The 119,350-nt window shown below is 40.8% G+C and overlaps 7 protein-coding genes across 9 annotated transcripts; 4 read left to right on the top strand and 3 right to left on the bottom strand.

Annotated features, from left to right (window-relative positions):
* The first annotated feature begins 2,162 nt into the window (after nt 1-2,162).
* Nucleotides 2,163-87,302, top strand: LOC126911395 (protein Wnt-7b-like). Of its 3 annotated transcripts, none has more exons than XM_050698432.1 (9): nt 2,163-2,207; nt 49,856-50,188; nt 71,568-71,696; nt 75,239-75,336; nt 82,200-82,311; nt 82,458-82,623; nt 85,305-85,498; nt 85,602-85,744; nt 85,981-87,302. In XM_050698432.1, exons 2-9 carry the CDS (start codon nt 50,076-50,078, stop codon nt 86,130-86,132), a joined length of 1,107 nt encoding a protein of 368 aa, XP_050554389.1. In that variant the 5' UTR covers nt 2,163-2,207; nt 49,856-50,075; the 3' UTR covers nt 86,133-87,302. The 3 variants fall into 3 exon arrangements, with proteins under 3 accessions (XP_050554389.1, XP_050554390.1, XP_050554391.1); XM_050698433.1 differs by having other exon boundaries at nt 82,458-82,614; XM_050698434.1 differs by lacking the exon at nt 71,568-71,696.
* A 1,745-nt stretch (nt 87,303-89,047) lies between these two features.
* Nucleotides 89,048-90,223, top strand: LOC126911372 (GATA zinc finger domain-containing protein 1). Its single transcript, XM_050698279.1, has 2 exons — nt 89,048-89,794; nt 89,891-90,223. The coding sequence occupies exons 1-2, from the start codon at nt 89,197-89,199 to the stop codon at nt 90,088-90,090; spliced, it is 798 nt and encodes a 265-aa protein (XP_050554236.1). The 5' UTR covers nt 89,048-89,196; the 3' UTR covers nt 90,091-90,223.
* A 517-nt stretch (nt 90,224-90,740) lies between these two features.
* Nucleotides 90,741-91,826, top strand: LOC126911374 (U6 snRNA-associated Sm-like protein LSm6). Its single transcript, XM_050698281.1, has 2 exons — nt 90,741-90,954; nt 91,384-91,826. The coding sequence occupies exons 1-2, from the start codon at nt 90,864-90,866 to the stop codon at nt 91,530-91,532; spliced, it is 240 nt and encodes a 79-aa protein (XP_050554238.1). The 5' UTR covers nt 90,741-90,863; the 3' UTR covers nt 91,533-91,826.
* On the bottom strand, nt 91,602-92,398 carry LOC126911373 (uncharacterized). The gene is made up of 2 exons (XM_050698280.1): nt 91,916-92,398; nt 91,602-91,785 (listed from the first exon to the last, which is right to left on the bottom strand). The coding sequence occupies exons 1-2, from the start codon at nt 92,171-92,173 to the stop codon at nt 91,753-91,755; spliced, it is 291 nt and encodes a 96-aa protein (XP_050554237.1). The 5' UTR covers nt 92,174-92,398; the 3' UTR covers nt 91,602-91,752.
* A 117-nt stretch (nt 92,399-92,515) lies between these two features.
* On the bottom strand, nt 92,516-94,565 carry LOC126911375 (uncharacterized). The gene is made up of 3 exons (XM_050698282.1): nt 94,393-94,565; nt 93,194-93,276; nt 92,516-92,813 (listed from the first exon to the last, which is right to left on the bottom strand). Exons 1-3 carry the CDS (start codon nt 94,420-94,422, stop codon nt 92,696-92,698), a joined length of 231 nt encoding a protein of 76 aa, XP_050554239.1. The 5' UTR covers nt 94,423-94,565; the 3' UTR covers nt 92,516-92,695.
* A 1,121-nt stretch (nt 94,566-95,686) lies between these two features.
* On the bottom strand, nt 95,687-104,141 carry LOC126911361 (calcium-independent phospholipase A2-gamma-like). The gene is made up of 8 exons (XM_050698242.1): nt 103,154-104,141; nt 102,366-102,688; nt 100,080-100,217; nt 98,013-98,102; nt 97,650-97,929; nt 97,450-97,571; nt 96,937-97,357; nt 95,687-96,610 (listed from the first exon to the last, which is right to left on the bottom strand). The coding sequence occupies exons 1-8, from the start codon at nt 103,272-103,274 to the stop codon at nt 96,348-96,350; spliced, it is 1,758 nt and encodes a 585-aa protein (XP_050554199.1). The 5' UTR covers nt 103,275-104,141; the 3' UTR covers nt 95,687-96,347.
* A 2,971-nt stretch (nt 104,142-107,112) lies between these two features.
* Nucleotides 107,113-111,303, top strand: LOC126911362 (chitin deacetylase 8-like). Its single transcript, XM_050698243.1, has 6 exons — nt 107,113-107,341; nt 109,289-109,601; nt 109,784-110,051; nt 110,448-110,634; nt 110,860-110,994; nt 111,166-111,303. The coding sequence occupies exons 1-6, from the start codon at nt 107,150-107,152 to the stop codon at nt 111,238-111,240; spliced, it is 1,170 nt and encodes a 389-aa protein (XP_050554200.1). The 5' UTR covers nt 107,113-107,149; the 3' UTR covers nt 111,241-111,303.
* The last annotated feature ends 8,047 nt before the right edge of the window (nt 111,304-119,350 follow it).

The raw sequence follows: 119,350 nt of genomic DNA on the forward strand, positions 1-119,350 counted from the left end.
TATGAATTAAACATACGATACATACACAATTTTTGTCGGTCTCTGTATTTGTTTCGGCTAATCTTTGAAATGATTGGACCAATTTTGATGGGAATTTTATTGGCAGGTAGCTGATGTACTTTTACCTGAAACTGATTGAAAAGAGGACTATATTTGTAGCAGACTAGAGTCTCTTTTCCTTAGGAATCTATAATTTGTGACGAGTTAATATAACTCCACTAAAGACTACGTATGTATGTACATATGTATGTACCTATTTTATAGCACTACAGCTTTCTCGAACGACAATAGGAATGTGTACTGAGTTTTAGTGTTTACCTACTGGTAGTAGTAGCTCGTTTGGCAGAGAAATGTGATCGTTATACACAACGTGACATGCCACATGGAGCTTATTATACACATAGCAATGTTATATTAGCATTTGGCTTCTTGAAACAGAAGATACGTAAGAAGAAGCTTCGAAGTTATAAAAATTAAAAAGTTCTAGAACTATCTATCCATGCTTAATGAGCACTCGAATCAATCCATTTCTATCATTTTCTGCACAACGCCACGCCTTTTATCCTCGAAGGGGTAGGCAGAGGTGCACATTACGGCACATAATGCCGATATACAATGTACACCCACTTTTCACCATTTGTGTTATAAGTCCCATGTAATAGGGGGTGAGTCTATATACTAGGCACAATTCCAGACTCTGTGCTACTACTGAGAAATTTTCGAATAACCGTAATAAGCCCAGCAACACTTTACCCGACCCGGAAATCGAACCCAAGACCTCTTGCCTGAATCACAAACTTTATTAAAATTTTCCTCAATTTTCTCTTCAGCCAGCTTCTACAATGTTCATTGGCTATCATACTACAATGTATGGACGTGTCTCATCCAATAAGCATTCAATACCGAGGGTCATGCGCGTGGGCAGCCCGCCCCCACTCCGCTCGCCTCCTAAAACGTTATGATGATGGATGATAACAGTTCCACAACCACCCACCGACACTAATTAATTTACATTTAAATTATAACAACACGGACAGACGGACGGACGGACGGACGGAACGGTTTCGGTAATTGGGTTAAACAGTTTATGATATATTCGAGCGGACGGCAATTATCTGTATTTGGGCAAATATGAGCTAATGTCAATATGATATTTGGCAGATCGAGGTCGATTCGCCTTCATTTGTGAGGCGGTACAAGATTTATTTTTTCGGTATTTCGCGATTCACGATTTAATTTTACTTAGTGCTAACTTTTCATACAGGCTTCACCTGCTTTCCAGTTTTAAAAATAATCTATTTCTCATACAAATCTTGTGTGCAATTGTTTGTCTTACTGAATGGAAATGACAATAAGTCAGCCACCTGTTACACAGTACTGATCGTAATATTGATAAACAATGAGTATTGTATCACAAACATGTTACAAAGCACAAACAAATAAACAAACAAACAATGTTTGTCCTAATGTCGGCGCCGGCGCTTCGATAGTAAGGAATAAGGAATGGAAAAGTTAACATACCTAACAAACATACCGCCGTACTCATAGTCATTTAATGATTACTTAACCCAGTCTTTAGCAATGAGTATGAAATAGGGGGGCAAACGAGCAGACCCTGGCTCAACTGATGATAAGCGAACAGCGCCGCCCATGGACACCTGCAACACCAGAGGACTGACAATTGCGTTGCCGGCCTTTTAAAATGTATAGGTACGCTCTTTTCTTAAAGGTTTCAAGGTCGTATAAGAAACCGTTACTAAGGAATAGTTTAAGTAATCATTATATATCTCTAAGAACAGCCGACAGATATTTAAGAAGACAAACAATCAAACAATTGAACGAGTAAATAATTGAGTTATTAAATACATTTTGCGTATTCTAAAATATAATGGCATTTAGTAGAACAGGAAGGTGACCTCAACTTGGTCAAAAATCCTAGAACTACGATGATGACACGGTAATAAAATAGCTACAAAACGTGCGTCGTACTGTTATGGTTCCGTATTCTATCTCTGGAGAAGGTCCCGATCCTGCTTTATGAGAAACAATATCGAGATAAAATGATAAAAGTATAAAGAATTTTATCAAATTAATCTAGGAGCTTCAAAGCTTTTCCAATGTATACCTAATATTCATGCAAGGTTTTATAATAACTAAATTGGTTTGCTTTCAGGTACCTTCCTGCCGCAGACCGAGTCATCTCCATAGTAAGTCCTACATTATATTACACACATACATTACATCAACAGCCTATAAATGGCCACTGCTGACCAAAGGCCTCTTCTGACACGGAGAAGGTTTGAGCATTAATTACCACGCTTGCTCAATGCGGGTGTGGCGATTTGAAACTTATAATTAAGAAATGATAAACCTGGAATTTCCTCAACGATGATTTCCTTCACCGTTTGTCAGAGGTCTCTAAAATATAATCTTAGAAAGTCAACGTTTAACTCAGAAAAACTCACATTGAGCTACGCTTGCCGTGGGTAGATATCAAATTTATAATTTCAAACCCGCACTCTCATTCACGAGAAGCGGGCGTCTTAGAACCTCCGGGCCACCACGACATTACCTGACAGAATTCCATTATGCTAATATAAATTTGGTCGAGCACCAAACGACCGCGGGTCCCAAAATATGACGAGCGATAACATTGCACACACGGTGATGTCCTGATCCATATCTTAATGTCCGACTGTGCCGGCAGTGTGCTGGGCCACTAATGAGCCAGTTGTTGGTATTCTGTGGACATTGCTTACTATTGCGACATAATGCGTTTGTTTAACCAGCACGTCATGTTATCCTCAAATGACGAAATTGTTTCAGACGGATTTTTGACTGTATTGCAAAGTTATAAAGGTTGAAAATCGTTTGGATGACTGGTGTCTTTTGACGTGTTCACGACTGGCATAATTATTATTATGTCATTTGTTTTTCTTTGCATAACTTTATTTTTAAAATTAGAAGAATCTTCAAATGTATTCTCCTGTCTTAAGAGTGTCAGACTCTTACTGACTAAAAACCAGCCCCGTTTCTACTCTTACTTCAAGCCGGAGCCCCGGTAGCCCGTTAAATCGTCCGTGTATCCGGGTTTCTTTAGATACCTAAGGACTAAAATACAGACGGATATAATGATCTCATACAACCATTTAAAATAATCATCAATTTACTAAAACAGTTCCTCTACTCCTTTACTCCTCTACTCAATAATTTACAGTCTGATTCAATTGAACGCAGCCAACGAGCGGCTTATACACAAAGCGTGAACATTTATGTGACACGGATCATGTTATTGAATCAATCGGATCAATCCAATCTGTCAACAATTGTTCAACACATTTTCTACTCTATTTATTTCTGTATAAAATCTATAATCGTTTGTATAGAATGGTGTAAGTTGATGTGCAGTTGTGTGATAATCCGCGTGACAGAGGCGCGCCGCAGTAATCCGCTTACTGTATAAATATGATAATCCAACAATATTATGATCGAATGGCCAGATTATTGCCAAATATAATGCTGTGTGCGCAAGCATTAGTCGCCGCATTCATAATTGTTCACTAAATTGCTGATTAAGCCTTAAAAGGAAGAAATTGCGAAACTTAGCTCATTCAATAGCTGTTTATATGATCGGGTGTTTCATCACCAATATTGGCCTGTGTCCAACAACACACCACTGCGCTCGATGTAAACAGTCGTGGTGGCCCAGAGGTTTAAGTCACTCGCTTCTCATGCATGAGGGTGCGGGTTCGAAAGCTACCAACAACAAGTACCAATGTAACTTTTTCCGAGTTATACGAATATACTTTCTACCAAACGTGTCAGTAGTAACTGACTATAATTTCAAAACCAGCAAGTTCCAAACCACTTTAATGTGCGGGAGGAACAATAGGCCCATAGTAGTATGTTGATGTTAATTTAATATTAAGCTTACTATTATATCCTAAGTTTCTAACGGACCTAAGCTACGGACTGCTTAATGGGTTACTGGGACTCTGGCTCGAAGTAGGAGAGTTTGACACCCTCTCCCAAAATGCTGTTATTTCAGTACCACAAATAGACATTCCAATTTTATTTATAAGTCTAAATCTATATCTAGACACACGGCAGTGTGTCCGCCAAGTTCGAGCAAAAAACCGACAAGTATTGTTACAAGTCGACCCACTATAACTCAGAAAGATAGTCCGCAGTGACTAACAGCCCGTGTTTATAGTTTAGTGCCTGATTTATCTGAGCAACACGTACACTGGCTGGGTGAGGCTAATCGCGTCGGACACGCACTTCATCGCGAACCAATCACTTCGACACCGACCACTGCGCAGAGAAAGTCCAACGAATCGACACAGGAGCACTTGTCAGTGCTTCATTGCTTGTCTGTATCTTCCAACTAGCTTCGTTACAGCGTATTTAGTCAAAGTTAAAATAAGAAAAAAAGAAAATAAACCCGCATTCTCGCAAAACATAAATGTGAAACCTATGTGTATGTGTTACGCCCTGTTCTAAACTTCGTCCCGATCTCTTCAAACATTTTGACGTTATTAATAGAAAATTATATACTTGACTCATTGCGTTTAGTAGGTTTACACAAAGTGTGAAAACTTGCCCTTGTTATATCATTTTTAACTGAGGTCGTGTGGAACTTGGTACAATTTAGATCTCACTTCTTTTATAGGCGAAGATTCCAAGATTATCGAACTTGGGCCTTTTTTCCGGTTTTCCGAAAATTGCACTCAGTATCATGAAGTCTGAAGAATAGTGCCCAGTACTATTACAGCCCGTGTTTATAGTTCACCCCCTATTACATGGGACGTACACTATGGGTAGGCAAAATGCGTCGGACACGCACTTCATTTCACTTCGACACCGACCACTGCGCGGAGAAAGTCCAACGAATCGACACAGAAGCACTTGTCAGTGCTTCATTGCTTGTCTGTAATAAACTAGCTCTGGCCAGCGACTTCACCCGCATTCTCGTCTACCCCTGTTCTAAACTTCGTCCCGATCTCTTCAAACATTTTGACGTTATTACATTACAAACAGTTTTCCGTTGGTGGAGTAGTCGCATGTGCGACTGTCGGAAAAGAGGTCTCGGGTTTGATTCCCGGGTCGAGAAAAGTATTACAGGGCCTTTTCCGGTTTTCCGAAAATGACTCAGTATCATGAAGTCTGGAATAGTGCCCAGTACATGGCAGTAAAGTCACCCCCTATTACATGGGATTATAACACAAATGGTAAAAAGTGGGTGTACATTGTATAGCGGCATTACGTGCCGTAATGTGCACCTCTGTCCTTCGGGGATAAAAAGCGAGACGCGTGACGCGCGACGACAGACACACAAACTTTCGCATTAATAATATTAGTATACCTAGATTAGTGTACACTAGATAGCTTACTAGACATTATCTAGTTTGTAGTAATTTCTCTGGAAGTGGGTCGTTGACCTTGCGAGAGCAGTCGATAACACCAGCGCTGGATTTATTGCACCTCCTTAGTTGTTGCACATGGATTATGTTGGTGCAGAGAGTCAATTTTGCGTTTGTGATAGTTGTAGAAAACTGATGTGTTTTCTGCAAACATAGACTGCATATAAGATGAGCTTGTTTTCTCAATCGACACGCTCTAGAGATACGAACAGGAAAGGTGGCTCGGATAGATAGGTCATGATCTACACCATCTGTGGCATCATAACTCCCGAACAGATGCAGTGATTTCAATTTAGTTTTTTTCGTATGAAAGGGGACTTATGTGCGAGTGTTCTTAGACATGTTTGATGAAAATCGGTTGAGCCGTTTTAAAGTTATGGGCGGTGAAAGTGGGGAGATTAGCCGAAGGTCTGCAAATATACTGGGATGGGGTCTCAAATTAAACCGCACTGAAAGAATATATTGAAAGATATTATTTTTTCGTATTAACAAAAATAAAAAAAATTAAAATTAAAAAAATAAATTAAAATTAAATTAAAAATTTAATAACAAAAATATAAAAAAAAAATTAACGTGTTATTATAAACAAAAAATCTTGCACCTATGTAATCTTTAGTCTACTTATGTTAACTAGTAATGTTAACACCAAGCATGTGATACTTATGAACAAATCGTAGATAAGTAAGAAATAATTAGGAGCGGTCCCCCAACGTGACGTATTTTTTTTTAGAATTATTAGTACATTCTTAGGTACTTTATTAAATTTTTAATTTAATTTTTTTAGACACTGAATAAGAAATCAGCGATAACTAACATTACTATACAATTTTCCCACATTGTTGAAAGTTAACCTTCCATTAGCTACGTACTCCGAGTACACCTGCCGTATAAGCGCAGTGCGTGAGATAGCATCCAAGCAGGTCGCGTGCCGTCACCCGCACACTGAACACATTAAACTACACAATCCAGTATATCTTGGTCTCGCCTTGTAAGAACTTTCCGTACAAGCGACGGTCACTTTATACTGGTTTTATAGCTTAATGTGTAGCAGTGTGTACAATGTATGTAGTGTAAGGCGACACCTGCTCGTGTTGTCTGCGACCCTGGTAGCTGGGAACAGGGACACTGGATACCTGATACCAACTCATGTCGCGGAGATAATGGGAGGTGCTTTGTACTAGGGCTTTTGTTACTGCATAGGTACAATGTTCTACTGGACTGGTTTGTCCTCGGGACTTTACACTGTTTTAGTTATAGTCAAAATATTTGTTTAGTACTATCCTGAGACATATTAAAAAAAACATACGAAACTAGAGGAAAGATCTACTCTACTAGTTTTAAGGACGCATCGGGACCTGTAGTAGTTAATGAGAAGCATTCGCGCTCATCGGTCGGCTGGTAGGCATAGTTTGGTACGGAAGAGATGAGTTTATACACAACAATACATTCCCATGTTATCTTTATTGCACACTGCAGTAAGCTAAGAAGTAGGCTCGCACTTGTACAAGTTACAATTACTAAATCCGGAGCTGCGGACTACCCAGCAGGATTATCAGGGCTCCGGCTCGAAAAGCAGGAGTGGTTTTCAGTCATTAAGAGTTTGACACTCCCTCTCGCCGCGCCCAAGGCGGGAGAAGTCATGACATTCCCCCATTACAAAAAATAACTATTCCTAAAAAGTTTCTTTACTATTATTTTTTTATTTTGGGAAGTAACAGACATCATAATAACAACCTGTCGAATGAATTATAACATTGTAACAGAGTTTCCACATATGAATATGACATGTATGTATATGTACCCACATAAAACCAACTCCGGTTCCGCTCCAATGTATATATAGATGATATTATCATCTGTGATGGCATCCGATCCAAGTTGGAACATTCGATTGTCAATAAATAATATTTTTGTAATGAAGTGAGCGCTCGTAAATACTGGCCGGCCGTAAACAAATCATCGAGAACTGACCGACGCGCCGTGTCATAATCCAATCAAATATAATAGTAGGCGAGATACACACTGTGAATAACAAACTTATATAAAACAGTATAATTATTGTAAACTAGCTTCGACCAGCGGCTTTGATCGCGTTCCCGTGAGTTAAAAAGTAGCTTATGAATTATTCCAGACTATAATGCACCCCTGTTTCAAATTTCATTCCGATTCCTTTAGCCGTTTTGGCGCAATTGAATAGGTTACAAACATACATGTTTGTGTGATCCTCCTGCATTTCCCCGATACTAGTCTTGACGAAATCATGTAACTATCAGTGGTAACAAAGCAAACTAACCTGGATAATGTGTAGGAGAGGTGACGGGAATCACCAACGGGACGCGCTTCTAGGGAGGAACTTCACGAACTAACACACAATTTGCACTTTCTATTGTTTCCACTAATCAGGTGGGTATTGATCGAAGACCAAAACAGTCAGTGAGCAACTAGCGAGGTTTTATTTCATTGAAATATTATTTTTTACACACTCGCGCCGAAATTCAAGCGGCCATTCTTCGTTTTCTCACACACTGGCGCGGGGTTCGCAAGCGTCTCGCGCGCTGATTGGTCGGCCGGCCGCGCTCGGAGAATTCCGCGGCAAATTTGAATAAGGAATGGGACGCAGAAAAGGAATCGGGATGGATTAAACACATTCAAACTCACAAACTTTTAGTAACATTCTTATGCATATTCCAACTATTTTATGTGGATGTTGGCTGACTTGAACATGGATTTCTGAAAATACTAACTTTATCATTTTTACCATAGCTAGCGTTATCCCGGTTGCTTCGGGGCCTGTGGTTCTCAATTTGCTTTCTTCTTTCCACTTCGTTTCTGCAATAGTTTTACTTGTGCATACAATTATTTACAATAACCATTAATCACTCAACTGTGCCTAATCAATTTAAATCTCTAACGACTGCCATTAAACATCGAATCGGCAATAAAACTATGAATATTGAATATTATACAAGTCAATAAAATAGTTTTAGCCAACAATGACACAGCGGAACTGGATTGGCTTCTACTCTTCAAGCAACCTGCAACTCACAACCTGATCGATAGACAGGCACGCTCGTGTCACACATACAGGGGGCTATTCTACTTGTTGGCATTATTTTAGATTAGGTATTGTTATTAGACCCTAGTATACCAGAAATCCGGAGCTCGGGATTACTTTGCGGATTATCGGGGCTCCGGCTCGAAGCAGGAGTTAGGTAACGGGGTACTTTTTAGTTAATAAGAGTAGGGAACTCCCTCTCGCTTCACGCATGGCTCCCGCCTTCTCACCGAAGTTATTGGATCATCCCCCCATAAAAAGATGTAGGTATGTCTTGTAGAGGGACGCTACAGCTGCATCTTTTATGACTTTCGGTAACGTAACTACGATTTCAAAGTACGATTAGTACTGGCGTCAGTAATTGCATTACACATCTGAACTACGTATATTTTAGTGCACTTACCTAGCAAACTTTATATTGTTTTCAAACAGTTCACGCACTATCAATAGATTCCATAGCGCGTAATATATACTTTACGAATAGTTAGAATACCATCGTGATGCACAACATTTCGATACTACACAACATTCACAAAAAAATTAAGGCTTGTACATTTTATAATGATGAGCTTAACAGCTCTAATGGTAAGCAAAAAAACTTGCTCCCTGTATAAACAATCTCCAATCAACACTTGATCAATAAGTTTTTGCTACAAATAACGGTGAACGCGAACGGGATTCGAACGCAGATAGCTATCGAACTTAGTATTGTAACACACGACACACGTCACTGTAACACACAACACATGTCAATGCAACACATAACACATGTCACAACAACACACAATGACACACGACACGCGAGTGTTTGCCCGCCGTAATTGAAGTGTTACGCCACGTGTCACGGCTAATCACAACGTGTTTGTTTGTTTGTCTGTCTGTCACACGTGATGACGTCGCTGCGGCTTACAGGTTGTTACTCAGTTCTCACGGTAGGCAGCTTCGATGTTTGTTGAGTACACTCTAATTTAGACTTTAAAATGTTAAAATAAATGACTGAAATTGATCAAATATAAATTAAAGTCTTCTTTTTCCCGTAGTTAAAAAAAAATATAATTTATTCTCTCGTCTTCTGCGCGGTTTCACCCACTATGCTTAGCTCCTATTGATAGTAGCATCATGTCCAATAGTCTTCCTTAATAAATGGACTATCCTACACAACAAGAATTATTCAAATCGGACCAGTAGTTTTGGAGATTAGCGCGTTCAAACAAACAAACTCTTGAACTTTTTGTTTTAGTGTAGAGTTTTTAATCAATGTCATTTAAGAACTATTGAAACTCTCTTATGGTAGTATCTTTCTTATGTAAAATTGCATATAAAGAAGATTGTTTTTCAATCAAATCCTGCATTCATTATTCACAAGAGCGAAGTCTCATTATATACATATAGCTAGAGGGCTAGAGTAAATAATCCGTCAAACTCAAGTCTTTGAAGTTAATTCTATTCTATTTATAGATTTGGAAGCTTCCACACTAAAGCTAACTCCCATCTCAGATCAGTTCCACTTCATCACATAACCTTGAATTGTACATAAACTTTACGAGCAATAACATAATGATATGTACTATACTACACCGATTATACAATCATAACCTTTATGTGTATGTGCATAAAGGTAAAATTACTGGCTGTTGTTTCCGTACCATGTCAAATATTTCACATTTATTTTAATGAGCTTACCTTTATGGCGTTAACTCATTCGGCACTAAAGTCAGTTACGATTGTTTTAACGAATGCATCTATTTGTTGAGATCAGAAGCTGCGGATGGCCTTGCTAGTTACCGGGGCTCCGGCTCGAAGCAGGAGTAGGAACGGGGTAGTTTTTAGTCAGTAACAGTCTGATACTCCCTCGCGCCTTGCCCAAGGCGAGAGAAGTCATTAGATGATTTTTACAAAAACCTGTACTTATATTAAAGTAGGTATTCCACTGAATAAACTACCATGATTCAGTACCAATTAAGGTGGACAACATTCATAAATCTATTAATAAGTGTGGGAGACTCATGCTTTGGCACAAATAGGCCGGCTTGACTGGATACCACGGTCTCACAGAAAGCCACCGTGAAACAACGCTTGCGTTATATTTCATTGTGTGTGTGAGGTTACCGGAGGCCCGATGACCCCCCTTCCCAATTTTCTCAATCCTCGATTCCCCAACAAAGGCAACGCACTTGTAACGCCTCTGGTAATTCGGGTATCCATAGCCGGTGGCGATTGTTTACTATCAGGTGATCTGTCAATTCTTTAACCGGCTTATACCATAAAAAAAATGTTAGCATGAGTAACACACTAAAGTTGATAAATGCAAAAGTAATGGTTATAAATTCAACTCAATCTATTATAATTATAAATATTGAATTGTGTAAGTAAATAGAGGCTCGATTTAAATACAACATGTAATAATAGAGTGAGTCGAGTCCACGCATAAATAAATCAACGATTAGTTTTTTACAACCGCTCGTTATGTTCGTGGGAACCTGACCAGTGACCACTGACCACTATCCAGTGACCATACATACCCCGAAGGGGTAGGCAGAGGTGCACATGATGGCACGTAATGCCACTGCGTACACCCACTTTTCACAATGTATGTTGTAAGTCCCATGTAATAGGTGGTGAGCCTATTGCCATATACCGGGCACATTTCCAGACTTCGTGCTACAACTTTCGAAAAAAGTCCAGTAATACTTCGCCCTACCCGGGAATCGAACCCGAGACCCCTTGCCCGGCAGTCGCACTTGCAACCACTCAGCCAACGAGGCAGTGACCACTGACCAGTAATCACTGATCCCTGCGCGTCTATCGAAACTTTATTAAATTAGAAACAAATTATTCGATCACGTGACGCATACACAGCTCGTATATTTTTTCTAGGAAGCACAGATACATAATTACAATGTTCTATTTGCACCAACAATGGATGGATGTGCCGCGGTCCGATATTTTGACAACTTTATTATTGGCCTCGCATCGCGCGTGTAATTTAGTAGGAACTTTTGATGTAACAACGATAATTGTATGGATCGGATTTGTAAATTATATTCGTCTGTAGCACGCATGCGCGATTATTTTAAAAGCATTCTTCAGGAAGTGTTTTTGTGTGTGCGTGTCGGTTGGAGATGTAATTTCCTTGTCTGTGCCCTTAGTACGAGTTTGGTTTACGTTTAACGAAAATGAAACAAGAGCGCGTTCGCAGCTGTGATTGGCCTGGCTCTAATAAATCAACCAATCAGAGCGCCGAACGTCCTTTCATTTCGATCTTGTTAAACGTAAAACAAACTTGTACTAAGCCCTCTGGTGATTAATTATACTTGACGTGACGCAGAGATTCTAGGAAAAATCTGAGAACGATTTCAAATCGTAGCGTCTGTTTCTTGACAGAAACAGATCTATATGTATCATCAGATCTAGGAACGATTTTACTCCATATTACTTTACTATACTAATTATGTACATATTGCTACTAAACATGCGCACGCCTCAAAGAGCTATCAGACCACCACATATGGGGCCCAGTAGGGCTAATACCTGATCAGGAGCTGCGGACTACCTAGCGGGTTTATCGAGGCTCCGGCTCGAAAAGTAGTAGTAGGAACTGGGTGATTTTTAGTCAGTAATAGTCTGACACTCCCTCTCGCCTCGCCTAAGGCCGGAGAAAAAAAAATGCTACTAAACATGTATTCACAAAGCCTCATCGCAAGGATACCGTTACCTACAAACAGCTATCAGATAATAATCCAGTAGACTCACTGTCTCTCTAACTACACATCATGCAAAGTCATCCCGATACAAACAGACGCTGTCGTGTCGTAATAGTATTACTCCCGCGGACGCACATCTAGTTAGATGCAGTTGCATCTACTTATCTCTGATTTAAATCTAGATTAAGATGAAATCTAGCAATGTAACTGCGCAATATTTGCTGCGTCGTGTGTCGCGGAATGCTGTTCATATTTATGAGCCCTTAGTGTGACTTGAAACTAGTTGAGTTCCACGTCAAACAGTTACGTGAATAAGCCTAAAAACATAATAACTAAGAAGAAATCGACATAAATAGGAAATAGCTTCTGCATGCGGCTTTACCCGTATTTCGTATAAAAGTATCCAGACCACAACCTAACCCTATTCCAAATTTCATCTCGATCTCTTTAGCCGTTTGGACGTGAAAGGGTAACACAAACAAACATACAAACTTTCGCATTTCAAATATAACTAGGACTAGCTTTTGCCCGCGACTTCGTTCGCGTGGAATAGTGACTTCCGGCAAATTTTTGGTTTTAACCACATAGTTCCCGATCTCGCGGGATCTCTTCAAAAATGAGATGTGGAAGATATTCCAGGGAACTCTACAAAAATCAACATAATGAGCTCTGCGTTTGAATTTAATAGATGTATACTCACTTAGGGCATTGAAAAAATAGTTTAAAAACGGACTTAAACTAACTTAAAACTAAAGAAAGCTACGAATTACGAATTTATAACAATTAAAAAAGAAACTATATTACAACCTATCCTCTATGCTATAATAACCAAGCTTAAACTAAATAATTTAAAAGAAACGACTTAAATCTAATCTAATTAAAAAAAAAATTAGACTTACAATTTTATTAAAAAAACTAACTACAGTAACTACTAATAATCGATATCAAACTAAACCTACGTTAAATAGTTTAACCAAAAAACCAGGAAAACCCAACAAATAAACTTATTAATTGACAAATACAACGAAACCAATTTAGAATATACGAAACAGCAGGACCACTACAGACAAATAATCATACGACTGATAATACACTTTTTCTACGATAGTACCGAAGCGCTCGGCCGATACCCAACCAAATGAATGTAACGAAACCATAGCGCGATCTATTTCGATCCCAACGCCATCTATCGAGGATAAAGACAACTTGGATTATTTATTTATACTCCGTTCGGGCATTTTCTTTGTACTAAAAGTTTAATTATATTGATATTATTTTTTTCATACCTTTTTACTATTTATTTACTTTTTTTCGATGAATTAAAACAATAACATGAACCGAAGTCGTGTAACGATCGACATAGAATTATCTATACTCCGTTAGAGCATTTTCTTTGTACTAAATGTTTTATTATATTGATATTATTTTTTTCATACCTTTTTACTATTTATTTACTTTTTTTCGATGAATTAAAACAATAACATGAACCGAAGTCGTGTAACGATCGACATAGAATTATTTATAAATAATTTATTTCTTATTTTTATTTTTTGATTTTTGAAATAAAAATATATCTATGTCCTTTCTAAGGTTCTAAACTATATCTGTACCAAATTTCAACCAAATCCGTCAAATAGTTGCGGAGATTAATGGTATAAGCATAGAATGTTCGACGTGATTCTTTAATTTGACATAACTTTTTTATTTATGAACCGATTGACATGAAACAAACACTAAATGTAAATTTAAGCATCCCACAATATATTCGTGAAAACCGCATCCAACTCGGATCAGCCGTTTCTGAGATTAGCGCGCACAGACGAACAGACAAACAGACAAACAGACAAACAGACAAACAGACAAACAGACAAACAGACAAACAGACAAAAAAAAAGTTAATTACATTTTTGGGTTCGACATCGACATAACAATAACCCCTGCTATTTTTTTTATTTTTATTTTCAATGTACAGACAGCACTTTTCTACGATTTTATTATATGTATAGATTATGAGTGGAAAAGTATCCTTAGCTCGCAAGGAGTGTGACGTGGGTCCCGTTAGAGCGATGTGCAAAAAGTGTCCGTCTGCGAGTGTGAGTGGTGAGGAGAGCAATCACCTCGCGACTCGCGAGAGAGGGTCAAGGTGACGGTGGCCGCGGGGCAAGCTTTGTTTCCTATCTATCTATTGATTTAACTGTGAACACTCGATAGTGGCTCGTTTGCATAATGTAGTCGCGGGTCTGATTCGCAGACTGATAGACAAACAATAAAGTATAGGCTGATTAATTAGGTAGTAGACGGGATATAACAATTAAAAATCTAATTAGTCTATCACTTAGATAACTAAAAAATATTACACATCATATTATTTTATTTTGTCATTAAAATTGGATCGACGAAGAAATCAACGAATGACGTCATAAATCTTTCATCGTATATTTGAAATTTACACGCGAATAAACATGAATTGTAAACCCCACTGAAAAACAGTTGATTAACCACGATCTCCTCGCCTGGTCGGAGGATCCTACCTTTCCGATCTTAGGGAACTTTACTCTCTATTCTCTAAAACCCTTGCGTCATCAGAATAATATTTGTCACAATCATCGTCAGCAGTATCTGCCTGGACAATATATGTTTTTTTTAATTAATTAATTAATTGTAGTGTATGTCCTGTTCAAGCTATGGTAATAGTTACCCACTTAATGTAAAGGATGCTTGCTCACTGAGCCACCTGATTATCTATTAAACTAACCAGATCCTGGCTTGTTAAGGCTGAACTAGTACCCATTTCAATGCAAATTAGATACTTATATCCTCTTCACATGGTTCTATTTCATTTGTACTCTTTTTATCTTATTTTTTTCTTCATCCGTGAAGCAGTACCCTTAGTACGAGTTTACTTATTCGTTTAACGAGTTCGAAACGAGAGCGCGTTTTGATTGGTTGGTTTACTCGAACCGGCCAATCACAGCGCCGAAAGCAAACACGTACTAAGTGCTCAGCAGCTCAGCTAAATGTCAAATGTTTTTAGAATGACAGCCGTATAGTCCGTGTCAATAATGAGTTAATCATTACATACCAGCACCAGATGTTACAGTGTCAAGTTCACCGCGCCTCTATTTATATCTGTCGCCTTAATTAACACTAAACGTCTCATAAAGTAAACATTACACCATATGAAATGGATGAACAAACTGCCATTCAGGACATTTTTAAACATAAATATCATGTCATCACCATTCTCATATAATTGAGGTCCATTTATTAACATTTATATGGCGTAGAAGTAAAAAATGTAATTTCCACACAATTTTAGTGGCAGTGTTACAAGTGAGGACTTTGATATAAAAATATCCAATTATACTTTACCCATCCAAGCCAGGACCTCATAAAACCCTTTATAGTACTTCTAAAGGCACCTTACACATGTAATGATCATAATAAGCCGTGCCTTACTGCCATACTTTCTATACAAGTCATAAAATCGAAATCATCACACATTGGCGACTTCATCGCAGGAACGAAACTTTTTGTGACCACTACGCCTTATATGGGCCCTATTTCAATAAGGGATTATAAAGAGCGGCAATGTACGACGTCCATTACAGTTATAGTCGTAATAAACAGTGCTATTACAGATATTACATCGAGATTACACTCGTATCTTACAAGTTGGTTCGTAATTAGCTGTAATACAGAGTTTACAAGCGATGTTTGTGTTTATTGTCAGACAGTTCTATAATTATGGTACTTACGATGAAAAGGTGGATAAATCAAGTTACAGGAATTCATAAATCTATTCTCGTGTTGCGTAACTTTTAGTTTAAATGTTAGTATTCTTTCATGAATCGACTCGCAGCTTTTGAGATAACTCCAATAATTTCGGCTCTCAGACCACTGATCGAGTCGTATTTGACTATCTTTAGCACAGAAGAATAGAGTTGATGCCCGGAGCTGCGGTCAACCTAGTGGGTTACCAGGACTCCGGCTCGAAGCAGGAGTATGAATGGAGTGGTTCTTGATCAGTAAGAGTCTAACACTCTCTCTCTCACCTCACTCAAAGTGGGAGAAGTAATTGAATGATTTCCCCTCTCAAAAAAGAGACACAGAAGAATTTCAAATAATGAACAATAGTACATATCCACTTAACAATTTTAGGACGTGCAATGGAATCTGAAACCAATTGACTTGACAGTTTTAACATAATTTGTACTCAATGTCGTAAATGTTAATGCACAAGTTACAATGTAGGTTCCAGCTTATAATTCCCAATTACTAGTAATTCTATTTAAGTCCGCGCCGCTCACACTCTACAGTCGACTGACACGCCATCGTTCTGAATATAACTTGACATTTCGTGTTTTTCATCGAATCGAGATGTTTATGCAATAAATCATACAAACTGTCGGGTAATATAATAAAACGGTGCACGGTAGAGAACCGCCAAGTGTGTGTGGAATTTGAGCACGATAGCAGTTTTTGAAAAGTTATTTAAACATTTTACAGTGTCTCAGATTTTTTTGAGTGGATTGGAAATCATGCAGTCAATCATAATCAGCCGGAGCCCCGGTAACCTGTTACGTAGTAACACATTGTTTGGTGGCTATACTATAAAGCATGTCAGTAAAATATTATAGTCTATAATTTATCGTTACATCGCACTAGGATACAATGCTCTGTGTCATGGGTATCATGTAGTAGTTTACTGCGTTTAGAGACATAGGTACAAATTCATATCAAAAACCCGAAACAACAATATGTGGATCACACAGAATTGTTCCAAAGTTGCGCAACAGTCAACAGTTGTTTACAATTTGTCTTCTTCGTTAGAATTTTACTTTCAACGATACTTATTTTAAAAAGTTTAACACGATATTGTGCAAAATGTCGATGGTGTCAGGTCTTGGCGATGCTACAGCTACTAATACATGAGTGACCAATTCCCGAAGCATAGTTGTTGCGTTATTGAATGCCTGCGGGCGACACACGACGTATAAATAAGGTTGTCTATACATGGCTGCCGGCTGTGTGATCGCCATTACACATCGACTGCTCGAGGGACATATTCCTTGATCCAGTGTTACATCGCCTGCAGTTTTAATTACTACTAGCTGTAAAAATATCACATGACACCTTTTATGTATGTACATGTTATGAGTATAACACTTATATTTGCCAAGTTAAGTTATGGATTCCTTGTATAATTTTGAGTCTCGAAAACGTCCATTATTCTTTACTAAGACTTGGCTCAGTCACTTAAGGTATATTTCAATGTTTTAATCAGTAACGCAAAACAAACACTTAGGAATCCATCGTGAGAACTAATGCTAAACAGTCACACTTATGATTGATCTATCAGTGAGACTGTCCATGACGCGTCATTGGACGAATGCATGCAACCTACAAATGACAATAAGCAGGCTATAAGTGACAAATGGTTGCATCTTGCTTAGAAACCATGAAAACTTTTCTCGAAGCACCACTCATACAAATCCGTTTAACGTCATTAGTAGGTTGCATGCATTCGTCAAAAGACGCTTAAGTTAATCACCCTTTTAAATGTATAAAATTAATATTCCTATAACGAACATTTACCTTATCTCGTAAACCAAATCAGATGTCATACAAATGTGAATACTAATTCTATAATTACAATATTAAGTACGCGTTACCTAATTACACGAGTAAACACGGTGGACATGACAAATTGCCAATAACGCCAGAATTATGTACTGGACAACTGACTACAGTTGCAAGTGACTACAGTTTACAATAAGTAATGTCATGTCGCGTGCAAATTGTCGTCAGTTATCGTTAATATCAGAGACGCGGTGATGCAACCTGACGACAAGACAGTAACTCTGACCACTTCGTTAACATTCAAAGTTAATTAATAATAGTAAATTATTGAGTCATTAAAATTAATCTAAAAGCCCATACAGATCAATCCAGTTCTATTGACCCTGTCTAAAAATATCTACAGGTTCTGGACTAGGGGACATAAAGAGGTAGGTTTCACTATTCTTCACATATTACAAACTTGAACCCTACTGTAAAAACCTCTGATACAACTCCACGGAGAATTTTTATTCAAAATACTGTGACGAAGAAATTAAGAGACTCGATATGTTCGTGAACTTTACAATTGCATTTAATTTATTGTCCCTCTGCTTCTATTCACACAATTCTGCCAACGGCTTCGCACGCGGCCCCATGTATATGTTCATGACCAAACTATAATCTACCCGTGTTTCAAATTTCATCCCGATCCCTTCAGCCATTTTGACGTGATTGACTGACAAACATACACGCAACCTTTCGCATTTACAATATTAAGGTAAACGCAGGTATTAACGACCCCCCTAAGACAATTTTAAAATGAACCATATTTTTTTAGTACACTGGTTCCTCTAAAGATTAATAGTTTCATTTTATATGCTAGTGTTATGTATAAAATATGTATTTACTGAATCAAATAGATTAAAATAGAGGATTATCTTGTAAAAAATAATTTATAATGTGACTTAGTCGATTGTTGCAATTACCGACCCATAAAAACGGCTGTGAAGCTATTAACGATTTTTATGCAGCTATTCCCGATCGTGTATGATAGGAGGCCTTTTTCCAGTAATGGCATGTTTATAAGCTAGTGATGGTGATTACCGATCTTAATAAAATACAAAAAAATAAAAATGCAAATACTTATTCGTATTTTTTTATTGTCGTTCTTTTTAATAAAACAAATTGGTACTTCATTTTTCTTCACTTAAATTAAGAACCGGCTGAACTCCTCAAATTTCATTCTTATACTTAGCGTCCCGTTTGTCTTGTAATGTAGTTTTGGGAATATTAACCCTTTTTGATGCCTCATATACACTGGTACCCTCATTAATTGCTTTGATTGCTTCGGCGATCTGTGTTTTACTGTATACTTTTCGCCGCTTTTGTGGCTCCATACTTCTGGAAAAAAAATATAATTGTATGTTTTATGTTGCTTTAGCCTAGAAGTAGCATTGATTAATAGGTACCTATTATTAATTATTATGTTATCGGCTTACTCACGTAATGTTTTGACGAGGAACTCGACTAGTTTCAAGCCATGCTAGAGGCTCATATTCATGAGCAGCATTACGCGACACACGACGCGGCGATCGTCAAAACATTACGTGAGTAAGCCGATAACATAATAATTAATTTAGTATGTCTCACGAAAGTTACAATAAAATCATAGGTACCTATTATGTTATAAAAGTAGGTGAGAAATTAATTAATCTATATACGATCGGTAATAGCTTCTTATAGTTGGTATTGCCGACCCTTATGGATCGGTAATAAAGTATGTAAGTATAAACATAAATTGTATTACCGACTCATAAAAAAATGGTTATTTAAATTTAATTGACCTTCGGAGTAAAAACTAGATTATAGTTGATTAATGTCACAAAAAATATGAACAAATGCACACTGTTTTAAACACAAAAACAATAATTTTGTACTGTAACTATTCAATATCAATCCTCGAAAAATATCATAACTTTGGTTAAATTGACAACGCTAAAAGGTAAAAACTAGATAAAAAAGTTTGGTCGCTAATAGATTTTTATAAAGACTGATAGCTTAGATTTAAACTGGTTCTTAAAAATACTTGTGTTTGTGTGATATAATAACATAAAAGAAAAATAAAACGAAAAGTTACGTTGCTGCCATTGCCGACTTATGGGTCGGTGATAGCTGCCACGACTAAAACTTTTGAAGCTAACACCGTCCCGTTTTAATTTAAAGTTTTATCGTTTCAAATTACTTTTTATTGATAAAATGTCGTAAGAAATCAAAAGTTGATACTTAAATGAATACATTTAGTAATATAAGATAAAGTATAGACGTCATTTGTTTGTATAAATGTCTTAAATAGAAAAGTCACGTACTTACTTGAAGGAACAAGGGAACAGTACGCCATGTCCTGCGTCCACGCTGCCCCGTAGTAAATGATGTATTTTATCTATTATCTGCACAGCTACTCACAGTAACGTAAAAGTATACGATGCTCTAGGAATAAACGCGTCTGTAACTTTGCCTACCTATAGTTAGAATAGTTCTGGAAACGTAAAGATTTCGAATTACTTTTATAGGTCGGTAATAACTGCAGATTTTCGATGGGTCGTTAATAGCTGCGTTTACCTTAGTAGGTAATAAATAACTAACACGATTGAATAACATAACTGGCGATAAGTTTAGTACACCTACAACTTACACCTCTGTTTACATAACATTAACACAATACAAACATAATTTGATCAATAAGTAATCTATGCAATTACCTTTATAACTCTGATATTACAAGTGTGGGGCCACAAAAACGCGGTGTGGCCACAAAAACAGCGAGCGTGGGATTAGCTGACTGATAGCTGTCAGCTTTTGTGTGATTGATGTGTATCGTATGATATCACGGATTGTGGCTAATTTGATCGCGGTGCAAGGCGCAGGCTCGTCAGGATGTCGTTAGCTCTGGATTCGGTCGTCATTAAGATATTTTTTTATTACAGTCGAAATATATTGAGTTTTGAATTCAGCAACTGCAAAAACGCATTCCCAATTTCCAAATATTATTGGGCTTTCGATTTTCAATGCAATTAATTTGCGGAGTCTGGAATTATGACCGAGAGGTCCAGCAACTGGCATTCACCATGCATATGGCTTGTAACATGTCATGGAGTAGCCTGAAGCCTTTCTCTTGCAGGGAATAAAATGTCTATCCATTGTAATCAAATTACATAATGTGTAAGTCTATCCGCTACACCTACTCGCTACCGCTCATCACTCACCCCACACCTTAAACTAAGTGTACAGCACATAATAACGCGGTGGGCTTTGATTCAGACATCACACAGCGCCTGGAGCTAACACTAATTATAATCATAGACAGCCGCGGTCTAGACTAGCCTGTACCTAGGCATTATAGCTAACTTAATTATAAATCATCGATGCTGGTGCCTGCAGTAGTAAAGGTTACTGCTAATTGGTGGGTACGGACATATTTGTCTTTGTTAGTAATTATTAGAGGCAGACATTTTGTAACGTTGCATTATTCGTATTATTACCTAAACTAATTAGATTGGGTCGGGTTTATTTGCATAATGTTTAGAAGTCTTTTATAAAGAAACTAGCTGACCCGGCAAACGTTGTTTTGCCAAATAAATTATTTCGTCAAAATATTGAAAAAAATATGGATGAACAACCTTTATCACTTGGGGTATAGAAAATAGATAGTAGCTGATTCTCACACCTACTGAATACGCATATAAAATTAAGTAAAAATCGGTAAAGCCGTTTCGGAGGAGTACGGTAACTAAAATTGTGACGTGGAAATTTACTGAATTAGAATAATATTTGACAATATTTTTTGAGCCGGATAAGTACCATAATACTCGTATAATTTTAATGTGAAACAATAGAAGGTAGAGGAGGACGGAAAAAAAGAGGGATAGATTGTGAGAAGGATGACACGAGTGAACGATATACCTAATTGTGATGACGTCAATTGTTGGAGAATGGAAGAATCAAGTAAAAATCACGGTTTACTCACGAAACTAGTACCGTACAGCTTTTCTCCATTAATGTACGTGAGTATACCGTGATTTTTAGTTAATTTAGTATGTCTTACGATATTTATCATAAAAGAATGGAAGAAGATAATAAAATGTTCTACAATGCCATCACATAGCTTCTATAATTACGATATATCTAACTACCTATGTAACTATGATTCTCAAAGAATCTAATACATGTAGCAAGGAGTCAGTAGGTGCCTCCCGCGGTTGATCTCATTGGACACGGCAGTTGTACCGCGCCGCCAATTACTGCATTACCACGGATTACATCAGATGAAGGTATACATATAGGTACCTACATCTATGACTGTATCTAGGTATGTAGGACTGTGTCTGCTAGCAATATTATATGAGTAATCAATTAGCAGTTACCAGGAAGAATAGAATTCTAGACTAAATGTTTAAACTGCAAACTTAGTCTTGTTTGTAATTGAATTTATTGAGTTGTTCAATCATTGTCAATGTCTTGTAGGAAGTAATATCCCACAAAAACATTTCATGTTAAATGTTGCCAAGACGAGACCATATAGCTCGCACTGTCAAAAAGTAATCAGATCCCGTGTAGAGCCAAGTTTCTAACCCTACATGCCCAGACCTAAATCGATAAGCCCTAATTTCACACTCAAGTTACGGGGAAATTCTACAGCCATACGGGGAAATTCTACGGCTAACTTTCCCTATTTCAGATTTTTACCCCTCCGCGGCCGCATTCAGACCTCTAGCGTCAAAAGTTGCGGAAGTCTCGAACAAACAAGGATTCACCCCCTAGTTTAAGGGGTTGGGGGGTAAAAGTTCCAAGTTTTAGGATTTTTTTGTTGTTTGGGTACTAATACTAGCTTACATACCAAATTTCAGTTTTCTAGGACTTCAGGAAGTACCTTAAGAATTTTGTTGATCATCAGTGAGTGAGTGAGTGAGTGAGTGAGTGAGTGAGTGACGAAATCGGGGTATTTTAGATATCAATAAAATCTAAAGTATAAGAGTTATGCAATTGAAACTTTAGAGGTTTATTAAGTCTACCACTGACATTATATCCTGAAAATTTTGTTTATCTGGTATAACCCAAACTCAAGTTATTAAGGTTCAAAAATACGACGAAGCGCTTCGAGAAAAGGTAGGTAGTGCCCTTGCGCTTGCGCTTCGCTTGGCTCGTCTTGGCGGGGGCACTACCGTGCCCCCAGATAGAGGTACATTTGGAATCCACTGGCATCGGGGGATACCGATGTTCAGCATAAAGTTGGCTACAAAACGTCAGGTGGATTATGATAAAAAAAATACCAGTTGCTAAAATATTGCTTTAACATTAAAAAAATATCCAATATATATTTCCAGACTCCTACATAGGTAATTCACAAGATATACTAACATAGGCTATCCTTAAACAAATATATTTGCGTGGCCATTAATTGCAGGTACCAGGCTACCATAGACGCCAGGCGCCAGACATAGCACTTACTAACGAATCACCCGCGCTCTAACAATCCCTAGTTAATGGTTATATGATCGTAACTCACTTACATTACTATAGGATAGTACTGGCTGGTTTATCGTGAGAATAGTAGGAACATTAGCTATTGGAATGTATTGATGCCAAACTTTACTATCCTCGCACTTCTGTCAGCCTGGTACTCGGCGACGGATTGTTAGCAACTAATCGAACTGTTTGTCATCATAGTTCCGATTTCGATTGTATTATGTCTTTCATTGTCTATCTGACCGGTTTCTTTAAAATTATGACTTGTTTTTTTTAATGGGTATAGGAGGCAAACAAGCCAACAGCGCCACCTGATAGTAAGCCATCAGTATAATCAGAATCGGCCATTAATATCCGCAAAACTGCAACATAAGTGCAATGCTGGCTTTTGGGAGAGAATATTGGGCCTTTTTGGGGAGCGAAAATCATCTAATGACTTCTCCAGCCTTGGACGCGGCCAGAGAAAGTCTTACTGACTTAAAACCAACCCGTTCCTACTCCAGCTTTTCGAGCCGGAGCCTCGGTAACCCGGTAGCTAGTCCGTAGCTCCGGATAGGAGATTTGGGCCTCAGGTTATATTTCTTTCATGCTTCTTCTTTAGACAGCATAATACACACATACTGGAAAATCAAACACATGAGTATAGATAGATACAGTATAGGAACATCAATGACACATCAAAATCTTTGATACAATAATTGTGATGCTCAGCAGGCGACCGTGTCATCGACCTATAACCATTGGTAGGTAGTTTAATGTACTGAATTCGAATATACGGTACTAATATAGTGCCTCCAATTTATAGGAAGGATTCCAGTTAACAATAAAATAGTTTCCCAGTAGCCCACTGCCCACATAATTACGGAACCCAATATTCCGCTCTATAACCAGAGATGTCGTATGTCGTCAGTTCGCAGTAAACTCATTAGGTCACTCGGCTTCATACAATCTGTACCTAAATACCTATGGCAGCAGATCAAGCTATACCGATTTCTTCAATTAATTATCAACCGTATTTTTTTCGTGATAAAGTTTAAAGTCAACTGAAGGTTTGCGTACGCACACAGCATATCGAGCTACTCTAATTTGTTTAAGGAATTTGTAACTGTATACCATTTGACGTAAAGTCTGAAGTTTATTGAAGACGTAGTGCGAGTAGTTGTGGCGGGTGTAAATATAGTGCGGAGTAGTAAACACGTGCCACACACGCGACCAACTTCCTCGTGTTTAGTCTGTGCACTGGAATGTTCATACACTACATCTGCAGCCAGTTTTCCACAAAGACACTGTGTGATCAAATATAATAAATTAAATAGGCTGCCTCGTTGGTCGAGTGGTCGCAAATTCGACTACAAGGGATCTCGGGTTCGATTCCCAGGTCGGACAAGGTATTGCTGGGCTTTTTTCAGTTACTCGAAAACTAACCAGTAGCACGGAGTCTGGGATTGTGCCCAGTTTAAGGCAATAGGCTTACTCCCTTTTACTTGGGACTTACACATTGTACAGTAGCATTGCGTGCCGTTGCATCATAATAAATTAGAGATTTTATTAGCACATTTAGATGCTACTATATTATTATTTAGGCTTGTAAAATTACCATAAAATCTATTTACCATTTTCCTATCCATAACAATACTTGCAGCTAACTTCCGCATGTAAAATAACTAACTCCAATGACTAACTCACATAAACATTCCGAAGCTTACCCACAGATGAATTAGTGCACAACTTACACTACAACATATTCCTTCCCGTTGTCCTAAACTTTCTCCAGAAACAAAACGAACTTACTGACAGCACATCAAGCTATCCCAAACTAATCACATCATGCAACACATTTTGAACTTTAATACTTTATAGAATAAGGTTCAAAATCTATCGACATTGTGTGAAGGTACACCGAGGTAATTACATTCAGACAATACATTACCTGTTGTCCATACAGCCTGTAGTGTGTGCCCTCACTTAGTTCTCGAAGTATTGTGTTCAGTGTTAATGTTCAGCATTCAGTGTTCAGTCTCAGTAACATTCAGTTCAGCTGTTTGTTCCAAGTACAGTCAGCTTTCCAATGTATAAGATATTGTTCTTGTTGTACATAAATATCAGTAGAACACAACCTTTGCTGTTATCTCAGTAACCTACAAAACCTACTCCTCATTACCTCGTACTTAGGAGTCGAGGAACAACGGGCTTCGTGTTTTCTAGAGCTGATTGTTCTAAGTTCTTATAGCTAAAATAATGGTTCACAAATGCTGAGAATGTAAAATACCTACCGGTATACAAAATATACTGAAGGTGCTTGTTATCATTAGGACAAAATTCAATAGTGGGCTCGATGTTGTTGAATGTTCAACAAGTTTCGAGTCAAACCGGAGCGCTTAACTTAACTGTGTGGAAAAGCCTTGTAAACATTTGTCTTTACACTGAAATTACGCTATTACCAACTATTTTAGCATTCCCATACCAGAATATCATAAGCCTATCATAGGCTATAGATAACAAATTAATAAATTAATTATATATATAGAATAGAATCAGGCGTTACTTTGCGGAAATCCATGCTACACTAACAATAGATTTTTTTGTTTTAATTCCGCTTATGCATGTGCATATTAATATATGTACACGGAGCCGAATCTAAAATGTAACTTTATACCTTACTACGACAACATCAAAGAATAGTCCTCCACAAAATCTATACTACATCTCAGTTTCCGAGTAGTAAACCACAACATAATCCCATTGTCCGATAGCTGACAGTTGGCGAGCTGACGTGAGTAACAACTGACACGATATCGATACAGCATCGATAGTATCAATGGTATCGATAGTATCGAGCCGAACTGATTGATTGGTGCCGGGACTCACTGCCCCCCACTGGGCAACGGTAACGAACGGTAAATCACGAAGAAACGAACTCTGGTGATTGACACGTGGATGGAGTAGATTGCGTAATCGATATTTTTGTTGTTGTTCGTTAAAACGAGTTCTCAATTTCACATGTGAGACATTTTTCGATTTTTTCGATGATTTTTGCCAAAAATGTCTTCTTCGTGGAAAACTTGTTTTAAAAACACAATAAGGTCAATAATTTGATTTTGTCTACAAACGTGTGTATTTAATCTCTACTTAAACTTCTGTGGTAACTCGCTAAGTCTTACAGGTCTTCTGATCTTAGTACATCAGCAACAGATGTACCGTTTTGTTGCCTCTCGCGAATCAGATTCACACTGACTAAAAACCACCCCATTCCTACTCCTGCTGCGAACCGGAGCCCCGGTAAACCCGCTAAGTCATCCGCAGTTCCGACTGTACAGTGTAATGAACGGATGCCACGTGCGCGCCGCACTCTACATTATGTCATCACAACCACGATGAATGAGTCGCGAGTCGCGCCACATTTCACGGAAACTCGCCGGAATTCAATTGAATCCTTTACAATATTGTTGACAATGGAAATTGTATACTGAACTGCAGACAATACCGTGAAAACTCACGGCTTTGGCTGCAAAAAAAAATGTTAAAATGATCATAGTGATTCCCGCTAATTTTGGGCAAATAGCATTGGTACTTGTAATTATCACTGAACTTAGTATTCGCTTGTTTGGAATTCCTCAATCAAAATAAACAGACATGAATTGTTTTGTCTAGTGTGTGCACCTGCGATACAGTGTTTAGTCTTTGACGATTATTTTGAAAACAACCTTTAGTATCGTCTGCCAATACTACAGCGACAAACAAACATACGACGTCGATTCAATGTGTTTCTGTATCATCATGTCCCGGTGTGGTTCAGTTGTGTCTCGCAGCGAGGCCGGGCGGTGAGTCAGCGGCGCGGTGTCGGCGCTCGATCGGAAACCAATTCGACGCGGCCACTTTGTAACGAGCACAGATGTACTCTACTGTTTCTACTGCTGTACTTGTTGCTTTTTATGAATTAGTGAACTCTTCTTTATTCATTCAAAATAATCTATAGTATCCAAACATTTTCACATACTTAACAACTTGTACTCCATTAGTCCATAACTCCATTGATACTTTCTGATTGATTTCATTGTAGGATTCGATCCAAAATGTTGACATCAGACATAATCAACCAAATCTATTAATCAGTTTGGCTTGAAAGCGTTATAGTAACTGAAAACTTTTCTGTCATTCATATTCTACTAGAAGACAACATAAAGTCTAGCGAGAATTAGTTACATACATCCAGCAAGGAGGTGGCACAATAAATATCCATTGCGGTTTAACTCGTTATCTCCGAGGCGATGTATCACTCGGCCGTCCATTCATCAGCCGAATGGGAGCAGGAAGAAGCAATTAATTGGTGGAAGCTAGCGCCGGCCGACACCCGGCAATACGTACAATACATACAATACGTACAATGGAGCCGCGCGGTGGGGCTGCGCTAAGTGGTTAATCTCCTTGAGACGCCGCAATTGTTCTAACTCTCTACAATCGGAGCGAACTGGTTAGGACTGGAGCACACTACCGGGTGTTAATAGTTGATAGTATTTGCTTAAAGTAAAGAAAAGTATATTGTTCTGATTCGATCGGAATTTGCAGAAGTGTGACTGAAACAACGGCTTTGAAACATGTAAGTATCTATTATGCCGACTTACTTATCGACCGATTAGCTACACTTAACGTATTTACAGTTTACACACGTATTTTTGGCTACATCGATTAAGGGATCTGAATTAGTAAGATCTGGAGAAGGTCTACTTCATCTTATTCACATATACACGTATTCATCTCATCTTTTCATGAATTGTACAGTGTGTCCTAGAGCTAAACATTAGCAGTTTTAGATATGATTGTCGGCGCTGACACGCTGTGGATGAAGACGTTCGCTAATAGACGTGAATCATACATCCACAGATGCAGAATAATTAACTGATACTGTGAACTGGACAGAAATAGAGCGCCACACTGACACAGCGCTGACACTGACCGCGACCTCTCATCGACACCGTGAGTTCAAGTTGATACATAAATATACACAGTTCATCAATGTTTTTTATTGTATAAGCCGGTAAACAAGCAGATGGGTCACCTGATGGTAAGCAATCGCCGCCGCCCATGGACACCCGAAACACCAGAGGTATTACAAGTGCGTTGCCTACCTTTTGGGGTTAGGAATTTAAGGGTTTTTGGGGAATCGGAAATTGGGAAGTTTAGGGAGGGAGTTATTAGGCCTCTGGATGATAAGACAAATAAGTCCTTTATAATAATGTATGTGAAAGATTGAACTACATATCTGTAGAAACCACAGTGGATGGCAGTGGTTGGACACCACAAGAGAAACGGCAGGCTGATGATGATTGAGATATCACAGATCTGAGTACGGGCTTAAAAAACGTAATTTTGAGATAGTGTAGGTGGCGCTTCATTCGATTTAAATCCTATTGAGCGAAAGACGGTCGTAATGATTTTTTTTTTAAGAATTCATAAATTAATGTTCTAATCCATAAAGTCCGCTCATATAAATATTATTGATAGTTAAAATAGAAAGTCATTAGAGTGGAATGCATTGTGTACCGAGTGATCAGCAATCAGAGCCACAGACACACCAACACATAGACGCGGGCGATATGGTGCGGGTCACCTGCGCCCGCGCTGTAATTATACACTCGTTTGTAGGGCTGTCTCGTAGCACTCACATTTATTGAACTAGGTATTGAAACTGTGGAGGAGTTGGTTATCTTTGTTGGTTATCATCGAATGCCTTCATAGTTTTTTTTTTTTTGAGGGGTAAAATCATCCAATGACTTTTCTCGCCTTGGGCGAGGCGAGAGGGAGTGTCAGACTCTTACTGACTAAAAACCACCCCGTTCCTTCTCCTGCTTTTCGAGCCGGAGCCCCGGTAAACCCGCTAGATAGTCCGCAGCTCCGGATCAGGCATCAGCCCTATTGGGCCCCATCTGTGGTGGTCTGATGGCTCTTTGAGGCGCGCGCGGAACGCGACGCGCCGCACGCACGGGTCTGGTTCTGTTCGGGCGGTGAGCTACCCTTGCTCGCCGTCCGCAGGCCCGCACTTACGGTGGCCGGAGATCGTCTCGGGAGCCCTACGCCCGGAGTGTCTTTCGCGACGGCTGGGGCGTGAGGAGGTTTGTTCTCTCACGGCATCCCAGTCTCTCTCGCTCCGCACCATGGCCTGAACCAGTGCCGGGCGCGAGAGGTCGCCGTCGCTGACCACATCCCTGAGGACTAGGCGGTGGTCAGCCCACGCAGGGCACACCGCCACCGTATGTTCTACCGTGTCCTCCGGGATGCCTTCATAGTGATTTGGCATTTTTTTACACAGTATTTAAATCAAAACTTCCTAAAAAATATAAACGCTTGTAATTACGATCACTACCATCATAATTTATGATGATTCAATTTGTTAATAATATTTGCAACTTAAAGTAAGGATCAGTAAAAGCCTTACGAACCAATTTCCCCGTGTGTCAGCCCTATGCATATACTATAGACAGACGCGCGGGCCGCGATGTCCGTAGAACAAATATTATTGTATGCGCATGCGCTGTGACACCGTGAGAGAGTGCCCTCGTCGCTCGGATCATTAGATCTATGTACTTATGGGAGAGTAGTTCAAGTATTTGTATTTGTCACTTTAGTGAGATGGTTGATTAGATAGGTGTATCTAGTGAGTGATGTATTGCGACTACATGGTAGACGCGGTGGCTGGGCAACTGGCTGCCGTGCAACGTGTAGAGGGTTCGATTCCCGCACGGAGTAACACATTGTGTGATCTACAAGTTGTTGTTTTGGGTCTGGATGTGATATGCATTTGAACTTATACGTTTGTAAACGCACCTACGGCCCGGAGAAAATCCTAGTGTGGGGCGACGTTTCTAAAAAATAAAAGAAAAAATTTGAATATCAGCTGTAACACATCTTTCAGTGCGGACTTCCACAACTGAACAAAAACGGGTTGCCAATTTATACCACTATCATTGTCTTTTCTGTTTCTTATACGTAAAGTTGCTAAGGCACAGCAACTCCAACAGTTTTTTAACGCTACAAAAACCTGCAACAACCAATATTAACACTGAACACACAATACTGAGAGCAACATCATAAAGCAATAAAGCACACACACCTCCAATTGTCGCCTTCCTTCCCTGACGCCGGCGACACGCGGCCGAGTTACGGCTGATTGTGTGCCACCTGGACCTGTCACACTGCACCGCCTGTACTTGCTCGGTGCACCACTTTCTCTCTCGCTCTTATTTATGTGCCTTCCCTTTCTATCGAGGTTGTGTAAATTGCTAGATCTAGGCTGGTTCCAGTATATGAATTATCTTTTATCTGCATTGTCACCTGTGTGTCAATTTAGTTCATTGGTTGGGTGATCTACGAAACTCTGCGTTATTAGTATCTACGTGAAGGTCTTGAATAACCTATTTAAGCCCTAATCAGGTTACGTATCATCAGGCCAACTCCGTTCGTGTATTGAGTTTTGATTATGATCGCGCTTCTATCCAGCACCAGTTATTCTGATTAAGATTTTTTAAGAGAACCTTGGCAATAACCTTTTTGAGGAGAAGAAGTCATGAAATAACTCTTCCCGCCTAGGGTGAGGTGAGAGGGAGTGTCAGTCTCTTACTGACTATAAACCACTCCGTTCCTACTCCTGCTTCGAGCTGGGGAGCCCCGGTAAACCGTTACGTGGTCCGCGGCTCCGAACTTTCGAACTTTCCGGCTCTTTAGTCGATACGACAGATCCTCTGAATTATTTATCTATCCATGATTTTCCCACAATATATTTGAAGATATCTTTCTTCTTTCATCTGTATTCACATTTTAAAATATCGACTGTTTAATTTGTATTTAAAAGCGAAGCCTCAATAATTGTGTAAAGCTCGTTAAACACGGAAACTATAAATGTTTGTAATTAATTCACGGAGCGGCCGCGGCGCGGCGCGGGCGTCGCGGGGAAATTCATTATTTTTACTATTGGATAGTGATGGCGCTCGTAAACACCTCGTTTGTTTCTTGATCACTTTAATTTGTTCACTTAATGAGCAGACGACATTCCGACGTACAAGTACACATGCGTCTACACTCGTAAACTAGCGCGGCCCGCGGCGCTGTCCGCCGTTTAATTATTATCATCGGCGCGTTGATTCACGGTTATGGCCCACGAATACGTCGGTACATTCTCGCTGTATGTTTGTTAATTTCCTAAATATGTTCCGATACAACTTCCAATAGTTTATTTGACGTGGAATAGTTTCGGCGCGCATGCGCGGGCGGCTCTTGATGAGAATGCCGAGATTAAGAGAGCTATTGACGTTACCTTATATAATATATGTTCGACATCAATAATTTACTAACTATCGGTATGTTCATAAATAATATTTAAGTAGTATATTTATTTATTCAATAACTAAGTAAGCAGTCATGCCAATGTTGATATTTTCGTGTAACAAAACAAAGCAAAATGCATCGAAATCGAGCGTGAAATCTTGGAGCGAATAATGTCAAAACAACTCTTATTGACTTCGCATTTCACGCACTCCCAAACTGAATTTAAATATGCAACTCGGTTGTGAGATTCCAAACAAACATTAATGAAAGATTAAGATAAGAATACATAAAAAGTCGAAAGTGTACGTTATCAGATTGCTGGTCGATGAAGCTGTAGCGAGCACATTACGGCGAGGGACCATTACTTATTACTAACTGATAATTGTCCGCGGCTGAGTACTGACCACTCCGTATTATATTGCCGGTCATATCTCACGGGCCACAGCCTCTCTCTGATAATCTCCCTCACACCTCCCTCTGATTCTATACATAGTATAAAACAAAGTCGCCCATTTTGTCTGTAGTCCCTTCGTATGCATAAAACTTTAAAACTACGCAACGGATTTTGATGCGGTTTTCACTAATAGAAAGAGTATTTTCTCCGACAGGTTTTTATATATAATTGAAATACATTGAAACTATATTAGCTGAGTTATAGCGATTTATGTCCAAGAAGTCAGAAAAAAATCTAATTGAAGATTGCATTTGTGCGTGCGCCGCTTATACCGTTGGATACAAGTAAGAACAATGTATAGCAAAAACATTGGTCTTTATTAGTTCTACAAAAAAGTCCGCGATGACATATATCCAGCTTTTTTATTTAAGTCACAAAAACTACTTTTCTGTATTAATAACACCAAGTCCGTGATCACGTTGATTGGGAGTCTCATTGCTCAACCGTTCTCGTATAACACCGAGTCGATGTTTACGCTGTTCAGACGACTCGTCACTTAATCGTTCTTGAATATGGTTGAGTCGACAGATCCTATCATTTGGCGACTCTTGCGATAGTTGAGAACGCCTGTAATTTCTCATCTGAGATAACCTAGCGTGATGAGCTAACTCAGATTCTTGGGAACGGGACATCGCGCTCCGTTTGCGACACTTAGTCAAGCGTTCCTTATTTGCAGTATTAGATTCTTTAATTCTGTTTGCCTTCATTCGGGCGGCCCCTTTAGATGGTCTGCCCATAATGATTATTAATAAAAGCTAATTACACTAAAAATCAAAAAATAAAAAAAACTTTTTAAGAAAAAAATTAACCGACTTCAAAAAAAAACAGAGTACTACTGTACTAAAAACCAAACCAAAAAGCACTTCTGCAATAAAAATTCTAATTAAACAAAAAACCGAAAAATAATAAAAACCTTTTAAGAAAAAAAATTAACCGACTTTAAAAAAAACAGAGTACTAAAAACCAAACCAAAAAGCACTTCTACAATAAAAAGTAAAAATTCAAAAGTAAAAATAATGCAATAATGCACTAAAAAGCAAAAAAATAAACTTAATTAGATATTTAATCCAAAAGAATGCTCAGAAAACTATTAATAATGGATGTCAAATTTACACTATATTCGATTTTCAAATCAATGCTAGCTATCAAATTAAATAAATAAAATACTATTATAATTATGGGCTAAGTACCTATTTAATTAATAGCAGTCTATTATTTTATGTCCTACCTATCGCTAAATTTGAAGTCGGTGCCAAGCCCTAATAAAAATGTAAACAGTAAATCTTTCGTTAGAGTGTAAAAAAATAGGCAGCGCCATCTATTATTTCAATGAAGTACCAAGGGTTATGCTGTTCACCACAAGATGTCGTTGTAGCGTGACGTCATATTTCTGAATCGCGGTGTTAAGACTCTCCGTGACTTAATGAGATCAACTTCAATTTTATGTTTTTTTTCGTTGTATTTGTGAGTATACGATAACACGTTGCGTGCATTCATATTTACTACATTCTATAATTTCAAAAGTCGTTTACAGGGCCACTATTAATTGCATTTGGTTATCTTAAATTAGAGTAGTTAGGTTAGTTCTGTTAGAAATTTCATTTCTATTTATTTTTCATTTCATCATTTGTTGTATTTTTTTGTTTAGGGCTTGGCACCGACTTCAAATTAAGCGATAGGTAGGACATAATATAATAGACTGCTATTAATTAAATAGGTACTTAGCCCATAATTATAATAGTATTTTATTTATTTAATTTGATAGCTAGCATTGATTTGAAAATCGAATATAGTGTAAAAAATTAGACATCCATTATTAATAGTTTTCTGAGCATTCTTTTGGATTAAATATCTAGTTAAGTTTCTTTTTTGCTTTTTAGTGCATTATTGCATTATTTTTACTTTTGAATTTTTACTTTTTATTGTAGAAGTGCTTTTTGGTTTGGTTTTTAGTACTCTGTTTTTTTTTTTAAGTCGGTTAATTTTTTTCTTAAAAAGTTTTTTTTTTCGATTTTTTGTGTAATTAGAATTTTTATTGCAGAAGTGCTTTTTGGTTTGGTTTTTAGTACAGTAGTACTCTGTTTTTTTTTGAAGTCGGTTAATTTTTTTCTTAAAAAGTTTTTTTTATTTTTTGATTTTTAGTGTAATTAGCTTTTATTAATAATCATTATGGGCAGACCATCTAAAGGGGCCGCCCGAATGAAGGCAAACAGAATTAAAGAATCTAATACTGCAAATAAGGAACGCTTGACTAAGTGTCGCAAACGGAGCGCGATGTCCCGTTCCCAAGAATCTGAGTTAGCTCATCACGCTAGGTTATCTCAGATGAGAAATTACAGGCGTTCTCAACTATCGCAAGAGTCGCCAAATGATAGGATCTGTCGACTCAATCGTATTCAAGAACGATTAAGTGACGAGTCGTCTGAACAGCGTAAACATCGACTCGGTGTTATACGAGATCGGTTGAGCAATGAGACTCCCGATCAACGTGAACATCGACTCGGTGTTATACGAGATCGGTTGAGCAATGAGACTCCCGATCAACGTGATCACCGACTCGGTGTTATACGAGATCGGTTGAGCAATGAGACCTCCGGACAACGAGAGCATCGATTCGACGTTATCCATTAAAGACGAACAAATGAACCTGCCGATCAACGAATCCGAAGACTGACGGCAATGAGAGAGCGTAACTGTGAATCAATGCGAATTGAAAATGAGGAACACAGACGTAATCGCTTGGAGAGACAGAGGCATGTATGTCATAGAAATCGTTTAATTGGAGAGGATTCTTTTCAATCGGCCAGCAATGTATTTGCAGATGTAGCATGTAGCATCTGTAAAAAAATATTGTACCCTATGCAAAGGTTCAATCTACAAACTGCTTGTAGTCAAGATTTACTACCTAGTGAATTAATAGAAATACATAAAATTATTACATGTTCCAGATGCTTAACCCATCTGAGAAAACGTAAAGTTCCTGCCCAGGCATATATACCACCACCATACCACCAGAGTTAGCTAGTTTGTCAGAGGTAGAGCAACGTCTTCTAAGTCGAATGATTCCTTTTTTTTAAATTATCAAAGTGCAAAATAGGTTCAGTCAAAGCTGGTGCAAAGGTCAAGTGGTTTTATTTGCACAAGACGTAGTTGAAGTTGCTGAACAATTACCACTTCCTATTTCTAGTGCTGGGTTGTAGAATCTAGAGAGAACTTAGAACAGCAAAGACAGTTCAAACTGCTCTAGAATGGCTATTAAGACACAACAGATTGTATCACGACGTCATACCAAATTTTGAAAATGTCTTGGAATACGACATCTCACAAATAATATTCATGTTGCTGACATTCAAGAATGTGCCAATAACCAAGTGCAGGTTGATAATTCTGAACAAATACTCGAACAACAACGAGTTAATCAATCCAGTACCTTTAGAGATATAAATAGTGATGTAGCAATTTTGCATGGCACCTTTCATCAAAGAAATGACCGATTTGACGTAGATTCCCGCGGAAAACAATGTACAGCTGTCGCAGCAGTTGCGTGTACTGCGTTTGCTATAACAGATGCAAATAGATGGACAGTGAGTGATATTGATTATATCGTAATTGTTGGAGATTCTTTTTACCGCCAATGCATTGAAGCAAGAGAAAATCCTGACGCTGGAGAACTTAATCTTGAATATTTAGCAGCAAGAGAAATCCTGCCACGTCTACAATATAATGGGCAATGGATAAATTTAGACGTCCAAAGTAATAGTTCAATAGACGGTCATATCCACAAAGATCAGAGTGAAGAAGGATTCCCGAATTTAGAAAATGGCTTAATTAGGTTTTTTAGAAATCATCGTTTTGGAATCCTTACAAGCAATTCAGTTTCCATCGCAATAGCATGTCATCAAATATCTGGTAATATATATTATTGGTTATTTGATTCCCATGCCAGGGGGCCAAAGGGTAACAAGGCGTCGACTAGAGGTAAAGCATGTTGCATGCACTTTGTAAATACCCGTGAATTATTCGCAATTCTACGGCGTAATTTAAGAGTAAATACAGGTAATGAAAACTTTTTGAACACATATTCCATTACACCCGTTTCTATTACGATCGAAGAAGCAAACGATTTACAACATGTTGATTCTCAAACAGCGAACCCTGAATTACTGAATACTGGAAATCTCAACGTAGAAAGGGTAGTCACTCAGGAGTCACTTGTTTACACTTGTTCCTATAAAGGTAAAGCTGATGCGAGTATAGTATCATCATCGTCATCGAATTGTCATACAGACACCTCTCTCCCTAGGTCACCACCCAATTTTAATTCCAGTATGCCGCATGATTCCACAACACCAGTAAATTTCATACAAGGTATAAATAATTTAGAAAGAAGAGTTATTTTATCAACAAGTTTACTGTATTCTATTGATGAAGATGTACCAAATTTAGAAAATATTGTCAATACGAATAACGAAAATCAATTCGACGATCATGTCAGAGTTGTCGATATCCAAAGAAAGACTGCACCACCAATTAACATAGAGAGGGAAAGAAGAATGGAAGAGCTATGCTGGTATTTTCTTTTCCCTGATGGGAAAAACGGATTTGGAGAAATTAGAGATATTGCTATAACTGCTCTTGATTATTTCCAGGCTCGAATCATGGGCAAAGATAACCGATTTAAAAGAAATGATTATTTATTTTTTGCATTATCGGTTGTAGAATATTTTAAAGATAAAGCAAGTGTTTCCGTCTCGTGCCGAATGAAGCAAGGTGTACATACTCCTCAAGGTCTTGTCAACAATATGCACTTGACGATGAGAAACATCATCGGATCCGCTGCATATTGGAAAAGATGTTGTGCTGAGCTAATTGCCATGGTACGGAGTCTTGGCCCTCCAACTTGGTTCTTAAAATTTTCTTGCAATGACCTCAATTGGCCAGATATGATTAAGGCGTTACTGATTGCAGACGGACGTCCTGATGCAATGCCGGATGTTGTTGAAGACCTACCATTCGATGAAAGACTTGAGCTAGTACAAAAATATCCTGTGATTGTGGCTAGGCAGTTCACAGTTAGGGTTAATGCACTAATGAGATTTTTAAAAATGAATCCTGACTGTTTAGGAGGAGCAATTAATGACTATTGGTACAGAATAGAGTTCCAGAACCGAGGTAGCCCACATTTACATATGCTTTTGTGGTGCAACTCGATGCCCGATTTTCAGACTACTGAAGGACTTAGAATAATCGATCAGGTCGTGTCATGCTCACTCGGAGGCAATAATTCGGAGCAGGTTAAAAGGTTACAAACCCACAAACACACTACAACATGCTACAAAGACCGAAACGCTGGTTGCTGTCGTTTTGGATTTCCAAGGGCTATAAGTGCGACGACAAAATGTTTAGAACCAGATGACGCTCTCCGTAATAATGGACGATTTTGTGAAATACAAAGAAATGCAGAAGAAGTTATGATTAACAACTACAATGCCACTCTTCTAAAAATTTGGGAAGCAAATATGGACGTACAGCCTTGTGGGACTGTCACAGCTGTAGCGTATTATATTGCCAAGTATGCCAGCAAATGTGAGCCTAATGATTGTGGAGAAGTTGTTAGGGAAGCGGTCCGAAAAGCAAAACGCCATAGTAATGATGTGTGGAAGCAGTTGTTTGCTGTTTCCATGGCGATACTCAGTCAACGATTAGTTAGTGCCCCAGAAGCGGCGTACCGTCTCTGTCATTTACCTTTAAAGATGTGTTCTAGAAAAACTGTTTTTGTAAATAGTTGTCGTCCGGAGCAACGATACAGACTTTTGCGGTTTACTGAAGACGAAACATCAGTTTTCAACAATATATTAGATCGTTACCAATTAAGACCAGATGATTTAGAAGGCATAAGTCTGGCCGAATTCGCAGTTCGGTACGAAACCGTTTCAAGTGCGTTTTGGAATGACGATGACGGTGACATTGAGCTAAGAGACCACGAAAGTGAGAGCACTAGATACATCCGATTACGTGATAATTCAAGAATGCGAATCAGAAATCAGGCTGCAGTTTTACGTACTCGGTACTACACTTTAAATAGTGACCGAGAAGGATTTTACTATAGTTTAATTGTATGTCACATTCCTTTTCGCTGTGAAAGTGAGCTTATTCTAGAAGACGAAACAGCTGAAGCTTGTTTCCTACGGCGACAGTCAGAATTAAGGCCTCTTCTACCCGATCTATCTGTAGAACAATTTGCCCACGCTGAACAAGTCATTCAGCAAGCTTTGGTTCAGGCGGTAGCACTCGACATAGTGAACCAGAATGATAATCCTACAGAACATAATGTAAACATCTACGCCGAAGACCAAATCAATGTGTACAATCATGATGATTTCATTGATGAAAATAATGACCCTACAGCTATGCCTGATGAAGTTTTCGTAAGCGGAATCAGAAGCCTAAATGTTCAACAAAAGGATTTGATGAAACAAGTTTCGGATGCCATTGAGCGCGACATCAGGTACAATGATGATCTACAGCCTTTGTTATTATTTATTACGGGTGGAGCTGGCAGCGGAAAATCCTTCTTATTAAAACTAATTGTAGAGCATATCAGGCGTTGCTACGCTCCAACGGTAGATATTTTGTTAAAACCAACTTTTGTGGAAGTGGCTTCTTTGACGGGTGTAGCGGCACGGCAAATTTCTGGTAGGACCCTTCATTCAGTTTTTTCCCTTCCTATAGAGAAAGGTTCCACAATGACCTATCGTAAAATGAGTGGGCAGCCACTAGAACGCGAAAGGCGTAAGTGGCGTTATATCAAATGGCTAGTAGTGGATGAAATATCTATGGTTTCCTACGAAAACTTACGTATAATTCACTTACGTCTACAGGAATTCAAAAATAATAATTCGCTATTTGGTGGTATAAATATATTGTTATTTGGCGATATTATGCAATTACCACCAGTTAAAGGGCATTGGTGTTTCGAACAACCCCCGTGGTCAAATGCAGAAATACATTTGTGGCAACAGTTCTCCTTTTGCGAACTCACCATCAATATGCGTCAAAGTACTGATGTGGAGTTTGTTGATTTGCTGAATAATTTACGGTTTGGTGAGCTCACACTCTCACAATTACAACTTTTGTGTGAAAGACGGCAAGTCGAACAGAGTGGTGAATTTGCGGATGGTGCAGCAGTGAGGATATTTCCAACTCTCAAATTGGTAGAAAGCTATAACTCTAAAATGACGGACCAACTGCATCAGTCAAGTCGCATTTACACCTTACGAGCTATCGATGAGTCACGAGAGGTAGCAACCTACGGCAAACGACCACCATCAAATGCAATTCCAACTGACGTTAACAACTGTGGCGGACTGATGCACGAATTAAAACTTGGAATAGGTTCTAGAGTTATGTTAAGACGCAACATTTCTGTGGCTGAGGGTCTGGTGAATGGGGCAATGGGGATCGTATCGAAATTTAAGTGGCCTGCCCTTCGCCGCGATCAAATTGAATTTGGCGAGTTACCAGATTCCGTTTTTATAAAATTTGACGACACAACTATCGGCACAAATGTAAAAGACAGTGAGGTGTTAGTCGCCATAGCGCCTGTGTCAGCAACTTATCAGGCAACTAAATGCTATGGGGATGTGGAAAGACGAATGCTGCCACTTATACTTAGTTGGGCTGTAACGGTGCATAAACTTCAGGGCACCACCTTAAACAAAGCCGTAATAGATTTAGGCAAGAAAAATTTTGCTAAGGGCCAAGTTTATGTTGCGCTTAGTCGTGTAAAGACGCTGGACGGCATTGTATTATGCGACTTGGAACCTACCAAATTGCTAAATAGACCACATGATGAAAAAGCATTGCGTGAAATGCAACGATTGAGGCTTCTATAAATCGTCATCAGCCTATTGCAGTTCAGTGCTGGACGTATACCTCCCCAAGTTTTGCCCCGCTTCTCTCATCCAGCCACTACCGGCAGCCTTTGTTACTTTAACTTTATTGTGATTTCTATGTGAGTATGAAGTTCCATTGGCCATTTCTGGTCTTCTTCATCAGTTCCACCTCTTCAAAGGTTACTTTTTGACTGTAAATGCTTCAATTCTAGATGAATATACCAAAATCACTATGTAGTTCCCTATAATGTTTGAAGAGTTCCCTCGATTTCTTTAAGATCCCATCATCAGATCCTAACTTGGTGATAATGGGACCACCTCAGAACTATCTACTTTCGAACAAAAAAAGAATTTTGAAAATCCGTCGACAATTGACGGAGTATTAATTAACTTTATTGTGATTTCTATGTGAGTATGAAGTTCCATTGGCCATTTCTGGTCTTCTTCATCAGTTCCACCTCTTCAAAGGTTACTTTTTGACCGTAAATGCTTCAATTCTAGATAAATATACCAAAATCACTATGTAGTTCCCTATAATATTTGAGGAGTTCCCTCGATTTCTCTAAGATTCCATCATCAGATCCTAACTTGGTGGCAATGGGACCACCTCAGTACTATCTACTTTCGAACAAAAAAAGAATTTTGAAAATCCGTCGACAATTGACGGAGTATTCGATGAACAAACATACAAAAAAAAAAAAAAACATACAAACAGCCGAACATAGTACCTCCTCCTTTTTGTGAAGTCGGTAAAAAAACATTTAATTCGTTGGGTGATGTTTAACTGGTGATATAACCAATAATACATATATCCTTATCATAATAAGTAAGTTCATCATCACGAGCATTTAATTTAGATTATTTTTGCAGTTTACAGTGTGTTATTTAGACATATAGTTTAGGAGATATCACGATATTAGTATTGCGGCACGGTACGGGCCGGCCGCGGCGGCGGGGGCAGCGTCCCTATAAATAGCGCGTCGGCGGCAGCGGCTCCCCATTAGCACTTTGAAATTGGAAGCGATCGGACGCGTTTATTTATCGCAACTCTTTGAGAAAAATAAAACGTGCTTTTCAGCGCGACAACAATAATTGTATGATAATAATAGGTATTGTATTCTAAGGTTAGTATTAAATCGCATTTATTTTTGATATTTTCTATTAAGATTTTGGTTAAAATTTAAAGTTAGGTCAATTTAATATTAGGGAAATAATTAAAAAAAAAATCGTAATTTAAGGTAAGATAAGTTCAGAAAAAGAACTTAATAGAATAATAAATAATATTAAAAAGTAGGTACTACGACTTTGATCTATACATATAAGACAAAAAAAATCTGTACATTACTTAAATATTTTTTCCAAAAACTGATAGGGGGGGCGATCAAAGAAGAGTCACAGAAACCAAAAAACATTTTAATATTTTAAACGCGGTTAAGGGAAAGAGAAGTTATTGTGAATTGAAAATTAGTATCCAATATGTGTTGGTGCGTTGACTGTATTTGTCGAAATAGCGGGATACACGCAAACGAAGTTGCGCGGGTCAGCTAGTAAATTATAAAGGAGGCTCTCACAACTAAATAAAGTAACAAATTAAATAACGGCTGAAATATGAGACGTCGTGTCATAGTGCTGTGGGCAGGTCAGACGGTATCGATACTTTTCGATAGTTATTATAAAGTTATGTGTCGAAGTGTCGATTATCTTTACTACTATTGGGCTAGATCGATCAATGTTGTGTGCGATAACAATCGTAGTACAAAATGTATTGTTAAACAAAGACTATAACACGTAATTAGCTGTCTGCTCAGTGCTATATGTACTTTAAATAATTCATAACGACAATGATTAAGTGGCAAAATAAATTACTACGGAAATGTAAATTACTTATTGTGACTAATGTTATATGAACCCAGTCTAAGTGCAGTTCACAGTAGAAACAGAGTACTTATCGTTAACAAAAAGCTAAAACCTTAATATAAGTAGTTCGTAGTTAACCCATTACAGCATAAAGTTTATTATAGCACTTATTATGATTTTAATTGAATTATTTATTATTCAATTAATTAATCACAAAGTATAGAATTTTTTAGCGTCCGATTAATAGAACGTTTTGCTGTAATGGGTTAAGATAGTTTTATCGACATCAAAACTATCGACAGTGGTACATCACTGAGCAGGGAGTGGAAAGGTTGGAAAGTGCAGTAAATAAAATATGTTTGCAAGCGTTAATTGAAATCTCCGGCGAGACTCGGTCGCGACTCGGGTCGGATCCGCTGGTATATGAGACGTGGACATAATGTCATATTGTTAACTTGTGGATTAAAGTGAGTTATAGTGACTGCCAGCTTACTGCTTCTGAACCACGGAAGAAGGAAAAGACGACGAATTAATAGTATTTTATATGTCATTTGCATATTTAATGCAGGAATTGATGACAGATTTTCCTTATTTACTTTTTTCTGTACAATGTCAACGTCAAAATGTTACCAGGTATTTCTATTTACTCGATTAGACCAGTCACTACAAACCGATAAATACTCAATATTTATCCGTATTTATTAAGTTTACCTTGGAAAATCCATTCAATTTATATTGTACTCGTCACATAATTTAACTACATTATTTATAAAACTTCTGAAGAGCGGAGTCTCCTAGCACAGGTATCTCATATACTTATATGTAGACCCGTAGATACATTTATTAAGATACTGAAATAAATAAAAAAAAAATACTTTTTTATCCGAAAAATCACCCATCTCTACTTGTGCTCATACTATTTGGCTCTTAACACATGATGTGTTGACAACGTCCGTGATGAAGTCCCCACATAAACTCGGTGCGCCGGTGACCAGTTCCCAGGTGGCAATTAAAAGCCGGCCATTATACCGCGCAGCCGTGTCTATTAAATTAAACACAGCCTTTTACGTGCAGCTCGTCAGTGCAGTCTGTCGTAAATACTCGCGACTTCCAGCACCGCCTTTACTTCATAGATCACTGGACTTTTTTCTCCTGCCCTGGTCTGAACTCCTGGTAAATAAATATGACTTCTGATATACTAATTGTCATTGTTGTATTATTTTTTTTTTATGAAATAAGCCTGTAATCGAGCAGACGTATTACCTGATGGTAAGCAATCGCCGCCGCCCATGGACACTTGAAACACCAGAGGCGTTACAAGTGCGTTGCCGGCTTTTTAGGAGTTAGGAATTTAAGGGTTATTGTTCGAGAATCGGGGATGGGGAAGATTGGGAAGAGGGGAATTGGGCCTCCGGTAACCTCACACAACGAAACACAACGCAAGCGTTGTTTCACGTCGGTTTTCTGTGAGGCCGTGGTATCACTCCGGTCGAGCCGGCCCATTCGTGCCGAAGCATGGCTCTCCCACACTTTAGAACGTATTTTCACATTTTTTTTTTATTGTAAAAGCCGATCCTCTAGTAGCAAGCAATCACCGCCGCCAATGGACACCCAAAACACCAGAGGCGTCACAAGTGCGTTGCCCGCCTTTTGGGGGTTAGGAATTTAAGGGTTGTTGAGGAATCAGGGATTGGGAAGATTAGGAAGGTGGGTAAATAGGCCTTCGGTAACCTTATTCACACAACGAAACTTACCTTTATTTTTTTTACTTTATGTAGTCGAGTATTGCGTCATGCCGGTACACTAGCAAAATAAAAATACGTCGTCAAGTACCAGGCTCTCATAAAAGTAAAGCAAGTAAAGTTCACGCATTGTCCGCGTATAATTTACTTTAAAGTATAGCCACAAATGTCGCATAATGTATGTACTGTGCGCATATTTGTATGTTATTTTGTAAAAACAAGATTAACATAATAAAGTGGAGGGCTCTAATAGCGTTCCCGTGTCGCCGGCGAGTAATGAGTAATAACAACTGGCCGCGGTACCAGGCGCGCAGGCCGCGCTAGGAGCTCGCTCGTAAACGAGGAACATCATTGCTGTTGTAGCTCTGCCGTAATTGTTTGGGAGTCGTGTGTGGTCTCTTGTATTTATATAGCTTAACTAGGTAACTCTTCTGTGTTCTGTGAGCCGCGGGATCTAGGTTAAATGCAAAAGTTTTCTTATGTATTTTTTTATTTACACACATGACTTCTACAAAACAGAAGAGGGGTTTACGATAATCTCCACGCTTGGCAGACGGATTGGAGATCGCAGTTTAAAAGGTTGATGTTAAATGACCAACTACAGCTCCTTAGTAAATTCTTCGAAACCCGCTTTCGAATTAAGGTCCTATTCTAATCTGTGGTCAGTATTCAGAATACATTATGACATATAGAATTCTTCTGTTTTACTAAACTTACTACACAGACCGTGGCTACTATTGCATTAGTATCTAATTTCTTCAGTCAACAACAGTCAAGGTGCTCACACCGCGCGGCGCGTGCGCATGGCGCCTCACTTACTGAGCCACATACATACACACATATCATTGAATTAAAAGTACTACAGTTGACAGTGAATGCAATATTTGTATCACAGAGAATCATGAATGACAGGAGGTAGCAGGACATATCAAGCTATGAAAACCAGTTTAAACTGACCATTTGGCCGTTTTGATTTTCGAGTTTATATCAAAAGTATAAAGTTGACAATGTAATAAAGATACCGTAATTTGGAAGAAAGCAGGAACTCATACTGGTTTGTTTACTTCTGTGTTACAATGACCAATGATGATCAATGAGAGCACACTCCGTATTATACAACAGGTGTTACTGAACATTAAACAAGCAATGTTTACAAATATGGAGTACAAACAAACAAACAATTGGATTGTTTGTCTTTCAACAAGCTGTAATGTTTTGGAAACACTGTGGTACTAAATACTCGTGTTTGGAAAACATTGACACTGGTTCCTGCTTACCCCTTTGGGAATAGAAGCGAATATTGTTTTTATAGTTGTAATTATTGTTATTGCTTTACAATACCTTTTTTTTGAGGGTGGAAAATCATCCAATGATTAGGGTCTATAACTCAAAATAAAATTATAAGACCCCGAAAAATATGCAGCAAAATTGCCAATCGTTGTTGTTGCTGATCCCATAGTTTGGAGAGTTATGGACATTGGACAATGGTGACAGTTAAACTGAAACTATTGTATATCAACGAATAAGAGAGCTCAATTTAATTCTTTCAATTTTTTTAAAATTGATCGCATGTACTTACTAATCCATTACGATCACACAACACTCACACAGAGGCACCCCACTCCTGCAGCCACTAAAGCCAACTAAACAGCAACATAAACAAGGAGATTACACGCAACCTCCGCAGTGCTGCCACCTCGCGGCGCAGTACTTGTTGTACATAAACTCAGGAGTCGATCGCCCAATAATAGTAAATAAGGGGATTCTTACACTTTTAATTTGTTTTACGTTGTCCTTTAGTACTAGACACTTATTGTCGTACCTACTCAGAAACATTTAATGTTTACTTAAACTAGGACCTAGTAGCGATTTTGTTCCGAAAAAAAATGCTAAGGGCTAGGTTAGGTAACCATTAAATGGCTCTGGGTACGGCGGTTAAAACTTTATCCAATCTTCATGTTCTTAAAGCTTTGTAAAATTAACTGTATTCAGGTATAATCCGCATTAAGTAGATTTAATTTTTTTTATTTAGACATAGACAGACCTGTGGTACATTTACAAATTGAACCCAGCCATTTTTAACAACTATTTCGTTAGTTAACCAAACTACAATTCTAACCCATAACGTCAACTTCCAAGTAAGTGTGCTTTCAGTAAACTGACTGAAACTCTCCCCGAGCTACAGTTAGCATAATGTAACTCTCCAAAGTACGAAGGTCGGTCCGTCAGTATCGCGCGTAAAAAAGACATCAACGTCGCGCGACTTTTGTTGCCAGCTAAGGTAAGGCTACACTCTAACTACAGTTTGTTAATTTTGTATTAAAAGCTCAACAAGTAGAATTGTATTTACAGTTTATATGCTTCTACTTGTGTTTAGTTAAGTATATGTTTATTTAGTTACAGTACATGAGGCTGTTGGTAAACGCCAGACTCGATTGAAATTTGATAATTTTAAAATTGCAAACTGAAGTTAAGATTACCAGACACAGTCGTGATGTGTCTGTACATAAATCCTTTGTTCCACGCTGTGCTAAGCCACGCTATAAGTTAGCTTTATGTAGCAGTAAACTAGTTAGTTTACGAGTGTCGTCCCGAGTCAATCACGTCACGTGTCGCGTCTACTGCGCGGTGTCCGATAACTCGCACTAAACACTGGATTCATGAGGAATTACAGCGGATTAATGTGCCAGATACTGCCAGACACTGCCAGATACTGCCAGATACTGCCAGCAACGCAACTATGTCATATTTGTTTATCCTATTAATATTATAAATGCGAAAGTTTGTGAGGATGTATGTTTGTTACTCTCTCATGCAAAATGAAGTGGACGGAATTTTGATGAAAGGTTCAAAGATGAACTATGTTCTGGAATAAAACTCAGGGTACTATTTATTCTCTAAAGTCATAGAAAGAATCTATATGAACTAGGATATTCAGGAAATATACAGAATTAACTTTCTATCCATGTTTTGCAATTATTATAATAACTAGATTCACACGAAATTCAGCGATTGGATTATTTCGTGTGATGTAACGGCTACTGATATATTCGGTGTCGGAGTATTATGTCAAATAATAATTACAATAATATTAATGACAGACCAGAACTTGCGGACAAATTGTAATATAATAACCGAACCTTCACAATTGCAGTGCGGATTGAAACTGAATCCTATGCCCTGAGTATAAGGTTGTGTTTGACATGGGTGGACGTTGACACAGATGCAATATTACAAATGTCTAATAGTGCAGTGATTGATGTCCGCCAGAGATCCGATCGTATCGCCTGTCAACGCACCATTTGTTACACGCTGACACACGACACGCAGGCAACTCGCAGTAGGACCACTCTGTACCATACAACACTTATACAGAGTACCCTAAGTCTCTTTGCCAATCACTTTTCTTCAAAACAACTAACTTCTTTGGGATCAACTATTATTAGACTACATAATATATTTAATGGACCTTTTATATCCATACGGAATATAGCAACACTAAAAGTTTGAAGTAGGCTAAACTTAAACCTAATTTGGCTGAATTCCAGTGACTATATATTTCACTTGATGGCGATATCATGCGTTGTGGACGTGTGTGACATTTTTGGTATTTGTGTGACAAACTTCATCGACGACATTACATGCTTCCAAAAAATCTCCAATCTGTAAAATATTTCAACACTTCTGTTACATAAAGTAGGTACACTAACAATATCCGTGAGACACAAGTTGTAACACTCGATAAATAAGTTCCACATAAATTACTGGCGGTAACAATTACACCAGGTATTGTATTAATATGAATAACTGTGATTTATGTGTCTGCCGGTAATGTTATGTATCTGCTACTGTGTCTGGCGCGGCCTTGACCAGGCACACCTCACCTGTCCGTGCCTGTGTCGCGATGACAAATGTCCCTCTGTTTGCTACTGCGCATTTGTGGCAGATTCCTTGAAGCTTGGTGTGAACCACCCTTCACTGGCGTGTTTAATAGTACAAGACTAGGCTGATTGATTTACTTCCAAGAATAAATCAAATCAAATAGTTCCAAGAGTAAGTGTAATTGAATCTTAGTGAATTCTTTAAAGAATCTTACAATAGAATCTACCATTCGAGACGAACGCATCGCACATGTGGCGTGTCTGCATGTTGTGAGATAATGTCGGAAGTATCGAGTGTGTGCGCGCGACCATAATATACACCGAATGTGCCCAATGCATGCTTCTGTATACATATAAGCGATGCAGTGTTATACATATTAAATTACGGACAATGTCTTCACATAGAGTTTTGGTATCGAACTCTTAGATTTGAATGTCGATTGGAAACTTGCATCTATATCAAACAATTTCTTATTAGTCATAGAGTCATTGGAACGTCACAGTTCACAAAGATTATATTATATACGAGTTTCAAAAGAAATATGTCTAGAACCGGCCATTAGTTCGCAATATTCGCAAATATTGCATGGTACCGAATATAACGCGTTCAGCGACGCTCCACATACATTGTGCGTTACATCCCAACATTGGCTACAGATGGACACAATGATGCCACGGCAGAAGATCAAGTAGTACACCCAGGCATGATGTGCTTCCAAATCATACCAGGACATTATTAAACTTGTCCTGTACTTAATATAGGTAGCTCGTACATAACTAGTTTGTAAATTGCATATATTTTAAATCCACTTTGTCTCTTTTCTTAAGGGAGGACAATCATCCAATCAATTCTCCCGCCTAGCTCGAGGCGAGAGAGATTGTCAAACTCTTACTGACCAGAAATTACCTCATACCAATGTAATTGTAGGATGTGAATCTACTGTAGAGATACTGCGGTGGGTGCACTACGCGACACAGAATGTGAATGTGTGTGTGTCAATACTTAGGATATATTATTTGTGCGTGTGTCCTCTGACCCATATCCACACCAAATCCGTTTACTGGAATTACTCGTTTATTGCATTTCTTAGAAAATAGTCTTTGTGCTTGAAGTGTTGCTAACGGCTATAGTAAAACAATCTTTCATCACACATGCTATTAAACATACATTCAAACCAGAACTCAGTACTTACTAACTAATGTAAAACAAAGAAATAATTTGTAATGATCCCACAATCATACTAAACTTATATTCAGCGATTGCTGTAAAACCTGTGAATCTATAGAAAATTATATGCTAATATAAAACTACTAGCCCGTTTTCAATAATTTTCGGTCGATAGTGCATTTATCGAGAAAGGCTATGTGATATGCAACATTTCGCTATGACGAATAGTAACCGCGCAGAGCGACTGAAACCGCGTGGAACTAGCTAGTGTTGAAATAAAAGTACTATGAATAATGAATAAAACCACCAAAGTTTCGATATAATCACATCGCCTTGCAATTATTTACATTTCCAATAGAAAAGTTACATCATTGTTGTATCCTTCCGAGGATGCGTCTGTGGTTGCGCAAGGGTATGCGCCGGCGCCGCGCTAAGTGATGCGCAAACCTCACTGCGCACTCACGACATGACAACACAGTAACAGCTGATCGCACGACATTGGAACATTATTACATGTGTTCTCTATAAGAATCACTCTATTGAAGACAATCTTATTAAATATCGTTCAGTAGTTTTTAAGCTCGTCGCGAGCAGACACAGGAATACTATGAGGGACATCTCAATAGGAATCTACAGACATTGTAAATAATATTAATTTATGTCTCATTCCATAATTCAACATATATTTTAGAATAGAAATATGTTTACTATCCATACTTCTACAGTATCGCATTGTTTAAGGTTTACTCAGTGTAGTTCCGCGACTACCGACTGATATATATCTACTACTCGGAAACTATTTGAATCATATTTTCATACATAAACTTTTTTTAAGATACACGAGCTATGACCAAACATCATTCTAAGAATTTTTGATATTCTTGGCAACCAATTAAAATTCCTTTAAAAACAGAAAACTACAAGAATTAAGCAGCGACTGACCAAACTGTAGGTATCCGAGACTTCCTCGTTGTAACGTGTAATTTATGACAGTCGCCATTATAACCACTCCACACATTCAGTAATGATGGATTGTTGGTCGTTTCGTTGACCCGATACAGTGCACAGACAGCACATCAAGCTATACCGAACTAATTAATACATTTTCAACCTTGTTATTTGGCAATATAGTTGAAAATCTTAAAACGAATTTAGCTTCGTATGCTACAGCTGTTCTAACAATAGATCCACGTGTTTCTACTATGTATGTATGTATACCTAATTACCTACTTACCTATTCAACATTAACATTAAATATTTTTATTTTTCCAGATAAAATTACGAAACCGGACGTTGACTGCACACTGGGCAAAATTTATGAATCAAAACAATGTGGACTTGAAACGAAAGCATCGCTCAAATACAACAACATAACAATGTGCCATCAACTGTGAAGCCCAGTGGTCATAAACAACGCGCGGCTGGACAAAGGAGTGACAGTGAAAATGTGTTTCAAAAGATAAAAATGGCAAAAATAATTAGGATGTGAAACATGTTGGAATGCGTGCGCGGCGCGAGCACAGTGGTACGCGCGCCGGCCGCCCGCCGACACAACGTACCGCCGCGCGCACTCCTGCTACTGCTCGCACTGCTGCACTGCGCCAGGTACACTCACTTCTACCTTATACTACTTTCATTTTAAGCTGAAAGAGAAAAAACGTACGTCATGCGAATACTAGGTATTCACATTTCAAGGTTTCGTTGCGGCGTAAACATTGTCAACTACTACAACGTTGAATGAACTCTAAAATCATTGAAATTAAAGTTCAATGACATCGTAGTATTTATTGGTGATAGTGAAACACTCGCTTAGTTTCCTTGTAAATCTATATTTTTATGGAATGACACACGGAGTCCAATATTCTCATTAGTATTGAGTATTGCGCTAAAGAGGAAATGCCGGGCACGCCACACGCGGTCTCCAGGCCGCTCGTTAAAGCGCACAGTATTTCTAGCGCTTAGTATTTACTACTGGAACGTATCGACTGGAACACAACGACTGCACATTCGGTACACTCGGTACACTTATAGAATTACCGAAATTGTCGGCGCGCGTGTGTGCGTGCACGCAAATGGCAGTGTGTCACAACGCGCCGCGAGATGTCGCCCGCGCGCTCACATCGCCATATACGCCGCGAGACTAAAATAAACCGCAGTTTAGGTCAGCAATTATGCATCAAATAAAGCAGTTTATGGCCGCCATTAAACACAATTAATGGCCAAATATACACAAATTATACAAATAACGGCACACGTATTAATTGCACATTTTTCCCCCGCGAACGAGTCGGACCGGTTCGTACCATCGTATAAAGTTTGATGTGCTCCATCGGAACGGTTCCTTGTACCGCGCAGTATGTGTCGCGAACTTGGTCGTTTGTGCGCAGGTTATGACACGGCGACACTCGCCGCGTTATTAGCACCTTCATGCAGAGACCTCCGCGCGGGAACCTCATGAAACGCGCTCGGTATTCGTATTAAAGTCGTTGCCGCACCCAAGTATTTGTACCTTATTCTTGTATAATATACCTTCCTCAAGAATTTACAATGCGATACCATCCTCAAAATTACCCCACTATGTATTTACAGTCAAACATAATAACGGTAAAAAAACATCATCAAATGTTATCTTTTCTGAGTCGAACGCTACAACACAACCGACAGTGTGCGCTGGAACTGGTCGCCATGTAATTGAGCAGAACCAAATTATGAAAATAAACATATTGATCATTCAAATCGTATGCTAATGTATGCGGGCACTTATCGAAGTTATCAAAACAGTAGTTACGGCAAATTGCCTCTAATCTCACAATAACTGCCTGGCGGACAGTAATCACGCTACCGCGGAACATCGGTCGTGGAGCCGCGCCGACATAAACCCCGAATTACGTGAACCATACATCAAATTGCTAATAAGCCATCGACAACAGACTGATCGAAAAAATATAATAAAAGAACTCGACAAAGGGAGCAACAATGGCGCAGTACCCCGTGATTACAGATAATAAATCCGCACACTACGGCCCGAATCAATCTCAACTTCACAAACTTACAAAAAACAAACATTATCAAATCTTTGTGAACGTCAAACCAATTAAGTCGGAGTATTGACGTGAATAGTTATGTATTTGTCAACATGCGAGTTTTTTAACAATGTTAACGTGAACGTGTGCGTTGGCCCAAAATTGTGGGTTGTAGACTCAAGAGCCGGGAGCGGCCAATTATGATGTTTTTGTTGTCGGTAATGGGAGCTTGTTAAAAGTTTCTCGAGCGAGTACCTGCGCGCCGGTTGTAATGCCGGGCCCTGCCGTAACGCGCGGTATTCACGTATGATTTTCATATTTTAAAACTGGCTAATTTTACCTGCTTCTTCTAAACATATGGTAGCGATATTAATCTTGATGTCGTCAGTGCATTCTGCATCTCAGTAAAGTTGCAATCATGCATGACCAGACTCGCCCAGCCATTATGTTGAACAGCTATCAATCTCAGACATTTGCGTTTTATGAGCTATTGCAAGATGTCCGCGCCATCCAATCTGTAGTGTGCAGGGCTCGGAGCTAACAGCTCGACAAAAGATCAGTCGAGTGATGTAACCCGACGCCGATGGCGCAACCCATCATTACTGCCAATCCTTTTAACAAACTACATAAGGGCAGAATGAATTCACCTCCAACTTCCGCAATTAATGAAACTAGACCTTACACCATTGTAGTAAATCTTAAAATTCATTGTTACTAAACGTGATTATGACAGTCAATCATTTCCGATATCGAATTTAATAGCCCCGCCCCGTCGCCCACGAGTCCGTATCCGCCTTTTCATTTAACGCTCGAGTTAACGTTCAGTTGTGTAGGTTTCGGTTGGGGCGGGCTAACGCAAACACACCGCGCCGACCGAGAACCGCTCACAACTGCATCATAAAAGAAATATCTAAAAGGTCAATTGTATAAAATGGTAACAGGCTAAAGTAACGTGAAACAATACTATTATGTATAAGGCTGAAGAGTTTATTTGTTTGATCGCGCTAATCTCTGGAATCCTGCTTCGGATGGTCCGTTTATCGAGAAATGCTACAACTGACTTATAAGACATCACGCTACGATCCGATAGAAGTCAAGCAGCGAGTGACCCCGCGCGGCAGTAGCTAGTACCATTATACACGTGGGGCTATTTAGGTGTTCCCAGTGGTCAACAAACATCGATCAGTTTATAATGTGCTGCGTGTACCAGCGTGGTCGAGTTACACAATGTATGTAGTTAACGCGTCGCTAGCACAAAGCTCTCACTATAATTGACTTTTTACAATCGGTACGAGTAAACTGAGTGTATCGGTTTTAAATTAACTGATGGCGCCGAACGATAGCTGCTAAACGGTTTCGTGTAACACAAAGAAACAAATATTTTCTCAACATTGTGTAATCCGTATTGATTTTATTGTATCGGTCGGAATACCTAGAACCCTACACTATGGATCCATTCACAAAAAATAATTCTATTAGCGAAACGTTTATCTTAAACGTGAACAGGATGAAATAAGAATAAATCTCAGCCATTTTCTATGAACGACAAAAAACAAATCGCGAGATAACGCTGCCATTAGCGGACAGTGGACGACTATACATTATATAAGACTATAAATCCGTCCCTTCCGAGAACGCGACGCGGGCGCTTCCAACAGCCTTCGATTTTAACAAATTGCTAAATGTGTCGTAAATTATCGGCAAACCATTTTGTCCACAGTTTTATGAATTTGTACTACTGTGCAGCGCTGGTATTTTAATTAGCCGTGTTCTATGCTAAGTATTTATGTGTCTGTGTGAATGTGTGCGTCACCTATATACAGTATTAGTAGTTACTTATTAGTTGATATAATGAAAATAGATAGAATTTACGTTTAGATTTAAAACATGAATACCTTGGTCTTTGGTTACCGTCACATTTCACCTTTCGATTACTAGACCAAGTAATTCTCATCTGAGTAACAACGGGACAATAACATCAGAAATAACAATATTAATAAACATAAGTACATTCTATAAAAGTATTAAACTCCACGGTTAAATAGGATCCACTGACACTCGCGCTCCGTTTTACTTTGAGAACATAATATATTCGTTGACTGGTGTGACATAATGCACACACAAATTATAATATAACTCAATAATCTGTGATCCTGTGTCGGCTTGTGTCGGCTTGCGGCGAGTGTTCCCGGGGCGACGCTCGTTACAATCAAATTAAGTGTTAATAGTCGACGAGCCTCCGCGCGCAGGGCGACACTACACGGCAAGATAACACATGCTATGAAAGTTACTAGGTATATTACATGCTTCAGTTCTCGTATTCTACCTTACTTGGCCAAGAGTGGATGTTTAGATTCTAATCGGTAAAAAGAATATTATGATCATCAATTTTCGAAATACTTCGCTGTACAGAACTCGGAAGTGGAGAAGTATGTCATGATTAACGTTTTAATCACTTGAATCGATTGAGAAATGCTCTACCAGTTTCAAGTTACATCGGGACTCTTATTCATGATGTACTTTACATTTTTGACTCTTGAATCAGCATAAATAACTTGATATGACATGTATAATTTAGGAGCAATCAATATGTTGTTATTGATAAATATGTATTGTTTATTATGTTATTTATATTAAACAAAACATTGAATTTGACTGTCTGTTACTACAAGCATTAATACATTAGAAAATGTAGAGTTTTATTGTTTAATAGAATATACTTGTATCCACGTGTAACGAAACATTGCGCTATTGTCTACAGCTACACAGGTAATTATTTATGACGATTATAAACATACATATACATTATTTTAAATCTGTTTCTAAGTAACTATGACTGAGTAGATGACATATGAATACCTAATATGAATCAAGACTAACTGCCGCACTCAGAGACATTTAATGATTACTTAAACTATTCCTTAGTAACAATTTTGTTCCGAAAAAAATTGCCAAGGACTGGGTTAAGTAACCATTAAATGACTCTGAGCACGGCAGTTAATGTTTATTTAAAAACTTAATTTAAGGTGTAATGCATGTAAGATTTTGAAATCTGCAATAACATCTTTGTCCAGAGAATCTCATTTTAAGAATGGTATAAATAACTTAGCATTGCAATTCCTCTATCTGACATTTCAACTACATGTACAGTAGCAAACGGTAACAAATGAAATCGAAACGAATGAACTCCGTTCTTCAGAGCAACTAAATATCCATTCTCGATGTGCGAAGGAAAAACAAACTAGATAAACCTCGCTCACACAACGAAACATAACGCAAGCGTTGTTTCAAGTCGGTTTTCTGTGAGGTCGTGGTGTGATACCATTAATATAATTTTTAAAATAGTAGTTTGTTAGTCGTTTGGTAGTATATCGCTCGCGTGCAGTGTGTCACCGACTCATTGTACACTGTACACTGCGCGGTGTAAAGTGTACAATGTACCTAGTGTAGTAATTTATTAAAGTTTAACCGTTAACGCGGTGATCGTGTAGTAACAGCCTAATAGGCAATGATGTCTGTATACATATATATTATATAGTTATACATATACGCCTTAATGTTACAGTGCCAGTGGGCCAGTGTGTTCACGACACTGGCTGACATCAACCGCGACATTATTCACGTTGTTATATTAACTTTGTAGCGGTTTTTAATCCTGTTCTTAATCCTACATTTGATCATAACTTGGCTCACGTCCATATACACTTTCGAGCTGCAACTTACATAGGCGTTAAGAGAAATTTTCGCGGTTTGGTTCTAGTGTGGCTCAAGTCAAGTCTCGAACAGGTAACATCAAAGGTATTATCTTCTCAAATTCGAGTATTATTGTAACCATTAAGAAAGTAAGTCGCGGCAAGCCCAGAGAGTGGAAGGAGGGTAGGGAGGCCTTTGCCTTGCAGTGGGATGACCATGGCTGAAAAAAATGAGGTCTATAAATACACCTAGACCTACATACCAACTAGATGTACAGGGTCGCGGTCGCGGCTACTTATTACCAGTAATAGTGCACTTATCAAATTGATAGACTGACCGAGTGTCGAGTGTAGCGTGTCAGATTTGTAATGTCAGTGTTGCCGTACTGTACGCATATTACACTACATACTTATGATAACACTAACACTAACGAGCCACGACTGCGACACGGCGACGATACGGAAGCGATGTCAATGTGTGCGTGTGGGTGTCATGGACAAGGGAGGCTGTAATAAAGGGAGCTTGCTTGTAGCAGGCGATGGTATCATGTAACTTACACAGACTCTGAGGTCACAGCTAGCGGTCTTGATATTACTTTAGCGCGCGGTTTCTCCTGCTACTCGGCTCCTATTGGTTGTAGCGTGATGTTTTGTTAAAGCCTTCTAGTTAAATGGACGATCCAACCCAAAAATAACGATTCCATTAGAACCAGTAGTTCTGAAGATCAGCCCGTTGAAACAAACGAAACTTTTGGCTATGTCAATAGATCCTCTGTAAGAGACTCTCAGTACAAATCATTTGTAACTAATTCCCCTCAACAAAATATAAATGTAACACTATACACTTGTACAGTTGCCAGCCCTGATTAGCTATTATATTGATGGTGCACTTACGAGGATGAAGTGCACCGCGTACATTGCGTGTCGGACGCGGCGCGACAGGTGTGCGCCGTGATGTATGCGCGCAATGTACCGCTGAGCGACTCGTTGGTAACTCGTTGCTAGCAATATGTCTCGTGTCTGTCTTATACAGTACACTCTTTGGAATGTAGATCTAACAAGGGTCTGGAGTTCTTGTGGTCTTCAAATCTTAGATCAGATCAGATCAAAATATTTTGGAATGGGAATTAGGTACAACATCAACAGCCTATAAGCGGCCACTGCTGACCAAAGCCTCTTCTCACATAGAGAAGGTTTGAGCATCAATCACCACACTTGCTCAATGCGGGTTGGCGATTTCAAACTTATAATTAGAAATTATAAGCCTAGGTTTTATTATGATGTTTTATTACATTGAATACATTATAAAATATCCGATATGCTTTCCATACAGATCCAGAACCCCGTACCTACTTCATACTGACACTCAGATCCTCTTATCCTATAATATCTCCAGTGAACAATCTGAATTAAATCCTACTTTCTTTATTTAATTACTGCTACTTTGACAGTCTTACATCTAAAGTAAGCCATGTGAAGGAGACCAATACTATAATCTCCTAACAAACTATTCAGTACCTACACTACATATAATTACATATACATGTCGTGTAGACGGACCAGTCTCCGGGTGGCCATCTTAATTCTCATTTACTTGATAATTGCAGCGCAGTGCAGCGTGCACTCCGCCGTCCAATCAACACAGATAGTACTACAGTCTACACTAATCCCGTCCGTTGCAGGACCTATAGCCGGCGCATTCATTGTAGAGGCTAATGAGAGTAATCAGAAATAGTTCATTATATGAAGACGACAACACATCAAAGTACCCTGAACTGACAGAATTTTTCATTTCATGCATGTTTCGATATTGTAAGAAATATTCAAGTTTTGACACATTAATAAAAATTTGACTGGTTTTCCCTGGAAAGTTAATGAAATTGCAATTTACCCAAAAAAAAAACATACCGGCTGAATTGAGAACCTCCTCCTTTTTGGGAAGTCGGTTAAAATCACGATTTACTTTCGTAAATTAATGGAGAAAAGCTCTACTAGTTTCGAGACAGTACGTGCGTCGCCGCGTCTGCCCACGCTGCTCATGAGGAGTCCCTCTGTGACTCGAAACTAGTAAAATTTACGTGAATAAACCGTGATGTTTAGTTAAAATTGCAAATCAAATAATCATGATAGTAATGACTAATGACTTAAACACATTATACCCCACTCAAAGATCATTATTGCCACGAGTAAACTAACCAGATAATATGTATAATGAATTTAAATACAATCACCAGTTATAGACGCCAATAACAATAACTAACATTTGATGCATGGATAAACAATCGACTGCCGACAGCTCGCACTCACATTAACGAGTAGTGTGCGATTTATGTTACGGTCGTGTTTACCCCATAACCAATATAGTGGGGAGTTATGTGATTGTCTGCAATGGTACGTGTGGCCGTGAACTGATCACTTCTGTGGACATTACCGTAAATAATATTCGCGCGACACTCGACACGTGAGATGGCAGCTTATCAAGGTATACCATGTCTGTAAGGGATTTCATTAAATTATAACGCAAAAATCAACTGTACCCCGTCGCCAAGAAATATGTAATTCAAGATTAAGGGCTCCGGTAAAGCCCGAAACTAATCGAGTGCACCCAAAATAATAGCAAGACCCGAGGAAGCTACGAAGGGACTATGTTTATTCCGTCCTAAACTATCGACGTTCTTCTATAGGCATTTCGACTCTAATTGCAAAATAATAAAGTTTAAAACTTATTACACAGATGAGTGTAGCTTGATGTGCGGCCGTGTCCAGCGTGTGACGTGTATTAATGGCTGTAATAACGTAGTGTATACGAGGCGGCTGTCAATATCATTATATTCATAATGTGCTTAATGTGATTATTGCATTAGCGGGGAATTGAACCGGTGCGGACACACTGCGGGCGGAGGCGAGAGCGAGCAATAGTTCTACTTGAGGCTCTACGATAAACGTTTTGTTTATGGTATAAGCCGGTAAACGAGCAGGCAGATCACCTGATGGTAAGTAATCGCCGCCGCCCATGGACACCCGAAACACCAGAGGCGTTGCAAGTGCGTTACCGGCCTTTTAGGGACTTAGGAATTTAGGTTGTTGGGGTTGTGGGAAGATTGGAAAGGGGTAATTGAGCCTCCGTCTTTTTAAAGGACAAACAGCCCACTTATTGCCAATAACTGTAACTCCAGACACTCCAACATCAACAGTCCCAATACACCGCTCCGCTATTGGATCCACTATGTCCCCACCCGCCACAACATTGTCTCCGGCCGTAAGTTGGCGCGCGATGAGCCGGCGCCATCAGTTACCGCGCCATGGAAACTGTTCAACTATAACTGTCGGGGCGCACATCGCAGTAATGCGGGGCGTAAACATCGCGCTTTATTGCATCGTCCAGCGCATGCATATTTATCGTGACGAGTACTGCACGCGGAAGCAGCCCGCGCCCGGTACTTTATACGACACATCCCAAATCGAATGTTGGTGCGGATACTATATTGTCCACTCCAGGAAACAACACATCTTGGTCTTAACACAAATGGTGAAAAGTGGGTGTACATTGTAAAGCGGCATTACGTGCCGTAATGTACACTTCTACCTACCCCTTCAGGGATAAAAGGTGTGATCTTGGGTTGACTCCTCCAGCCAGCGACTTCGTCTACTTTCCCGTGGTATAAAACATAGCCTATGTCATTTCAATTTCATCCCAATCCCCTTAACGGTTTTGACGTGATTGTGTAACAATCATACACACAAAGCCATAAACCCACAAACTTTCGTATTTACAATATTAGTAAGATTTGCTAATAATTAATCTCTCAAACCTCCAACCACCCAAACCTGAATACAATTAATCAACATTAAACTGATGTGGATGATATAATTGACGAATGTAGTCAGCGCGCACGAGTTACTGCGGCTGTAGCGATGAATGAGAACAATACTCATATGTTGAATGTGATGTATGCCGGGCCACACGGCGGCGCGGACGATATCAATCTGCGGCCGATGACAATGATGACATTACGACGCGAGTGCGCGCGCCGGCCGACACGGTGGCTGCGCGCCCTGAATGCGGCGGCGGCGGGAGGCGCGTCCCATTAACCAGACCATTGTTTACAACGCAAATTGAATGTCTACCGCTTCTGTCGCCGCTTCGTCCTCCATGTTATAACTTAATCATGTTCCGAGTGACAGCCAATATGAGTTAATGCGAGCATCCATCACAATATTTGTGATTGCTGACTGCAACCTTTGACAATGCAATCGATAATTCAGACGCGGTCGGATTAATCATACTTAAAGCAACACACAGTGACTGCTGGGTGTCGCATCAGTGAGCGTAGTCTTATTATTTAGTAGAGGCTGTGTTCTTGGTCCAGTGATTGTGACTATAGATGACAGATACTTTATTCATGGTGTTGTACTGATTAGAATCTGATAAATAAACCGTTTCTCATATTCATTCTCGGAAGCTATGCTTTATTGGTATGTCTGACTATTTGCTGGTCCTGTTGCATTGCTGAATGCTATTCTATCGGATCATACGATTAGGAGAATAGTTAACCTGTTGCGCTGATGTTAGTATCCTTACAGCGAATGCTTCATTCAAAATCACCCTATTTTTTTGAGGAGGGAAAATCATACAATGGCTTTTCAAAAACAACCCCGTTTTTAAACTGTTACGTTGTCCGCAGCTTAGGATTTCAAAATCACACTTTGGATCATTATTTGTATACCAACATTTTACACTAACATAGACTCAGAGGAATTACATTAATTAAAGAAGTTATAGAGATAATCCTAATATATATGTGTACTCTTCAATTCCTCTTGCTTCCATCAAATAAAATCCATTGCTTCACACACACTACACACGTACCCAGTAGGTGCCCGTGTAACTGAATACAGCTCGGGCCGCTAACGTTACACCACTGTATCAAATGATACACAGTGACACATCACACAAAAACTAACAAACTGACGGACTGCTCACACGACCTCTGTGTTAGTGGAACATATAACATGTAACATTAAATAATGTTTCATATTTAGTTGAAGAAGTGAACTGAGACACATTCATTATTATATACTACGTAGAAAACGGCTGTCGTCACTTCGTCTGCCTGAAAATATCCTACCTCATTAACATTTTACAATCAGACTATTTATTTTTTGCTGTAATTATGTTGACTGCTTTGATTTATCGCGAATGTTAAATCCCACCCAAAACATAAATGTGAAAGGCTGCCAAGTTCGATAATATTGTTACAGACCTCAGTTAAAAATGATATAACAAGTTGGCAAGTTTTCACACACTTTGTTATAAACCTACTAAACGCAATGAGTCAAGTATATAATTTTCTATTAAAACTTGCCAAGTTATATCATTTTTAACTGAGGTCTGTGATATTATCGAACTTGGCAGCCTTTCACATTTATGTTTTGGGTGGGATTTCATTTATTTTTGTAAGGTTTATTTTCTTTTTTTCTTATTTTACTTTACTTTGACTAAATACAAACCTTCGTAACGAATTTTAGATCGGTACGACCATTGGAAGATATACATAATTTTTTTGTTTTAGTTCCTTAGGGGTATGAATTTACACCTTCATTATTTTTAAAACCGACTCACACTTGGCCATTTTCAGATTTTTTCCTTTACCTTGACCTAAAGACCTACCTCCATGCCAAATTTCAAGTCAATACGACCATTGGAAGTGGTCTAGGTTTTTGATGAGTGAGTGAGTGAGTGAGTGAGTCAGTCAGTCAGTGAGTGTATAGTAAAAATAGCGATTTTCTGACGTTAATATCTCAAGACCTACAATAGGTACATTAATGAAATTTTGTATTTTAGATAAGTAAGTAGATCTCGACAGATACTAGAAATTTCATATGCGTAGATAAAATAGATTTTGAGTTATAGGTGGGTCGAACTTGGCCCGAAATGGTTCGTGTAATATAACCCTCGGCCGGTGTGTCGGTTTTTTTGCTCGAACTTGGCGGACACACTGCCGTGTGTCTAGATATGGTTCTACTAAAGACTGTATTAATCAACATCTGTTCTTTGATAGCACTCGGTGACATCGTTGTGTCATGCACTCAAAGTATATTAATGCCAAATACTCTCAGAATTTTAATCTCTAATCATGTAAAAGGAGACTACAGTTTGCGACATCTCCTGTCTACTAAGTACAACTAATTAAATTCAACAATATCTCAAAGTAAACACCAGCTAAAGCAGTAATCCTTAGTAAATCACGCGCTAAGCCTCGCAGCTCGCAGGGAGCCTCTAACTAATACTCACTGAGTGGCCACTGGCCAGTGGACGGAGAAAGTAGTAATGAACCCATTACCAGCAGGAATGTCCTCTAAATCACATTAATCCATTTCTAATGAGGGACAGTAATGCTGAGCCGGGAATAAATAATACTTTACTTGTGCGCATGCGCACACAGTGACAGCGTGGCGTAACTGTATGATGTAACGAGAGGTACATGGACTCCTACCCTCTTGTACGCGCAGTATACTACAAATACTATTTCATTCATCATAATCATCATCATCAGCCTGTTCTCGACCACTGCTGGACATAGGCCTCTCCAATGGCACGCCACTGAGCTCGATCTTCAGCTTATTGTCAGTATTTCATTATGCTTTTTTTTTTTTTTTGAGGGGGAAAGTCATCCAATGACTTCTCCCGCCTTGGGCGAGGCGAGAGGGTGTGTCAGACTCTTACTGACTAAAAACCACCCCGTTCCTTCTCCTGCTTTTTGAGCCGGAGCCCCGGTAAACCCGCTAGGTAGTCCGCAGCTCCGGATTTCATTATGTTGGATTAATGTATTCAATGGCATCAATCAAATCATCAATAGTTTTTCGCACAATTACATTTTTCCCGATTTGTAAATCGACACCGACACCTCCAGTTTACTCCTGTTTCCCTGGTGACCGCCGCCGAGGCAGTTAGCTCTGCAATTAGTCGCCGGTAATATTGCGGTGGGCGCCGACATACACACGCTGTACTGCCGACCACAGGTGTGTTAACATGATTAGCTCAACGGTGCTATACTCAGCCTGCACTAGCTCAAATACTACAAATATTAGTACAATTATATTTAAGTACTCCTTTTAAAATGTGAGAGACAAACGTATCGTCATAGATGTATACAAAACATTAGAAAATGTCCCAAAGCTCACAAAAAGCTAAAAGCTTGCTGCTTTATCATCATCAACCTGTAGTTATCCTACTGCCTGGCAAAGGCCTCTTTTCACACGCAGAAGAAAATGAGTTTTAAAGAATCAATTACCACGTTTGCTCAAACCCGATGGACGATTTCAAACTTACATCTTGAATTTTTAAATCCAATTTTTACCGTATGTCAGTGGTGTCTTATAAGTGTTTGTAAATATTATGTCCTGTCAGTCTGACTCATCACTGTAGTGAGCGCTGTCCCCAGCCAGACAGACGTCACCCGCGACAGACGTGACGCGCACGCGACGAGCACGCGACGACGACGCGACGTGACGCGGCCGCACGACGCGATACATCACGACTAGCAAGCTAATGGCCGGATTATTGTGAATATATCAAAGTTATGATGATATATTGCTTGGACACTGAATGTGCGTCACTTGCGACACGAGTACCTTTCGTAAATAAACAAACAATAGATTAATTTGTGTGTGAAATGTGCAATGTCTAGAACAATTATTTTTATTCGGAACCCTTCCCGATATGTAACAACCACAGCTTGTCAGCACGGTGCACAGTCCGCGCGGTGCTCCCCGAGCCTCGAAGCCGCGTCCCCTGATTTATGACGACAGTTGTGTCACAACACGCGATAATCCACCTCACATGACAAATAAAACATGTTGATAAACTAAACCACTACAATCACTGTCACTGTCACTACAAAGACAGGTAGAGCGTGAATATAAATTGTTTACCTTCAACATGCGTGTATTAGGAAAGTTATTGATATAGTCGCTAATGGTTTTGGAAACAAAAACCAATTACACTACTCAATACAGTCATATACAACTAAAAGAGAAAAAACATTGTATAAAACTTACGACACTTATTTACTTAGTTACTGTCATTCATCCATCTCTTACGAATTACTGCTTGACATTCTGACAAAAATCATCTTCTCGTGTGGGAATATTCAATCCCGTAGGATAACGAGACATTCCGATCCAAAGGTGCGAATAATGTAACAGGTTCCGGGGTTCCGGCTCAATGCAGGGGTTGGAACGAGGTGGTTTTTAGTCAGTGAGAGTCTGACACTTCCCCTCACCCGCCCAGGGCGTTAGAAGACATTGGATAATTTTCCCATCTCAAAAAAAAGACAATGAGGCAATGTCACAAAACACAAAACTGAATAATGAAAACATTATTCATTTACATACTCCACAATATCGTCTAAAGTACTCATAGCTTACTACCTACTAGAGCCACCGGCATTAGAACCACATTAGAACATGTACCAGTCACGCAGTCCCGCGCCGCCGACTGGTGGCCGCCGGTAACACGACACCCTGTGTCACATGACACCCCAATACTCAGTCACGGGCTACTGTCCACTACTGGCTACTGGCTGCTGAGTACTGGCTACTGGTACTATGACTGTTGCGGCTGTGGTCGGCGCTCGAGTTACTGGCTCGCTCTACTTAATGTGCTACTTAAATTACTTTTGGTTTCGTCGCCCAAATCTGGGTTACATGGAATGTGGTCCACAGGAGTTATTACTGCTTACATTTCATAGTTTAACTTTGAAGAGTAAATTATAATGCAACATCATGCCTTTTATCCCCAAAGGGGAAAGCAGAGGTGCACATTACGGCATCTACTATACAATGTACACCCACTTTTCACCATTTATGTTATATAAGTCCCAAGTAATAGATGGTGCGCTTATGACCATATACTGGGCACAACTCCAGACTCCGTGCTACTACAATGAAATTTTCGAAAAACCGAAAAAAGCCCAGTAAAACTTTGCCCGACCCGGGAATTAAACCTGAGACCCTTTGCCCAGCAGTCGCACTTGCGATCACTCGACCAACGAAGCAGCCAGCAGTAAATAATATATTCGACATAGTAATTAAGTTTTCCAATATTTTCCACCAGATGTCGATCCTGCATTAGGCAATGTTTAGTTTCAAAACATTCTCAGTTGCACAATTACCGAGGAACGTTCATTAGCACTAATTAGCTGTCAGGTTTAACAACCAATATATCAGTTTTAGTGTAGTTTATGTCAAAATTCCATCTCTCACGGCCAAATCTAGGAAATGACAGGAGTTATGTAGGATCCTGGTCGCACTATGTATTTATTGTCTACTGACTATCCACAGAACATACAGTAGAGGTATCTGACATTCCATGTTCTACAATGTTATTAATTAGTTTATTTATTTAATTAAAAGTATCCCAGTAAGGATTACAACAATGTGTAGTATTTGTCGGCGCCCTTTACGCATGCGCGGAATGCGAGCACCGCGCGGTCTGTCGCCGCCCGCCCGCCGCATGCGCATCTGTGCCGAGCTTGCGATACATACATACATACATACGTAGTATTACATATTACGTTTTATTGTATTAATGGTATTCTGTGAATGTTATATTTATGTGTATTGTGTGATTTGTGAGATAGTTTCTGAATGTAGTATTTTATTGTTGTCTATGTTTAAATATCTACACAGGAATCTTTGCCCTACTCGGTGGCCGACTGACTATACTGGTAGGAATTCGATAATTAGTTTGTGTCGTACAATTAATTAAGTTTGCCTAATTTATGCTAATACCATCTTATCTATTGTGCTCATTAACGGTTGGTTTTAGTAAAAGTAACACAAAACCATTTGATTAACTATTAAACTACTTCCATGGCTCTATCTGTTGCCAACAACTAAGTTCCCACGCCGTCCAACCGCAGCTGATTGACTCGCCAACAGGTTGATGTGATGAGGTGCCATCGAATCATCATGGAACTATCATACCTACACACACATAAACACTACAATAACTCACTGACGTTATACTGACAGCTCATTACTACACGTCTTAATAACATCATCACTCGAGCTGCCGACGACACCCGATGATGGCCGAACACACCCGAAGCGATGTAGGATGCGACATTCTTGTAGCTCGGGCAGTCGGAACTAATCTGTGCATTAATGTAATGTTACGTTTTATGGGGAACAAATTATTGGATCAATATTAGGTGTTGACAACATGTAGGTGGTGGCAGAAGGCTCAGTAATAGGTACCTGTGAGGACGGTACGGACTGGTGTAGTGGATCAAAGTGCTTGGATATTTTAATTGATACCAGATCAGCATTTCAGTAGGTATATCAACACTTTTTTTTTCATTATTGGAATATCTAAAAAATATTTACATTGCGAAACAACTAGGAGAACTGGAAAAATAGAAAACGAAGGAGAAAAAAAATTGCGTTATCAAACATTTAAAGATAAAGATGTATAATTAGAAAATGACGCCAAGAAGAGCTATTTTCTATTACTTTTTGATTTAAACAGACACTAAATAAGGACGAGAAGATGAACTATTGCAACCTAATAGACAAAATGAAGGATGCGCAGAGTGTGCCCTCTGCACATAGTAGGTAGTGGTGGCAACATGTCGGCGCGACACAAAGCGACACACGCCGATATATTTTATAGAACACGTCGTACGTTTACTACAAACCGTTACAGAACTACCGCTGGACATACACAACGATGTACTTTACGGTATATTATGTCAGAGATTCAATATAAACACTCAAAAATCCCATATCAGTTTATTATTGACAAATGTATTTAGTCTTTAATACAGACTCAAAGAGCGATCTCTCTCTCCCAGCTCTGTGGCCACAAATTGCAAAAGCCAACTGCACAATGTAGTGTCGGACGTTATCTCTGTGGCGCCACCTGGCGGTGTTTGTAAACACCTCGCGTACAAGGTGGAAGCGGTGTGACAAACGAGCCACGACCACCGACACCGACGTGGGAACCGAACATGGGACACTGCGCCGATAGTACGCGCTCTACTACACGGCTGTGTATACCGAGATTTATAGTAACCGAGCAATGTTTACTAATGTTCAGGAAAACAAACAAACTGTGTATTGTGAGACTGCGGCTCTCTTTTATTTGGCTGTCGTATTTTCAACCTGAAGACATTTTTAAACAAATAGTATACCTATTCACAACAACTCAAAATCACCTAGGTCAGTATTACAACTACCATTCATTTCACCAATGACGTACTAGGTTACTGTATGGCTTTTAATTTAAATTAAGAATTGGCATTGAACTAACAGAATTTATTCACTTGAGCATTACAGATTACTGTTAAAAACATCATCTCATCATCATCGATTTAGTCATCTTGTGCTCGTCTCCACATATCAGTCTCCCCAGGAGTACGAGAAACGAGGCAGCAAGAGTCAGACGCCAATACTAATGACAAACTTTTAGAATATTTATTCCAACTTTGTCGAAACTAAACAGTAAGTAAATAATTTTACCTTCGTCCGTAAAGCTCGGTTAGCATCGAACGCGACACCACTCGCAATCGATACGACTCGAGCAGTATCGAGCATCAGGTATCGAGCGGCTAATTACGAAGCCCATAGATAACCGCTATCAGCGCGTGGGAGAGCGCCGCCATTCTTGTAGTACCAGCCTATAATCATTACTCGCCAGTAATACTACAATCTACAAGCAACTACTACCTACAATTTAAATTAATTCCCACAATAATTAAGTTATAGAGGATTTTTGTGTCTCTGGACCTTCATGAGGGCAAACGATGACATGTAAAGGTACTCGTATGTAGGTTTGGGAGAGACATGCTTCAGCACGAATCGGCCGGCTCGACCAAAGTGATACCACGGCCTCACAGAAAACCGACGTGAAACAACGCTTGCGTTGTATTTCGTTGTGTGAGTGACGTTACCGGTGGTCCGATTCCCCTTTCCCAATCTTTACAATCCCCGATTCCCCAACCACCCTTAAATTCCTAACCTCCAAAATGCCGGAAACTCAATTATAACGCCTCTGGTGTTTCAAGTGTCCATGAGCGGCGGCGATTGCTTACCATCAGATGATACGTCTGCTCATTTACCATAAAAAAAAAATATGTTGAATCCAACGACCAACGATTTAATAACAGAGTCGATGATGTAAGAGAAACACTATCCATAAAAGGCCTCTGTTTGGAAAACTGGCATCAAATCATTAATTTTAGTAGCAACAAGGAATTAAGATCAATGGCATGACCAGAACCTTTATCCGAAAACTTCCCATTAGAACGATTTTGTCGCTAACCGATTAGACAGATCCTTCTCGTCCACGCTATGTAGTATTAGTCTCTGACGGCACTCGGTGGCTGAGTTACGATGTCACCGCAGCCTGGCGGTGATTACCATACAACAGGTAACTGACGCCGCGAGATCTATTGCTGCCGTCGAGTCACACGTCACGTCTGATTTACGTCCAACGGAGCAACACGCTTCAAACACATTACCACTTGCAGAGTAACCTGTGAAAGTGCGAAAGCTTTGTGTCAGAAAGCATTAGCTTGTGGCCGGTCGATATATTCTCTATTAGCCATCCGCTATTGGCTATCCATTGGATACAATACAAAACTATTGACAACGTCAATCTGTTGCCGTACTTCATAACACATCTCATCCACCGACTAATGGAAACTCTTCACTTCAGTCGTGCGCACCATCAATCATGAATTGCTGTCGACAGACAAGTACCAACGGACCAGTAATGCGTGGGCGACCGGCGCAGCGATTAGTCGTGCGATTGTCGCGAATTATGTCTCCCGTCGGATTGTCGAGCGATTTTTGTGTCGATACGGAGTGAGCAGTTGTTACAGTTGTAGCGCTTATCTTGCCATCGATGTGTCAAACGCTGACTAATGCAGAAGCCAGTGCGCCAGTGCTGCAGTACTACGCGTGACGAAATGTTGTACTGCAGTGTGAACCACAATATATATGATAATATTGGGCCGTTATCTCGACACTGTATCAGCTATTAGAGAATGGATTTGTTTGTCTCCCTCGAGACATGAGCTGTTGCGCCAAGTCACTCTGTAGTGCAGTGGTGCACTAGTGGACGAGGTAGGTAGACGGGCCTTTGAAATTAAAGTTGAGAAACATAGCTGCGGATCATAGCGCTTCAAGTGTGTAGCAAAATCAATAAGAATAATTAGGAAAAAACCACCAAAAGTAACCAGATAACTCCATTATCTAATCATTCACTAAAATCGTTTAAATTTTGAAATCCCCCATTAAAAGAGTTTAGCATATTGTTCTGGTCGCTGACGTCACTCCGCGCTGCAATCACGCGACCTCACACTGCAAGCCTCCTGATCTAGTTCCAGCGTCTAGTCTAGACCAGATCAATGGCCAGACGTATAATTCATTAAAACCAGATCGGAATGGCGATTAGCTCGCGATTAATTATTGAGGATCGAAATTTATTGCCGAATCTGTATGAGATATTGTGCTGGACAGACTATTAATATTTGTTTAATACCAGGGGAGCATGAAATGGTTACCTCACCGCCTTAAGTAATTAATTTAAGTTCAAAAAGTCTAAGTAGGTATAAACACGGAATCTGACAACTATTTTTTGGCAATGGGCTCGCCCAAACTCGATAATGGTCCTATCCTTAAATTTTTTCGGCAAGGTAAGTAGAATAGTGCCCAGAATATAAAGTTTCAATAGTTACTTAATTTCTTGTATAAATGAGACTGTACGCTGTGGTCGCACACAGTCCGACGCTCCTCAATGTAGGACACCGAGGTACAGACAATGGACTATTACTGCCACCACATATGGACTCACACCGGCTTAAGTAGAATCTCAGTCAACTTTATTTGTTTGTACTGAAAATCTTTCGCATAAAATGTAAATGTTCGAATTAGTTACTTCTCAACAACGATGACGATGGATGAACACTGTGTTACTGCCAGTGGTTGGATACGATACAGTGAACAGCAATCCAGCATGTAGTAAACTAGAGAGTACCTATAATCTAGACAGTTGCTGTACTCTTGAGAGTAGCTGTACTCTAGATAACTGATGTCCTCTAGAGAGCAGCAGCTGTACTCTTCAGTGTACAGTATGCAGCATGTAGTAAACTGATGATGTTAATGATAAAGCCATATCAATATTAGGACAAGACTAACCGAAAGGATGGCGTGTAACCTCCTGTGAGCTGCAACTGCACATAACACTCGGCTTAGAACTCTAGCGATGTTAATGAAACACTCGGATTCATATGCAAATGTATCGACTTGATTATACTTTATTGGTGTAACAGTCAATAAAACTGAGATGGAACTCGTCTAATCAGAGAACCGAACGTCTTTTAACGTTCCATTAATAGCTTCCAATCCAATGTAGTGTCCATTCCGAACTCATGTTGACTTTAATGTGGTATACAAAGTTGCAAACAGTGGAGACGTTCAGATACACTCTGTATTTTTAAGTTGTTTCTCAGAACCTGGCTATATTTTTAAAATTTGACCGATAACTTATTGAGACTGGTCCGTGCTACCCATGCGAAGTGACACCGTGTTCTATTCACACGGCACGCGGCAGTACATTACACGCGTCCATCAAATTGCCTCAAAAAACAAGCCCCGCTAAATCTGTGCGCGCTAATTAAAATATTTCCCTCGCGACATAACTTCTAATTAGACCCAATAAGGAAAGCCAACCACATTCAGCCTGCCCAGTAATTATATCGACGCGACGTGCGCATGCGTCGACACTGCCATACTCCCGGTACTGCGCGCTAACTAGATGCTGGTGTGACGAGCTTCGCTAGTATTTACAGAACCTACTTTCAAATAAAATGATTGAGTCAGTATGTAAACTGTCACAGAAACATCTACTCGTGTGTTTGTCACTCGCTCCTCCCATTGTGTACGGCGCACGCCCACCTTGTCCTACTGCGTCGCTGCGACTGTGGCACCGGGCTCCATTAGTAATCATTTATTTATTCTCGATTTCACTCACTGTCTACCAATCAATGTTACTTTCCCACACAGACGGACATCTCTCAGGCCGTACGCTACTCCACATTGCTGATACATTTTAATCAATTGCACACTCACGCTAATCAAGTCTTTATTTTTATGCAGTAGAGGTGCATTTCGCTTGTATAGATTTAGCGTGTGTGCGGGTGTGTGGCAGGTCGTCTGTTTCATTAATACGTCGGCGGTAATACGCGGCGGCAATTAACGCGTTGGCGCGACATCGGCCGCTAATTCCCGCGGCGGTGCGCGCGGCGCCCACGCGGTCTCCGCGCGCCGCCGCCGCCGCCCGAACAATACCTTATTAATCACGCGCACAAATACGCTGCGCCGCGATAATTTGTAGCGCACAATACAAACAGCTCCATGGAGGACGTGTTAATTCCTGGGATTGCTTTGAAAGTGAAATGTTACGGTGACTGCAATTAACAGCGAGTGACAAACAACATTAATTACACAGTTTAACAGTTACATGTGAACACTGGACAGTGGACGCGGCGCATGCTCTACTGGACAGTGATTGTCCAAACAAAATAAAGAACTATAATACATTCCATGGTCATAGTAGTAGCAAGGAATACTGTCGTGGAATAAAAATATGGCAGACATTCCATAGTAAGTAGCCGGATCACATATCACCAATTATATTGCCATTATGCAGGAGCTGCTTTCCGTAAATAATTGCGTTGACAATCCGCGAGTGTATCACCCAGTGTAGGCTGGCTGTATAATGTCACGCTCAGGTTGTGATGGGGACAGGAAGCGTGTTTATTTGTTTGCAATTCTGTTGATAATTGCTACCGCGGCGTCACTGCGGAGACACGGTCCGACGACAGTCTGTGACATTGTGTGCCGGACAATGTACGGGGATGCGCCATTTATACTGGACGAAAGTTATGCTTAATGTGCAACGAATTACTGCAATAATGGAGTATATACCTGTATACGTGGCTGATGTCACAGTTGAAACAGGTTCTACGCTTTATGTCAATCAAGAATGTAGCAGGTTATTCAGTTGAGAGTTAATACTTTCATCATTTGGTTTCGGCCTAATGTCATTGGAAATGTTTCACCAATCAGTTTTGTACGTGTCTCTTCAACAATCAGAACTGCGTCAGCTACTCTTTATGTTATACCCTCTTATGTCCCTCCATGCAAGTCCTTGAAGATGTTCTGGTACCGTATAGTTACAGTGTCGTTGTGTTGCAGAGTGGCGGCGTGCGGCGGGTCGCTGGGCGCGGCGCTGGTGTGCGCGCGGGCGCCCGGCCTCACGGACCGGCAGCGCGCCATGTGTCGCCAGTCGCCCGCCGCTGTCGCCGCCATCGGAGACGGCCTCCGGTAACTACTGCACCTTGCTTACATAATACATATACACATAACATGAAGATAGGAAACATTTAGCAAAAATTTCAGTAATATAACTTCCGGCACCATGTATTTGTGATCTCATTAAAGCTTTCGATACCTACGATCGATCTGATAATGATGAATTATTTTATGTAATGCATTTCTTTTGGTGACAAATATAGTACTTATATTTTTAAATTACCTTCACGAGATTACGTGCTACTTTTGTAGTGGTTATTATAAGATTGTAGTATTAACTATTAAAGCATGGGTATACCGCAAGGCACTTAATTAGACCATGTTAATTTTTCATGTCCAATTAATATTGATTTTCACTTTATTGCATTTTAATTGAATTTTTAGCATAATAATTATACATAAAAACAATATCGTTAAGGAATAAAATAAATCGTTAATTGACTTGGCATCAATTAAGAATAATTTACAGTTATTCGCAGGCAGAAACAAGGCCCTACTAATAGTGAGGTAGCGTCGAGATTACAGCGTTCGATAAAATTACTAATAATTTATTGGCCACTTACTCAATTAATCAGAAATTAACTACGATCATATAACCTATCATCACGATGGTTATTTCCTGAAAAGGGGTAGGCAGAGGTAGCATTTATACTTTTATTTACACCCAACAATAATTTTGCAAAGAGTCGGACTCGAAGGAGAGGACTTTAATGGTGATAATAGATAGTTAATATTAATTAACGTATCTGCACTACACCTAGTAGGAAACCATATCTATACATATAATAAAATCGTAGAAAAGTGCTGTCTGTACATTGAAAATAAAAATAAAAAAAATAGCAGGGGTTATTGTTATGTCGATGTCGAACCCAAAAATGTAATTAACTTTTTTTTTTGTCTGTTTGTCTGTTTGTCTGTTTGTCTGTTTGTCTGTTCGTCTGTGCGCGCTAATCTCAGAAACGGCTGATCCGAGTTGGATGCGGTTTTCACGAATATATTGTGGGATGCTTAAATTTACATTTAGTGTTTGTTTCATGTCAATCGGTTCATAAATAAAAAAGTTATGTCAAATTAAAGAATCACGTCGAACATTCTATGCTTATACCATTAATCTCCGCAACTATTTGACGGATTTGGTTGAAATTTGGTACAGATATACATAGTTTAGAACCTTAGAAAGGACATATGTAGATATATTTTTATTTCAAAAATCAAAAAATAAAAATAAGAAATAAATTATTTATAAATAATTCTATGTCGATCGTTACACGACTTCGGTTCGGGGTATGAAAAAAATTATATCAATATAATTAAACTTTTAGTACAAAGAAAATGCCCGAACGGAGTATAAATAAATAATCCAAGTTGTCTTTATCCTCGATAGATGGCGTTGGGATCGAAATAGATCGCGCTATGGTTTCGTTACATTCATTTGGTTGGGTATCGGCCGAGCGCTTCGGTACTATCGTAGAAAAGTGTATTATCAGTCGTATGATTATTTGTCTGTAGTGGTCCTGCTGTTTCGTATATTCTAAATTGGTTTCGTTGTATTTGTCAATTAATAAGTTTATTTGTTGGGTTTTCCTGGTTTTTTGGTTAAACTATTTAACGTAGGTTTAGTTTGATACCGATTATTAGTAGTTACTGTAGTTAGTTTTTTTAATAAAATTGTAAGTCTAATTTATAAATTAATTAGATTAGATTTAAGTCGTTTCTTTTAAATTATTTAGTTTAAGCTTGGTTATTATAGCATAGAGGATAGGTTGTAATAATATATAGTTTCTTTTTTAATTGTTATAAATTCGTAATTCGTAGCTTTCTTTAGTTTTAAGTTAGTTTAAGTCCGTTTTTAAACTATTTTTTCAATGCCCTAAGTGAGTATACATCTATTAAATTCAAACGCAGAGCTCATTATGTTGATTTTTGAAGAGTTCCCTGGAATATCTTCCACATCTCATTTTTGAAGAGATCCCGCGAGATCGGGAACTATGTGGTTAAAACCAAAAATTTGCCGGAAGTCACTATTCCACGCGAACGAAGTCGCGGGCAAATATGTGAATAAAAATGTTTTTGACTGTCTGTATGTTGAGGCATCACGTGAAAACTAACGGTTCGATATCGATGAAACTTGGTATAATTATACCCTATTATCCTGGGCAAAAAATAAGATACTTTTTATCCTGGAAAAATACGAAGAAGAAAAAAAAACTTTATTTTTCAGTTTTATTCTATAGAACGCGAACTCAACAGCAGTAGCTCAAAAGAGGGATCTCCTTAATTATTATGGGCCTTATTTGGGTCCATTAGATATTTATAAGATGTCATTGTCAGAATTACTCAAAATGGAGAAATAAAACTTCCACGCGAAGACCGACATCCGCGCGGACGGAGTCGCGGGCGGAAGCTAGTAGTTTATATGTATAGAGCAATAGCTCGTTCGCTGTAAAGATATCGCGATGTGGTGCATGATGTATGTGCAGCGCGGTGGTATGTGGTTCGTTCGGCTGCGGCACCGTTACTGCAGCCGGTACTCATCAATTATCCTGGCTGTGTCTGTACAGCTACCGGCATGCACTGGACGTGTAGTGACGGCTGGGCACGTCTGCAGTCCTGGTCGCATGTGTTTGCTCTTCGGTTAATCAGTTACTGACAGACAGCACAGAAGTAGTAGTACTGATTGGAAATTAAAATTAGCAATAGTCACTATGAAGTTATTGTGAGATACACATTAAACATTGTATAGCCATTATATTACTTTTAAGTAATTTTGCTTTGATCTTTGATTACTTAAGAATAATGTGCAGAGGTCAGTATCACAAAAACTAGTTAGGTACATAATTATTTGCTTGTTTACTATCAGCCTATACATGTAGTTATCTGCCGGTAGTGGTAAGCTCCACATAATTGCTAGTGACTCCGTAAGTCCGTAGCAATCTATGTCTCATACTTATTCTACCACATTATTTACATTACTCATTCGCGGTGGAACTTTACATAACTAGATGGGAATTCCAACAGTTTTTAGGTTACTCGTACACACAACCAGGACTTTTGAGTCAATGAGGATGTTGCCTGTACAAGTACTGGTTCATTATATTGTGGTAATAAGAAAACTGTTAAATTTTAATTTACATCATTCATCATGACTGCCTTGTTGGTCAAGTGGCAAGGGCTACTGCCGGACAAGGGATCTCGGGTTCGGCTTCCGGGTCGAACAAAGTATTACTGGGCTTTTTTCAGGTTTCCGAAAAAAATCCTCAGTAGTAGCACGGAGTCTGGAATCGTCCCCAGTATATGGCAATAGGCTTACCCCCTATTACATGGGACTGATATCACAAATGGTGAAAATTGGGCGTACTTAAATTGTATAGCGGCATTACGTGCCGTAACGGCACCTCTGTCTACCCCTTCGGGGATAATAGGCGTGACGTTTAAACATTTCATTCAATATTTGGGACTTCCTAATAAAACAAGTAACTTGATGTAATGGTACCAGGATCGCATGTAGTTCTAAGAGGTACTGTACAATGATGTTGATGTACTGTTTGTTGCAGGATGGCGTACGCGGAGTGCCGGCTGCAGCTGGCGGGGCGGCGCTGGAACTGCTCGGGCGTCGGGGACGGACACCACTTCGGACACGTCATGCCCCTCGGTGAGACCGCGTTACTTACTTATTTAGAAATATCAGATATTGACAGCTCATAATCATGGAAGAATTGGATCCGACCAGATGATGAACCAAGTGGTATGAATAGTATACGATGCATACTATTCATACCTCCTTCCCAACCTTCCCATTCCCCGATTCCCCAAAAACCCTTAAATTCCTAACCCCCAAAAGGCCAGCAACGCACTTGTAGCGCCTCTGGTATTTTGGGTGTCCACGGACGCAAGCAATGGCCTGATGGTATACAACCAGATCACCGTCTGCTTTGTTTTTTGCTGTGAAATCGGATCTACCTCCGAAACTCCTATGCCCAGACCCGGAGCATTTATGGATTGCAAAATAATTATTAAAATCGGCGAATCAAACCCGTAACACTGGGCCATTAAAATATTAGAACTATAAACTGTTGATGAGGTAATTCATTCCTAAAATCCATTTTGGCTAATCTTTCGACATAAAAACTAGCTGTGAACTAGACCACCCAAGCAGTTCGTAGAGATCGTTACTGCGAGTTAGGTTCGCGTTAACGATAGTGCGGACAATAACGCGAGGATCTAGGACAAACCAGTTCTGTGTGTAGCGCCGCTGAGTGACGTCATCCATAGCGTCTCATTTCGACTAATGTCCTTTGAGTCCGAATAAATCAGATCTTTCCTAGCTATTTATATTTTTTCTTCTCCCCTAAGATCTGTCCCTGCCTTAGTCTTCTCAAAAAACCTAGACTTATCTAAATGTCAGTGTTTTTTTTTTTGGCGTTAAATATGTTTGGGTGTCTGGTCTGATTAGTACGTGTGCTGTTCCCTCAGGTATCATAAAAACCAACTACAAGACCCACAGGATATTTAATTAATAAAATAACTAAACCACTGCGAAAAAGGAACGGAATCTGCAAATCCGCAGTCATCCATTCACCTGGAGTATTTGTCTCTATCAGTTGTATGTATCGGATCAAATAGCGAACACAACAATACATTTGTCCGAACTCTATCGATACCAGAACATAATTTATGTATTACTAGTCAATACAGAATTTGTATTCAATGTGCAAATAATTATACAACCATAAACAATATTTATGTTCGACATCCACCAGATCTGTGGCCGCCATAGACAATAGATAACTTTAATCTTTGACCTATCTGCACGGCTGGAACTGTGCATGTCTGTGCACGCTGAGCAATGCTCGCCCGTGTACGCTACACTATACATCACTAATAAGTAAACTATTCAATTAATGATCGAGTATCGATACATGATTACACACGATTGATACTAAGTATAGACACCAGCAGTTTAAGCTATCCTAACTATAAAATTGCATTAATAGATTTTAAACTTTATGTTTAAATAATTAAAATAGAAAATCTATTGACTAATAAATTGTGTTTGGTTAACTTGATGAGCTGCTCGTTAGAACATATGTGTATACAAGGCGCAGGTACCAGGGCAGCAGCGTCACTAGGAGTTTATCTTACAATCTCAACGTATTAGCTTACACTTGATTAATAGTTTCCCGCGAACACTCGCCCATTAATCAACGCGACTCATTATAAATACTAGGCTAGTTCGCTGATTGCATTTTATTAAATGGATTTATTATAATGTAGTAATAATACGGCGCATTAATTCAATAATACGAAGATCACAGACAGCCGCAATTCAATGTGGTTACTAACGACTTATAATCGTCCACCTAACCGCACATCATACGCACGCTTTCGTTTTTTGTCGATAACAAGACAAATGCTTGCATCTTGCGTAGAAACGATCAAAGCCGTGTCCACAGAGCGTCACTTTACTCCTCTTTCAAAACCGCCTATCGTTATTTTGTAGGTTGCATGCATTCGTCAAATGACGCGTCGTGGCCTACTGTCCACTGCAGCAGCAGGATTGCTGAAAAATATTTGTGTTATTATAATAGCAATCAAAATAGTAACGTATAAATGTTTTCGACTAGAGGGGCTTGAACCTTCATGGATTTCTGTTCATAAGTTGTATGTAAATATTGCTGAAATCAATAATTACAATACCGACTCGTAGTCATAACATCCCGGGCCCAGAGGGTGACATCGTGCAGCGCTCCTCCCATGAGGGTCTGTGGTCCTAGTCCTCCGCACTGCAAGTCGTGAGGCGACTGTTGCAGATAAATTAAAACAATTGTTTGTCTACTTATAATTATTCTGCTTGCAACAAGGTAAGTACAATAATACTGGAAAATTTCGAATTTACTTCGGTGTGTTGGATAATTTTTGTCGGATCCTTGACAGACCCAGCGCCACCAGTGACGTCAGTATGTTGTCACAGCAGACAATCGGCAGGATTATGTAGACACGTGAGCAATGAGGAGTCAGTGCTTTGTGTCAGTTACTAATGGCGAGCATTATGTGGCTAATGGTGGCCTTTGTCTGCCTCGCGTCTGGCCGCGGCCGGCGCTGGTCGGTCCGCGGTCGGCGCATGAATATTAATGCAGTAATTGGCCGCCACCAAACAATCATATTTATATCGAACCGCTCGGATCGCTATCTTGAAATATTGCCGTTTAAACGTCACAAGTCCCGAACGTGAGATAACGAGCGAATTGATTTACAACGAACTATGCTAATGAGCGCAGCGCCACCGCGCGGCCACTCCGGGAAACTCATTGATTTTATTGCCACACAATGTGTGCCTTGTAAACACTCTGCCTATACACTACCGACACACAGACAGACGGACCAGCCGAGGTTTATTACAATACCAAGGATTAATTCGTCATACCTACTCGACATATAGATTTCAATAAGTTAATTGGATGTAATAAATTAGTTTACAACGTGAACGTATAAATATTGATAGTTGAGTGATTTACGGCGGACGCACCTCCACGCTGCTGTATATTAATAACATTTTTAATATTTATCCAACTCTATGTTTCGCTAATCAATCAGTGGCCGACGTGACCGGAATATTGCGTGTTACCACCGCGAACATATATAACTTTATAGGTAAAAGGCAGTTCCAAGCTAACAGCTGCTGAAAGTTTAAAGCTCAGCGATACTAATGAATTCCCCAGAGATAACCACCGAACAGTAAGCGTATGTATGATGGGGAAGAATAATTTACCCTGAAGACTCTAGAAATACAGAATCAAATCATTCTCTTTGAAGTATAGCAGGGGGACGTACAAGGAGGCAGCACTATAACTTCAGATTGCCAACAACTGTGGCTGACGTCCTCTGCTCCCGAGTTCGCAGTCAGTGGACCAATTAAATGTCAATAAAACTCCGACAAAATTATTGAATGTCAAATAAAAGTGTCAATTCCCGGGCGCGCACCCACACGGTGCGGGGAGATTTATGCGCGACGACTAATTGAGCCGCGACGTCCGTTGCATCACGAGGCGCCTTCACACCGCACGACACGACAACGTGACGACTCTACCGGCCGACCTGTCAGTGTGGGACGAACTTTATTGGGCCTGCGTCGGTCGCCAATTAGGACGAGCGTAATGAGGCTGCTCGTTACGTGCACCGACCGAGCAGTTTATGGGGACAATACCACAGACAATACTGCGCCGTGGTACCGGAGCTACCAATACAAGTAACTTCACCTTTGTGTGATACAGTCGAATTTGTAGGGCCAGTCGTTCAAGGAGTTTGACAAATATCTATTGTAAAATTGCACAAATTAAAAGTCTCAGTAGAATAGTTTAGTTTTAACAAAGAAGATCACCCGTCGAATATTCAGTCTTTACAGCAGGCTACTCGACTGCACCTGATACATTATCTTCCGCATGCAAAGCGTTGACAGCGACAGTCTCCACGTCTCGTGTAGTGTAAACGTCACTAGTATCGGCGACAGCTGATGTTTGTCCGTCAGTGCACCGCGACCATTAACTGCGCGAGTTTACTTCACACACTGCAGTAATTGGACCGCACTGTACCCACTGTACCCACTCGGCGATACCTGAGCTGCAACGTATAGAAGCATCGATAATCTATGTGGCTATTGTGCACCAATATCAGACATCAGGTAAATGTGAAGAATATCTTTATCATACGCTGCTCATATCCAATTACTAACTACTCTGCGGCACTACATTGTACTAAAGGAACTAAATGTTCGTGTAGATTACAAAGCATCAGATACACCATTCTCTGTACCAGACTACACCGAGTGCATTCAATCCTTCCACTCTTCACCGACAGGCACACAGATCGTTATCTTTAGTCAATACATTCCCGATGTTGATTGACATTGCTTCTGTGGCAATATTTATTATATTGATGAGGAATACGTTTGTGTGTCTGTCCGTCTGTCCACCTCTACATCTGGATCACGGCGAGCTATTTGTCCGCTATGTGCAAGTCACCAGCGGCCGCCCGTCGACGTGAGTTATATCGACGGATTGGAAGAAACCTCTCAATAAATAGTGAACACTTTTCAACGAGACTTTCGCATTGGAAGACGTTAATAAATGTTTAATTAAAACGGCAATGTAACAGGTGACGTTACATTAATTCAATGTTCGCCATCAATCGGAGCACGGTCGTGGGAAACCATAGAAACGGACCAAAAGAACTATATTTAGTAGTAGTACCGCTACACAGCTACAGTGGACACAGCGGCACTGTGTAATCAAGCAGTAATCAGACGCACATTAGTAATGAACCACTGTTTACTGGCAGCGGACTGGTACCTGCCAGTGACGACTGTAATGTAGGCACTGTAATGTGACGGCTGGTGTACTGGCTTGATTGCTGGTCACTGTGTGGACGGAAGTGGAGCTGAAGTAATTGTTTGTTATTATTTGCATCTGTTATTATGTACTTATTGGCAGTAGTAGTGTTATTGACGTATTAATTCCTCTCGTGCATAATAAATAATTGTGTAATATCTACGGCAACAGCAGTTTGAAAGAGTCGCACGCGTGTGACGTCACACCGCATGCGGCAGAGATAAGCCAGGCGCGGAGTGACAGCGCGACACCTGCTCCACAGATTATACAATATATACGCCCCGACAATGGAGACATTAGCGCCGAGCCTTCACAGCGAGTGATAACTAACGAATAAACAATCAAACTGTAATGTATTGTGTACAGAACGGAATGAATTTAGAAATACTCCAGCGCCGGCCATTAGTTAGTCGATATTTCAACATCAGACGCGAGTCGCAGCGATTATTTGTTTCTGTCGATGTACAATGTACGAGCTGCGAGTCTGCAACCTGTCGCGAGTAGTCTCCCACGACACTGGAACACTACAACCACCGAGTTATCTACATTACGTTAATACCTTCAATCAGTACCACAAGGTAAGAACGAACTCGTTTTTAAAAGATCGGCAATACATTTGTGTCTTGTCTGGTATTACGGCTGTCTTCTTCGCTTACCATCAGGTGATCCGTCTGCTCGCTAACCACTGTCGGGAAACGCATCCAGTCGCTTGATAAGATTGTCTATTACACGAGTATACGCAAATCAAGACAGAAAATTGAACGTTATGACGAGGGGAATCATTAAATATAAACACCTAAGATAAATTCAGAACGTCTAAACTGTCCGCATCATCAACATCGCCCACATAGCCGGGTCGCAGTCGGTGAGTAGGTGACCGAGACACCGTGTATAGCCGGGATATCCGTAGTGTTCATGTTTTGCAGTTAATGTTCATGCTGTCTTTAAATTAATGATCTAGGTAGTTAACTCTATCTGAATTATAATTATCACCTTTCTATGTCTATGCCGTGATGAACTCGGTGTACTGTATAACTGATTCTTTGAAATTACTTCATACGAGTAAGACACTGAGAACAGCAGCATATTGCGGCCACTGGTGCCTCGAACAGTCGGTGCGAGCTCACAGCGCGGGTGTTTAGTATGCAACGCTATCAGTGCATTTGCTGCGTGTCACGGCTCAGCATAACTTAGCGGCTGACGTCTGACGTCTGACGTCTGACGTCGCCGATACCCGCGACTGACGTCTGACGTGACGTATCATGACGCGCCGCCCACTGACAGCCACGCCGTACATAATGTTATTTCTCAAATCTATTTCATTTTCACACGTCATGAATATGAGCTTCTAGCATGGCTTAAAACTAGTCGAGTTCCTCGTCAAACAGTTACATGAGTAAGCCGATAGCTTAATATTTAATTTAGATTATTATAATACTACGGACTGTCAACTTGAATATTATTTAGCAAACGTCATGACTTCAGTAATATCTGACCTCCATAGTATATAATATACCTACCTATGATCATGTATGTTCGTATGCGAAAACATGGAGTATATAGGTAAGAAATACCATCATTCGGGAATACGGAGGACGACGGTGACTTAGTCGACCTATTAGTACAACCTATTGAGTGTAAAACGCCTCGTCGAAAGAGCTGATTTCCGTAAGAAAATCAAAAATATCTACCTAAGTAGCACTGTGGGTAGTCTAGTAACTTGTTTTATTTACAACCCATGACATTAACTTCCGTAACTTTCTTGTTAAACACTGCTATATTTACCGTGCAACGTGCGGGATATTAACCACAGACGGAGTCTGACGGACTGTGAGTACTCCTTGCTTCCATACTCCGTGTACCACCGAGTGGACGGTGACTCGCTAATACATGCAGCGCTAACATTTGGTCGCGCCGAGCCACCACCAGTCAGTACTCGACACTTGACACATTTGCTCAATCATTCCATAGACGGGCGCCATTCTGCGAGCTGTGGCTATACGACGGGGCCGGACTCCGTATATCGGCAATTAAATGGTTGGCAGTACAAATTGGGAACCCAATGACCATAATCAATTACACCTAGTTGATGACTCGGTGATCTAATGAAACATCATAATTGTTGTTACAGCGACAAAGGAGGCAGCGTTCACATACGCGATCACGTCGGCGGGCGTGACGCATGCGCTGAGCGCGGCGTGTGCGCGGGGCGACCTGCCCGCCTGCCAGTGCACCTCCAACCGGTGGGTAAACTTTTATTGATGTACTGAGAAGTTTCACTCCATGAGGAGCTTTTTGGGAGTTAGGAATTTAAGGGTTGTTGTCCGTCGGGCTCTCCCATGGGGCTATTTGTGACTGTGTGATGACATGTAGCGTGTGTTGTTCCCAGACGGCGCGGCACGTCGACGTCGGAGCAGTTCGAGTGGGGCGGGTGCGGGGAGGGCGCGTACGGCGCGCGGCTGGCGCGGCGCTTCCTGGACGCGCGCGAGCTGGAGCGCGACGCGCGCGCGCTCATGAACCTGCACAACAACCGCGTCGGCCGGAAGGTGAGCCAGGTACACACACTACCACCGCCTCGTGCCGCCGCCCGCACTCTACTGTACTCTACTAGCGCTGCATGCTCTGCCTCGTTGCTTGCTGATTCATTAGTTAAGTGAAACCTCTCAAATGTAATAACCATTAATGTAGGAATATTAAATAGATGATAACACTCCGTCACACAGCTTCCGCGTCATTTCGTAGACATATTCATTAGCCAGCCGCCATTTAAGTGGTAAATAACGTAATTTTACGTAATCAGTAATGATACGGAGTGGGCAGTGTTGCGCCGCCAGGGCCGCGCTAATGACACGTCAGCTAGCTGCAGCTGTCGGAATGTGAAAGTGTACGTCACTACTACATTACAGCGCCACTCCCGCGCGGTGAAAAATTCAGCAGTCAGCCGGCGCCGCCCACTGCGTGTACCCACTACTCACCAACATCAGGACACAACTACTTGAGATGTAACAGCGACGAGGATACGACTGGTTTATACTACTCTACTCTTACTTACTGGGAAACTTTCTGATCGCTCGTGTCTATACCATACAGTACTTATTCGGTGTAAAATGAGCCACGCAGCAGTTGTTTATCTCACTGACGTTGCAAGTGAAGCGATTGCGATCAGTTCCAGATAAGTGTGCGTGCACGATGTAGCGGAAAATAGTTAACTGTCGGGTGCAGCAGGCTGCAGGCTGCAGGCTCAAAGCTCACATCATTACACGCAAGCCGACACTTTATCTGTCCATCTAATGGTCGGCAAAAGAAGAAATCGACCAGGTTGGCGCGGCCGCCGGCGACGGTGTTTGCCGGCCGACACTACACCCGTCATTAGTCGCGGGGTATCAGCAGATAGCTGCGGCTCGTGGTCCACTGTGCCACAATTATGCATTGTACGGAATGACCGGGTGCAGCATGCACCGGGCAGTGCATCACCCGCGGCAGTAGCGTGCGCCTTGTCTACTGGTACACGAACCTTTAATGGCAAATTATTACTGATTGCTACATCTACATAACTTCAAACAAAATAGGTAAGTATAACGTGATAAATATTATAAAATACTATAGACTGGAATTATTCAAGAAAGCTTCCAGTAGTTGCGTGTACGCAGTCATTAAGTGGAACTGATGTGTAGTGTCGCAGGCGCAGGCAGCGTGCTGTGTCAGGTTCGATTACCGGCGGCTGCATGTCGCTGGAATGTTTCACTGATTGCAGTCATCTGTCGGCCGCGACCAGTTGCACATAATGACATGCAACAATAGCTCGCAGCGCAGCATTCCCACACAACTAGTAATTGTAGCGCATCAACGACTGGACCACTGCACGACTGGACGTCATTACAGGCGCGCAGTCACACGCCACCGTGCAATCACACCGGCATTACTGAGTTTACGACGCGTCTTGTTCTCTTTTGGCAGCGCTCGCAGTGGGACGCGCCGGCCAATCTGTATAATGTGCATCCTCCGCTAATGCAGCGTTATTAAAGTAATGCATGTTCGCTTGTTCGCTGTTTATGGTTATTGATTTTGTGTAAATAACTCGACTATTATCGCACTTGTACCTATAACGCGCCAGCTCATAAACGAGCGTGGGAATGTTTACGAGGCGCCCGGCTCCACCACCTTACTGTATGATTATATGTAGGGTTTCTCATTTACTGCCTGTAATTAATACACACTTCGTGCAATTTGATTACTTGTTTTATTATAATCGATGAAGGGTTTTGTTTATTTTGGTTTGTCCTTTACATGTATTCGTGTATCTATACTAATATTATAAAACTGAAGAGTTTGTTTGTTTGATTGTTTGTTTGATTGTTTGTTTGTTTCTTTGTTTGTTTGAAAGCGCTAATCTCCAGATCTACTGGTCCGATTTGAATAATTCTTTTTGAGTTGAATATGCATTTATCGAGGAAGATTACAGGCTATATAACATCACGCTACGTCAATAGGAGCTGAGCAGAGCGGGTGAAAACGCGCGGAAGTAGCTAGTTATGAATAAAATTATCGTGGAAACATGCAGTGTTCATCTCGTTCGACACGTCGTATATTGTGCAATATATCGTCACTCGTCTGCGGAAACCATCTAAAGTTATTGAGATATTATCAGGAAGTTAGTTAAGTGTGACGTGATTGCGTCACACAGTGCGTGTCTGAGTACGGCCCTGTGTTGTTGTAGTGACTCCTCGCGTCGCTAAATGTTAAGTAAAATGCCAAATAAATTATTGTAACAAATTGTTATCGGCGAATGTTTTGAAATTGTAAAACTAAATGAATTATTCGATTAAGTAATTGTATGACTGAATAGTCGATAGAAGTAAATCTTCTTAACTTTAACCTTTCAATGTATTTATGTGGCGATTTGGCAGAACTTACATCTGAAGCAGCTGAAGTGGCTGTGGACAAGTCACATTTGTCAAAGAAACTATTGCCATTGAAGAAACATGTTCTGGAGTGGCGACCCTTCTTGGCAAACGTAGTGTATACTGGCTTATAGTACATAGTTAGACACGAAGAACTGGAGTAGAGTAGAGATGCGTTTTATTGAAGAAATCTGTCTCTAGTTGTGGATGGTACCGGGCTAGTGACGATGATTAATCAATTTGGTTTTATAGTTTTGGGAACCCAAAGTCTTTGAGTTTGCCATTGCCATCAGTGTAATGAGAGTGAGGAGTGTAATGTATGTGTGTGTGTGCAGGTGGTGAAGGACCTGGTGCGGCGCGAGTGCAAGTGCCACGGCGTGTCGGGCTCCTGCGCGGTGCGCACGTGCTGGCGCGCGCTGCCGCCGTTCCGCGCCGCCGCCGCCGCGCTGCGCGACCGCTACGACCGCGCCCGCCTGGTCGCGCCGCGCCACCAGCCGCCGCACCACACGCACCTCGTCATAGTGCGCAGGTCCGACTCTAGTACATATATACGTTCATTACAGAAAAACCATTAGATTCAGTGATCATTAATACTGTAGCTTGTGTTTAGTGTAACATGTTGTGTGGTACAGACAGAAGCAGAACCCGGGCGTGGTGCGGGTGCCGCGCAAGTCGGACCTGGTGTTCCTGGAGCCGTCGCCCTCGTACTGCGAGCGGGACGACGCCGTCGGCTCCTTCGGGACACACGCGCGGGTCTGCAACAGGACCTCCAGAGGTAGGTAGTACTATATAGTATTGAATGAAACTCTGACTAACTTTACTTGATAGATGTTAGCATTGAGCTTTCTTCTACTTACCTTTTTTATTGAATAGTCTTTGTCTTGTCCCTTATAAGCTTTTAGACTCTCTATCTCCTGCTGTTTTTGCGCATTCCAAGACTATAAAACTATAATCACTAGTTCACTACTGTTTGTTTTGGTGCACGAATGATTAATTGTGGTATTGTGTCAGGCGACGACGGGTGCGAGTCGCTGTGCTGCGGGCGCGGGTACAGCACGGTGCGGCGCGTGCAGGAGACCAAGTGTCGCTGCCGCTTCCACTGGTGCTGCCGCGTCTCCTGCGACACCTGCGTGGCGCGCACCGAGACGCACGTCTGCAACTGACGCACTGCACGCACTCGCCGGATTGTGAATATTTGTGATAACGACATAATAATAGATCGTAAGGGTAACATTATTGTTTAGTCTGTAAGTGTGTGTGAATGAACTTGCCTCGTATTGTACAGCTGATGTAAATGTTAGACATAAGTGTGCAGCGCGGCGACCGACGACACGCCACGTAACATTACTCGTAACTTGTAACTTGTAACCACCGATACTCTCTCACATTCCTGTCGCCCGCGCCGCGTGATGTTGCTCGGGAATATGTCACTATGTTACTTGTTGGTCGATACTTAACCACATAAGAACCTCAACAAGCATTGCTGACGTTATGACAGAAAAATCCAGACATTTTCGCTCTCTTCTCAGTTTCAGCCCCACTACCGAAACCAGTGCTCTGGTGCGGCCCTGTTTATGTGTATAAATAGAAATTGAAATCTTAAAAAATATTTGTGTACCTAACTATACAATAAATTCACCTTTTTGTTCTTGTTTTCTTGTCAAATTCACCAAAATAATTAAAAAGTAGCACTCAAAAATAATCCACGTCTCTATTGATGACTATCTAAGTATCGACCTTCAGTCCAACGCTAACCGATTGTATGATTGTATAGAACTCACTGTCTACTAGTACCTAACTGATGCGCTGTAAATAATTTTATTAATAATCATGTCACATTAATTTTATTGTACAATGTAATACGCATTCATCTGCAACAATTTATAGAATTTTTCTCGAGCAAAATATTATTTTTACAAAAATGTTAAAAACATGCACGTTTGTTTAATGTGTTTATAAATTCATTTTATTTTCATTTATTAAAAATAATTGCTGCAATAAACCTAATTATTACTATGTAAACATGTTATTTGCACTCGCTGTGTTAAATTCTATGAATTATTGTATTATACCCACACATCGTGTGTGATGTGGCGTGCCCCTGGAGTGATTAGTGCGAGTTTTTTATTGATTCGATCGCGTTAACATTATCTACGTTTTGTACGGGACAGTCCGAGACGGCTACAGAGCCGTACCAATCGTAGATAATGTTCACGCGATGGAGTCAGTGAGCACCTCGCACTGGGCACTCATACAAGATACTTGTATTAACTTATTCATTGACGGCGGCCGACGCGACCGCTGCCTCGCGCCGAATAAACCTCTACCACGAACTCTGTCTTGTTATTTATACCCAAACACCCCCCACCTGCCCCCCATTCCCTGTCAGAGATGTATGCAGTGTAGCAACTACCTTTACAGCAGTACATAGATACCTACTCTAACATTGATGTTACCTAGGTACATTTATTTACACACGTCTTCCACTCAACTCCTTCTACAATTTAAGTATTAAACTTATAGAATGAAGAATATATAAACATATAATCAGACATATAGAAACATAGAATCAGACATTAAACAAATATATAATCAGAACATTCCAGACTTGCTCAGTATATACTTATGTATTAAAAGATAACTACTTTTTAAGTTAAGTTACAACCCAAGTATTCCGCATTGTCCTATTTTGTCCTTAATTATGTACATAACTAACTAACTAACTAACTAGCCAGTACCGGGCACAAGTTGCCGACTTCCCTCGTTAAAAGTTATGTTGTGCGCCCCGTGCGTCCCTGCATTGTGACAACTTATAATTGGCCCTCATTACTGAGTTCGTACGGGGACTTAGTATTGTACTGACATGTTCTCACCGCGCAGCACATCTATCTATGTAAATTATCAAATCACAAATTTAATGAGAGCTTCCATGCGACGCAACAATTTCTGTAAATGTCAACAAAACGCGACAATGAATCACTTTGTAAGCGCTTACTCCCAGCGTGTGTAGAATTACCTACTACGACGATGTATGGAAATTACTGAAGCGTGCGGCTGCGATAACACTCGGTTTCAGCTGATTTCAGCAAGCCTGGTACCGAACATAAATCGTCGGTGTCCAGCCGCGACGCTACGCAAACTGTGCGAGCGTGCCGCTTCTCGCCGCCAGATAGCGCGGCCAGCGGTCGTAACTTACCGGCACTCGCGCCGCCTGCTAATTACGGCGCTTGTAGTGATTCATAACGTGCCCATAAACCACCACCCGCAGCCTGCTGACAATAATAATATTAGAGTGTACCTATACGTACACACAGTAGTCATTCACACTCTCTCAGTTGTTGACGGTGTAACAGATCAGAGGTTTGTAGGTAACTGCACTGAAAACGTTTCAATGATTTTTCCTATTATTATACTCTAGTAATGTCAATACTTCACTTTACTACAAGATAGAAGGTGCACAGTAGGAGAGCAATGGCTGGAGAACGGACTGCTGCACTACGTGTCACGTGTCGTGGGTTCGATTCTCGCGTGGAACAACTGCTTGTGGTCTGGTCTACAAATGAAGAGAAAATTGTAGCCATAAATTAAATTCTTAGTAAAACCAATATTCTCAAACCACTTATTTTTCAAAATAACCACGAAAATCCATTATCAGCATTATTGGCTCGTAGAAAGATTGCTGCTGCTTACTGCTGCTTACAAAATGATCAAATTTACGCTTTTTCCTGAAATAAGAAATAAATACTTAACATAAACATTAAATGTTTTTTACCATTATCTCGTTTTGGTAAAGTTTTATAAAAGTAGGTATTCTTTATTACAAGACGTTAGAGACATCTAGTGACAATATTTTAATCACTTATCCTACTCAACAAGAGAGGGCGCCACTACGAAGTAATTGAACAAGTACTATCGATTTTTTTACTTAAACCTAATTTAATTTGTTTCAAGAGATATAATAATATAATCTAACATGGCAATAATAATCTAACTAACAAAAAGCTATTTTTTTTCTAGCTTGCAAATTCTAGTTTATGCGTGAAACGATCGTATTTGTCAATGTCATTCACTCAATTGTCAGTGTCAATGTCATACGAAGACGAATGTGCCGTTGAGTTGAGCGTCGCGTTGTAAATATTTTGTTTGTGTAATCTGCATGCACTTAATTTTCACTTCAACTATGCTATAAATTATATTTTTTAACTGACAAGATACATTATTATCGCGATGCCAAAACCAACTTGTGTTCAATGCAGCAGCAATGACTCTTTGCTGTGGCGCTCGGCTGAAAACGGACAGATTTGTAACGAGTGTCATCTTTCTAACACAGCCAGCAAAGAAGGTAAGCCTGACTCAAGTATCAAACCGGAACCTGACGAGAAGAAAGACGACAAAGATGACGCTGACAGCAAGAACGGCAAAAGTGAAGGCGAAACTACACCCGCGAAAGCCACTGGAAAGGGAACTAGAAAAAGCACCCGATCAACGCGGTACAAAGCCAAGACACCCGCGCCGACGCCATCGTCGAAAGCTCCCGCAGCGCGCGGCCGCGGGCGCCGCAGTATATTCAAACGACAACCGCTGAAGGCGCCGACAGCCACGCCGACCGTGGTGACGAGCGACTCCATCTTCTACAAAGGCAACTACATGCAGGTGGGCGACATCGTGTCGATGACGGACGTCGAGGGCGGCACGTACTACGCACAGATCCGCGGGTTCATGACCGACCAGTACTGTGAGAAGAGTGCGGTGGTCACCTGGCTACTGCCCACCAAGGCCAGCCCTCCGCCTGAACAGTGCTTTGACCCCGCCACATATATCATTGGTAAGTTACACAGTTTAAGAATTTTTATCATTCTCATGTAATTTAAGTAATTCTTTGTAAAGTTCCTAAAATTAACATGTATATTCATCCTTCCAGGCCCTGAGGAGGACCTGCCTCGCAAGCTAGATGTGATGGAGTTTGTGATGCACGCTCCGTCCGACTACTACAAGGCCAACACCTGCCCGTACCCCCTCATAGACACCGAGGTCAACAACTACAGTGGCTACATATGGACCTCACTCGAGCCCAAGGAGAGGACACAGACTAATACCAATACCAGTAGCAATACTTCATAGCTGTTATCTAATGTATCATTTCTTAGTTTATAGGTATCTAAGTAACTAGTAATACTTTTTTCTGTATCTTCATATCTTCTTTTGTTTAAATTGAATGTCCAAACATAAAATACTTTTAGTAAAACAAATATAATTTGTTATTTTATTTTCATTTCTTCCTAATAAATTACAATAAGAATCTTGAATGAATTAAAGTATTTTTATACTTTTTCTCCTCAATACCTATAAGTATGAGACAGAATATTATTTTATTCAGAAAGTCTTACCTAAAACTATCATTATAATAAACAGTTGAAAATGAAATGGGAATAACGTAGACTGAGAATCCTCTAGGATAGGATAGAATAGGATTCTCTATCTACGGGAAATAAACTGAAAGCTGACAAACCCTCTATTGCTAAAAGCGTTTAGTTTTACCTCGGGCAACATCGTACCGTACTTTCTTGTTTTTGTTTTGTTCAACCAAGAAAACTATATTTAAACTAATTCAATATAAAATAATATTTTATACACATTTTTAGTTTATTTTGTCGTTATAAAATGTTATTATTAACAAAATTTTTGCATCTCTCAAACAGTAACCAAACGTATTTTATTTTAAATGTCAATAGATCTGCCAATAGATCTGTCAGACATATCAGTCAGTCATGTCATGTGTCATTATGTTGTCAATCTTGTAGTGTGTTATTTTGTTGCGGCATTTATTTGAGTTCTATAAATTGCATCGACTTTTACTCTCTAATAAATCTAATTAATAAAAAGAAATATACATAATGAGTCGCAAAGAGGCACTGTCGTCGTTCATCCAACAAATCCACGGGCGGCCGGTCGTCGTGAAACTAAACAGTGGCGTCGATTACAGAGGTTAGTATGTTTGTTTGTTTACTAATACTTTACCTTGAAGCTCAGCGGTTTGCAGTGGATTATAGTAAACCTACATTTACGTATATTATTATTTACATGTCGCTCGCGGCCATAAGGAACTGTGGCCAATGAGGTAATCATGAACGCGAAATGTTTGTCAACCGACACGTAAAGGTTATGTTCAATGTTGGCGGTGTTGTTCTCAGTGTATGTATAGCATTGTACATCAACATCTCCAACACTGCATGTTCTCAATTAAGTTTAGCTCTCTCAGCCTCAACAAAACATAGTTAATGCAGTTTCTCTGTAGATCCACCCACTTTTGTCTGCTACTCCTTGCTCATGATACAACCTCCTCAGTTTTATATTTTAAAATGAAGATATCACAGAATGAAATGCTGTAAACCTAAATTCCGTATGTTTGTGCAGGTGTACTCGCGTGTTTGGACGGCTACATGAACATAGCACTGGAGCAGACCGAGGAGTATGTGAACGGACAGCTCAAGAACAAGTACGGGGACGCCTTCATACGAGGGAACAATGTGCTCTACATCAGCACACAGAAGAGACGGATATAGTACGGAGTCAGTGTGGAGTTGTGTAAGATAGGGTTAAGGATGTGATAAATAAATGTTTGCAATCTCTCACACTTTGTATGTACTTACAGGATATTTATTTACACAAGAACTTAATACTAAATAGTGTACAGTTAGTGGTACAGACTCAGCTTGCTGTGATGACAGTGGACTGTACACATACTAGGAGTACTGATGTACATTACTGCAGCCACACAGCTTCTCATGTGTATTGAAATGTAACATCTCCATACATCTGGAACAAAATAAATTCAGTATTTTTATCAATACAAAGTATCACATGTGATTTATTTATAACCAAATACATAACATTTTCATTTTGAAAATCTAATAAACATGACTCCTTGTTCCTCATCTTACAGTACCTGTGTGTCTCTGGGTCCATCAGTAAGTCCCTTCCCATTCCCAATATCAGCAATGAGTCTCTCTCCCCTGTACCCGTAGCGCGCTGCATACTGTTCCCTCCCCTGGCGGGCGGAGTCTGGATCGAAGGGAGCGTCGACGCGGTAGTTGAGGAGCCGGCGGTCGTACAGCGGCGCCCAGAAACTGGAGTACGCACCACTACACGCGCGCATACACGCACACAGACACATACAAGCCAACACTACGCGACACACACTCATGCTCACTGCGTCCAGGCTCCTGCACTACTGACCAGTGACTACTGACTGTATGCACCAGTACACAGCACACACTGCGTAGTACTCAGCACTCAGTGTAGCCGCGCAAACACTACTGTTTGATGAGCTAATGTGTTCAAGGATATCATAGAGCGGAGATTTATTTACATCGACGCGACATCTTCGTAACTTATTGTGAACATCACACAACATTGTGTTGACAATAAATACTACTTTGTGTGGATGTGTCAAATATTTAAATCATACGCGGAAGTATCACAGTTTACACAAAATAAACCGACATTCACAAGTTGTCGAGTAAATGTGAAAAGAAAACAACAATAGTTGTCTATCACAAACCATTTATTTACATTTACAGCTTAATATAAAACATTAAAAAATACTTTTTACAAAACTACGTGACTCCCACCGAGCTCGTACGACAGTACAAAGCATGCCGTACACTGACTGGTAATATAATAAACCTACTAGTATAATGTACTCAGTACGATGTAGTGCGCGGTGTCAGTAGATGCCCTCTAGCGGCGAGTAGGACTTGTACTGGTAGAGCTCGGGCCCGCCGTACCCGTACAGCAGCTTGCCCTTGCCGTTCTCGTCGTAGTACGGGTAGCGGTAGTTGGGCCTGCAACCAAACATGATGATGAAATTAGACACAACTCTACTGCATAACTAAAAATATGAATTAACCAGTAATTGTCTACGTTTACTTCTATGTTATTTAAAACTTCTAGGCTCCTGGATTTACAATCTATGGATTATTCTTTACATGTAATAAGAGTTCCCTATTAGTCGACCACATGAGAATGAGACTAACATCATTATGAGTCTGTCTGTACTCATTCACTGCAGGACATAGAGCTCCCGCAGCACGCCACTGAGCTGGACCTTCTAGTCTTCCTAATAATTAATTATCAACATAACTGGCCAAATGTTTATGTGAGAATACTGAATATTGCAGCTATATAAGTGTGTTGTATGTTTACGTAGTACGGCAGTGATTACCTCTCGAAGTACTGGAAGTTGGGCGCGCGCGGCTGCGGGATGGTGCCGGCCGCCGCCGCCAACATACTCGCCAACACCAACATCTGGAACGGCGCACGGTTACTGGGTCAATATTTGGTTTGTACAGGAACAACATGCTGAACACAGAACCTACATACTTCTTGCCAACCCTTTGTGCCCACGTCGTTTGTTATACTTTATTATTTAGGGATTTGCGGTTCTTTTCCTTGATTTTGCACGTTCATGAACCTCTGTGCCGAATATCGTTATAAATCCCCTGGAATACTGTACGCAAGTACCTTACTTACCTACGTACTTAGGTACGTGTGTGTGAATTTCAGCTAAATACGTAATGCTAGTCTACAACAGCCAATCTAACTTTATCATTGCGCGGAGGGACTGGGTAACAATTAGCACTCCCGTCGCCTTGAACACTAGATATATGAGTAGTGTGTACACTTTGTACAACTAGTACATGTCTCGACATGCGGAAATTTAAATCTAGCAGTAACACCTGAAACTATTAATTGTAGTTGCTAGCGCCATCTAGCGAGCGGTAGCTGTAACAAGTGCAGGCTGTGCAGGTACACGGTCATCGGAGAGGAAAAGTGAGGCTGTGTCAATGACCCACACACCGACACTCAGTGGGCAGGAACACGCTGTGTGTTGTGTTGTGTTCACTGGACACAGCTGATATACGGGTAGTGACATGTGGTAAATAAAACTCTTAGCTCTACAAGATTGTTGGCTGTGATTGAGGTGATCCGGTAACCCCGATTTGAACAACAATGCATAAATAATAAAATAATATTAAGCTGTCTAATTGTTGATGGCTATTTAGTTTGTCACACAACTATCTGTCCCGATTCCGTATCTTAATCTTAGTAGATAGTTAGGTAGAGTTTTGTTTTTAAATCTACTACAATAGTCTTGTACCTACTTGATATCAGTTACATTCTAAATTATTGCTACGAACTAGGAACTGGGACTAGGTCATGTACCCATTAGGTGCCGCAGCACTATGTGAGCATGGTCACCACTTGTTGCAGGTTTGGGCACATTGTTACATCACTCGGTAACCCCTGGCGGGTGGCGACCCTGGCTACAGAGTTACATGACACACACAGTTTCACAACACACACACTTACACAACACCGCGTTACAACATGTAGGCAGCACTACACATGACATGTACGTACCATCGCGACAATATATCTGCCACACTGCATGTTCCCGGCGACACACTGCACTCCCTCGATGTTCCCGCGTCGCGTCCAATGCAAGCACTGTATACTGTACAGTAGCTCCGTACACACGTGCGGGCGTCCCGGCAGACTGCGGTATACTGGCTGGTGACGGTGGAAGGGAAAGTATGACGAGAATGTTAACGATGTCCCCCCTCCCTACAGTGGAGGCGACGTGCCAGTGGCCACACACTGCCACAATAACACACAAGGACTTTGAAGCAGTTGTCCTGCATACGTCACAATGTAGTCTATGAGCAACTAGCAAGACATAAACTTTGCCTCATTAAACGGTACTTTTTAAAAAGCGACAATGCCGTATTTTGAACTTTATTCAGTAAAAAATCTCCCGCAATTTGCCCGCCACAGCGCGCTGCGTCACAAGTGAAAGTATAAGTGAGTACCGCTAGTCAGCTCGCGACCAGTCGCTGTCTGTATCAAACATTGTTCTCGAAGTCGACGCGATCCTGGCGAGCCTCGCGTTGCATTATGTAATGAGTCAAGGATCGTCCGCTACATAGGTAGTGCTACGCTTTCACTCGTTCACTAATTACCAAGTAATTGGTAATTAATTAATAGATAATTAACACAACGCTCGTGTAACGATACGATCCAAGTCATTAGTTTATCTGTATGAGACGTGTCATTAAAATCCTGAACTAGATGAATTAATATGAATTTAAATCAGATTAACGATCTCGTCAATAAAGTGCGGATTTATTCGTGAGTTCGACCAACATATTATGCGGATCCGATTCCTACAGTCATAATATAACCGTACCGAATATATCCGAGACAATATTTGCAGATAGTCGACATTGCAGTTTATTTCTCGTCAGGATACAAGTCATGCCTTGTAATACATTTATAGCAATGTCTCACGTAAGTGACTTTGCTATATCCGTACATGAATCTTCTACAATATAAAATTAAGTCGGGTTTTCCTTCCTGACGCTATAACTCCAGAACGCACGAACTGATTTCCACGGTTTTGCATTCATTGGAAAGGTCTCGGGCTCCGTAAGGTTTATAGCAAAAGCAGGAAAACAGGGAAAATCTTTGATGGCGAAACGAAGTTCGCCGAGTTTGCTAGTTATTCATAATTTTATTATTCGAGTACGATTCTATTAATTTGTAATGATTGATTGTACGTATAAGTACGTCAACGACTCATCAATCTCGAGATTCCAGAAGTATCGGATGATGTAGGAATGTCAGTAGGAGGTTGGAGGGCAATAACCAGACGCCGTTGAGAATCATAATTATTCATTTATTATCACATTTGCTGATTTAACAAAATCTGTACAAAGTTTCACTACCTACAGCTACCGACTTGTAGTCACTATGTGTGTATAATATATTATGTATGTGTGTGTAATGACTAGAGTGGCTCGCTACGTCAAGCTTACAATATTATAACATCAACGACTTAACATTACGCTAGCTATCGATACAAAATGCAAATAATTAACAATAGTTCGACTTTACTCAACAATATGAACATTACTAGTAACTATACACGCTGTATAGCGAGGTACATACGTGAGGAATATTCAGCCGCCACTACAACACTAGCGAGGGGACTATTTACAATATATCTATATATGTGTGTGTGTGACACTATTCCACGTGCACACATTGCATGTGTACACCAGTATTACTACTAACTAGACTACTAAATAATATTGCTTCATCATTATACTTAACTACAACATTCAGCGCAAGTCAATGCTGGACAACTGTCCCAAGTACAGTACAGCATTAAACACTAACAGTAAGTACTTGTAGTACGAAACATGAACATTCGAGGCGCGACCGTGTCACTAATTGTCACTATCACAGTATGTCTGTCACTGCGTCGCTGCGGCGAGCTACTGGAGGGTTTGGCTCGCCGCAGCGCTGTCCCTGCGTCAGTAGGCCACGGCGCCGGCGAGCTGCGCGCGGTGCGTGGCGAGGTCGATAGCTCGCTGCAGCAGCGGGCGCGGGCGAGCCAACATGGCGGCGGCGCGCTGGAACTTGTACTGGTTGCGGCGGATGTACGCCGCCGTGTCCACCACCATGCTGTCCAGCTTGGCCGCGTCGATCTCGTCCATGGCGCACTCCTGCATCAGCGGCGGGTTGAAGCGGAAGTAGCTGCCCTCGGGGAGCAAGTCGTTCAGGACCTGGTGCACACCTGCCAAGGACGGAGTTATGTAGTCACCATCTTATCGCTGTTTTGGTGATATAGCAAGACGCGGGGAGCATAATTTGGAGAAGCTTATTGTTGTGGATAATGTTGACATAAAAGTGTAAGACGTCGATTCCCTACCGTTGTGAATTAGGAATGTACATTATAAATTTTTTCAAAATTATTAAACGTAGGTAATTTTCTTACAACACTCGCGTATCATAATTGGATATTCTCCATACATTATTACTTCGACATGATTGAGTAAATCCCAAAACCCCCCACGACTTCCCGCAGTATGTACCAGGAGCGCAGGAGAGTGTAGTAGTTACCTTCGGTGTCGGTGGCGGAGTCGAGTATCTTGTTGAACTTGTCCTTCCAGGAGGTGGGCGCGGGCGCGTCGCGGCCGGCCATGCGGCGGTAGTCCGTGTGCGCGGCCAGGGCGCGGCCCGTGCCCAGCGACACTACAGTACCGGCCCGCACGGCGCCGGGCCCCCACAGCAGGCGCGCCTCGTGCAGCGCCACGGCGGCGGGGTTGTTGACCATGATGCCGCCGTCCTGGTGCAGCAGCCCGTCCAGCCGGAACTCGTCGAAGTACGTCGGCGCCGCGGCCGACGCGCGCACGGCGGCCCACAGGCGCGCGCGCGACGTGCCCGGGAACACGGAGCGCCGCCGCCAGCCCACCTCGTAGCTGCGGAACAGGAACGGGGACAGCCGCGACCCCGCGTTCACCACGCACGACACCACCGCCAGCTGCAACATTATATACACGTTACTGTACTGTACACTACACCTCCTGTACGGGTCTGCGCGCCTGGTACCCGCCGCGCTAGTACTGTACGTACCTTGGGCGCGTTGTTCCGGTTGCACTGCGTGAGCGTGCAGTCCCCGAGGTTGTCCTGCAGCATGCGCTCCCAGGCCGCCGTGTCGTAGTACGAGTGGGTCCACACGAGCCGCGCGCCGCCGCCTGGAGTATACATAACACATTACTGTCAGTATACAGTATAGTATAGTATAGATACAGTACAGTGCCGGCAGTACGCACCGAGTAGCGAGGTGTTCCCGAACATCTCCCGCGACAGCGTGTAGTACATGTGCCGCGCGGCGTCGAGGCTGGCGCCGCTGCCCAGCACGGCGGCGATGATGGCGCCGGTGCTGACGCCCACGATGTAGTCGAACAGCTCGGTGACGCGGCGCCCCGTCTGCCGCTCCAGGTGCCGCAGCATCTCGATGGCGATGATGCCGCGGATGCCGCCGCCGTCCAGCGCCAGGATGTTGGGCCCCGGGCCCCGCGGGGGGCCGCAGTACCCCACCAACGCCAGCGCCTGTACACACACATACATACAGTCTCTACACCACACTACTAGTACTAGAGACTAGTGCCACAGACACAGTGTGTAGTACTGACCTCGTTGACGACGCCGTGTATGTCCCGCGCGAGCGGCTCCTGCATGTCCAGTCCGTGCTGCACCCGCAGTAGCGCCCGCACCGCGCCCTCCTGCGGCAACATAACACACTACTGTAGGTACTGAGTATACTACAACACGTTGTACTCACATTGTACACACGTGTGTACGGCGGTAGACGTCAGCTGTAGTGTGACGTCAGCCACTAGTTGCACCGAGTGCACTGTGTATAGTGACGTCACGCAATAACAACAATGTGCGCGTGTGTTTACATTCAGCCGTCCCGTACATTGGTGTGTAATAACATTTATTTCAGTAGCAAGTGATGGAGTGACCCACTCGCTGCTATAAATTAAACAATCGCGACGCGGAAACATTTCGCACGTTTCCCGGCGCGACAGTCACTGCAACGTGTCTCCGACAGAAGTACTACTCCACACAACGTCGTACACACGGACGCCAGAAACATTGGCTACGTGTACGTGCGAGTTAATTATGTTGTGCTTCTGTTGTACATTTATTACGTGTCGCGCTATACCCTTTGCGCTATAACAAGGTGCGGCTGACAGATGCCAGTATGACGTTGACGTCTCTCTTTAGGGATGGACATTAGAAAAATCTTTTTTTATCGCTATCGATACTCGCAGCATACATTTAATTCTCTTTAATTTTTTTATTAAATGTGTGTGTTATTTAGTTGTGCAGTCTAACTACGTGTATATACTTGTCAAAATAAATATTTTATGACCGAGCCCTGAGGTGTTTCAGAGTTTCAGTTTTACAGAACCGTGAAGAATATAAGTGTATATTAGTTTGTATATGTTACTAAAGCAACCACGATTTTTCAGATTAAGTACCACAACGCATTATCAAAGGCACCGGAAATGTTTACTATATATTTGTGCTCAGATAAAGTCACTGTGGTTCGGGCAGAGAGAGCCGCGTCTACAGTAGATTTACCCGTAGATATTTTTAGATTTTATATTCTAAAAAAACATCGACTACCTATCCATCGTAGCAGTACACCCCATCACTAAACACGACTATGGCTTTACGTTATACGCATAACACTTTACTTTATTTTTGATTTCATTAGATTTTATTTAAAGACTAGAACATTCCGGTTGGATTTAATCTATATATTAATACGTGATGCAAAAACTTTGGACCGCTTTTTACGAAAATTGCGCGGACGTAAAAGCATAAAATTTGGTACATTTATAGTTTATGTGTAGGAGAAGTGCATAGCGCTAATATTTTTCAAAAATAATGCTTATAAAGTACATTAAATCAATAGATAAAACATTACACACACATGCATAGTATCTGATCGTATTTGACAAAACGTCAAAATCGATAGACATTGCGATGATATTCTCACGTCTCATATGAAAAGAGTTTTATAAAAGAGTTTGAGTTATATAAAAATTATCCTTCAACGTACGTTAAGTGGTATTGTAAATTAAATCATATATGGTCGAATTTCGGCCACTAGGCGACCACTAGTTTAAATAACTACACTTCCGAATGATTTGACATAATACGAATGTGATACAGTTAAAATACAAAGGCATAATTTTTAAATTGCAGCAATTTTCAAGAGTGATACGAAACGTTACTGAATCTGTCAGCCGCACCTTGTTAGAGCGCAAAGGGTATAATTTTTTGCAAACAATATCTGTGAAGGCCACGGCGCACACTATTTAGGTGCGTACATACTGTACCGTACACAATATGTAGCTACATGAGATACAGTTGACTTGGCATCTAACTGTAGAGAGCGGAGCACATGTCCGAGCTGTGCGCTCACTATCTGTGTTTGTCCATATAATAATAACTTCAGACTGACGTAAAACATTAAACACTTCGTACGCACAATAACATAATCAGATCCAACAATTATGTGAAGACGTCACCACTGCTAATGTTATGAATCAGAAACATAAGTTTACATTCCTTTAATCTACATTTATGTACTTGATAGTTACTGCAGTTACTGAGTAGTGTTGTTCTCTAGTGTTTCGATGATAAGACCTGTAACACATTATACTATACATTACGAGTCGCACCTTGATGGCATAGTCCCTGGCCTCGGGGTAGTCGTGCAGATGTTCCACGAGCCGCTCGCAGCGCGTGAGCACGCTCTCCGAGCTCTCCGCCGCCACCACCGCGCTGATCACGTACGCCGTGCGGGAGTGGATCGACGACTGGAACAATACACGCAGCGTCAATACATGGCACACCACATACCCTTACATACTGGACAAAACTCTGAACTATCGCAGACAGTCATGGTCCAATCTATGCGGACCTATAACGAGCTGTTCTATATGTTAAGTCATGGTTTCAGAATTTTGTAGAGAGGAAGCCCCAAACTGTTGCTAGCCAAACCCTTTTGGCCCATCCTGGTCCTAGATGTGTGAGTTCATTCGCATGATTGGCCTAGTGCCGGCTCAGTGTAGGTACTGTGTAGGTCGCGTTATGTAACCTGTACATCTAGAGAATACTAGAAACTTACTCCGTGTTTACATCGCACAGTGTGACAGTACTGGCGCGCTGCCAGCGCTCTGCGAGACATAATTACTTCTACCGAGTCCTACTCTTACTACAATACATTATCCTAATACAATCTCTATGAATACTATACACCCCTAGTACTGTCACCCATCACCAAACTACAGAATACAATTTGTAGTGAATTTTGTGCCATCATAAGAAATATTATTCGGATCTATAAATCATAGTGAGTCATAAACTTTGCAAAACATTTCCCTATAATACGTGATTATTGATATTCGCGAGATATGCATGGCACGCCAAGGATGTTCCGCCGCAATGTGCGTCGCAACCTTACTTGGTGAAACTTTATCTCGCGCGTGTGTGGCGCCCCCCGTGGGGGACACGTCCACTCGCCGCTATCTACGAGTACGCACTTACATACTGCGTACACTGTTACATAATGTCTGTAATGTTACAACAATATACTTTCATGGTTCTCTCATTGTACTTTATGTGTACACCTCACATTGTAAACAAAGCTGAGTTTTATTGAATAAAGTCAAATAGAACCTGCGTACCTGCGCCGCTGTCGGAGCATCAACAACAACAACAACAACATGTTATGTTCGCTACACGTGCAACATGTGCAACAAGTATTATGTACCGTTGTAAACAACTACTGCGTGGGTGCATACAATAGCTATCGACTGCCTCATACTATTTCATATTCACTACAGGTGTATGTCTACTGAAATGTTAGAGCGAGTACAATCAGTTCCGCGTGGTCGGAGAGCCAGCCACTGCCGGCGTGACATCATCGACACATCTCTCCCAAATGTTTATATCTCGCGGGCCGCGGGTTGGATAAACCCCGCTAATGTACTTGTGTAGCTATTGTAAGTATTGTGTGCTCGTTGATTATTCATTGTTTACAAGAGTCGCCGAATGTTCAGTGATTGATTAGATAACGGCTGACACAGTTATATGCGCACCACTACACACGTGGCCACACAAGTTCCGAAGTATTTTTGATTTACTACTGAGTATTATAAATACTATCTCGTATTTTTTTTCCCAAAGGGATGCAAACTACATGTGGCGCCCACTTAGTTAAGTAAGTCCCATAGTTAATCAAACGAACCTATTGTTACTTCAGACTAATAGTTACAGTTACAGACAATATACCGAATATCCTTTGATTATAACTAATACACGTATTGTGTGTACTTGATTTTCGGCACTACTCTGTATTGTGGCGAGCAGTAGTACATGTCGGCGGCACTCATCTCTCACGTTATCGCTGTAACTCTCGGAGCGCTATCACCCCGCTATCACCCCGCTCTCACTCCGCGGCTACTGTACGTGTCACACGATGACACGACACACAAACAACAGCGCACTGTTGGATCATATTGTTGTTGTTGTGGTTGTTACTGTACTCACATAGTATGAGTCAGCGACTCATTTTCGGGGAAAACTTAGAAATCCAGTAATATTCATACAGGTGATAAACAACTACTGTGTGATGGTAGAACAGTGTGATTAGTCATTTGGTTAATAGCAACTTTTCAATCAATAAAGTTGTACTCGTGTAGAGGAATGTCAAGTGGCACGAGAATGTAAACAAAGCTATAAATAGTACAATAACATGTACACAAACAATAAACAATGACTTACATAATCACTTGCCATCATTATAATAGCTCATCAATACTGGCAGTGACTGTACCGTCATACTGTGTGACACAGAGTTACATGTACTTGCAGTGTCAGCGAGCATGCACATGTAGTGCACTCAGTTATATAACATGAGATCATGAACTTGTACAGCAACTATACAGTGCAACATGTGTTACCTTGGAGACGGTGTGCTTCTGTTCCTTCCAGGTGGGCTCGGATATCTTGCCGAGTGTGGTGTCCTTCTTGAGGCGCAGGCCCTGCAGCAAGCTCTCCATGGACAGCTCCTTCATCTCCGACCCCACGCTGGGGGCCGCCGCCTCCTTGGACTTACTCTCTGCCACCAGTTTACTCGGGGACTTGCTGACTTCCTGTGCAGGGGTTTTGGTCTCTTCAACAGTGGAGGCTTTCAGTTTATCAGTTGCAACCGTGGCTGTCTTCTCAGCCTCAGCCACAGGGGTCAGTCGAGCTGACATCACCTTCTCAAACTTCCGTATTAAATCTAGAAGAATATAAGATTGTGTGAGCATGCCAACATATCACAATAATAAATATTACCAATGTAATGTCTTGTAGATAACAACAAGCACAGGTCACAGTTAGTAGAGAACTTGTAATGTCTGGTAGGAATCAGTTGATTTTATAATGTTTTATGTATATTTCTGTATTGCTTGTTTTGATACAGTATAATTATGTGGTGCCAAATAATTGGTTTATTTACTTTCTTACTAGAAAGAAAACATTTACTTATTAGATTGCTATCAATTTAAGACTACTTCAAAGCTACTGCATTCTAATAAGAGAACCGGGGAGCAATGTCCTCGTCTAATTGTTTACATAACGAGTGGGATTGGTGTCAGTGTGCTGGTCGACAACCTCACGCCAACAGTTTACTGTACACGCGTAGTGTACAGTACAGTATAGTATATAGTACATGTAGTACAGTAGCGCAGAGTGCAGTACTCACTGTCCCACTGCTCGGGGGTGGCGGGCTTGATCTTCTGCACCAGCTTCTCCACCTCGGCCTGCATGTTGCTCAGCGACAGGTAGTGGCGGATCACGCGCCACTGCCCGCCCAGCGACGACATCTTAGCAGTTGTAACACCACCTCGTACTGGACACTAGCACCGCACCAACACGGACATACGCGCACTCATATACTGCCCGACTACACCAGCGCACGTCACTCTTTGTTTCAAATACACAGTGAACGTCAGGTCAATAGTTTATGCGAAGTATTATTTATTTATCGATGCGCCGTCTGCTTCCACCGAGCCACTGAATGGGAATGTGCGATTTTAGCGCAAAACCTTGACGCTGCGAGTAAAATTCGCAAAATATAAATAAATCAATGACAACTTCACAATGACGTAGTATCGTACGATCTCCGCACAGTTCTACCAACCTGAGCAAATCAAAACAAATCTAAAACGTTTCGTAACACGTACTATTCTATGCTTCAAATTCGTTTTGACAACTGTTTTATTATGAAAATATTTTTATAATGCTATAATTATGCAGCACTAAGTTAAAATATTGTATTTAGTTGATAAAAAAAATCATAAATCACTTTTAAACGTCTGTTGTTTAATTAACACAAATCGTTTCACAAGTTGTCACGTTAAACGGAACGCACTAGTACTGTAACCACACAACACAGTTCCAACAGGTCACAACACTTTCACTGGAGAGGAGGAACGTTCCCACTTCCTGTACTATTTATAGTTTTGCTGAAAATCTCCGAACAAGATGCAGATATCTTTTATCAGTAGACAGATTGTAGCAGAGTAAAGTGTAGCAGTGCACTGAAGTACGGTAAACAAGGCCAGTAAATTATATAGCGAGTTTAGTCAAAACATGTTTTGACAATGTTTGTACCGCCGCGGCCGCGGGCTCTCAGCTGGTGGCTGGCAGCGTGACGACGTTGGCCGCCACACCTCTCACGCGACCCACTCACCGAGTGCGGGCGGCCGGGCGACGTCGCGCGATGTGTAAACAAACATCGTATGATCGCGTTTTGTAACCGCTCCAAGTATTTCCCTATCAAAACAATGAGTGGACCGCAACGTGATCCGCTCACCTAGTCGTAGCGCAACTGACGATTACGATACGGATTCTAGTGAAGGTTTAGTTGCAGTGAATAATAAATACCTATTCCTACACGTTTTTCCATCGTATTATTAAAATTAACAGATGCGATTGCCGAGCGCGGACTATCGGTTCGTTCGTTTGTCATTACTGGACATTAGATAGCGACTACAGAGCGCAATTTTCAAACGATCAAATCAAATTTTTTTCAATGCGAGTCGCTAGTGATAGAGCAAAGTGGCGAACAATTGGGGAGGCCTATGTCCAGCAGTGGACTGCTATAGGCTGATGATGATGATAATGATGAAATCAAATTATTTGTTTGCATAGTAAAAGTACATAAAAGATGTTACAAATAAATATAGAGTACACTGTATCATTACCTAATTAGATGTGCAAATGTTTATATATTTTATAGTCAATCTAGTTTTTCTACTAACATTACTTATTTACGTCATCATCAATCACTTTATTTACGCGTTAGTCCATTGAAGACTCTAATTCTACCTACCTATGTAACTATGTGATGTACGTAAATAGATGTACTAGGTACCTAAATGTACTTTTCTGCCTAGTTCTACGGAGACAGGCGTGATGAGGTGACGTGCATGTCGACTGATATGATTAACTCAGTAACGCCATCTATTGCCGGAGAGGTGAACTAAACCATACTTTTATGCATGACTAGCAAACCCGGCGAACTCCGTTTCGCCCTGTGATTTCTCCCTGTTTTCCTGCTTTTCCTTAAAATATATCCCGAATTTTCTTCGCTATAGACCTCACAGAGCCTGAGACCTTTCCAACGAATGTAAAACCGTGGAAATCTGTTGGTGCGTTTTGGAGTTATAGTGTCTGGAAGGAAAACCCGATTTATTTTTATATTATAGATGATGGGAGTGACGATAAATGTTTAACGTTAGGAAGGTTTAATATTGTTTATAAAAAATTAAATAAAATAAAAGAAAATCTAACACACTGAAGATAGCTCTATAAGTTTACGAATAACTATTGAACGCTCAGAGGTACTGTACATTTTACATTTGAAAATTTTGAACAACACCACAGAACAATATCTATACCTACTATACCTATTTATTTATTATTCGCATGGCATCCGTAATATTAACATTTTTGTTATATCATGTAAAGTTCCGCTATTGATCGATAGATGGCGCTACGTGTCACTTGTATTGCTACAGAAACGGAAAGTTACGTGCGGTGTTTTTAATTATAATTTTTAAAATAATAACGATTAGCACAACACTCATTAATATAGATAATTACGAATCTGTGTATGTTGGTGGTACAAGGTGTGTACCTACTTGAGATAATTATTTATCTACTTAATTTTTATAATAATCTCTATCATGGTATTTGAATAGAAATATTGTGTTTGGTAAACGTCTGGGATTGGCGGACCGAGGGGGACTGGGATGCCATCTCCTCCTTCTGCAAAGCAGTCATGCTAGCTAAGGAGGAGGCGGGGCGCGTGAGGGAATGAACCTCCCCACGCCCCAACCGTCGCGAGAGACACTCCGGGTGTCAGGCTGTCAGGGATCGCGTGACGATCTCTGGCCACCGTACCTAATGGATTTGACAATTGGAGCAAGTACTTAGGTATTAAATTTTTGCTATAAGTTACATCACATTTATTAGAAACGGGTGTAATCTCAGGCGGCCGCTGGTCACTGACGCAGTGCAGCGCAGTGACTTAAGGTACTTATCGCTTATCTCGATGTTTCGATCTAAATTACTAAAAATCAATCGAACATGATTTGAAACCAAAAATAGGCATTTTGGTAATGATAATAAAGAGTGAATGAGCGAGCGTCACACTGATAATGCGGACACCGGCCGGCGCCGCACCCAGCGCCCGGTGACACATCACACGCCACGCACTGGAACATTCTGCTGCAGCAGCGGTCACTGCTGCCGGACACTGTCTGCCATGCACATGCAACTACTTGTCCGACCAACTTGGAGTACGGACGACCACGAGACGTGTTTCTACCAGTATTTATAGAAATGTTACAGCTGGAAACCTTTTGTTTATAAATGCTCAAGTGCAAGTTCCCGAGAACACGCGGAGCACTGCGGTGTGTTCATTAACGTGTCCACTTACGACTTGTACACACTCCAACTCGAGTACTAGAAACTCTCCTATCTCCCAGAGCACATCATCATAATGCTATGCATGTCACCATATATACAAATGATTATATTCCTATGATTGCTGAAAGAATTTTCATGCGGTTCTCGCTTAAAAGAGGCAGAGGATAAGAGAGTGAGTCTTATTCGAGAAGGTTTATTTATGTCATTCCAAGATAATGAAACTACGACAACATTAGGTCGGAGCCTGCGTCGCATGCGAAGTATACCCACACACAGTGTATGAGGTGAATGAATGTAGATGTGCGGCCGAGATAGCGGTATCTGGCGTCTGCAGCGCCGTCCTATGATGTATCGTGTTGTTCGTGCTCGCTTTATCAGGAATCAATTCACGCACCTACGACATCATGGAAAATGCGCTTATTTTATCTTAATATAGCTTTTTTAAATCATTGCATTTCTAGCTATTTCCTGCGTCTTTTTACCCGACTGCGCCAGAAGGAGGATTATTCCAGATGCTTATTGAGAATTTGACGATGAAAATCTTCAAAAAGGCTTTCATTGCGAACGGAACCCGGGGTATGGCGGTCCATAGTCGCACTTGTGGGTATACGGGCAGCTAGGCAGCATCAAGATAAGATACAAGGAGTGTATCGAAAAGCATTGATTGATACACAGCGCTGCGATAACGTCTCGCCTTATATATCGACCGGACACCGACCGCCGGACATCACTCCCTGGTCACCACGCTGCACACTGCACCGCCATGAAGTGCCTCGCCGTGCTCGCCCTGCTGCTCGCGTCCTCCGCGGCGCTGGCGGAACACTCCGCGCCCCCCGCGCCCCCCGCGCCCCCCGCGCCCGCCGCGCCCTGCGACCCCGCGGCCTGCCAGCTGCCACTCTGCCGGTGTTCCGGCACCGACATCCCCGGGAGACTCGCTCCACGGGATACTCCGCAGGTGAGGACCACAAGGTCTTCTTAATCTTCTGTCGTACTTAACTACTGCACTATATACTATACTACAGTTTTCCTACTGCTGCGGTTGTCTAGTGTTCGGAGGGACCTGATAGTAAACGACGTCCCGATTTCGATGACTTATTGCATTTTTTTGTTACAACTGTCTTACGTGTAGTTTTTTCAAGTGTGGGAGAGCCATGGTTTGACACAGTTGGGCCGGCTTGACCGGAGTGATACCACGGCCTCACAGAAAACCGACGTGAAACAACGCTTGCGTTGTGTTTCGTTGTGTGAGTGAGGTTACCGGAGGCTCGATTCGCCAACAACCCATAAATTCCTAACCCCCAAAAGGCCGGCAACGCACTTGTAACGCCTCTGGTGTTTCAAGTGTCCATGGGCTCCGGCGATTGTTTGGTACCATCAGGTGATCCGTCTGTTCGTTTACCGGCTTATTCCATAAAAAAAGTTTGCTATTGTCATCCGCTGCCGAGATACGTTCACTGCTGAACAAAGAAAACCTGTTTAAAAAGGGTTTGCATCATTATCATCCGTTAGGATAATACCTCCTTAAATTATGTTCAAAATGTCACAGCCGTTGGAGACAGCCACGTGTGGTCAGGCGCAGGCCGCAGTATATCGTAAGTGACCCGGTTGTGGCCACTTTAAGAATTTTGTCGACTTTGAGGCTTTCTTAACTTATAGTTTTTGTTATCACGAACATATTTCTTGTAAAAAGTCATTTAACATGTATTAACCTTGCCTAAGAAAACCCTTTTTTAAAGAGCGTCCAATAGAAAAATAACTGTATAAAAAAGAAAAAAAAAGGGAGTTTGTGCCATTTTTGGCCAGGTTCGTGCCATTTCTGGCCGCGGTCGTGTGCCAGTTCTGGCCATCAAAAATACAATAAAAGTAATCAAAATTTATTAATTAAATTTAACATTTTATAAACAATGGTTTTCATTTAGTTTGGAAAATATGAAATATTATTACTTCACTTGAATTTAACTTACAAATAAAGAGATCAACATTTCTATGACGTTGGTAAAAGCTGCAAAGTAAACTGACCTCCCCTTTGGGTGAAGGCAATTTATTGCATTTCTGAAAATGAAAAATATGTATTTGTTGATATGTAAAGCCAAGGAAAAAAAGCCACGATAAAATAAAGGGGAAGAAGTGGGGTGTCTATGTACATCAGTATTGGCCAGTCATGTGGCCAAAGATGGAGAAAATCATAATTTTATCTCCATTAGTGGCCACCTTCTAAAAACCTCACTTCAGAAACATATGGCGACAAAATAACTTTAGTTTCACTTAGACAATATATTCTTAATGTAGTATTAACATAAACATCCAAACAATAAGCAAAGATTTAAAAAATAAAAACCAAATCCTCACCCGCTCGCCTTAGCCTTTTTGTTAAGAACTTAACAATTTCACCCTCAACCAAAAAGAATGACTTGTTGCATCAAAGTGAAGTTTGACACATTAAAGCTGCCAACGGTATTAGTGTCTCCAATATTCAATATTTTAAATACTGTACATCACAGAGTAATTTATTTGTCCATGCCTTAGTTATAAATATTTGAAGGCCCAAATGGCCACAAAGGGGTCGATGGCCACAACCGGGTCACTTGCCCTATCTGTCGGTGCAGTCATTCACAACGCACACGATGATATCGAAACTTTTGTCAATGATTGTTAATCCGCTTACATTATCAGAAGCCACTCTATAATTAAATAAATGCCTATAATTAGTTCAGAGATTATGACATCACTGACCATTCATTATTCTTTATTATGTTACGTTTATGTAATAAATGATATCAGGTGAGGCTTATCGGGATTTTCCAAAATTTTTATTTCCACTTGTGTTGCAACAACATTTAACAATTTGGAATATCTGTGTCTATGTAACGCACTAAGCTCATGCTACGTGCTGTGTCCCCAGTTCGTGGTGGTGGCGTTCGAGGACAGCGTGCACGAGGAGAACATGGCGACGTTCCGGCGCGTGCTGTACGGGCGCCGCAACGCCAACCAGTGCGCGGCCGCCGCCACCTTCTTCGTCAGCCACCGCGACACCAACTACGCGCTCGTCAACGAGCTCTACAACCGCGGCCACGAGGTGGCGCTGCACTCCATCTCGCACATGAACCCCTCCACGTACTGGCGCGACGCCACCTATGACGTCATCAAACAAGAGTTTGCCGACCAGAGAGTACAGATGTCGCACTTCGCCAACATTCCCTACGACTCCATCACCGGTAACTGATTCACTTGGTATTAACACGTTGCTCTAATAAACTGGACATCCTGACTCCCAGTACTTAGCTTATGAGGCCATGTGAGCATGTTGTACTTGGCGTGAGAAATACTTGCCGAAATATTACACAAACGACGACAACGACGAAGATGGTATTAGAATGTGAATATTTCCCATTTGCAGGCATGCGGCTGCCGTTCCTCCAGCTGTCGGGAGACAACAGTTACAGGGTGATGGCGGACCACGGGCTCGTGTACGACAGCAGCTGGGCCACCGCCGCGTACTCCGCGCCCGCGCTGTGGCCCTACACGCTGGACTACCGCTCCACGCAGGACTGCCTCGCGCCGCCGTGTCCCACCGCCTCCGTCCCCGGCGTGTGGGTCCAACCCGTCACTCCCTGGCTCGACCTCGCCGGCAACCCGTGCTCGCTGGTACACGAGTGCTACAACTCGTGAGTTTTCTAATTATTTTTAATCCTGCCACAAAACTGACGCGTCCAGTAATATAATGTATCGTGAGTCGCGCCACTTTACATACATATAAACTTGTGATCATGTTGTTTAGAACTATCGCCATCATTTAGTACCGACTTCTTGATTTCTTTCCTGACATACCTAGTAGCGACATGTACTTACTTAATTCATCGTGAGCGGACTTATTTATAAACAACATAACAACTAAACAAGCACGAGTTGCACTTATATTTCCAACTAGATTTGATTGATTTGATTCAATCATGATTTCGCATTTTGACCAACCACAACATGCAGTAACTACTCACAACGCCCACGTGCCAAGCTTGAATTCTGCTGCTATTGCGAAGTTACTGAGAGTGTTTGATTCACAGGCCCGACCGCTTCAACGAGACAGAATGGTTCCACTTCTTCTTGACCAACTTCGAGCGGCACTACTTCGGTAACCGCGCCCCGTTCGGCGTGTTCCTGCTGGAGGCGACCCTGTACCCGTACCCGGCCGTGCAGCGCGCGCTGCAGCGGTTCCTGGACGTGCTCAACAACCTGCAGGACGTGTTCATGGTACCCGACCTCAGCTTTATTACTGCATTCTCGAATACATGTATACGACAGTTTTGTACTAATAACAATTAATAGACACTAAGCAACAACAGCATTCGTCTATCCTAGATTCCCGGCGGGCATTCACTATCCACAGGTTATTGCTAAACTTACATAGATGTAGTGTACAGTTCCACACATTCAGTGGCAACTACTATTGTAGTAAACGCAGTCTGCTTCCACCAGGTGACCGGCGAGGAAGTCATCGAGTGGGTGAAGAGCCCAGTCCCAGTGAACCAGTACAGGACGCAGCCGTGTCGCCAGTACATACCGACCACCTGCGTGCGGGCGCAGTGCGAGCTCACCTCCGAGTACGACGGAGTGAGTACTACACGAGGTGTTTTATATCGGAATCTATATTTTATTCGTAACATGTGGAAGTTGTGTGATTGTACAAGAAGTGACGTGTAAACTATTTACATATTATGCATGTTCCCCTTTCTGCCTTCTACTAGTGAAAAAGTGTCAATTGATTGTAAAATTTTGTTTCAGAGAGAATACGAATTTGAATCGTGCAACGTGTGTCCGCGTGTGTACCCGTGGCTCGGCAACCCCCTGGGCCAGTGAACCAAACTATAGACTGTTTTGTATTTTAAGATTATAATAAAACTTTCTTACTTTTAAATATTTTATATTTAATTTTATCTCCTATTCTATCTTTGAAGTCCATGTGTACCATGTACCAATAAGATATTTTTATGTACCCTCCAAAGGGCAGGACAATGCACTAAATACAATAAAAAAAAATCTACAACAAAAGGAACAATAATAGAAAATGGTAGAATGTAAGGTTTCATCAATCTGAGGCCGACGAGCAGTTGAGCTCACTCGAAAGTTTTGGAAGACGAGTAACAGGCTTGCTATGCATACACGGAATGAGTGATTAAAGCTGACCTCTTTGTAAAATATTTTATTGCTCGATGTTGAGACACGGCAATATGTTAAGTAAAATTAAAATTTTCGCCAAATTACCGAAAAACGTCACAAATTTGGGAATCAAAATCCTACCCAAATTGTAGTACGGTAGTCACTGAAGCAAAATAAAAAGATAAGTATATCTAGGTCAACAATTGCGGATCCTTTAAAATTTCAAAACAAAATACATATTTCGACAAAACTAGTTTTAAGGGAGAACAATGAAGATGGTAAACAGCGAAAACTGCTCCGTAATCGTATGTCTGGTTTTGAAAATATTTCTATCAGGTTAGGTCTGGTTAGGTCTGGCTACGTCTGGATAGGTCTGGCTACGTCTGGATAGGTCTGGCTACGTCTGGGTAGGTCTGGCTACGACTGGATAGGTCTGGCTACGTCTGGGTAGGTCTGGCTACGACTGGATAGGTCTGGCTACGTCTGGGTAGGTCTGGCTACGTCTGGATAGGTCTGGCTACGTGTGGATAGGTCTGGCTAAGTCTGGGTAGGTCTGGCTAAGTCTGGGTAGGTCTGGCTACGTCTGGATAGGTCTGGCTACGTCTGGGTAGGTCTGGCTACGACTGGATAGGTCTGGCTACGTGTGGATAGGTCTGGCTAAGTCTGGGTAGGTCTGGCTAAGTCTGGGTAGGTCTGGCTACGTCTGGATAGGTCTGGCTACGTCTGGATAGGTCTGGCTACGTCTGGCTAGGTCTGGCTACGTCTGGATAGGTCTGGCTAAGTCTGGATAGGTCTGGCTACGTCTGGATAGGTCTGGCTACGTCTGGATAGGTCTGGCTACGTCTGGATAGGTCTGGCTAAGTCTGGGTAGGTCTGGCTAAGTCTGGGTAGGTCTGGCTACGTCTGGATAGGTCTGGCTACGTCTGGGTAGGTCTGGCTACGACTGGATAGGTCTGGCTACGTGTGGATAGGTCTGGCTAAGTCTGGGTAGGTCTGGCTAAGTCTGGGTAGGTCTGGCTACGTCTGGATAGGTCTGGCTACGTCTGGATAGGTCTGGCTACGTCAGGTTAGGTCAGGTCTGGGCAGGTCTGGGAACGTCTCGCTAGGTCTGGCTAGGTCTGGGTAGGTCTGGGTAGGTCTGGGTAGGTCTGGCTAGGTCTGGGTAGGTCTGGGTAGGTCTGGGTAGGTCTGGCTAGGTCTGGGTAGGTCTGGGTAGGTCTGGGTAGGTCTGGGTAGGTCTGGGTAGGTCTGGGTAGGTCTGATTAGGTCTGGGTTAGGTTAGGTTAGGTTAGGTTAGGTTAGGTTAGGTTAGGTTAGGTTAGGTTAGGTTAGGTTAGGTTAGGTTAGGTTAGGTTAGGTTAGGTTAGGTTAGGTTAGGTTAGGTTAGGTTAGGTTAGGTTAGGTTAGGTTAGGTTAGGTTAGGTTAGGTTAGGTTAGGTTAGGTTAGGTTAGGTTAGGTTAGGTTAGGTTAGGTTAGGTTAGGTTAGGTTAGGTTAGGTTAGGTTAGGTTAGGTTAGGTTAGGTTAGGTTAGGTTAGGTTAGGTTAGGTTAGGTTAGGTTAGGTTAGGTTAGGTTAGGTTAGGTTAGGTTAGGTTAGGTTAGGTTAGGTTAGGTTAGGTTAGGTTAGGTTAGGTTAGGTTAGGTTAGGTTAGGTTAGGTTAGGTTAGGTTAGGTTAGGTTAGGTTAGGTTAGGTTAGGTTAGGTTAGGTTAGGTTAGGTTAGGTTAGGTTAGGTTAGGTTAGGTTAGGTTAGGTTAGGTTAGGTTAGGTTAGGTTAGGTTAGGTTAGGTTAGGTTAGGTTAGGTTAGGTTAGGTTAGGTTAGGTTAGGTTAGGTTAGGTTAGGTTAGGTTAGGTTAGGTTAGGTTAGGTTAGGTTAGGTTAGGTTAGGTTAGGTTAGGTTAGGTTAGGTTAGGTTAGGTTAGGTTAGGTTAGGTTAGGTTAGGTTAGGTTAGGTTAGGTTAGGTTAGGTTAGGTTAGGTTAGGTTAGGTTAGGTTAGGTTAGGTTAGGTTAGGTTAGGTTAGGTTAGGTTAGGTTAGGTTAGGTTAGGTTAGGTTAGGTTAGGTTAGGTTAGGTTAGGTTAGGTTAGGTTAGGTTAGGTTAGGTTAGGTTAGGTTAGGTTAGGTTAGGTTAGGTTAGGTTAGGTTAGGTTAGGTTAGGTTAGGTTAGGTTAGGTTAGGTTAGGTTAGGTTAGGTTAGGTTAGGTTAGGTTAGGTTAGGTTAGGTTAGGTTAGGTTAGGTTAGGTTAGGTTAGGTTAGGTTAGGTTAGGTTAGGTTAGGTTAGGTTAGGTTAGGTTAGGTTAGGTTAGGTTAGGTTAGGTTAGGTTAGGTTAGGTTAGGTTAGGTTAGGTTAGGTTAGGTTAGGTTAGGTTAGGTTAGGTTAGGTTAGGTTAGGTTAGGTTAGGTTAGGTTAGGTTAGGTTAGGTTAGGTTAGGTTAGGTTAGGTTAGGTTAGGTTAGGTTAGGTTAGGTTAGGTTAGGTTAGGTTAGGTTAGGTTAGGTTAGGTTAGGTTAGGTTAGGTTAGGTTAGGTTAGGTTAGGTTAGGTTAGGTTAGGTTAGGTTAGGTTAGGTTAGGTTAGGTTAGGTTAGGTTAGGTTAGGTTAGGTTAGGTTAGGTTAGGTTAGGTTAGGTTAGGTTAGGTTAGGTTAGGTTAGGTTAGGTTAGGTTAGGTTAGGTTAGGTTAGGTTAGGTTAGGTTAGGTTAGGTTAGGTTAGGTTAGGTTAGGTTAGGTTAGGTTAGGTTAGGTTAGGTTAGGTTAGGTTAGGTTAGGTTAGGTTAGGTTAGGTTAGGTTAGGTTAGGTTAGGTTAGGTTAGGTTAGGTTAGGTTAGGTTAGGTTAGGTTAGGTTAGGTTAGGTTAGGTTAGGTTAGGTTAGGTTAGGTTAGGTTAGGTTAGGTTAGGTTAGGTTAGGTTAGGTTAGGTTAGGTTAGGTTAGGTTAGGTTAGGTTAGGTTAGGTTAGGTTAGGTTAGGTTAGGTTAGGTTAGGTTAGGTTAGGTTAGGTTAGGTTAGGTTAGGTTAGGTTAGGTTAGGTTAGGTTAGGTTAGGTTAGGTTAGGTTAGGTTAGGTTAGGTTAGGTTAGGTTAGGTTAGGTTAGGTTAGGTTAGGTTAGGTTAGGTTAGGTTAGGTTAGGTTAGGTTAGGTTAGGTTAGGTTAGGTTAGGTTAGGTTAGGTTAGGTTAGGTTAGGTTAGGTTAGGTTAGGTTAGGTTAGGTTAGGTTAGGTTAGGTTAGGTTAGGTTAGGTTAGGTTAGGTTAGGTTAGGTTAGGTTAGGTTAGGTTAGGTTAGGTTAGGTTAGGTTAGGTTAGGTTAGGTTAGGTTAGGTTAGGTTAGGTTAGGTTAGGTTAGGTTAGGTTAGGTTAGGTTAGGTTAGGTTAGGTTAGGTTAGGTTAGGTTAGGTTAGGTTAGGTTAGGTTAGGTTAGGTTAGGTTAGGTTAGGTTAGGTTAGGTTAGGTTAGGTTAGGTTAGGTTAGGTTAGGTTAGGTTAGGTTAGGTTAGGTTAGGTTAGGTTAGGTTAGGTTAGGTTAGGTTAGGTTAGGTTAGGTTAGGTTAGGTTAGGTTAGGTTAGGTTAGGTTAGGTTAGGTTAGGTTAGGTTAGGTTAGGTTAGGTTAGGTTAGGTTAGGTTAGGTTAGGTTAGGTTAGGTTAGGTTAGGTTAGGTTAGGTTAGGTTAGGTTAGGTTAGGTTAGGTTAGGTTAGGTTAGGTTAGGTTAGGTTAGGTTAGGTTAGGTTAGGTTAGGTTAGGTTAGGTTAGGTTAGGTTAGGTTAGGTTAGGTTAGGTTAGGTTAGGTTAGGTTAGGTTAGGTTAGGTTAGGTTAGGTTAGGTTAGGTTAGGTTAGGTTAGGTTAGGTTAGGTTAGGTTAGGTTAGGTTAGGTTAGGTTAGGTTAGGTTAGGTTAGGTTAGGTTAGGTTAGGTTAGGTTAGGTTAGGTTAGGTTAGGTTAGGTTAGGTTAGGTTAGGTTAGGTTAGGTTAGGTTAGGTTAGGTTAGGTTAGGTTAGGTTAGGTTAGGTTAGGTTAGGTTAGGTTAGGTTAGGTTAGGTTAGGTTAGGTTAGGTTAGGTTAGGTTAGGTTAGGTTAGGTTAGGTTAGGTTAGGTTAGGTTAGGTTAGGTTAGGTTAGGTTAGGTTAGGTTAGGTTAGGTTAGGTTAGGTTAGGTTAGGTTAGGTTAGGTTAGGTTAGGTTAGGTTAGGTTAGGTTAGGTTAGGTTAGGTTAGGTTAGGTTAGGTTAGGTTAGGTTAGGTTAGGTTAGGTTAGGTTAGGTTAGGTTAGGTTAGGTTAGGTTAGGTTAGGTTAGGTTAGGTTAGGTTAGGTTAGGTTAGGTTAGGTTAGGTTAGGTTAGGTTAGGTTAGGTTAGGTTAGGTTAGGTTAGGTTAGGTTAGGTTAGGTTAGGTTAGGTTAGGTTAGGTTAGGTTAGGTTAGGTTAGGTTAGGTTAGGTTAGGTTAGGTTAGGTTAGGTTAGGTTAGGTTAGGTTAGGTTAGGTTAGGTTAGGTTAGGTTAGGTTAGGTTAGGTTAGGTTAGGTTAGGTTAGGTTAGGTTAGGTTAGGTTAGGTTAGGTTAGGTTAGGTTAGGTTAGGTTAGGTTAGGTTAGGTTAGGTTAGGTTAGGTTAGGTTAGGTTAGGTTAGGTTAGGTTAGGTTAGGTTAGGTTAGGTTAGGTTAGGTTAGGTTAGGTTAGGTTAGGTTAGGTTAGGTTAGGTTAGGTTAGGTTAGGTTAGGTTAGGTTAGGTTAGGTTAGGTTAGGTTAGGTTAGGTTAGGTTAGGTTAGGTTAGGTTAGGTTAGGTTAGGTTAGGTTAGGTTAGGTTAGGTTAGGTTAGGTTAGGTTAGGTTAGGTTAGGTTAGGTTAGGTTAGGTTAGGTTAGGTTAGGTTAGGTTAGGTTAGGTTAGGTTAGGTTAGGTTAGGTTAGGTTAGGTTAGGTTAGGTTAGGTTAGGTTAGGTTAGGTTAGGTTAGGTTAGGTTAGGTTAGGTTAGGTTAGGTTAGGTTAGGTTAGGTTAGGTTAGGTTAGGTTAGGTTAGGTTAGGTTAGGTTAGGTTAGGTTAGGTTAGGTTAGGTTAGGTTAGGTTAGGTTAGGTTAGGTTAGGTTAGGTTAGGTTAGGTTAGGTTAGGTTAGGTTAGGTTAGGTTAGGTTAGGTTAGGTTAGGTTAGGTTAGGTTAGGTTAGGTTAGGTTAGGTTAGGTTAGGTTAGGTTAGGTTAGGTTAGGTTAGGTTAGGTTAGGTTAGGTTAGGTTAGGTTAGGTTAGGTTAGGTTAGGTTAGGTTAGGTTAGGTTAGGTTAGGTTAGGTTAGGTTAGGTTAGGTTAGGTTAGGTTAGGTTAGGTTAGGTTAGGTTAGGTTAGGTTAGGTTAGGTTAGGTTAGGTTAGGTTAGGTTAGGTTAGGTTAGGTTAGGTTAGGTTAGGTTAGGTTAGGTTAGGTTAGGTTAGGTTAGGTTAGGTTAGGTTAGGTTAGGTTAGGTTAGGTTAGGTTAGGTTAGGTTAGGTTAGGTTAGGTTAGGTTAGGTTAGGTTAGGTTAGGTTAGGTTAGGTTAGGTTAGGTTAGGTTAGGTTAGGTTAGGTTAGGTTAGGTTAGGTTAGGTTAGGTTAGGTTAGGTTAGGTTAGGTTAGGTTAGGTTAGGTTAGGTTAGGTTAGGTTAGGTTAGGTTAGGTTAGGTTAGGTTAGGTTAGGTTAGGTTAGGTTAGGTTAGGTTAGGTTAGGTTAGGTTAGGTTAGGTTAGGTTAGGTTAGGTTAGGTTAGGTTAGGTTAGGTTAGGTTAGGTTAGGTTAGGTTAGGTTAGGTTAGGTTAGGTTAGGTTAGGTTAGGTTAGGTTAGGTTAGGTTAGGTTAGGTTAGGTTAGGTTAGGTTAGGTTAGGTTAGGTTAGGTTAGGTTAGGTTAGGTTAGGTTAGGTTAGGTTAGGTTAGGTTAGGTTAGGTTAGGTTAGGTTAGGTTAGGTTAGGTTAGGTTAGGTTAGGTTAGGTTAGGTTAGGTTAGGTTAGGTTAGGTTAGGTTAGGTTAGGTTAGGTTAGGTTAGGTTAGGTTAGGTTAGGTTAGGTTAGGTTAGGTTAGGTTAGGTTAGGTTAGGTTAGGTTAGGTTAGGTTAGGTTAGGTTAGGTTAGGTTAGGTTAGGTTAGGTTAGGTTAGGTTAGGTTAGGTTAGGTTAGGTTAGGTTAGGTTAGGTTAGGTTAGGTTAGGTTAGGTTAGGTTAGGTTAGGTTAGGTTAGGTTAGGTTAGGTTAGGTTAGGTTAGGTTAGGTTAGGTTAGGTTAGGTTAGGTTAGGTTAGGTTAGGTTAGGTTAGGTTAGGTTAGGTTAGGTTAGGTTAGGTTAGGTTAGGTTAGGTTAGGTTAGGTTAGGTTAGGTTAGGTTAGGTTAGGTTAGGTTAGGTTAGGTTAGGTTAGGTTAGGTTAGGTTAGGTTAGGTTAGGTTAGGTTAGGTTAGGTTAGGTTAGGTTAGGTTAGGTTAGGTTAGGTTAGGTTAGGTTAGGTTAGGTTAGGTTAGGTTAGGTTAGGTTAGGTTAGGTTAGGTTAGGTTAGGTTAGGTTAGGTTAGGTTAGGTTAGGTTAGGTTAGGTTAGGTTAGGTTAGGTTAGGTTAGGTTAGGTTAGGTTAGGTTAGGTTAGGTTAGGTTAGGTTAGGTTAGGTTAGGTTAGGTTAGGTTAGGTTAGGTTAGGTTAGGTTAGGTTAGGTTAGGTTAGGTTAGGTTAGGTTAGGTTAGGTTAGGTTAGGTTAGGTTAGGTTAGGTTAGGTTAGGTTAGGTTAGGTTAGGTTAGGTTAGGTTAGGTTAGGTTAGGTTAGGTTAGGTTAGGTTAGGTTAGGTTAGGTTAGGTTAGGTTAGGTTAGGTTAGGTTAGGTTAGGTTAGGTTAGGTTAGGTTAGGTTAGGTTAGGTTAGGTTAGGTTAGGTTAGGTTAGGTTAGGTTAGGTTAGGTTAGGTTAGGTTAGGTTAGGTTAGGTTAGGTTAGGTTAGGTTAGGTTAGGTTAGGTTAGGTTAGGTTAGGTTAGGTTAGGTTAGGTTAGGTTAGGTTAGGTTAGGTTAGGTTAGGTTAGGTTAGGTTAGGTTAGGTTAGGTTAGGTTAGGTTAGGTTAGGTTAGGTTAGGTTAGGTTAGGTTAGGTTAGGTTAGGTTAGGTTAGGTTAGGTTAGGTTAGGTTAGGTTAGGTTAGGTTAGGTTAGGTTAGGTTAGGTTAGGTTAGGTTAGGTTAGGTTAGGTTAGGTTAGGTTAGGTTAGGTTAGGTTAGGTTAGGTTAGGTTAGGTTAGGTTAGGTTAGGTTAGGTTAGGTTAGGTTAGGTTAGGTTAGGTTAGGTTAGGTTAGGTTAGGTTAGGTTAGGTTAGGTTAGGTTAGGTTAGGTTAGGTTAGGTTAGGTTAGGTTAGGTTAGGTTAGGTTAGGTTAGGTTAGGTTAGGTTAGGTTAGGTTAGGTTAGGTTAGGTTAGGTTAGGTTAGGTTAGGTTAGGTTAGGTTAGGTTAGGTTAGGTTAGGTTAGGTTAGGTTAGGTTAGGTTAGGTTAGGTTAGGTTAGGTTAGGTTAGGTTAGGTTAGGTTAGGTTAGGTTAGGTTAGGTTAGGTTAGGTTAGGTTAGGTTAGGTTAGGTTAGGTTAGGTTAGGTTAGGTTAGGTTAGGTTAGGTTAGGTTAGGTTAGGTTAGGTTAGGTTAGGTTAGGTTAGGTTAGGTTAGGTTAGGTTAGGTTAGGTTAGGTTAGGTTAGGTTAGGTTAGGTTAGGTTAGGTTAGGTTAGGTTAGGTTAGGTTAGGTTAGGTTAGGTTAGGTTAGGTTAGGTTAGGTTAGGTTAGGTTAGGTTAGGTTAGGTTAGGTTAGGTTAGGTTAGGTTAGGTTAGGTTGGGTTAGGTTAGGTT

Source organism: Spodoptera frugiperda, chromosome 14 (genome assembly GCF_023101765.2).
Source record: "Spodoptera frugiperda isolate SF20-4 chromosome 14, AGI-APGP_CSIRO_Sfru_2.0, whole genome shotgun sequence".
Lineage (NCBI taxonomy): Eukaryota > Metazoa > Arthropoda > Insecta > Lepidoptera > Noctuidae > Spodoptera > Spodoptera frugiperda.

What these genes read in the sequence shown, in the direction of transcription:
- LOC126911375 (XM_050698282.1), bottom strand. Translation starts at nt 94,422, where the DNA reads ATGCAGTGTGGCAGATATATTGTCGCGATG. An exon ending in GCAGATATATTGTCGCGATG is followed by an intron (nt 93,277 to 94,392) that starts GTACGTACATGT and finishes GCGCCGTTCCAG; the next exon opens with ATGTTGGTGTTGGCGAGTAT. An exon ending in AACTTCCAGTACTTCGAGAG is followed by an intron (nt 92,814 to 93,193) that starts GTAATCACTGCC and finishes GTTTGGTTGCAG; the next exon opens with GCCCAACTACCGCTACCCGT.
- LOC126911373 (XM_050698280.1), bottom strand. Translation starts at nt 92,173, where the DNA reads ATGAGTGTGTGTCGCGTAGTGTTGGCTTGTATGTGTCTGTGTGCGTGT. An exon ending in ATGGACCCAGAGACACACAG is followed by an intron (nt 91,786 to 91,915) that starts GTACTGTAAGAT and finishes ATTTTGTTCCAG; the next exon opens with ATGTATGGAGATGTTACATT.
- LOC126911362 (XM_050698243.1), top strand. Translation starts at nt 107,150, where the DNA reads ATGAAGTGCCTCGCCGTGCTCGCCCTGCTGCTCGCGTCCTCCGCGGCG. An exon ending in ACCTGCAGGACGTGTTCATG is followed by an intron (nt 110,635 to 110,859) that starts GTACCCGACCTC and finishes TGCTTCCACCAG; the next exon opens with GTGACCGGCGAGGAAGTCAT. An exon ending in TCACCTCCGAGTACGACGGA is followed by an intron (nt 110,995 to 111,165) that starts GTGAGTACTACA and finishes ATTTTGTTTCAG; the next exon opens with AGAGAATACGAATTTGAATC.
- LOC126911374 (XM_050698281.1), top strand. Translation starts at nt 90,864, where the DNA reads ATGAGTCGCAAAGAGGCACTGTCGTCGTTCATCCAACAAATCCACGGG. An exon ending in CAGTGGCGTCGATTACAGAG is followed by an intron (nt 90,955 to 91,383) that starts GTTAGTATGTTT and finishes ATGTTTGTGCAG; the next exon opens with GTGTACTCGCGTGTTTGGAC.
- LOC126911361 (XM_050698242.1), bottom strand. Translation starts at nt 103,274, where the DNA reads ATGTCGTCGCTGGGCGGGCAGTGGCGCGTGATCCGCCACTACCTGTCG. An exon ending in CACCCCCGAGCAGTGGGACA is followed by an intron (nt 102,689 to 103,153) that starts GTGAGTACTGCA and finishes ATATTCTTCTAG; the next exon opens with ATTTAATACGGAAGTTTGAG. An exon ending in AGAAGCACACCGTCTCCAAG is followed by an intron (nt 100,218 to 102,365) that starts GTAACACATGTT and finishes GTATTGTTCCAG; the next exon opens with TCGTCGATCCACTCCCGCAC.
- LOC126911372 (XM_050698279.1), top strand. Translation starts at nt 89,197, where the DNA reads ATGCCAAAACCAACTTGTGTTCAATGCAGCAGCAATGACTCTTTGCTG. An exon ending in CCCCGCCACATATATCATTG is followed by an intron (nt 89,795 to 89,890) that starts GTAAGTTACACA and finishes TCATCCTTCCAG; the next exon opens with GCCCTGAGGAGGACCTGCCT.
- LOC126911395 (XM_050698432.1), top strand. Translation starts at nt 50,076, where the DNA reads ATGTTGGAATGCGTGCGCGGCGCGAGCACAGTGGTACGCGCGCCGGCC. An exon ending in GCCATCGGAGACGGCCTCCG is followed by an intron (nt 71,697 to 75,238) that starts GTAACTACTGCA and finishes TGTTTGTTGCAG; the next exon opens with GATGGCGTACGCGGAGTGCC. An exon ending in CGGACACGTCATGCCCCTCG is followed by an intron (nt 75,337 to 82,199) that starts GTGAGACCGCGT and finishes TTGTTGTTACAG; the next exon opens with CGACAAAGGAGGCAGCGTTC.